Genomic DNA, 107,062 nt, shown 5'->3' with positions numbered 1-107,062 from the left:
GAGAGAGAGAGAGAGAGAGAGAGAGAGAGAGAGAGAGAGAGAGAGAGGGAGAGAGAAGGAAGGAGGGGGAGGAAGAAGAGGAAGAAGAGGAAAACGAGAATAAAGGAGGCCGAGCCATGGCTCCACACTTGACAGTGGTTGCTGTTCTTGCAGAGGACTGGAGTTTGAGTCCCAGCACCCAGGCTGAGTGGCTCACAACCGCCTGTAATTCCAGTTACATCAGTATTGATGCTTCTGGACTCCAAGGGCACCTGAACTCATGTGCACTCACACTTGCACACACACACACACACACACACTTAGAAAAATTTAAAAAGTATAATTTCCCACTATAGTGCGTGGTGCAGATCTGAGCCAGGGAATGCTGGAAAACAGAAGAATGGAAAAGTAGTTTTTTTTTCTTTTTTTTTTTCTTCAGAGACAGACAATTCAGACAAATGTTAGACAGGGTGGTTATTTTTAGCACCTTGACAAATCCAAAGTCATTTTTTGACTGTTGCTAACCTAAAATAGAATGTGCCATCCCTAAAGTGATGCCTGGGGCTGACTTTTTAAAGGTAGGATTGAGGGGTCAGGGAGACGGCTCAATCAGTACAGTTCTCGCTCTATAAGCACGAGGATCTGGGTTCGATCCCCAGAGCCCAAATAAAAAGCTCGCCTTGGGGGTGGGGGGGGGTTGTAATCCCAGCACCAGGGAGGTAAAAACGGGAGAATTCCTGCTGCTCTCAGCAGCCAGCCTAACCTGCTCAGTTTGCCAACTCTATAAGATCCTGTTTCAAAAACACATGGTCATGAGGCTGGCAGGTGGATTCGCAGGTCAGAACGCTCATCCTTCTCAGGAGGACCCCAGCATCCACATCAGGTGACTCACAACTACCTATAACTCCAATTCCAGAGGCGCCAACACCCTTTTCTGACCTCATTTACCACCTACAAACACATGACAACCACTTATATGCACACACATAAGACATACACACAGACACATATGCATACACACACATATTCACACACAGACACACACAGACGCACACACATACCCACCACAGACACACCCATATAGACACACACACACACACAGACACATCTGCACACATCCACACGCACACATAGATCACTCACACTCACACATAAACACAGAATGCAGTCGATTCAGAAAGTTATTGCACGACAGCTGCCTGGAGCCCCTTTCTTTCATTCTTTTAAATGCAATGCTGTTGAGTTTTACGAGTCTAGGAGAGTTTACAAGAGAAATGGGTAGCTTAGGCGCCTGTCTCTTAGAGATTCGGGCACTACTTAAGCGGTGATCAAGTGCAGAAATACCTCAGATGTAGGGATTGAAAGTGTCACAAGAGAGGACCATGCTTGGAGAACAGGGGAGGACACAGGGGCTGACATACAACTAGGGGAGCACCCAGTGGCTCCTCCCACCTGTACCCACTCACCTGCAGCATCAGTTTCACCCCACAAGCCACCTCCATCCATGTGCAAGAGCCACCTCCATCCATGTGCAAGATCCACCTCCATCCATGTGCAAGACCCACCCCATCCATGTGCAAGAGCCACCTCCATCCATGTGCAAGAGCCACCCCATCCATGTGCAAGAGCCACCCCCACCAATGTGCAAGAGCCACCTCCATCCATGTGCAAGAGCCACCTCCATCCATGTGCAAGATCCACCTCCATCCATGTGCAAGAGCCACCCCATCCATGTGCAAGAGCCACCTCCATCCATGTGCAAGATCCACCTCCATCCATGTGCAAGACCCACCCCATCCATGTGCAAGAGCCACCTCCATCCATGTGCAAGATCCACCTCCATCCATGTGCAAGATCCACCCATCCATGTGCAAGAGCCACCCCCACCAATGTGCAAGAGCCACCTCCATCCATGTGTAAGAGCCACCCCATCCATGTGCAAGAGCCACCCCATCCATGTGCAAGAGCCACCCCCACCAATGTGCAAGAGCCACCTCCATCCATGTGCAAGAGCCACCCCATCCATGTGCAAGAGCCACCCCATCCATGTGCAAGAGCCACCTCCATCCATGTGCAAGACCCACCCATCCATGTGCAAGATCCACCTCCATCCATGTGCAAGATCCACCTCCATCCATGTGCAAGGTCCACCTCCATCCATGTGCAAGATCCACCTCCATCCATGTGCAAGAGCCACCCCATCCATGTGCAAAGGTGCTGACTCACTTTTAACACTTTATGGAGCTGAAAAACGGCTCACCGTTTAAGAGCACTGGCTGCTCTTGCAGAGGACCTGGGTTTGGTTCTCAGCACCCACAAGGTGGCTCACAAACGTCTTTAACATCTGTCCCAGGGCATCTGATACCCTCTTCTAGCTTCTGAAAACATTAGACATACACATGATTCTCAGACATACATGCAGACAAAACCGCCTATAGTCAAAAAAAAAAGTAAAAATAAATAAATAAATAAATTTGAAAATCTTCTTAGTTTTACTTGTTTGTTTTTGAGAAGATACTGAATCTCTCTACATAGCCCTGGGTGTGTCCTGGAACTCACTACATAGACCAAGCTGGTCTTGAACTCACATTGGTCTACCTGTCTCTGTCTTGGACTTTACCTCCACCTCACCTGCTGGGATTAAAGGTGTGCACCACCACACACAGCTCTGTCCTTTTTATTTTTGGCTGTGCTAGGGCTAGAACCCAGGGCCTCACAGGTGCTAGGCAAGTGCTCTCTCTACCAGTTGAGTCCCATCCCCAGCAAGACACTGTCTTTCTCACCAGTGGGCTTTTGGGTACAATATATGTATATATCCATTTCTGGGGCAAGAAAACACCTCATGTCTATGCTCTCATCCGCAGCTCACTTCTCCAAGCAGAAGCCTAGGGGGCAAACACCTCCTTCTCTCTGGGTCTCGCTTCCCTCTTAATGTCTCCTTTTTCTTCCACTTATTTGAGTACTGTACCTACAGGTGATGGAGATCTCACCGTACCGCATTTAGCTCAGTGCTGCGGCTTGGTGAATGGTAGACAAGCTTTTCAAATGAATGGCACCCCTAGCCCTTCATGACTTCTCTTGATGCAGGTGGGTGGGCTAATAGAGTCCCCGGTACAACTTTGACTTGTTAGATTGGTTCCCAGGCCCTGCAACTGGACTGTGCTGGTATTACTGAGGGCCAGTGATGTACCATAGAGACTGAGGAAAGAGAGAGGAGGGAGGGTGGAGCCTGGTCAGAGGACTGAGAAGAGCAGGATAGGAGCAAGAGGGGGAGCATGTTCTGAGTGAGGTGGGAGAGCTCTGAGAGGAACAGGATGTTGCTTCTGGAAGGACAGGCAAGTGAATTAAGAGCCTGCAACTTGATAACAGAAGCCGCCCTACGTGCCTTCCCTGCTGACTCCCCAGACTTATCTGCAAGTTGATGATAAAAAAAAAGTCATCCTAAAATCCTAAAATGGTGTGTGGGTAGCTGTGACCTCAATGCTGGACCGGCTGACGCAGGGAGATCAGAAGACCAAGGCCATTTTCAGTTACATATGAGTTGGAAGATTCTAATCCCCCACAAAACAAACAAAACCCTCCACTTTCCTAAAAGGATGTGGCAGCACCCACACATGATCCCAGAGTCTAGGAGGCTGAGGCAGAGGGAGTTTCAACTCCAGGGTAAGACCCTGTCTCTGAAAAAGAAACAACAAAAACCTGGAAACCTGGGACTGGGGAGCTGGCTCAGCAGGTAAGAGCTGGCTCAGCAGTTAGGAGCTCTGTTGCTCTTGCAAAAGACTTGGGTTCAGTTCCCAGCACCCATATGGCATGGTGCACAACTATTTGTACCTTTACTCCCAGAGCATCCAATGCCCTCTTCTGACCTCTGCAGGCACCAGACATGCATATAATGCAGACCAATCTTGGAGAAAGGGCTGCCACTCCTGGCCCTGACTCTCTTCTGTGGGGGTGGGGCCAGAGCTGGAGTGAGGTAAGAGAACTGGATCTGGTCTCTCCTCACCATCAACCCCAAACAGCATTCTCCATTTCTCTGGTTCTAGCAGGTAGAAAGAAGAAAGAGGGTCTCTGTACTCTGGTACCCCAGGCTAGTCTCAGAAGATGGTCTTGAAGTCCGGGTCCTTTTCTGAGTGTCAGGATTCATGTGTCTCCCACCCCTCCTCACTTCTGCAGCTCTGGAACATGGCGAATGGTTGGCAAACTCTAGCAAAAGAGCTACACACCTCCACAGTGTCTCTCCCGACAGATGGGACGTGGCAGTGCTTCCCCATCAACAAGCAGGAGGTCTGTGGAGAGGTCTTCCAGGCCGGTGGATCACACACTTGGAGCTATCACACTTCGAAGAGACTCCCAGCTCAGTGCTGGGGCCTGATTCTATGCAGAACTGTCTGCCTATCCCTCCCACATCTGAGCACACCCAGCAAACATGTGCTGGGTAGACCCAGCAAACACTATCCTGGCCAGGAAGAAATGGCAAGGGTACCTCCCTTATATTTCTCCCAGGTAAACTGAGGCAGGGTGTCTTTGGGTGGAACAGGCATCCTAGTACTTAGGATGAGTCTGTCTAGGGGAAGCTCTACCGTCTCCGGACCCACCCTGCTTTCCCCATCTCCCCCAGCACGTGGTGTTCTCTCCTCAGCGACAGATTGAGCCGAGCGGAAGCCCCCCCCCCCACTCTTTCCGGCAGGTTCCTGGAGAGCCAGACGCTCTTCTCAGACACAGGCATCAAAACTGGCCACACGTGCCAAGGAAGTAGACCTGAGCCAACAACAGGAAGCTCTAGAAACAGTTGTGGGGGAGGGGTCTTGGGCAGGACTTAAGGGAGCTGGAAGCAGCCTCTTGCTAGAGAGGTGGGCATGGGTTTAAGGACCTCTGGGAGGAGACTGTACTAGCATGGTCTGGGATTCCGATCAGCGCCGTGATGAGCCTCCCTCTCCACCCAACCGGGCATCAGAGTCTTGGCTGCAACAGGCAGGTGGGGTCCATCCTTCTGGTGGGGCTGTTTACTCAGGACATTCCAGGGCTGACAAGATGGTGAGTTAACGGAGTCTGGACCTGCAGACAGGGTGCAGCTCTGCCACAGCTTGACGGCCCCATGGCGGGGCGCACTAGAAGGCATTCCATAGAAGTTTCATTTCTTAATCCACGCTCTTCATTTGGAGCCTGGCTTCTAAATCTTGGCATGTTGATGGGGCTTCAGGTACACAGCACAGCGGCATGAGAAAGAGAGTCGGCCTCCACGGGGTAGAGGCTGAGAACCTCTGGGTCTCACACAAATGCTGCAACTCAGACACGGTCAATTGATTGATGGATGACCGGTTAACTAGTGGCTTCAAAGAAAGAAATGGCTACAGATTTTTGGCTCCGAGTAAAGCAAGCAACAGAACGTTGGAGAGCAGGCTTCTGTTTTGTGGAGCAAATAACACTCCACATAGGGACAAACCAGGGACCTCGAGGCCCAGGTGGGAGTCGAGTGCCACGCTATCCACCCTGGTCAGAGACTTAGGGAAGATGGGAGATACAGTGATGAACTAACAGAGCCGGGCGTGGTAAGGTAGGATCACTTCTTCGCGTCACACTGAATGTCTCCAATCCGAACAGATGCTAACCGAGGCATCTGGGTATGAGGAGCTGGCGGCTGGGGGGTGGGGTCAGGTGAGGGTGCAGGTTGACAGTGACAGCACACCTCTCCCCCAGCCTTAGGACTCTTCTGTGGCCGTGGGAAGGCCTCGACGACAGCTTATCAAGAACCCGCTTTTAGGTGACGTTTGCTTGGTCCACAGCTCCTTTCAGTTTGGCTTTCCTGTTATCCTGTCCCATCCATCTTTAAAGAGAGGGGGCTTGGCGTCTTCCACAACGTGGCCCTTCCCTTCTTTCTTTTCCCCAGGCATGCATCTCATAAGCCTTTGGAGCGCAGCATTCCATAGTCAACCTGCAGGCAGCCTTGGGTAAGGCATAGCTTCACACCCTCCAGGGATAATCCTTCCCCCACCCATGTTGGTACAGGGACTTTAGACTGGAAGGGAGGAGGGAGGGAAAGAGGGAGGAGTGGATAGAGGGAGGGAGGGAAGGAGGGAGGGAGGGTGGGTGTCTTGGTGGGGAACAGGAAGCCTTGTGATGCTTGGCCCCAAAGAATTGCCACATCTGAACTATGCTGGATGGGCCAGCATCCCAGAGAAAGGCCGACTTGACAGTGACAGCCCAGTTTCAGCCTGTGCAGGCTGGTGTCACAGGGAAGGACCCTCTAGGACCAGGTCCCTCCTCTCTCTTCCTGGGACTTTATTCTAAGAAGAAGGCAAAGCCAGGCATCCCTGCCCTCTTCCAAGAAAAGAGAGGGGTTTGGAGAGCAGGCTGATGTAACTTTGGATTCTTAAAATGTCTCTGGCTTCCCCTTCCCCTCCTCTGGCCCCCCTTCAACCTCCTGGCCCCTGTCTGCCCCCTCCTCTGCCCGCACCCTCTCCCCTACCCCCATCCCTCCTCTGGTCCCCCTTCCTCCCTGCCCCCACTGGGCTCTACGGGACCCTCTAGACCAGCTCAGCAAAGCGCTCAGGAATGTAGCTGACGCTAGGAGTGGGCGCCCCTGGCTGCTCTCACTTCCTCGTGCCCAGGCTGTTTCCTCTTGGCCCTGGGCATGTGGTCATGTGCTTTCGCTCATGAGCTGGTTGTGATGAGAACCCTTCGCCCCTCTGGTCTGCCTTTCCCCAGGAAGCAGCTTCAGTTAGCAGGGAGGGGTGAGGGACCAGAGCTTGCTGCCCAGCTCAGCAGGGGTTGCTTGGGGGTGGCGGTTTCAGGTTCCCTGGCCTGCTAGTCCAGGATGGGAGGCTCAAAAGGCTCGGGTTTCCCGCCACCGCCACGCCACCGCCACCATCCTCTGCTTCCTTTGGTGTTGGGGAGTGACAGCCTTTGGCCATGATGTCATTACCTAATCCAAACAGAAGGGAGGCTGGGCTCTGTGGCAAGCTGCAGGCCAGCACCGAATGCTGCAGTAAATCGCATGGTAAGGCTGTGTAGAAAACCCAGCCCTTGCTTCTCCCAGCTCCTCCTTCCCTTTCTGTACTGCTGACTGGCCTCCCCTCCCTTTCTTCTCTTTTCCAGAGGTGAGGTAGCATCCCTGTGACACCACCCCTCAGCCAGGAGTGCACAGGGGCTGTCACCTCTAGATGCAAAGCCAGCCCTATTCTTTCCAGAGGCAGAAGGACCAGGCTTGGGGTGGGTCTCATCCTAGCAAAGCGATGAGGTAGAAGAGGGAGAGCAAGGCTTCTTGGGAAAAGAAGCATGGTGTCCTTCATCTCCTCTGCTGTCTGGAGTTCGGATCCAGCCTCTCTGCTTTGCTTCTCCTGCTCAGCTCTTCCTCAGCTACAAAGGCAAGAGGAGCCACTCGGAACAGTGGTCTCTATTTGTGCCTGGAGCGTCCTGGGTAGAAATGAGCCCGGTGACTGACCCTGTCTGTTCTGTCGTTTCTGTTCTGGTGTCCTGTGACCCGGGAACCCGGGTGGTAGCTAGTCATCCTGCCTCCTCAGTTCTCTTCTCTGCTTCTCCTGCTACGGAGCGGTGCCATTATTCTCACAGGTAAAGTCAGGGACACTCAGAGACGCCAGCACAGGATCCCTGCTGGGTTCCCTGCAGAGGCAGGAGGATGCTGTGGGCTCTGCCTCAGTGCTGTGAGAGGCAGGCAATATCTGAGACATGTCCCTCTAGTCACTCTTGGTGGCTACACCTGCCCCACTAAACATCCCTTCCCTGTGGAGCCCGCTTCTCCCTGACACTCCTCCACCTAGAATCCTGGCCATCTGAACATGATAGACTGTCCCAGTCCCAGAGCTGGGACAGCATGGTGACAGAGAGTGTTCTTGGTGAGGGATAAAAAAGGACACTGTGCCCAGTGACCTACCACAGTGGCCTTATTTTAGACTGCTGTGGCTTGTCTCACAGCTGACTTGTTCTCAGTTCTGTCTTCCCAATCCACTGAATATTTCTTTTACTTTCTCTTGTTGAGACAGAGTCCCTACTCGGCTTGGAATTCACTATGCAAACCATACTGGCCTCGAACTCACAGAGATCCAGCTGCCTCCAGAGTACTGGGATTACAAGTGTGCGCCACCAGGCCAGCCTCTGAGTGAATATCTCTTAAGGTTATAGCTCATTTGCTCAAAAATATTTCTTGGGCACACAAGCCATGTGCCAAGGCTGTTCAGAAGCTGGGGCTACGGATGGGATAAACGAGATTCCTCTTCTTGTGTGGCACAAACCATCGATAAGAAGGAAATAAAAGGCAAGGGCTTAGCAGATGGCTCTGTAGGTAAAGGGTTTGGTGTGTGAATTTGATACCATGTAGGAGCAGAACGAGGTGGCCGTGCCTGCAAGCCTTGCACTGGGGAGGCAGAGTCAGGCTTATCTCTGGGTTGTGTGGCCAGCCAGTCTGCCTGAACCAATAGCTACAGGTTCAGTGAGAGACTCTGCCTCAAGAAGTAAGGGGGGAGAGTATTGAAGACACCCCAATGTTGACCTCTGACTTATACACACACACACACACACACACACACACACACACAATACAGAGTATAAAAAGCACCGTGCAATGGCGGTGCCCAGAGCCTTTTGGGGACCCAAGTGAGGGGATAAGGCTGCTGCCTGGAAGAAACAACGGTTCAGGAGTTAGAGGTAGAGTCCTCCAGATAGCGGGATAGGCACGCTTGAAGAGCCAGTTGTGCTGGATGTGGAAGTCCAGGGCCCAGGAGCCAGGCTGGCTATGAGGAGGGATGGGGGTGGAGCCAGCGGTCAGCAGGGTCTGAGCTGAGCCGAGGTGGAGGGAGCCGGCAGCAGCTGTTGGTGGTGACTCACTGCTGAGCAGAAAGATTGGAAACACATGTTCCCTCTGAGAGGCAGGCGTATTCATTACTCAGAGCCGAGGGTTCCTGTTGAACTTGGGTGGGGGTTCAGCTGGCAGCAGGCAGTGGTGAAGCACAGCTCACTGTCATCACCCGAGGGACCATGGCTCACCCATGACCATGGACACACTGAGGATCCATTTCTAATATGATCACTGCAGGTATCAGCCAGTCTGATTCTCCTGTTGTCCACCTAATAGGAAGTTCTTTTGTAGTAAATACCAGATATAATAGTCCCTTTTTAAAAAAATGTATATTTGTATGAGTATGTATCTGCATACCTAGCATGGCCCCTCCCACTGCCTGCGGTGGCCCTTCCCACTGCCTGCTGTGGCTCCTCCCACTGCCTGCGGTGGCTCCTCCCACTGCCTGCGGTGGCTCCTCCTACTGCCTGCAGTGGCTCCTCCCACTGCCTGCAGTGGCCCCTCCTACTGCCTGTGGTGGCCCCTCCCACTGCCTGCTGTGGCTCCTCCCACTGCCTGCGGTGGCCCTTCCCACTGCCTGCTGTGTCTTCTCCCACTGCCTGCAGTGGCTCCTCCTACTGCCTGCGGTGGCTCCTCCCACTGCCTGTGGTGGCTCCTCCCACTGCCTGTGGTGGCCCCTCCCACTTCCCAGCATGGCTTCGCCCCACCTGCGGTGTCCTGTGCTCTCCCTGCATGCCCACGGCCTGGTACCACTGTCCCTCCAACTCCACCAGCAATCTTAGTTCAAATCCTTCCTTCCAATTCTTCTCCAAGGCCTGTTCTCCACCCGAGCGGAGCTGAGGATCTGACAGGCCAGCGGCCTGCCCCATGCCTGGTCCCACAGCTGGCCCCGTGGTGTGACCACATCACCAACAGGTGTACAAAGCCTTAGGGTCTGTGGGATGGGTCTTCAGGGATGGGAGAGGAAAAGAACAGCACTCTAGAGAGATCACAACGTCCCCTCAGGAGGCCCCCAGGTGGGAAGGAAGACACTTGGGCCATGACAGACTGCCTAGGATACAATAGCCCCCTTGGAATCTTTCAGAATGGAAGAAGCTCTCAAAGCCTGGCCCCAGAGGGTGCACCATACTTTCTGACCCGAAGGCCCTGTTCCTGAAGTTTGAGAGAGGTCTGTTCCCAGAAGGTCTTGTGCAGCCCCACTCCCAAGACCTCTGATCTCCCCTGCCCCGATAGAAAGGGAAGTCCACTGTTCAGAATTCAAACAGCGTGCAGCTGCTCCGGGCTGGAGGGTCATCTGGAAGGTGTGTCCTGGCTGCTGCTTTGGTGACAGCTGCCAGGAAAAGTAGTGCTTCCAGGTTCTCTGTGAGCTGAGAAGGAAAACAAGATTGGGAGGGGAAAGGGGACCTGGCTCACAGACTCAAGGATGCAACTGTGACCCTTGGCCTGGTTGGCAGAGGGACAAACACAACAGGTCTACGTCTGAGACAGCCGGCTTTCCTTCCCATCCTCTCTCTCCTCTGGACCCAGGGTGGCAAGCGCTCTGTCTGCTGTTCTGAGGGGCCGTGACAAAAGGCAGTTGCTACTGTGAGCATAGCCCTGAGATGTGGAGACATGAACGGTGGAGTCGCCACAGCCCCAAACTTTCCCATCAAAAATGTCCATCACGATCATACCATTAAAGCAATGAGAAGGCAGAGGCAGGTGGATCTCTTGGAGTCTGAGGCTAGAGAAGGCTACATAGTGATACCTTGTATCAAAAAAAACCCACCATACAAAAAACATATCCACAAAGTCCTCCTTAGCTGGAGAGACAAGTCTGGGGATGAGAGCACTGGCTGCTCTTGCAGGGGACCTGAATTCAGTTCCCTGTTGTAGATTTGGTTTATTGCTTGTACTATGTTAATTGGGTTCCCAAAATTACATGGGGATTTGCACATCTGCATGTAAGACGCCGAGGCCCCCCCCCACCCCCTGTTGGCTTTGATTGGTATAGTTGCTGGTGACCAATGTCTGAGTAGGGAGACAGAGGCAGGACTTTTAGGATTCCTGGGCAAAAAACAAAGGAGGAAGAGAAAGGAGGATTGCCATGCTAAGAAAGGGAGAAGAGCCAGGCTTGAAAGCGGCAGAAGAGAAAGCTTATGTAAATCATGAAAGAGCCAGGGAAGCGCCGCCCCAGTTCCCCCTCCCCCAAAATGGGTCTAGGGTAGCAAAGATGAAATCTTTTTAGTAAGTAATAACTCAGGAGTATCGGAGGAGTCAGCAATGTGGAAGTGAGGGACTGGCCCAGCCATTGAGCTGATTAAGGCATATTAAATATAAGGCCGTGTGTGTGTGTGTGTGTGTGTGTGTGTGTGTGTGTGTGTGTGTGGTGTGTGGTGTGTGTGGTATGTGTGTGTGTGTGTGGTGTGTGTGGTGTGTATGGTATGTGTGTATGTGTGGTGTGTGTGTGGTGTGTGTGTGTGGTGTGTGTATGTGTGGTGTGTGTGTGGTGTGTGTGTGGTGTGTGTGTGTGGTGTGTGTATGTGTGGTGTGTGTGTGGTGTGTGTGTGGTATGTGTGTGTGGTGCATCTGTGGTGGTGCATGTGTGTGTGTGTGGTGTATGTGTGTGTGATACATGCATGTGTGTGGTGTGTGTGTGTGTGCACGCGTGTGTGTGTTTCATTAAAGAATCCACATATTGGGGTGTTATGAGGAACTCATACTGTTGCTGCCAGGGAGATTAGAATGGGTTAATCAACAACAGCCTCTTGGGAGGCAGAGGCAGGTGGATTTCTGAGTTCGAGGCCAGCCTGGTATACAGAGTGAGTTCCAGGACAGCCAGGACTACACAGAGAAAACCTGTCTCGAAAAACCAAAAAAAAAAAAAAAAAGAAAAAAAGAAAAAAAAAAAGAAATCAACAACAGCCTCCATTCCCAGCACCACACAGTGACACAGTGACTCGAAATAATTATATACAACTCCAGTTCCAGAGGATCTATTTTTTTCTGACACTGTATGCACATGGTAATTAAACATGCATGCAAAACACCTATACATGTAAAAACAAAAATAAATGAGTCTTTAAAAACATCAAATGGTGAACGGATGAGTGTATCCACGCAAGAGACTGTTATTCAGCCATGAGGGTGAAGTACTTACGTGTCTCATGAATGAATCTCAAAAATACTAGGCCAAGGCAGATATGATGGTTCACACCCATATTTCCAGTACTCAGGAGGTTGAGGCAGGAGGATTATGGTATTGAGGCCAGTTCGTCTTATTTAGCAAGACTCTGGGTTCCTCCCCCCATATTGCACACACATAGAAGAAAAGAACATTGTGCTGAGTGGAGAAATTCACACAAGAAAGACTCACTAAAGTCCTCTCCTGTGACAGTGGCCGTGGAGAGCAGGGGTGGAGGGACGGGGTGGGGGACACAGGGGTGAGAGCTAAAGAGTAGATAGTTTATTTATAAATGACAAAAGTATTCTCAAATCGATTGGCAGTGAAAGCCTCGGTGAATGTGTAAATCCCAGAACCAGGGGCTGGAGAGGTGGCTCAGTGGTCAAGAGTAATCGTACAAAGGACTACAGTTCTGTTACCAGAGCCCACACCGTGCCCTGCAACCGTCTGTAAAAACAAGGAATCCCGCGCCCTCTAGTGGCCTGTGTGGGCACTGCATGCATGTGGTGTACATACATACAGGAAGGCAAAACAGAAATACACATAAAAATAAATATTTTAAGCCTCTCAACAACGCCACCCCCCACAGGATTATATACTTTAAATGGATTTACTATGCATATATAAACCATATCTCAGTATCACTATTAAAAAAGAAGAGATTAGCCAGGCTGTGTGGTAATGCACTCTTTTAATCCCTACATTCAGGAGGAAGAGGCGGCAGATCTCTGAGTTTGAGGCTAGCCTGGTCTACATAGTGAGTTCCAGGAGAGACAGGGCTACACAGAGAAATCTTGTCTCAAACAAAAACCACGAAGAAGGGGGTTGAGAGGAGGGGAGAAGGAGAGGGAAGGGAGGGGAGGGGAGGGGGGAGATGACGTCTTGTCTGGGGATGTCACTCATTTGGCAGGGTGCTCACTTAGCATGCACAGTCCTGGATTCCATCCCCAGCACTACATAAACAGCACATGGTCCAAGTCTGTTATCCCAGCCATTAGGAGGAGGAAGAGTCAGGAGGAGCAGGAGCAGGAGCTCGAGGTCATCCTTAGCTACATAAGTTCAAGGCAAAATAAGGAGGAAAGAAATATAAATTAGGCCTTGAAATCTGAGTTGTTTAAAAGCCAGAGACAAGAAGCTGTGCTTGGAAGAATGGCAGACAGCTTGCCTAAACTAGGGAGGAGTGGAGCACTGGGGGATGGCCAGGCTGATTGGCTCTGGGGGATGGCCAGGCTGATAGACATGGGTGGATGGGCAGGCTGGGCAGGCTGATGGGTAGAGGCCTCTTCTGAGAAACTGATGGAAGGCAGGGGAGGTGGTGTCAGGGGACAGGAGAGCCGGTGCACAAGAGTAGACACCCACTTCTCCTGGCTTCGTCCAGCCAGAGAACGGCGGGAGCAGCTGCAGCATTGATCAGGGGTTGAGGTGAGTGGAGGAAGACAACACAGAAGCTATGAACCGGATGTGAGAAAAGACAAAGGTTCAACACAATGCCTCTCAGGGGGCCCGCCTGTAGCATCATGAACCCTACCTAAGAAGACCAGTGTGTCCCCTATCTCAGCCCCGCCCTCATCCTGACACCTGGACATTTGTATCCAATTCTTGTCCTTCTCATTCCTAAGCAAGTTCCTCAGACACACAATGTCCTTGGTGTCCTAACCAAGAGGGAGTGAAACAGGACAGGCTTTCCAACCAACACCACTGCTGCCTGTTCCCCTGGGACAAGAAACCACAGGAGCCTTCATCGCTGCTTACGCTAGTCCCTGGCCCCCATGTTGTGGGCTGTGGGCTTGGGGGCTATCCTCTGACTGAACCACTGGGGAGGGAGGTGTCAGGATGAGGTAAGAGCTGTGTCTCAGTGTGGTGTCCTACGGTGATGATTCTAGCACTTGGGAGGTTTAGGCAGGAGGATCAGGAGTCTGTGGCCATCCTGAGCTGTATAGCCAGCCTGGGCTACATGACATCCAGCCTTCAAACAAACATACAGACCTCTCCTCCCCCTGCCGCCCCAGCTTCTTGTACTCAGCCCCAGAAAGGCAAAGGTTTGCTGGAAGAGTGAAAGTTGGTAGTAAAGCTGTCGAGGGGACAGAGGGAGAATGGCAAAAGACTGAAGGAGTTGATTTGGGAAACACTGAGGCCAGAGGTGAAGGCAGTGGGCAGCCTCTGTGGATGCCATGCAAGGCGAAAAATGTTAGAGGAAAGGGATGCAGTGGGGGCGGGCAGTTCTGAGGGCTATGGTTTCAGTAGATGCTCACACCACCTTTCTGTCTGTCTGTCTGGTCTGTCTGTCTGGTCTGTCTGTCTGTCTGGTCGGTCTGTCTGGTTGGCCCATCTGGTCTGTCTGTCTGTCTGGTCAGTCTGTCTGGTCTGTCTGTCTGTCTGTCTGTGTCCCAGGTAGCACAGCCTGGCTTGGAACTCCTCATCCTCCTGCCTCTGCCTCCTGAGTGCTAGGATTACAGTGTATGCCGCCACCACACCGAGCAGCTGAGAAGTTTTACTTTATGTGTATGAGTTGGGTTTGCTTTTCGTTTTTGTTTTGCCTGCGTGTATGTATAGCACCACATGCGTGCCTGGTGTTTGTGGAGGCTATACGAGGCCACTGGGTTCAGTTCCCAGCACCCACATGGTATCATGGATACACACGGTTGTGAGCCCACCATGTGAGTGCTGGGAACTGAACTCAGGTCCTCTGCAAGAGCAGAAAATGTTCTTAACCGCCAAGCCTTCTCCTGGTCCCACAAGTAGAGAATTTATCTTGGTTTCTTGAGGCAGGGTCTCACCTATCACAGGCTGGCTTCTCACTATGTGTCCCATGGTGGTCTCAGGAACTTGATCCTCCTGACTCAGCCTCCCAAAAACTAGATCAAAGCACATTTTAAAGTACTCATTTTCTGACAAGCAGATTAACTTTTTAAAAAACAGAAAATTGATCTGACAGTACACAGTTCCCAACTGTCCCCTTCCCCAGTGGGTTCCCTGTCACCATTTGCCTCTCTCCAGAGTAATGTATTCAGTACAATCGATCCTATATTGACATGTTAGAGTCCCTCAGCCTTTCCAAGATGTTCTGTGGACTCTGCCAAGTTGGGAGAACACGGAGTCACTTTGCCAGTGTCTCTCAGAGGGTATCACTGTCCTAAATGTCACCTCTTTGTCTCCACCGTTGGTGTTCCTACAGGGTGAATGACATTCGTTCAGACGGGCTGATAAAGCCCAGCTTCTGCAGCTGCCATGTGCCACCTTGCTCCTGTGGAGTGCCAGGGGTCCCTCACTGGGCTTCTCAGGATTCTTGTGGGCTGTGGGCTAGCAGGCTATCTCTTCCCTCTCTCCTCAGGGCACTGATGGAATGGAGAATCGTAAAGGCAGGCAGGCAGGCAGGCCTCAAGGCCAAGGTGGAGCGTCAGCTGTCTGCTATTGCACATCTCTTCTGTCAGCCCATACCTTAGTCTGCAGCTGTGGAGGGGACAGCAGTTGGCAATGACCTCTATGGCAAGTGAGCACCAAGGAGTCCTGGAAGGGGCCCAGGGCAGAGCTGTTCTCACTGCATAAGACTGGACAGCTGTGTTGTCTCCCCAGGACATCTAAGAAGTATCACAGGCAGAGCCAGAAGCCCCACCCTGCTCACCTGTCTTGACAGATGTGGCATCTGTGACCCACTTTCTCTCCTGGAAGTTGGACCCCACAGACCTCCTGTCATTCCTTACTGCTGGCTTCAGCTGCTTGGGGAAGAGTCTGACTATCCCCAAGGGGAGCACCCAAGACCCCCAGTCCTTCCCAAAGACAAAGGTCTGCTTTCTATTCAAGGCCAGCTTCCACATAGAGATGGTCCAAATCTCATGCTAGCAAAGTGGGTCATCACTCAGTAAACACCTGCTGTACAGCATGGTTCCCGGAAACCATCTAAACAAAGATGATGTCGTTCCATAATCCAGGGCCGGGTGAGTGGAGACAAGTGGATCTCTGGGGACTCACTGGTCAGCCCATCTAGCCTACTTGGTTAAGTTCCAGGCTAGTGAGAGAGTCTAGCCCCCAAATAATGGGGGCCTCAGGCCTCCATGTACATTTGAACGTGTGTGCATTGATAGATATATGTGTATTTTGCAAGTGCACATAGCTGCATCCACACACATGTACACACACATACATGTGCCCACACACATATGCACATACACATGTATGCACATGCACACACACATATATACACACACATACACATACATAAACACACACACATATGCACACATACACACACACATACATGTGCCCACACACATATGCACACACACATGTATGCACATGCACACACACATACACACATATACACATGCATACACACACATACACATACATAAACACATACACATATACACACACATACACACACATACACACACACACATACGGAGTACCTGGGTTCTAAGAAAAGAGCCTCCTGCAGCTTGGAAGTAACCATGCCAGGGACAGCCTCTGAGAACAAGAAAAGCATCATGGGACTGGGCAGCACCTCCCTTAGGCCCCTCCCCAGCGCTGCCCCTGCTTAGAGGGGACCCCCCCCCCGCTTCTTGCACTACGGACTCCTTTTACACAGCCTTGTGTGATATAGCAAGCCTTCTCAAACACACAGCCCGATGAGCCAGACACCTGCCCAGTCACCTTTCCGAAGGTAATTCTTTTCTTTTGAGACAGGGTCTCCTGTGTAGTCTTGGAACTCACTATGTAAATCTGGCTGGCCTCAAACTCACAAAAATCCTCCTGCCTCTGCCTCTCAAGTGCTGGGATTAAAGGCTTGAGCTGCCATGCCTGCCTAAAAGTAATTTGTATGAGGTAGGAAGCAGCCACTGCTAGGTTAGGTTAAACTTTCCGTTTCTTACCAACAATGTCTCTGGTTCTGTTTGTCTAGACCGAGGAGACAGGCCAGGGAAAAGCTGACTGCGTGTCTATAGCTCTCACATCTGGAGCAATTTCCACATCCCATTCGAAAACCCCCATTGCCCATTCCGAGGAGCCAGCTCTGACTGGAGTTAGAGGGCAGACACAGGCCGTGCTGAGTGGTCCGTGAGGCTGGTCCCAGCACTCAGGAGCCTGAGGCAAGAGGACCAAGGACCCCATGCTGGCAGGAAAGGCAGATGAAGTCTTGTCCTCCACCCCAAGCTCTGAGCGCTGTGACCAGAGTAGCCTTCTCTCCCAAGAGCAGGCAGCATAGACAGCCACTGTCCTGGGATGCTTCCAGAACACTCTGGTATTTTTTGAGGTTTTCTTTAGTCCTGCTCAGCAAAGTGCTTGGTGCCAGTGCTCCGTTGAGGGTGGGGTGGGGAGAGTATATCTTTGAAAGTTAACTTCAAACAAATAAAAAAGATAGCTGGTAAGAAAGCTGTTTCACTGGATCTGCCCTCCTCTGGCCAACCCCACATCACAGCCCACCAGCAGCCATGCCTCGATCCTCCCAAGACCCAGGGGAAGCAGTCTGTGTTGCCCAGGATGGCCTTGAACTCTGGTTCAAGCCATCCTTCTGCCTTGGTCTTCCATGTAGCTGGGACCATAGATGCACATCTCTATACCTGGCTCCTGTTCTTATCTGGAATCTACCTCCTCACACAACTCAGACTCTTTGGGTGAGCTGAGCTATCCTGGTTCTAGCTGTGACCCTGTCCCCTCTGCTGACCTTGGCTTTGGGGGTTGCATTGCACCTGAGACCAGAGCTGCTCAGCAGAGTGAACACTGGCCATGTCCCTCCTCCAGGTCCTCCACCCACCATGGGATCTGAAGCCCTACCCACTGAATCAGTCTGGCTTTTGTAACCACCTTGCCCAACAAAGCATGCAAATGGGGCTGTGTCTTAGGGTTTTCCTGCTGTGAACAGACACCATGACCAAGGTAACTCTTATAAAAGACAACATTTAATTGGGGCTGGCTTACAGGTTCAGAGGTTCAGTACAGTCATCAAGTCAGGGACATGGCAGCATCCAGGCAGGCATGGTGCAGGAGGAGCTGAGAGTTCTACATCTTCATCTGAAGGCTGCTAGCAGAATACTGACTTCCAGCCAGCTAGAATGGGATCTTATAGCCCACACCCACAGTGATACACCTACTCCAACAAAGCCACACCTTCTAATCCTGCCACTCCCTGGGCCAAGCATATACAGGCTGTGACATCAGTATCAGGTCATGAGAATTCAAGTCTTTCTCGCCTGTTCTCTCCCTCCCTCCCTCCCTCCTCTCATCTCTGTATTCCCATCCTCCTCACATTTTTCTTCTTCCTCTTCCTCCGTCATGGGCTCAGGACCTCTTTCCTGCTGTCTCCACTGCCTGGCAGGGTGAGGGTAGGTAGGTGACTCCCAGAAGAATTTCAGAAAAGGCCCTGGCTAATATAAATTTCTAGACTTAGACTCACGGTCTTTCCACTGCTCTAGAAAAGACAGTACCTAGCAGTCTCTGCCCTCTGATATGGTGCTCTAGGGAAGTCCCCACCCAAGCTGACCACAGTCTCCTCCAACATCCAGCGAGCTCCTAGGTGTTCAGCAAAGCCCTTGTCCATCCATGCAGCTCAGATTCTTAAAGGACCAGGCCAGCCTCCTTCTTCATAGACCTTAGGGTCCCTTCTCTCTGATCTTCCCAGGGAGCCCTAAGTCCTGCTGACTTCAGGAAAACCCAGAGTCTCTACACAGCCAGGGCCAGCTGGCTGGGTAAACAACCTTAGTATTCAGTTCTGAGAGCCACGGCTTGGCAGAAGCAGGAAGAGATATTGAACCACTTCTTTTCTTCCTGGACTGAGAAAGCATTCACTCTCCTCCCAGGAAGCTCAGAGTTGGTCCCTAGAGGCTCATTTCTCAGGAACACAGTTCTGAGATCTGCCCAGTCAGGATTCCTTCCTGATGCACTAGTCAACAGCCAGCCAGCATCCATCCTAGCCGAAGACATCTTCACATGCTGCTTTTGTCGGGACTCACCTAGGAGGAAGTCCTCCATCCATATCCAAGGCTAAGGTTCAGAGGAGAGCAGCCTCTCCCGAATGTCACATTGCTGAGGGGCAGGACTCTAGAGCCTGGACATTTGGTCTTAAAGGTACACACGGAAGGCACCATGTATGATGATACATCGGAACTCAGTGGTCCCTCGCTGGCCAGGCGGCAGTTGCAAAGTGATCCACAGGTGTGGGAAAGGGTGGTCCAGGGCACATCAAGGCTCAACACTGGCTTTTGTGTGCAGATAGCCTTTAGGATTCCTGAGAATTGCATCCCATGGGTGGGAGCGAGAGCAAGACCTCCCCCAGATGAGTCTCATTGCAGGCTTGGTATTGTTCCCCTACCCCCCAAGAAAGAAGTGGGAATTGATACAAGTACAGTGAGGATGGTGGGCCAGGCCAGCTCAGTTACAATTGCCACCCCTCCCCAAGTCTGTTGCCGTGGCAACACCACTCCTGTGGTACTCGTTCTCACAGGCCTAGAGCCTCCTGTGATGACTCCCATCTGCTTTCAGAGGCTTCTTGCTGAGGAGGGCGTGGCCCCTCTAACATGGATCAGTTGTCCAGGATGTCCCAGGCCCACAGGGGACCAAGGAACTAGCTATACCATGCTGGTTCTGGCTCCTCCCAGTTCCCAGGTAGCATCCTGGCCAGATGGTGCTTTCTGTTTATGGAGTGGTCGCCACAGGAGACCGCTGTCACACCTTGGATGTCTTTTGTCTAGCTCACCCTAGTGTCAAGACCAAGGAGTCTCCAAGATAAGAGCCAACTCATTTAGAGCTGGGAGCTGACTCAAAGACAACCTACAGTTTTCTGAGCTCCCAAATAACTTAGCACGAAGCCACACAGTCAGTCTCTAACAGGGGCACCCCCACTCCTCCCAGGGAAGTTCTACACCACCATCCAAACTCACATTGACAGCTTAGAGCCTGGCTGATGAATGCTGGGGACCAGGACCCTGCTCCCTCAGGACCATACGCTTTAAGGTAACCCACATAGTTCTTATTGTCACAGTCGGTTCGAGATTCTCCATTTGTATATAAGCTGAAAGCCATGCTCCAACATAGTCATGTTAGAGATGAAGTCACACAGACTAAATAAATCCAGGAAAACCACTTGATCATTTCAACAGATGCAGGGTCCCCCTGCAGTGGAGCCTTATGCTGAACAGAGAATCTTCACCGGCTCAACTCCCAACATAACCTGGGTGGGGCGGGGGCGGGGTGTGGAGAGAGATCAACAGCTGGCAAGAAGGCAAGGTCACTGGATGAACGAGGAGGAAACATGAGGGACCAGAGGAACTCTGGCTGAAGGAGCCTGCTGAAGCCAGGCCAGGGGAGCCAGAGGCCACCCAGGGATGGGGGAGGCCAGCAAACCAGTCAAACGTGTAGAGCATTGCTTCTCGCTAAGCCAGTGGAGTGGGCTGTCTTTGCTAAGACTGGAGTTTGCAAGGCTACGTGTATGGCCTCGGAGAGCTTGAGATGGCTTGAGCTTGGCTGATCACTCGCTCTTTCCAGACTGTCTCTGGAGGCAGGATGGCCACTCAGATCCCAGGAACAGACACACTTTAGAAGGCTTGGCCTGGAGCCCAGAGTCTTCATGTGGCATCCCCTGTCAGACCTGTTAAACAAATAGGCTGACTTTGGCCACCTGGACATTCTGAGGTAGCAATGTGACTGCCTCTTGGACTGTCACTACATCATCAGCACCACCACCTGGAGAGGCAGGTGGGAGCTTAGGAGATGTCTTACCTGGGGACCCAGCTTGTAGAAGTGGAGCCTGGTTGGCGGAGGGGATCTTCGAGCCCAGTCCCAGCCTGTCCATCCCCTAACTAGAGGAAGGTCTTCTCGCTAGCCCCAGCAAACAACAGGTTTCTGTCACTGTCCCATGCTAGCTGTTAGGATCTTCTTCCTTCTTTTCATCCGTCTTGTCTTCCTCTTCTTCCTCTTCCTCATAGATCCTCTTCAGTCTCCCTGCTTTGGCCCCTTAGACTCTTGGATAATGCTATGGTCAACACCCCCCCCCGAAACTCACACAGACATCTCTAAATTAATTAAATCCATTTTTATTTCTTTTGGGAGGTATGCAGTACCTTGGCACACATGTGGAAGTCGGAAGACAGTCTGCAAGAGTCAATTCTCTCCTCTAACCACGTGTGTTCTGGGGCTCGAATTCGGATCGTCAGGCTTGGCAGCAAGTGCCTGTACCTGCTGATCCCCCCACCTGGCCCTACTGTCAATTTCTAAGCTGCCCAAGCAGCAGCTTCCAGATGCCTCCTACAAAGACCATCAAAAAATGGCCAAGCACCTCTGCAAACATGAACTAGGTTCTGTCAAGGATTCTGGGGCGCCACAGGAACCCAGGGAAGACGGCAGCCTTCAGAACCCCGTGGTCATTCGCAGCTAGCGTACGGATGAGGATACAGCCCTGCTGGAGAATGTGCTGGAGGTCCAGTCACTCTGACATTATAGCACATGGGATGGTCCCCAGGAACAGGACTCTACTCCCTTAGCTTCTCCACCTACTGCGTCAGGATCTGTGGTACCAGCATCCACTGGCTGTCAGCCAGCTTTGATCAGGAATACCTATGGGTTGAATGGTACCCTCTCCATACACCAATGATATCACTAAGTCCTAACTCCCCAGAACTTATAAGTGTGGCTTTTGGACCCAGAGCCTTTACAATTGTGACAAGGAAGTGTCTTTAGAGATCACTTGTGCTTTGGGAGGTCCCAAGCCTGACTAAGGTTTCCTTGCAGGAGAAAGGAGAGTTGTCGTGACACAGACAGGCAGAGACACAGCAGACACTGTCTGAGGGTAGCAGCAGAGAGAGGCATGTCCATATACTACAGGTGTCAGGGGACTCTGGAAACACTGTCCCTCAGAGGCTGTTGGTGGAACTGACCCCAAGACAGTTGGAACTCAGGCTTCTAGTCTCTGGAGCCATGAAAAAAAAAGTATCGCTGTCATTTTATGACCTACTTTATGGTCTTTGTTTTTCCTAAGTGTTGGGGTCAAATTCACACCTGAATTCCCATTCCTCCCGAGTCAGCTGGAGAGTCAGGTGGGGTAGGGGTGGCAAGCAGGTTGCCAGCTGTCACTGCACAGATGGAGCAGTGGACAGGGTCTTTGCTCTTTCACTCACCTGGACAGCATGAAGATGCTCTAGGGTCTTGGGACTGCCATCTGGACCTTTCTAGCCCCCAGCCAGCACCTCGGCATGTTTGGTTTTACCCAGACCACCTTAGGACACTTCCCTCCTCTCATCTTGGCGAACATGCCCTGAGGTAAACTTTGGCAGAATCAGGACTATGTTCCTCCGGTTGAAACCAACTCATGCCCCCTCTCTGCTTCAGGACATGCCAGCTGTGTGCATCTCTGTCTGGTCAAATGAAGTCTGTCTATTACCCCATTACCCCATGCAAAGTCACTCACCTGCTCCTCCTGACACCAGCTAGCTATCCTATGATACAACTACAGAGCCCACATAAAGAGTCCTGGGGGTTTGCTCAGCCACACAGGAGTCCCCATCAGATGTCAGTCTCACACCGCAGGGTGCTGAACTCTCTGAGCTTCCCCTGACTCCTTCCTCAAATGTAGGATTGTCTGCGATGCTCTCTCAGAAATTAGGAAAACATGTTAGTTACTATAGCTACTGGCATAAAGCAGACTGTGAAGGGTGACAGATAAACAGCCACAGGGACAAGGACAAGGAGAAGTCAGAAAGACTCCAGAGGACAGAGCCTCTGGCCTGTGCAGTTCTGGGTGTGCAGCTCTCTCAGCACCAGGACGTGCTCACGGGCCTGGAGGGCCTGTCCCGTGGGGACAAGTGACTCAGTCTCGGTCTGTCTGTATTGACTCACCCTGTAGGTCAGGGTACAGAAGAGGTTCCAGCTCTCTGCCTGTAACCACAGCCTAATTCCAAAGCTATCTGGGGGCTACTAAGCCCCCCTCATTTGTATAAGCTCAGGCAAAGTCCAAAGGACCTCAATATGAAAAACAAAACAGGCTCCTCCCATCCCTTCTATGCGGCCTTGAGAAGTGTCATGGAGGAAGATTTAACTGTGCCAGCCATGTACCAGCTGAACCCCTGAGGATAGATGTAGCCCTCCTTCAGGACCCCAGCTTTGCCCAGGACAGCCCTGGAAAGGTTTTTTCAGAACAGCTGGAGGAGGACAGGTCGGGTGTGACAATGAGAGCTGCTTCAGTGAAGACAGTGCTTGCCCTGTGGTCAACTTGCTCTGTTCTGCTCTGGCGCCCTCCAGTGGCTTTCTTCCATACCTGTGGCTAACACAGTAAATGCTACAGAACTCCGGTCTGGGAGGTCCTTCCTGTCCCTTCACTTAGGAGAGGAAGGAGCCAGTCAAAGCTGGAGGCAAGGCGGTGTGAAGGGCAAAGAGGTGCAGGGGACTTTAAAAATGTTGATTTCGTGTGTAGGTATGCATGACTATACTGGTTTTGTGTGTCAATCTGACACAAGCTGGAGTTGTCACAGAGAAAGGAGCCACCCTTGAGGAAATGCCTCCATGAGATCCAGCTATAAGGCATTTTCTCAATTAGTGATCAAGAAAGGAGGACCCAGCCCACTGTGGGTGGGGCCATCCCTGGGCCTGGTGGTCCTGGGTTCTATAAGAAAGCAAGCTGAGCAAGCCATGGGGGACAATCCAGTAAGCAGCACCCTCCATGGCCTCTGTATCAGCCCCTGCTTCAAGGTTCCAGCTCTGCCCAGGTTTCTGACTTACTTTGGTGATGAAAAGCATTGTAGAAGTTAAGCTGAATAAACCCTTTCCTCCCCAGCTTACTTCTTGGTCATGATATGCATGATTGTGCAGAAATAGAAACCCTGACCAAGACAATGACTGAGTTTATGTGCACCACATGTGTTCAGAAACCTTTAGAGGCTAAAGACATTCAGTTACCCTGGAACTGGAGTTGCAGAGTGTTGTGAGCCACCATGTAGCTGCTGAGATTTGAACCAGGGTCTTTGAAAGAGTAATATGCACTCTCAACCACTGAGCTGTCTCTTCAGGCCCAACCTAGAAGAGGAGGGGTGGGGAGAGAGATATTTCATAGCAAGAGGTGCAAGTACAATAAGCTAGGCAGTGGTGATGGCCTTTAATCCCAGCACTTGGGAGGCAGAGGCAGGAGGATCTCTGTGAGTTTGTGAGCCTAGTCTACAAAGTGAGTTTCAGGATAGCCAGGGCTATACAGAGAGACCTAAAGAGGACATTTCTGGTTTCTTTGGAGACTCAGGTTATAATGATGTTTTGCTGGGGCAGATAGGTGAAAGAATGCATGATGTTTAAAAATATATAACTATGACCCCACAGACAGTGGCAGCTGGAACACTGGCTCACTTTGCTCTGCCTTGCTATTCTTTGCTGATGACACACATGCATTGGTTCACCTTACATTGTATTGCTGAGCTTTGCTTGTGGTGACTTCACAGAGAAAAACTCACTAAAGAACTTCCCTGAGGTTCCTGTGGCTTCTTGCTAATTCCTCAGACTTGGGCTGATTGGCGAACCTTGCCATTTCCTCTGGATTCAACCACCCTTGCTTATTCGTGCGTGGTGTCTGCTGAACAAACTGCAGCTGCTGATTCGTGTTTGGTGTTTGATAGTGGACTGGACTAAGAACAACGAAGATTGGAATCACCCCAAAGAACTATTTCTATATAGGTCCACTTCAACCATATCCTAATCACCTTTCTTTTCCATTACCTCTGGTGGGTGGTGGGTTAGAGGGGAGGTTGAACAAATATAAAAGTAGGCTGTGAAAAATATATGTCTACAGAGACCATGCCTTGAAAACTCACAGGATGAGGAGGAAGAGGAGAAGGAGGAGGAAGAGGAGGAGGAGGAGGAGGAGGAGGAGGAGGAGGAGGAAGAGGAGGTCCCATTCAAACCTCTTCCCTAGGGAAGTCAGCACAGGTCCACCACAGACTTCTAAATGGCAAAGAAAAGGGGTCCTCCATCCCTGTATTGCAGGGCTCTGCCTAGGGAAGGGAGGGTGTCCTAGGAGGGAACTGAGGTCACCTGTGCATGTACAGGACAGGAGGGTCCCAGAGGTTACTTGTTTCCATTTTTGTCTTTTAAGATTTGATTAACGATTTAAAAAAAAAATGCATTTGAACCAGTGGCTAGATAGATCTCAGGCCCTGGAGGAAAACCTACCTAATAGTAACAATTCTGCTAAGTGGACATAAGTTGTTTTTTTTTTTTTTTTAATTTGAGACAAGGTCTCTCTAGGTAGCCCTGGCTGTCTGGGTTGGGCTTGAACTCACAGAGAACTACTTGTCTATGCCTCTGAGTGCTAGGATTACGGATGTGTAGTTATCTTTATATCCACAGATAAACGCCTCTCTCAGGCCCCATCAGACAAGCTTCCTTTGCAGTAGACGACATGTAACACAGAGGTCCACACTGCTCAACATGTGGAGGATAACCACACTGTAGCAACTCACGGGAAAATTTGTTTGGAGCTTACAGTTTCAGAGGCCAGGCCAGGCAGGCATGGAACTGGAGTAGCAGCTGAGAGTTTACATCTTGAGACACAAGGAGAAGGCAGAGGGAGAGCACACTGACTAAGAATGGCACGGGCTTCTGAAACCTCAAAGCCTGCTCCCAGTGACATGCCGCCTCCAACAAGGCCACACCCCCTAATCCTTCCAAAACAGTTCCACCAACTGGAGACCAGGCATTCCGAAATATGTGCGAATGGGGGGGCAGTCTCACTAAAAGCACTGTTGAAGTTAGGTCTGATTTTTCCTCCCAGTCCCATGCTCCCAGAAATAAGATTCAGATTCAAAAGATATTTACAAATACCTTGGCCATATAGCTAGGCTCTTTTCTGACTAGCTCATAAATTTAAATAACACATTTATTCTAATTACACCATGCTACGGGGCTGGTTACCCGTGCTCGGGTATGTGTCTGTCTCCTCCCACCTTCCCGGGCCAATCTTCCGCACCTGCACTATTTCCCAGAATCCTCTCTCTTCCTGCCAGTGTCCCACCTCCTATTTCCTGCCTCAGCTCATTGGCCATAGGCTTTTTTATTGACAAGTGTTGCTTATAAGCGGTGCTCTCTACAAACCACCACAGACTCGCTCCGCCCTAAGCGGAACATTCAACATCACACCTCCGGTGCTCAGGGATTACGGAGGAAGAGATGGCGGAAGGAAGAGTGTGAGAGACAGAGGCTGTGGATGACTAGAGGGAAAAGCATTTTCTGGTCTCAGCAGGGTGTCTGCATCAAGGTGCACAAGACCTAAGAGAGCTCAAGCTGGACAAAATCTCCGCATGAGGAGGAGGAGGGCGCAATGTCCCACCCGTGGCTAAGGTACTGGTGGCATCTGATAGCTGCTGGGACAATCCATGGCAAGTCAGCTTTCTTTAATGATGTGACTCCAGATAGGCCAACCACAATCCAGAACGGGCTCCACAAGAGTATTTGGGAGCCGGGCGGTGGTGGCACACGCCTTTAATTCCAGCACTTGGGAGGCAGAGGCAGACGGATTTCTGAGTTCGAGGCCAGCCTGGTCTACAGAGTGAGTTCCGGGACAGCCAGGACTACACAGAGAAACCCTGTCTCGAAAAACAGAAACAAAACAAAAAAAGAGTATTTGGGAAACACAAACTGGACTTAATGGGAGAGAGGGAGAGAGGGAGGGAGGGAGAGAGGGAGGACAAAGTCATGTGTGTAGAGAGATAGGAATAGATTTGGGAGGGGTCAGGCAGGGGGAATAAATATGATGTACATATTATAAGAAATTATCACGAAGTAAATGAATTTTTAAAAATTGCATTTGTTTATTTAGCGTATGTGTGTACCTACCCTCTACCATTTGGGTCCTGGGGAGGGAACTGAACTCAGGTCCTCAGGCTTAGCAGCAAGCCCCTTTACCCACTGAGCCATCTCTCAAGTCTTGCTTGTTTTCTTTTAACTTCTTATCGTCTTTATATATTATGTCATTGTCCTAATCGGGGTTTCTATTGCTGTGATAAAAACCCAAGCCAAAGTCACGTGGGAAGGGAAAGGGTTACTTGGCTTATACTTCCACATTGTAGTTCATCACTGAGTGAAGTCAGGACAGGCAGGGGCCGTGGAGGGGCTGCTTACTAGCTTCCTCTCTGAGGCTTGTTCAATTTGCTCTCTTATAGAACCCTGGACCACGGTCCAAGGGGATGGCTCCACCCACAATGGGCTGGACCTTCCCACATCATTCGCTAATTAGGAAAATGCTCGGCCAGCTTGCTTACAAGTCAATCTTACAAGAAACATTTTCTCAATTGAGGCTCCCTCCGATCCAAAGAGTCTAGCTTGTATCAAGTTGACATAAAATTAGCCAGCATGCAAAATGGTGAACACACATGTTCAAAAAAGGTCTGAAAAATCACTGTTTGGCCAGGTAATTTGAATAAATGTCCTGGAAAGACCTAAAAACTTGAGCTCTTCCTGCCTCAGCCTTCAGAGTGCTAAGACGCCAGGCAAGCACCAGCATGCCTGGCTTACATACAGGGATGACAAGACCTTTCTGAGTGCCCGAATAACACTCCACCTTTATAGCTGTGTGATGAATTTAACTTTTCCTTCACACATGTGTGTCTCCCTGCAGTAGGAGCCTACCAAGAGCCTGTGAACTGAGCATATTGTCTCCAACATCCCAGGTCAGTGTACCTGTGTGTGTGGCAGTGAGTGGGCGGGCTCAAGTCTAACCTAATTGTCTGCAGTCTAATGGTCCTCAGCTTCCTGGTGTCAAAGGGCAACATTGTAACAATTTAAGCTTCTTAATAGGCTTTAATTTGGAATTCAGGAACCAGAAATGTTTCATTGTATAAAACCCATGGGATATTCCCCTGGGTTGAATGAGGGGTTATAGACAAGGAAGGATGAGGAAGGAGGTGATTGGTCAGTACAAAGTTACTGATAACAGTGTGAATCTAGAACTGGGGGAGGTTGGGGCGGGGGGGGGAAGGCCCCATGTTGAAGGCTTTCTCTCTTATAGTTGCATCCTGAGGGTGCCAGACCATGGATGAGTTTGTAATGAGGCTTTGAGGTCAAGTGGGGTCAAGTGAGGATGGACTGAAGCCTCTGAATGTGTGGGGTAAATCTACCTTCCCTCCTCTCAGTGTCTTGCTCAAGGCATCTGTCACAATGTTGAAGGGATGGTTGATGTGAATGTACCCTGCACCTGGAGAATGGCTGAAGCTTAAAAATGCTGACAACATGAAGTGCTGGTGGAGACATGATTGATGGCTCTCGCGGGAGGAGAATGTCCATCAGATGATGCTAAGGGAGTGCCTGGCAAACTCTGCACAAGCTGTTCCAGCTCCATTTCTGTTGCTTCGATAAAACACCTTGACAAAAAGACAATTCAGAGGCGAAAGGTTTATTATTATTATTATTATTATTATATATGAATACACTGTAGCTGTCTTCAGACACACCAGAAGAGGGCATCAGATCTCATTACAGATGGTTGTGAGCCACCATGTGGTTGCTGGGATTTGAACTCAGGACCTCTGGAAGTGCACTCAGTGCTCTTAACCACTGAGCCATCTCTCCAGCCCAAAAGGGTTTATTTTAGTTCCTAGTTCTAAGTTATAGTTCGTCACATGGGGGCATCTAGGCAGGAGCATGCAGCCGATCACATCAAAGAGAAATGAATGCACAGGTGCTCGCATGCTCATTCTCAGATGAGTTTCTTCACTCCTATTTACTGGCAAGGACTCCTTGCCTAGGGAATGGTGCTGCCCACAGTGGGCTGGGTCTTCCCTCAACAATTAACTAACAGATATGCACATGAGCCAACCCAATGCAGGCAATCCATTATTGAGACTCTTCTTTCCTCAATGATTCTAGATTGTGACCAACGTGGATGACCTCTTGATCTTGAGAAATGAGACCTGGGGGTAACCTCTGGCCTACATGAGTGGGAACACATACACACACACAGGCACGAGCACGCACACACATATGCACACACACACAATTCTTGTTGGCCATAAAGGAGGTAGAGAGGGGCATCCACTGCTCAGGACTGAAAGGTGACACTCACAAGGGATGTCCCCAGAGCCTCTAAGCCTGCTCCCAGGCCCCATGGGTCACCCAGCACCCAGAATCCCTCTTCTGCCTGATTCTCATTCTCACTTGTCTTCTGCTGTGAGTGACTGAATATCTACTGATATATCTAGAGCCTCTCCATGTATCCATCCTTACAGATGCTGGGCTTCTGGAGGAACAGCTGGTCACCATGCCTCTTCCTTTTCCTTACACATGCCCTCCACTCTCTCCTGCTGTTCTTAGCCTCTGAGTGCAAGCCCAGCAGGCCCTTCTCAGAGATGCTTGTCTCAGTCAGATCAGGCCTGTGCTCACCAGCTCAGTATCCATGGTTGCATCCCACTCTGTTCCTCCATGGTGCTCCTGGGCCAGGGCTGGATGTTTGCTTGTTACTGTCAGTCTCCCCGATGGACACGATCTCACTCCCTGTCCCCTGGAACCCAGCTCACCTGCCCTCCAAACACTGGAGGGAGCCAGCAACAACACCCCCCACACACACACACACAGATGAGCAAACATCATGAGAAGCACATGTGACTTTAATGATTTCAGATTAGTGATTGTGACAGGATACTGCAGGAGGCACAGGAAATCCCACAGGATCTCACGGAACCTGCTTGTGCCTGCAATGGGGGCCTTGAGACTGTCAGCCCTGGAGTGAGTGCTGGCTGGAACCTTCTAGTAAATTTTAAAGCTCATAGAGACAGTGGAAGCTAAGGGAAATCTGGAAGCAGGCTGCTGGAGGTGCTTACAAAGAGGCCGGAGACCAAGGGGGCTGAGGGGGGGGGCACAGGAATGTCTGAGTCCCCACCACTGAGATGTGTCATCTATACCATGTCAGTGGAGTTAGTGAGGTAGAAAGGGCGGACAACCACTCGGAAGCTGCTGAAGGTCCCTGAGGCACAGGGAAAGAGGGAGGGAGTCTTAGAACTGTTGGTCTCCAGGGCACCAGGAATAGGGGCCTTAGAGCCTTCGAAACTGGTGACATCTACCACACTGTAGCCTCCACAGAGGATCAGTGCTTTGTTCTCGTAGCCAATAGTAGGATCAGAGTAGCTGGATGTGGTGAGGCCCAGTACGGGGAGCTCGTCAGAGGTACACGAGAAGCCATAGTTCCAGCAGCTCTGGATGGTGGGGAGGTAGGTGGCTGACCAGGAGATCAGCTTGTCCTTGAAGAGGAAGCTGGGGTGTCGTGGGGTCTGGAAAGACTGGTAGCCATAGTACCGGGCTTGTGAGCCATAGTCATATCTGTAGGGCTGGTTGTATCCGTATCTTTGTGCCCTCCAGGTGCGGGCCGTCACCAAGCTACTCCAGGTGGAGGACGTATAAAGCCGGGGCATGTAGACATCCTCAGTGAGGTTCAGGCCTCTGTACTTGGCCAGCACTTCTACAGGCACTGTGTGGAACTCTAGGGCCTGCATGGTCTTCCTCTGGAACAGTGCCTGGTGATCTTGGTACAAGGACAGGTTGAATTGCAGCTCAAACAGCTCCTGGGGCAGCATCATGGGGAAGCGGACCTGTTCCACCAGGTGCTCCACATCCGTGTGAGAGGCGTGGGTCTCTGTGCTCCACTGGTCTACTGCCTTCAGCAAAACCAGCTCACTAGACACAGCCAGCTCGCTCTTGGGGAGGAGAGCCTGGATCAAGGTGGTGGGAACAGCCGGCCAGGCCTCAGCCTGTGTCAGAGGTTCAAAGTTCCAGGCCAGGAACTGCACACACAGATCTTCCAGCACAGAGTCCCCTGTGGCCCGCGCATAGGCATAAAGGTCCAAGGGAGTACGGAAAGTGGGGTCCTGGGGGAGGAGGGTGGCAAAAAGCCGTCCACAGTAGTCCTGAAGCTCTGTGGCCCCATAGGCAGAGGCTAGCTTGTGCAAGCACTTGACAGAAGACATGCTGACCTCGATTCTTCGGGAGTAAAAGTACCTGAGGGTGGGAGGGAAGTGAGGTGTCTGGAGCCAGCGCTGCCGCACAGTGGGTGAGCCTGGCCTTCTGCCACCCTGGGCATTGGTCATCCTCAGTCTCACACCAACTGGCAACAACTTTGGGGTATCAAGCAAATAATTGTTGGCAAACACACCCACAGCCACTTTCTTCCTCATGTGTGAATACCCTCACCTGAGGGTTTCCCACCATCTCCTGGTCTCTCTGTTATCACTGTGAGCCTTGGTCAGCAGAGGTCTGGACATGGGTCCCCTGCTGGGTTCCTATGGTAACCTCTCTGCCCAAGCATCTACTTGTGGCAGAAATTTCCTGCTCTATCATTGGACAGGGAAGAGGGAGGTGGAGCTAGGAGTTGGGAGGAGGGAAAAAAACGGCAAGGAGAGAGAGGAAGGAGGAAGAGGAGAGGCAAGATGGCTGCGTATGTTACCCTCGTGTTTCTAGCAACCTCAGGTAGTTATTCATATCAAGGTTAGATAGTTGGGATAACAATTCGAATTGTGTGGGCATATTGTGTATTGAGTATTTGATGATATATAAATCTACTTGGTTAATCTTAAGCGTTAAGAATCTTACTCCTACTGGGTACTGGGAATTGTGATATCTACCTTGATGGTGGCGGTTATCATCTAGTGATAAGCCCAGCACCATAGGGGTGGCAGAGTTGGCCCGGGGAACATGCCTAGATCCATGGAGGCCACGGAACTGACCGGCAGAGGCAACAGCCACACCAACATCTCATGGGTCCTGGGCTGGCGCCACTGGCTAACCTGTGCTGTCATTAGTGTGAGAACTTAGAGCCGGCAGCCAGGTGGATGCCACCTTTTCAAATATCTTCCACAACGTCCACTCCCAGTCAGGTGACAATGGCTCTTCAGTCACCTTATTTCTGCTTCCCTGTGGCTTTGAGCCACGTGAGGGTCGGAGCCTACCACCTACCGAGGCCACCGTGACATCCTCTCTTTTTGTGCACAAGTGTTCAAACAGGTCTGAGGTCCTTGCCATTGACTTCATGGCACCCAGGAGGCTGGGATGGCAACTGTCTCCTCAGGCCTGACTCACCCTACACAAGTGACAATAGACCTTTCATGAAATCACCTCACACGGAGGGCATGGGATAGTAGGGTGCTGCCACCGACCTCCTACTGCTGCTGAAGGAGGGAGGACCAGTAAGAAGATGACCCTCATCCCACTCCAGAGCGGTCCCTAAGAGCCAAAGGAGGCTGAAATGAGTCACTCAGAGCAAGTGCCTCTCTGTCCTCATGCCTCCCCATGCCTCACTCACCCAGTCTTAAGTTTCAGGCATCAGAGTGGGTACGCATCCCTGCCCATCTTTTTCAAGTAAAAAACACTTGTGCAGAGCGGGAAAAGGCCCAATACTAGCAGCAACAAGTGGCTGGAGGGACACCTGGAGGGTGCATACGACTGCAGAGGGAAGCTGACAGAGAGGGGAGGGGGATGGGAGGGAGAGGAGGGGAGGGAGGGAGAGAACAGAGCCCAGACCTCAGGTCACAGATGGTGGCAGGGCACAGAGGTGTAGGAAGGCAGGGATGGCATCTGCCCCCTCTCACTGTGTCTTAGACATTGACTTCCCCTGCTTTGCACACTAGGCTGGAAGCGACCGGTTTTAATCTGGGTTTAATTGCCAGTACTGTTCTCATAAATGTCACGTTCTACCATATAAAGCTCCATGTCATAAGAGTGAAAGAGAATACTTTTAATAAATGTTCTGGTTTTAAATCATTGCTTTCAAAATGCAAGTCTGAGAAGTTCTGGGTTGGGGAATCAAAAACTTCTTACAACATCGTGTGGTGATTTGGAGAGGGTATTTAGAGTTGAAGAGTGAAAAATGCATGTGTTTGCATGCACTGATGTGGGTGAGAGTGCATGTGTGCACATCACTTCAGTGTGCATGGGATGCTTGTGTGTGAGAACAGAGCAGTGGGTGGATTAAGTATGGTCCCTGCAGGCTCAAATATTCGAATGCTTAGTCATCAGGGAGTAGAACTGTTTGAAAGGATTAGAAGGATTAGGAGGTGTGGCCTCGTTGGAGGGTGTGTCACTGGGGGTTTCCAAAGCCCCGTCTCTCTCTGCCTGTGGATCAGCATGCAAAGCTCTCAGTACTGCTCCATGTCTGCCTGTGCGCTGCCTGGCTCCCTGCCATGATGATGATGGGCTAAACCCCTGAAGCTCAAGCAAGCCCTCAATTAAACGCTTTCATTTGAAGAGTTGGCTTGCTCGGGGTGTCACTTCATAGTGATAGAACAGTGACTAAGACAAGTAGACACATAGGCACATGTGAAAGTTAGGCTCGGGTGGATGCACGTGTGTTTATGCAAGTGCAGGGAGCCTTTGGATGCATAAGTGGGTGTGTCTGCACGTGTGTGCACACGTGCATGTGCATGCAAAGGCAGTGAGTATTCAGATGTCTAAGTGTTCCATGCTTTCATGCAAGTGCAGGGTGCATTTGGATGTGAATGTGTTCACACCAAAGCAGCAAGCATCCAGGTGTGTGTCCACGTGATTCTGTAGATAGATGTGAGAACTCGAGACCGTATGCGTGCGGCGTGAAGAAGCGTGCACGTGGCTGTGTGATACACGAGTGCATATGTGTGGGTGCTGCATTGCACGTGTGCGTGCCTGAGTGTGTGAGACAGACCTGCTACCTTGCAGCTCCACCCTGGCATGGTGTAGAGGTAAGGAGGAGGCTACAGGCCAGGCACTAACAGAGCTGGAGACTTGGCTTACCTGAGGAAGTCTCTGACGACAGGCATGCACTCAGCATCCACTCTCATGATGACGCTGCTCCCCACCACCTGCCACAGGGCGTGGGCCTCGGGGTTGGTGCGCAGGATCAGTGTGTGGGCACAGAGGCTCAGGTCCCCATGCCCCTGCCCTGTCACCTGGATGAACAGGTCACAGCCCTGCTGGCTGTCAAAGATCTGGCCCAGCGCATCTGGGAGCTCTCCAGAGAGGTCCAGGATGTGCACATCCCTGGTATCTGGGGTGGACAGAGGCAGTTGCTGTGTAAGAACATGGGCTTTCTGGACCACTTTCTCTGTGACTTTAAGTTCCATTTGACCCCCAGGAGTCAGTATCCTCGTCGGAACCAGACACCCTTGTACCTGGCTCTGCTCAGAGGGTTTGTGGGAAGATGCTGGAAGGAGCAGGCCTGAAGGGAGGCTGCAGCTGCCTTCTGAACCCCATACTCAGGCACTTCCTCTAGAGGAGACACGGACCCTGAGGCTGTGCTCATCCTTCACAAACCCTCAGTAACTACAGAGGCCACCCTCCTACACCCAGTGAACACTCTGATAAGTTAGGGTCTCATTGCAACCCTACATTAAAACTTGAGGGTTCTCAGTCCCAAGGGAACAGACAAGTCCTGAAGAGGCTATGGCATGTCTTGGGCCATTCCCTGCCTCTCAAAGCCTAGTCTAGAACCACATACCACACCATGTGCTGCTTTAAAAAGGTTTGGCTTGATTTTTACATTTGGAGTGGGTGGACTGGCTTCCTGTGTCACCTCACACCACAGCTCCAGTCCCTCTCAGCTTTCCCCCTCCAGTCCCTGTTTCATGCTGTTCCCCAGCCAGTGAGGCCTCTTGCACTCCCAGAAGCCTGCACAGTTCATTCACACTCAAGAGGCTCCCCAGGTCTGAGCCCTCCACCTCAGATCTACTTGTACCCAAATCTGTCTGGCCGTGTGGGATTCAATACCCTCAGGCCTCAGTTCTCCTACTCAGGACAGAGGGATGTGTCCCAGGGTCCCCACCCCAGGAGGAAGCCACAGATGGCAGCCAGGAAGGAAAGCTCCCACTGGGCCTCAGGCACTGGAGATGAAGAGTTGCCATCCAACACAGGCAACACAGGGTTTGGGCACCAGTGTCCGTGAAGATAGCCATGGAGAATCACTTCAACTCCATCACACACAACCTGTGCACACAACCTGTGCAATGTGTCAGAGCAAGTAATAACCGTAGAGAGCCAACCCTCCAGCACAGTGTCATCCGTACATGGGACTGTTTCCCATAATCCATTGCCCTGCTCGAGAAGGTTCTCATGGGTAACACAGGGGCTCTCTTGGAGGACGTGGGCTCCCAGCCACATCCAGAGTGCCACTTTCAACTGTTTACACAGGGTGCTGCTACAGGCAGGGGCATGGCCACCACTTCCCCTAGATGCTGGGAGGACCAGGGCAGCTCACCGTTGGAGCAGACCACGCCGGCATCCTTCTCATGTCCACAGTGGCTCACCATCCAGCCCAGGGAGCTGCAGTTGGCCAGTGAGGACTCATTTCCTGTACATTCCACTTCATCCAGCATGATTGGTCCTTTTCCTGTGGGCACAAAGGGAAAACCAGGGGCCACGCTGGAGGAGGAACCCAACCTTGGGCGGGGACCTGGGCTGCTCTCCAGCACAGGAAGGGATGCTGGAGGAATGTCACTCAGGGACCTCAGCCACACCTGACCCGAAGGCAGCTCTGCCCAGTGCTTGGGTAGCGTTCCCATAGCCCAGGGCCCGGCAGACGACCTGGGCATCCAAAAGGTTCCAGAGGTTGTCACACACTGTCCCCCACTGGCCTCTGTAGAAGATCTCCACACGGCCCTCACTGGCTGAGGCCCCGTTAACCAGGCGCATATCTCCATCTTCTGTGCCTGTTGGGAGAGGGGAAGACAGCTGGGAGGAGGGCTAGCCTGCTTCCATGTCCACTTCCCATGAGCTCAGTGTTCTGTGCTCTCTTGTGGGGCAAAGATCACTCCAACTGGGGTGGAGTGGCTTTCTGGAGTTCTCTTGAACCACTTCAGGAGGCCTTCTCTGTGTGCCTTGTGTGTGTGTGTATATGTTGTGTGTGTACACACGTGTCTCTGTGTGCACATGTGTGTGTACACATGTGCCATGTGTGCATACACCTGTACATGTGTGTGCACGTGTATGTGTGTGTGTGTGTAAGGTTACCCACTGAGAAGGGATGAAAGCTCTGGTGACCCCACAGAGGCCAAGGTCTTTCTCTGTCAGCTCTGGGTCTTTTGCTCCAAGAGGGCACCTTGGCTCTCAGCCAAGAGTGAACTAGATGAGCCTCCTTGCTGGCTCTCTGGAACACTGGCCTGAGGGGCAAAGTGGGCTCTGGGTTCCTACACACAGGCAGAGAGCAGATTCACCTTGGCTTATGATAGGTGATGTCCTGACAACCCAATGCCAGCTGCCTCATCTTTGGGGCCTCTGGACTGTCCCCACTCAGCAACTGGACATTGCAATGTTGCTTGTTCCCTCCAGAATGTGGGGCAGAGGGAGCTGTGGTGCGGGGTCCCATTGTAAGAGAGGAGCGGGGCGCACAGAGCTGGTCCCAACTCGCACGTACAGTTCCCATCTCATCCCTACAGCCTCTGCCTAAAGCGGACAATCCTGGACCAGAGACAGTCTGCATTCAGGTACAGGCAGCCAAGGGAACCGTGCTCCCTGCTCTCTGGGCCTCCCGTCTCTGCCCGTGTTCACAGGGCCAGCTGGGTGCTTGAATTGGGGTCACCCATGCTAGAGAGGGATACCCAACTGAGGGTCCAGGACGGCAAAGCTCTCAGATCCACGATGTAGTGTGTGAACTGCTCCCCAGGGACTACCTGCCATCCTAACTTGTGTCCTGAGACCTCCCACTCCAGGACAGCACAGGCTGTGCTCTCCCTCCTTGCCCCACTGATGAGATGAAAAAAAGATTCCTCGGCCTCTTCTCCAAGCCTGCATTTCACTTGGGTGCGGGGGAGCCCCAGGGGAGCCCCAGGGCCCATACACTACCACCATTTAGAATGGCTGAGGATCTACACAGAAGAGAATCCTGAGACATGGAGCTCTGGAGGATGCCACCCAGCTTTTCTGCAAGGCAGAAGGGGATGCTCCACAGAACAAAGTGCAGTGGCCCTGACTTCTGTTTTGGACCTTTCCGTGAGCAGGACTCACCTTGAGTCCCTGGAATCAGCAAGCACACAGAGAGGAGCCACAGGAGAGCCATTGCCTGGCCTAGAAGCCCAACCCTGCGGCAGAAGGAACAACAAAGTTAGACTGGCAACAGCTCTCCATAGGAGACTGGCAGTTCCACGGTCCCCTGTCCTGTTTGTGGAGGACAGGATAGTATTGTGGGTAGTCCTCTTTTGTAAAGCCCAGATGGCTATGTGATGGCTCTCAGGCAGCCCTCTCTCTCTCACACACACATGCTCTGTAGGACAACCTTCAGGTCAGTAAGAGTCCCCAAATGAGGCAGGTGGGTTGAGGGCTCCTGCCAACGAGGACCCAGGAAATAGATAAGAGGCTGTCCCTTAACCGGTGGCCTTATCTTCAGGCAGTAGCCCCCTTTGGGGTGTGCCCCAAAGACATAAGATATGCCAGTCTGGGAGGGCGTTGTGGATGAGGTTGGAACAGTGAACCCTCAACAGGAAGTGACAGGGACAGTGCAGAAGGGTTTGGGACTTTATGATGTGACTTGGGGATAAGTGAGAGGTGGGTCAGGATCAACCACCAAGGTGCGATACTTAGACTCTTGTCTGTCTGTAGGATGTGTCCCACCCAAGCATGTCCCTCAGGCCCTGCAAGGAGCGGGGTAACCCATAGAACAAAGTCCAGTAACCCTGGTGGGCTCATTCTAGTCCAGCAAGCTTGGGACTGGTAGTGACTGGTGCTAAAGAGCTGTCTCCTGGGCAGGAGCTGATAACCCCAAATTGTTTGTTACTCAGACCAGGCGCACAGAGACCAGCAGTAAAGGTATCTCAGGACCAGTAGAAACATCAGGAGTGACCCCACTACCCCAGCCCTCTCCTATCCACCAACCCCCACCCCAGACATTCTGCACCAGAGCAGTATGAGCAAGCCCTCAGTGGTCCGGGGTACTTGTAGCCATCTTGGCAGGGGTGAAGATATTCTAGGACAGACTTGTGCCCTTCCCTTTGGCTATCTGACTACTGAAGCAAGGGCTGAACTGGAATTCCCCTGGTAGTCTCATGCTGAAAGGAGAAGGCTGTCGCCTGGGGACGGCAGAGAGGAAGCTTGTCTCCAGGAAGCTTGTCAGCCCACTCTGGGATTTATAGCCCAGGCAAAGGGCAAGCCAGTTAGCTATGCACACCTCTATGTAAACTTCATGTTAGTAACCCCTAATGGACTCTGGGCCATTAATGGGGGAGGCCACTGGACTCTTCTCGGTGTGGCCACGTTAAAAAAAATCTCTTTTTTCTGCTTTTCACTGTCGTGTCTTTAACTGGACCGTGGAGGACGGGTGGCTGAGTCTGGCTATCAGGGGAGCCTTCTGGGCATGAGCTCTGACCGCTGGATCCTGTAACACACTGATGGGTGGGAAGCTTGACCCTTGGTGCTGTGCACCCTTCCCCCACCCCACTGGTTCCCGCCGGCCTTCTGCACCCAGCCACGCACCGACCCAGAGCAATAAACGACTCGTAAAGTTCCCGCATCCCCAGTGAAGGCTAAAGCTAGAGAGACAACTGACTAGATCACACAGCTAGTGAGGCTCTGCTGGGGATGGCCACCTTCTACCACAAGGACCCTGGCAGAGGCTGAGGGGGCCCAGGGAGCCCCACATCCATGTGCTGAGACATCACCCTAGTTTTATCCCAAGGAGGCCTGGATTCTGGGACACCTGAGTCCCAGGCAAACTGCACTGGGTGGCAACGCCCTCCATTTATTATAAGCTGTGGCCATGGGTTTGTCCATGCTGGGTCAGGAACTTTAGGCCTCGGAACACTGCAGGGTATGTGGATGTTGCTGTCCACTGGATGATAGAGGCTGTTTCTGCCTGACTCCTTTGTGTGGGAAGATGAGCCAAGCCTGCCTATGCTGGCTCGTTCAGTACCACTATGGAGGTAGGTTTAGGCCCCGGGTGAGAATCCACAGACCCAGGAGGAGTCCAAGAGATGAACTGTAACCCACTCGCCCCTTCAGCTGTTCATTCACCAAACATCCTGGCCAACTGTATAGGGGCCTGCAGGTCTAGGTGCTGCTGTGCTCTGCCCGGCTAGAAATCATGCTGTGTAGAATGGGGACTCACCTGGGAGCAAGAGCCAAGGCAGCTGCTGAAAGTGGTCCTGGAGCCTCCTTGCTGGCTGCAACTGGAAACTTTCTGTAAACTGTTCGGCTGAGAAAGGCTCCACCATGTGGTTTACCTCAGCCTCGTCCCAGGAAATGCTTTGTAAACCTCGTCTAGTTTCGATTTCCAGAAAACACATGATGGAGGCTGCTTCTGGGGTTGGCTGTCGACAAGGCTAATAGCTCTCTGCTTGCTGCTCTGTGGGGCGGATGGCAGTCACCCAAGTGAGTTGATAAAACAACAGTGTTGCGGCTGAACAGATACATGTCCAGGCTAGCCAGGCAGGCGGGGGAGTGGGGGCCAGCTTGGAAGATGATGGAACAGGTATATTTCCAGGCTGGCCAGGCAGGAACCCTGGGGGGCAGCTTGGGGGGGATAGTGGAACAGATACATGTCCAGGCTGGCCAGGAGGGCACCCTGGCAGATGGTGGAAAGATGCTGCAAGGGGGCCTAGGAGCAGCGGCTCAGGTCAGAGTGTCTGAGTGTGGACATGGGCTGCACAATCCTTTCCTGGACCTGGGGAGGCTGGGTGCACTTATGCACAATCCTACCATGCTCAGAGTGAAGCTATGTGGGCCACAGAGTGGTCCTGAGGGACAAGAATAGAGACAGGAAGGCCAAGAGCAGGAAGCAGGGCTGGGAGCTAGGGTGGCTTAGTGGTTAAGAGTATGGCCTGCTCTTCCAGAGGACATGAGTTCAATTCCAAGCATCCATGTTGGTTAGCTCAGAACAGCCTGTAACTGACCTCCAGGGGATCAGCCTCTGTAGGCACTCACACCCAAGTGTGCTCATGCATGCACACACATAATGTACATAATTTTAAAAATTAAATCTTAAAAGGTTTCTACAATATCTATTTTTTAAAAAAAACCAGCATGGTGGCACACACCTTTAACTGAGAGGCAGAGGATCTTTGTGAGTTAGAAACTAGTCTGGTTTATATAGTGAGTTCTAGATTAGTCAGCGTTACACAGAGAAAGCCTGCGAAGAAGGGGAAAAAAAACCAAAACAAAATAATCCAAAAACAAAAAAATAATAAAACAAAAATAATAACAAAAAATAATAAAACAAAATAATCCAAAAAAAACCCAACAATCCAAAACAACAACAACAAAAGCACCACCAACAAAAATGGCTCAGCAGGTAAAGGTACTTGCAGCCAATCTTGACTATGAGTTTGATCCCTGAAACTCACTGTAGAAGAAAACTGACTCCTGTCAGCTGTCTTCTGATCTCCGCATGTATACCATGGCATGTATGTGCATGCACATGGACACACACAGTAAATAAATGTAAACAATCATATAAAATTCAAAGAGGACTGGAGAGATGGCTCGGCGGTTAAGTACACTTGTTGCTCTTGCAAAGGACCCAGGTTTCACTGGAAACATCCACATGGTGGCTCACAATCACCCATGACTCCAGTTCTAGAGCATCTAATGCCCTCTCCTGATCTCCATGGTCACCAGGCACACATGTGGTGCACATACATACATGCAGACAAAACTTCCAAACATATAAAATATATTAAAATTAAAAAACTAAAAAGGCGTATTTCCCCAGACGTATGATAAGTTTATACAGTGGCCTAATTCCCAACTGTTCCCTGCAGCTCCCCCAGCTGCCAGCCCCATGTTTAGTACCTCAAGACACTCAACTGTCCTCTTGACCGCTATTCAAAAGGTCCGACACAAATAGCCCAGGAGACAAAGCCAGGTGACTCCGAATTGGTATAAAATCACCCTGTTCCTCTTCAGGTGTATGGTTGAGGAATTTACCTGCTGTGTTTGGTATCCTTGATGTCTACCTTTTTTTTTTTTCTTTTTAAAGGATTTCTTTTATGTGTGTGAGCATTTTGCCTGCATGTAAATGCACCATGTACATGATGTGCATATGGTGGCCAGGGCATTAGGTTTCCCGTAGCTGGAGTTACAGATGTTTGTGAGCCGCCATGCGCGTGCTGGGAATCACACCTGGGTTCTGCACAAGGAGCATTCCTTATCAGCTGAGCCATCTCTCCAGCACCACCGCCCAAGTGTCTGCTCTCTATTAAAACTTTTATACCAGTTCTGGTCTGGCAAACCCTTTTATCCTGTGCCTGGAGTTCATTGTCCCAGGTATGACAACAGGCAGGAAGGCTCCGAGGCCCCAGAGAACCAAACTCAGGCAGTAGCTGGTAAGCAGATACAGTGGGCTTCACAGACATACCCGACTCAGTAATGCAACCTCCCGACGGCTCCAGTGACTGACCCTTTAGGGTTCAGACCACCACAGGCTCTGCCTGGCTTACACCCATTCCTCTTCTCCTACAAGAAACCCAGGTCTTAGTTTCTACTTGGGGAGTTCTCAGTCAGGGCAGCTCAAACCTGGGCTTGCCAGAATTACCTTGTGAAGATGCCAATGCCCACATCAGCCTGTGGGAGAGAGCCACTGGTGTTTGAAAGCCCCAGGGAGTTCTGAGGTACAGCTCCTTTGGGTTCAGCAAAAAGCCTGGAGCACTGGAGCTCAGGGGTCAAACACTCAAGGACTGGTTCCCTTGGATGTGAAGTTTCCATTGGCTATGGGGTCCTGTAGTCCTGGGAAACCCATGCAGAAAGCTTACAGGCAGGTATAGGCCTGACTGCAGAGATTTCCAAGTTTGTTGAACTGTGGCTTCTGTCATCTTTGGATGAGAATGTGAAAGGAAGGATGTGGAGATGTCCCCTGGAGAAGAGGGGTGGGAGGTTAGCACCTGGACTGCCTGGTGGCTCCAGGAATCAGCAAGTCTCTGGTGCCTCCATCCTGGGTCAGCCCCTTAGTTCACCAGAGCCCAGGGCCTAGGCTTCCACTGGAGGACAGGAAGCCAGATCACAGAGGCAAGGCTATCACAGGGTGTGTAGTCTGCAGCAGGCCCAGTTGCTCTACGGTTCTCAGCATTCCTAATGCTGTGACCTCTTAATACAGTTCTTCATGTGGTGGTGACCCCTGACCATAAAATTATTTCATTGCTACTTAACTATAATTCTGCTACTGTTATGAATTACAATGCAAATATCTGATGTGTAATCTCAAAGGAGTTGTGACCCACAGGTTGAGAATTGCTGATTTATGTCCATTCCAAAGCCAACAGATGGGTGGTTAATGGGCCCAGACATTGTGACACAGGGGGACTTCCCAAGAGGTCAGGACCCAGGAACATTCAGAACCCTCTAGCCACTCAGTGATGCATGTGACCCGTCTGAAGACTTCTGAGGGGTCAAGGGCAGGTGACCCTGCTTCTACTTTAGTTACCCAGAGCAAGGCATGACAGCCTGGTCATCCTGGTTCCCCCAAACTGTGCTTATCTTTAACCACAGGGGTCTGAGGGTCACAAAGGTCTCTCCAGGGTAATGTCCTGAAGAGGTCAGGGCCACAGTGACCTAGAGCAGACCTCAAGTCCCATCCCAACACTGTGTGCTCAGCAAATCACAGACCCTCAGTGTCAAGGCAGCAGTGAACTGCTAAGACCCCAGTAGAACAGCAGCATCGGAAAGAAGTGTCCAGCTGGGTGGTGATTGCGCACGCCTTTAATACCAGCACTTGGGAGGCAGAGGCAGGCGGATCTCTGTGAGTTTGAGGCCAGCATGGTCTAGAGCAAGTTCTAGGACAGCCAGGGCTACATAGAGAAACCCTGTCTCAAAACCTAAATAACTGCCTAATTCCTGGAACATGGGGCTCCCCTCCCGTCATCTCCGTCATCTCTTTCGCTCTTCATCTGTGGCTTCCTATGGCCAGCCTTGGAAACCAGGCCCATCCTCCATTTCTCTGGCCACAGAATACATCCCTGCTGCAGCCCTGAGCAGTGGTTTGGGGATGACCTATCTCCTGCATAGAAAATGGACGACAGAGAAGACAAAGAGAGACACCTGCATCCCTTCCCCTCACCTACAGACAACTAAGGTGATAGATCACAAGAGACTAGAATTTCCCAGGGATTCTCACACCTGAGGAGAGAACAGCTGAGGCCTGGTGCCAGCCAGAAGAGACACTTGTCTCCTGGAAGGATCCCACATGGCCTGACTTGTCAGACTACCTGAAAGAATAGCCCAGGAGCCAGGACCAGGCACAGCGCTGGGCCAGTGATGGGCAGGACCCCGAAGTGGGCTTGGGAATCACTGTATCTCTATGTGTGCACATGTGTGTACATGTCTGTATGTGCATGTATGTGTGTGGTATGTGAGAATGCATGCATGCATGTGGTGGTGTATGTGTGCATGTGTGTAAGAGCACAGATGTCACAGGGAACATATGAAGGTTAAGAGACCAGCTTCTGGGTCATCATTTCTCTCCTTCCACCATGGATTCCGAGAATCACTCAGTCTGTCAGGCTTGTGTGGCAGGCACTGTCCACACTGAGCCTCCTTGTTAGCCCAGTCTGGACCTTTTCCTTGTCCCACTGCCTCAAGTGGCCACAAACCTTTCTCTGCTTGTCACTATTCCTCATCTTGGCCTGTGGAGGTTGGGATTCCAAGCCTGGCCTATTGTGACTGCTGTGGTCTAGGCTCCAGCACTTCAGGCTCTGTCCTGACTCCAGTAATAGCCAGAGTGGGAAGAGATGGCGTAGGACAGAGCCTGCAGGGCTGGAGCTGCTCTCCACATGGGCCTTCCTATCACATCCACACCTGGGAAGCCTGGACAGGGCTTCAGTTCCTGGGCTTTGTTTAGAAAGGTGAGGTGCCATTTCATGACCCCAAGGCTTGTATTCCACCTGTTCAGACATCCTGGGGCAGACCCCTTGGCAACAGCCAACACAGACAAGAGAACCACATTCCCCTGACACTTTATTGTTTATAAAACAGAGAGACACAATCATTGCTCACACTAGGGAAAGGAAGGTGTGTGGATGGCTTCTCAGCGGGAGGCCCCAGGTCTTTCTCAACCTCTCGTTTCATCTCTTTCAGTTCAGGATCACACAACCTCACAGTGGACAGATCTCAAGGAGGCTTGGCTGAGCTCCCAGTACAAGTCCACCAAGACCTCAGAACAAGTCAGTAACAGCCTGTTGGACTGAGGGTAGCCAGGCCCCAGTGGCAGAGGCTCTCCTAGCTTCCTGTGGAAGGGGTTTGTGATGTCATCGGGGCCTGGTGCCCACAGCAGTTCCCGTGTCCTGCTCTAAGGGTGTTGTAGGCAGCTAAGTGCTGCTGTCTCCAGAACCCCGTCTGAGCCTGCCTGCTGCCTTGGCTCTCTTGAACACAGACAGACCAGGACAGCAGACAACAGTGAGGCTCCCCTGGAGAGAAGGTTGCTAACCTCCCACCAGGAGCCACCGAGGGCCGGTCTCTAGTCAGGTGCAGTCCCTCCCTCAGCCACTACTGAGAGGTGAAAGCATGGCAGCTTCTGGAAGTTGCTAGAAGACAGAGGCCAAGGATCCTGAGGCCCTTCCTGTAAAAGCTAATGTCACCATTGTGGCTGTGGGGACAATTCCCTCGCTCCTGGAAGTAGATGTGGGAACTCCACCTTCACTGTGTGATGAAGTCTGGTGACTCTATTCTTCAGAAGAAATTGCTTTAATAAAAATAAATTAATAATTCAGACTTTAAAAGAGAAATGAAGTTATGACAGCTCACAAGTAATCCCGTGCTAGAGTGACTTCAGAGTGTGGGCAGGTGTCTCCCAAGGGGTGGGCCCTCACCCTGCCATGTAAACATTCACTTTCCAGGGGTCTGCAGAGTATGGAATGCCAGGGTCACGTGGGAAGAAGAGGGGGGACTCTGAGTGCCTGTCTGGCAGGCCTACCTCAGACTGTCTTGTGCTCCCAGGGTTAAGCTAGGGTTTAACACCTGGCTGCTTCAAAAACACATACTGGACAGAGAACTCATGGAAAGGCCAGAGACCAAGGAATGAAAGGCATGGCTGAACTCTGAAGGTCAGAGGCTCAAAAGGTACCTGTAGCAGTGATCAATCCCTACCACCAGGTGGCAGTGCAGAGCGAGCACGGGTGGGCGGCGAACCTGGGGTTCCTGTGCTCCCAGCCTCAGAGTGAACACCCATATGGGCCGGGTCTCAGCTCCCTATTCTGGAACTCTCTAGCCAGGCACACAGCTCTTAGTTAAAAAAAGGAAAAAGCAGACGAGTGGAAGCGCTCCCAGTTTTTATGAAACTGAGTCCTGGTGTAGCACGGCCACCGGCGCTCGCCCTGCTGGGGGCGCGGTTACTCATCTAGATGAACTCTATTCCTTCGTACTTCACAGTGCCGATCTTGGTCTCTGGAAGCAGGAAGCGGCCGTCCAGCGTGAAGGCCATGACATAGGTGGCGATCCTGCCATTGTCCTCTTCCGACTTGAGAGCCACAATAATCTGGTCATCCGTGTTAGGGATGAACTTAAAGGATGAAAAGCCGTGGGTGGGGACCAGCGTCCCCACTTGCCTCACGGAGATGTCCCTGAAGTCCTGGGCTGCGCTCAGCAGGAGGTTGCTGCCCTTACGCTCATCGTCCTTCTCGCTGTAGCGCTCGTGGCTAGCCCGACGAGGCAGGAAGAACCAACGCTGCAGTGTGTCGCTCCAGCAGGCGGATTCGTGAATGAGGTAGCCTGAGGTGGCAGTACAGACCCACAGTCACCACACGCCCTGCACTCTGGGGGCTTTACTCCCTCTTCCCTCTAACTTATAGCTTTGCTTCGGGCCAACCATGTAGCAGCCCAGCCAAGCCAGAGAACTACACTGAGTCTGCAGTGCACTGTGTCCCCACAGGGCCTGCAGCCCTCACCAGCTGCGTTTGCTCTTGTTCCCTTGGTGTTCATCACAGGGCACACGGAAGGTCAACTAGGCAAAAGAGAAACCTTCCCTTTACCACCTCAGTGTCAGCATGGGAGAACTCTCTGGGTCTTGTCTCCCTGCTGCCCTTTGCCCCACACCTAACTCAGCTTCCTTCAAACAAAGGTCGTACTCCTCAGAGCCCAGGGGATGGCAGCTCAGGCCTACTTATCTCCACTGCTTATGAGGGCCCCAAGCTAGGAAGCGTTTTGTGGATGAGGGGTCATCTGTTAAGGCCAGCAAGGGACAGAAACAAATGGTTCACTGGATATGGTGAGTCACTGTCAGCAGCACAACTGAGCAAGCTATTAAAGTACTACACTGGGGGCTCTTAGAGAGAGGCGCTTACCTGGTGGTCGGATCCCCGCAGCAGCTCGCAGGGCGTTGTAGCTGGCCACCCAGTTCTCGTGGGCCACACTGCCTCTGTGGCCTACCACCTTCACCCACTCGGGGTTCTCGTTCATCACCTCTCCTGTCGTGGTGGTCCACTCCTTGCCCAGGCCACCCACATACAGGTGCTCGTCCTTCACAGCAAGCCATTCAGCTTTGAAGCCTGGGGCAACAGGGAGGCGAGCCTGAGACACCCTACTCCCCATGCCCAGCTTATCTCCTGCCCGTGTTGCTGTCAGCTGTCCAAAGTGGCGCACAGCCACTTGGATGTCAGAAGTTACCACCCTTGAGCTTCACTGGAGGCCTGGCCAAGCCCTTGCTGGGTCCCGGAGTCCATGTCCTGTCTTCCTTACCCCTTTTCTTCCAAGAGCCCCGTTACACGTGTGACAACCCGAGAACCACACTAGACCGTTTCCAGATCTCCTGTGCTACTTCTCCAGCCACCCCTCAGCTTCCGAGGGCTAGCAGCCCCCATCCTACTCCTTGTGTGATGCCAGCAGCCTCAGGAGCTGCGTGTGCTACAGCAGTTCCAGCTTCCAAGTTCAAGCAGGCTGTATGCAACTGTCTGTGCCACGGAGGGCGACAGCTGACACCTAACCACAGGGCTCCCCAGTTCCTGCCTCTCACTTTTAGACCATCATCATGGGAAGAGGAAGGCAGAACGACAGGGTCTTCAGGACGAGGCAGTGACTGTTTCCACCCTTGTCTTTACTTCACAGCATTTACTTCAAATCTACCTTCCACTAACTGACTTTACACGGCCTCCTGTTGCAGGCCGGCGATGTCGCCTACGCTGTCTGAGCGCATTCTCCTTCCTAACACCCCCAACATTCCTACAAGCTCCTTAGCCCCTGGGAAACTAGGGCTGCAGGAGGATGGCAGTTTCTGACACACTCTAGAGGGACTGGTTTGGTTCCAGGTGGTCCCAGCGAGCTGCCTCCATGAGGAGCGGTCCCAGCGGCTCGTCTGTTGACCTTTCTGGATGAACACTCGTAGCTCAGCAGTAAGCACCCTGTCACTTGCATTCTTCCCATTCAAGGGGAAAACTGCCCCACAGTTTACAATGCTGATGGTTACGGTTATGGGCAGGAAATGGGTAAGCAACAGAGCCGAGGTACTAGGTGGAGACAGCCACTCCCCAGAGCCCCAACCTTGGACAAACACGAAAGACTTTTATCACCCAGGCAGGCCGGGCAGACAGCACAGGGGGGTGATTACTGCAGCCCTCCTTCCACTGCAGGAAGTCTGCAATGGCCTTCAGCTTGCTGTGAGGCACGGATCAGATCTGCCCAAGGCTCAGAGAGCTCTGTCCCCTATCCTGTTGGAAGCAAGGAGTCCTACACATGAAGCTAACACCAGAGTCTGATCCCAGGAGTCACTGCTGCTCAGCACACACACCCTTGTACTTGGTAGGCTCAGAGCAAGGCTGGGTAGCAACAGTTGACCTGTGGTCCCAATAAACTGAGATTAGAGCCTGGTATCGCAGTGAGGTGAGCCACCCGATGGGAATCATATGTATGATCTAAGACACCTCTGAAGACATGACAAGGACCAGGGTCCCAGAAGGGGTGAGGCTGGCAATGGACGTAGCCTTGGCTCATTCTGAAAAGGGCTTCCCACTCAGCAGCAGGCTCCCAGTGCTCAGCTCAGAGATACAGCTTCACGTAAGCCCAGTAAGGCTGCACTGCATGCTGAGCCGAGTCGAGTGAGCAAGGGTCACTTGGTGTGCAGGGTCTTGGACAAGCACTTGGATCACGGTCTCCGCTTCATCTTGAGTGTCACCTTCACTTTGATGGGAGTCATTATCGCCATGGAAACACACTTCTGGGCATGCAGGTGGGGGAGTTTCTAGATTGTGTTAACCAGGGCAGGAGGACCGGCCCTGACGTAGGTGGCCCCACGGCATGGGCTAGGGTCCTGGACCAAATGAGAAGTCAGTGAGCTGGGCAGCAGCACTCACCCCTGCTTCCTGTGGATGCCTCGCCTCACACACCTGCCGCTGTGACTCCCCACCAACTGTGACGGGCCACACCCTCAGACTGAGCCAAAGTAAACCCTCCCCCTTCCCTTGAGCTACTTGTGCCAGAGCAGGAAGGCCACAGCGTGGCACTGAGAAGAGCTCAGCCCACAGCGAAGGCTCACTTACCCTTCTCCACAGTTCCATCGCCATCAGAAAGGATCACCCAGGGCACTGCTTTAGTGCCTTCGATCTGGTAGATGACCCCTGTGCGGTCATCCACGGAGTAGAGTTTCCCATTGAAGACGATTAGGTCCGAGAGCTCCATGCCCCGCCCCTTTTCTGCCAGGTGGGACTCCAGGACCCCATGGTCTTTATCCCACTCCACGCTGACCCTGTCCCCGCTGTCCGACAGGGTCAGGTAGCCTTTTTTAAGGTAACTAAACCAAGTGTTTTCTTCCTGGGCCCTGGACCCTGTGTCCAAGTCAGCAATGACTGCGATTCGGTACCGAATCCCACCTGGAGTCCTCTGTGGGGGGGAAAGGGGATAGGTGTCATTGTAATGAGAGGCGAGCTGCTGGCTGAGCCTCCAATTGTGTGCATTGTGGGTGGGGGGCCTGCCCGATACTGGGGCCTGATGGTGGGAATATAGCAGCCAGAGGAGGGCAGCACCCACAAAGGAGGTCAGAATCACCCGCCAGCGGGGGCGGAAGCGAGGGTCTGTGGCCTTGGTCATGGATGCCAGCACAGGAAGGCCCCCTATACTGATCCGGAGGGAGTGCATAGGCTCATTCCATTCCCGCTGGTCAAAGGGCTGGATGGGCATCAGACTGCACGCTGGACAGGACCTAAGTCGGAGAGGAGAGCGGTGAGTGAGCTGTGGAAGACATTACTTCTCCAGTCCTAAGTCACAGGCTCAAGTCAGCCTCAGTCAGGAAAGACAGCTCTTCCTGGCTGAACCCTGACCTCAGCAGGTAGTCAGAGCAGAAGCATCAGTGAGGGCTGCGGCCTGCTGGAGACACAGGTGCAGATCTGACTCACACGTCAAGTCTTCCCCAGCCACCCTGCTCCCAGGTATGTCAACTTGCGCTGCCAGCCCAAGAGCCTCAACGGTGTCTCTCATGTAGCAGCCTGGGGTCTGGTCAGGCTCTGCAATGTTTCAATACAAAGAGACATGGGGCAGTGAGAACTCGCTGCTGCTGGGTTTGGTGCAGTTCCACCATGGCACGTTTCTACTAACACAAGCAGGCACCGGGACTAAGTCTTGCATGCTGCTCACCTCATAAACCTGGGGCACGGTTCTGGCTTCAGGCTCAAGCTGGGCTCTACATTATGGCACAGCTACAGGTCCAGAGCACTGGAGGAGGCTGGGACTTCCACCGCCTTACCACTCACTGCCTGCCCTGCCTGCTCCTAGCAGACCTCAAAAGCTCAGTGCCACAAAGCCTCTAAGCCAATGCTGGCTGTGGTGATGGTATCTAGCTTCAGGGCGACCTCCCATACGGTAGAGCCACGGCTGCTCTCAGCCCCCCATCCTTTATCTGGATGAAGCATGGCATTTCCCTTATGGGTTGCAAGCATACCAGCCATGGCCGCTGTCACTGCCTTAACAAATCCAAGAACATCACATCAGGGGGACTTGATGGGCACAGGCTGCCAGGCAACACCTGGGAAGGGCTTGGGGTTCCAGCAGCTTTGGTTTGTGGGGTGCCCATGTGCTCCAACTACAAGGTTCTGGTGTCGATGGCTACAGAGGTGCTCTGTGCCCATGCTGTACGTCACTGGTCCTGGACATGCTCAGGTTCTAGTGCCCAGGGTCAGGCCCAAGGAGAAAAGTGGGTGCAGGGCCTGCAGTTTACAGCAAAGGCAGGAGAGGAAGGCTCTGTGCACATTGGGGCTGCTGTGCTATGACCAGTTGGCAGGGTAGCCATCTTTTAGCAATGGCTGCAGAACTGGTCACCCCAAAGTATCCCCACCCCATGCTGGTGAGGCCTCTTTGGGACTCAGCCTCTGCCTCACATGCTCTTCTCTATCGCCATGGCTTCAGAGGCTAGACCCAGGATATAGGTGCTGTATCCTCAACAGACATGGTGCCAAGCCCTGCCAAGAGTCAAATACTGCCATGCTCCAATTCCAACTTCACCTTAGACAATATTCAAAACAGAAGTCCAAGTTCTTCAACATTAAGGTGACTAACCCAATCCTCCTCAGGAATAGCTGAGGCTACCACGAACACTCAAAATTCCCATGGAAACCAGAAACAAAAGGCACAGTTTGGGTGTAAATGTTATACTTCAAACTGTCACAACAGTGCCAAGAAGTGGCTTCAACCTTCCCTTCCCTAATGGCTCTTCATTGGCAGGTCTGTCCCATCTGCAGGATCACCGCTCACCCAAACATGCTAACAGTCCCCCAGCTCCTCTATAGCTGGTCTCCTGAGAGCCCTGTGCCACCACCCCCAGCCAGCACTACTTGTTATGTAATTGTCCATGGTTCTCCCTCTTGGTCCTAACCATGCAGGTCATCACTTTCAGAGCAAGCCTCACACCATTCCGTTGCCCTGGACGCCTGCCCTGCTCTGCATGGCTGCTTCGCTCATGTCCAAGGAGTCCTGGGAGATTCCCCCATCTGCTCTCCTTCATTTGGGAGCTTCACCAACTCAGGGCTTCCTGCTCCAGCTCTGGCACCCAGCTCAGAGCTAGGAGCCAAGAGACAATCAGCACGTACCTGCTGAAGGGTTGACTGATGAATACCATGGTGAGGTTCCTTTAGTTATCTGAAAGTGCACAGCTCTAGATGAAGGCCCCAATGAACACACCACTCAGCTGCCCAACATGAGCCACAGGCCCAACACACATGACTGCTGTGTAGAATGGTAAACACCATGACATGCCATCGTCCTTAGTCTCTGGAGCTCTCAAACTTCCCATTTAACAAACTCTGCATTCCTTTGAACACCACACACCTTCACTGTTCAAGTCAGCGACCCAACTGCTCCAAGAAGCTCTGTAGCAGCTGAGGTGGGGGTACAGCCCATACCCCCACAACTCTGTTCAGAAAGAGCTCTATGGGTTACCCCAATGGGCTGAGACTAGTTCCTCAGCCCCTCCCTTGGTTTGCAGGCATCTTGCTCACCTGGCTGGCTCATGTGTGTTCCTGGACTGCTCTCTCAGGGACACCAGGCAACTCAACTTGTTTACCGAACAGAGGATGTGGGAGTCTGTGCAGGAGCAGTCTCCCTGCTCCAGTGTCCTGCCCAGCACCTCAAGAACATCACACTCCTGCCCGTTCCTCTTCCTTCTTCTAGCCCTAGGCCCAGGTGTGCATGCCTGGGCTATCTGTGCCTCTCCAGACACTGTCCTAGAGTCAGGGAAACTTCTCTGCTGGCCCAGGGGCTAGCACGTCCCACATTCTTTATTCTAGGGATCTCTGTAACTTAAGCACCTCCCGACTGCAGGCCAATTGGTATCCAATAGGCTTCTTGGCAGCACTCCTGTCTACACTGAAGGCTGCCCAGGCCCCAGGCCCATCCCAGAAGCATCTGTGCTCTTCTTTCCCCACACCCAGGCATCAGTGCAGCTGCTCCTGTCCTCCAGCCATGCGCCTGTCTCACCTCAACTCCAGACTTTCAGAGTCCAAACTGGTGCTCTGCCACCTAGCAGTCAGAGCTGTCACACAATGACTTCCCTTACGTGCGTCTCAGCATCCTTCCCAGACCTGCTGACAACTAAGCCAGATGCAGAGGAGGGCTTGCCTGTCTGCCCTTCTTACCTACAAGCTCTCCCTACCAGTCACAGCCTGCAGAGCGCTTTGCTTTTCAGCCCAGCCTCTCACAAACCATAACTTCAGACAAGTACAGCTCTGGCAATCCAGAGTCCACGACCCAGACCATGGCACGTGTGACCCCTGCACCTGAATGCACGTCCTCTAACCACACAGGGCCATCTGGAACCTCCTGAAAGTGCTGTGACAGTCATTTCACTGTGCAGTCCCCCTCTGGCCATGTGTCCTTGCCCAGCAAGTCATCCCTCCTGTCGGAGACTGCTACTGTCCCCTGTCCAGGAGCCTTCCAGGCCAGCTCAGACTTTGAAGGAGTGACTGAAGGCCTCAGGGAGGAGGCTGTCCAGGCGGACCCAAGTGCAATGATGTTTGATTTCTTTCTCAAGACAGTCTGGTCTTGAACTCAAGACAATCCTCCTGCTTCAGCCTCCTGAGTGCTGAGCTTTCCTGTCTGTTTTTCTACAAAAGGCAGAGAGGAACAAGTAAAAGAGAAGGCAACATGACCGAACAGGCAGAGGCTGGAATGCTGATGTGGCCCCAAGCCACAGAAAGCCTGCGAAGCAGGGAGGACAAAGACTGAGTTCTCTCTAGAACCTTTAGAAACAGCTCTGGGACATCCTAATTTTGGCCCTCTGGCAAGACAATGGGACCAAGAATTCTAGGTCAGTGACTCTCTAGACCTGGGGGTGAGGATGCAGCCACCTCAGGCTACAGTATATGTCATTCTCTATAGCACCCTAGGAACAACTCCTCCCCCCCGCCAGTGACCCAAGGACCACCTGCACTCAGGTCAGCCCATGCCTCAAGGGAAGGGATTGGCCAAGAAGACTCTCCACAAGCAAAGGAAGCACAGGAAACACTGGGGCTCAGGCATTTTTGGTTAAAGGAGGGAAAGTACTATTTCCACAATAGCAGGCTTCTAGAAACTTCTGCCTTCCTTCCAGAAGCCTCAGTGAACATCCCTGTCAGATACCCCTCCCCTGGTCTTCCTCTTTGTCAAGAAGAGAGTGCCAAGTCAGCTGCCTTTTAACCAATGTCCTCAAACTCCAGCTGCTTTGTGCTTAAGACTGTGTCTTGTGGCTGTAGCTATTGCCAAGGCCACAAGACAGGAGCCCATGGAAGTGAGGGACAAGACGGACAACAGTCCTGTAGAAGGACAGGGTTGAGCTTGCCTCCTCCTAGTCCCCACAGGAACCCTGAGGTCATTTTGGGGTCTGCATGGTTGTGACAGAAGTAGGCCCACCTGGCCTGAGGTATGACCTGTTCTGACCTCAGCTTTAAAGTCAGGGCTCCTTTCAGGCTGGCTAAGGGTACTGGCCCTGAGCCTGCAGACAGGCTCTCCCCCAAGCTCAGAGGCGCCCTGCAGCCGCTCTTGTTCCTGAGCCAACCTTGCCCCAGTGCTACATGGCACCAGGTACCCTTTCCTCCCCACCCCTCTTATGCAGTGGGTGTTGAAGAGCTAACAACCTTCAGGCGTAAAACAGCAAGGCCATATCTCACTTCCTCAAGAGACACACTAATCCATCTGTCCACTCCAAAGGACATTTCTAGATGACCAGAGGGATAAGCAACACAGAGGAAGTGTTTTTCTCTGTGCACCCAGGAGCTGCCAGAGCTGCTGGCCTGTTAGGAAGAGCATGGGCAGAGGGCACCTACCTCCATGGGCACCCTGGGAGCTGTACAGCCGAAGTGGCCTGTCTCTTTGCTTTCTTCACGAGTGGCCTGTGTGACAGGTGGTGGTTCAAACAGGTTTGAGGCAGTTGACTCCTCCCCTCCAGGATCAAGGAAGGGCAGTTCTTAGGGCTACTCTCTTGCCAACACGCCTCACTTCTGCAGAACGGTCTTCAACTCCGTCCACAGCAGGGTGGACAAGCCTCACATGCCTACTCTGCTCAGTGTGAAGCTTGCTTCCTTACCACACGGTACAGCACGAAAGCCATGGCCAGCACTGACTGCTGGGGATGGAGGAGGCAGACACCCTGGCTTCCCAGCAGCCGCTGACGGCAGGTCCCTGGGAGGCACAGACCTGTGCACAGCCACAGCTAGGCACTGTGACATAGAGTCTGGCTCCTAGTTTTGTGCTTTGGCCAAGCTCAGCACTGTACCTAAGAATTCCATTCCTAACTTAGACTAGGTGGACAGATAGTCCAGGGAAATGAGGAAGAGAGTCAGTGTGTGATCTAAGGACTACAGAGGCCACTCCTCCCCGCACTCAGATCCTTCTCAAGCTAAGTGTCGCTCCGGGATCTCCCACATCTGCACCACACCCCAGGGTCACACACACACTGAGTCAACCTCTGTACTACTGGGACAGTAGAATTTTTCAGCCCCTTTTTAAAAAGTCGAGTACTCAGGAGGACTGTGTTAGTGCTCTGGGGCTGTAACTAATTACTGCAGTCATGGCAGCTGAAACATCACACGCTACCATTTCACAGCTGCATTAGTTGGGGAAGACCTCCTCCCCAGCCTTTGCCTCCCTCCCTGCCTCTGGGCCCTTCCTCCCTGTTTAGACAGCAATACTGACAACACCAGGACTTCTTCCCAGTGGCTCCCTCTTGCTCTTCTGCCTCCCTCTTGTGGCTTTAAGGGTCCCGAGGTCTAATTTGGGCAAACCTCCCTGCTTCCCGTTGAGATATTTCTAGCCTTAACTCCCTTTTCTATGCAATGTAGCACACTCACCGGTTAAGGGGCAAGGTAGACACAAGTGTCTTGAGGCTCATTACAATTCCTCATTACCAGGCCTTTCCCAGAGTGGGCAGAGAGGCTTCAGAACCCTCCCCGGTGTGCATCTGTGGCATCACAACGCTGCTGCTGCTGCTTAGTCTGTATCCTCAGTGCCCTGGGAGGGACTTAGCAAAGGAGCTGCCGAGGGCAAAGTGACACTCTAAACACTGGATGCCAGCGTGCCTGAAAACCCTGGGGTTTGACAATCCCAGTCCAACCGAGACCAGAACTCAGTCCCAGGATGCACAGCTGCAGCCTGCGATACAGCCCGCTCTGTCCTGGAGCTTCTCCCAGCGCTGGCTCCAGGACAACGCAGGACCCTCAGAACCATTCTGATGGTTCTCAGCTCACACTCATCTGCACTCCACTGCTCACAACTGCCCACTCTCAATGCACAGGAGCTGGCTCGAGCTTCTAATTTCCTGTGGCCCTGTCCACACTAGACACAACGCTAATGGTGAAGCACTTAATGGTTGCGCTCACTGAAGAGAAACAGGGGGATCCGAGAGACATGCCCACCAACAGAATCCTAAAGCCTTTCCACGTGGACTTCTCTAGAATCACCGTTATTATTTTCCCTGGCCAATCTATCCCGTGTTGATAGGAAAATTCTTTAAAGTCAGTATACAGGGTTTTAATTCCTTCAGTGTTGGCATTTAAGACAAGCTTTCCAGAAATTCTCAACACTCACTGGCTTCTAATAGGTATCTTCATGCCTCTTGACAGAGAGGGGAAGGAGTGTGGACAACCATCCACTGTCCTCAAAGAGCAGATGCTAACGCACCGACCTGTATGGCCACCGTGAAGACAGCCACACTGGCAAGGATGTTCTGAGACTCAGATAACAGGGTAGCACGTATCTGTGGGACTTCACAGGCACACATGACAGTCAGGTAGGTGACAACAGGACACGTGCCTCTACCACTCTCTAGACCTCTCCCCGTGTCCGCTGCTCAGTACACAGATGTCATGCACTCCTGGACACACTGATGTATATTACGTGGTAAAGGGATTGAGGGACAATATGGTCACACAACGTGGTCCATTCAGTTGCATGGAGCATTTACCTTTTGATAACAGGTCAAATGGAACAAAGAAAAAGCAAGAAAACACCCGGAATTCTGTCTCTAGCCAAACGAAGATGCTCTGGGCTCTATGTGACAGAGAACCCTTATTGTATCCAGAAGGAACTAGGCTGTGCTCACGGGTCCCAGCAAGACTACTAGGCTGAGATCTGGGGAGCACCTCAAAGGAGGATCTGTGGCCCAGTCCAGAAGGATGGACCTCAGTCAAGCTCCACAGAGGGGCAGGGAGGAGCTCCCAAGGCATCTCCCTGGAGTACATGGGATCCCATCAGCCTTGGGAGCGTGTAAGATCTGGTCAGCCAGGCCCCACTGACACCATGAGACCAGGTTCCAAGGTCTAAGCTTTGTCAAGTATATAGTCCTGAGATGGAAGCTGGTTACTGAGGTGCTCCTGAGTGACTGCAGGAAGGTGCTTGGGTTTACTGGAGGCGGATGAATGTCATGAGTGCTAGGGGCAGGAAGCACTGTTAGGATGGACCAGAGGATGCCAGTCCTCGAGGCTGTGAGAATCCAGCCGAGATTGGGGCTGCATGTGCAGAAACGGACGAGGGGCGTGCAGAAGGGAGTGTGGAAGTTGGGAAGTAAAATACGATAGTGCACTGTGCTGCCCAGGGGAGGGTCCAATCTTGGATGACAGCAGGAAGAGCCAGGACGGAGTAAGGAGGAATAGGTGGGGATGGGGTGGGTATGAGGGTCTGTTAAGAGAGGCGATCAAGTGCCAGACTGGAGAGGCCCTGCCCAGGCCAAGCAGGGAGGGAGGAAAGGGACTGTCGTTAGGGGGATCTGAAGCATGCTAGTCAGAAGAGGAAGAAGTTTCATACTACTTCTCAGGGGTACAGCACTGCACACTCATCAGAGAGGGGAGGTCTCCCACATTAGCCAGAGGGAAAAGATGTCTGTCAGTCCGGCACCAGTCACAGCCTAGCTGCTGGGGGGAGTTTGAGGTGCCTGGGGCCAGGCCGGACGGGTGCCGGTGGAGACAGGCCCCAGGACACAGCGAGGGAGGGCACCCGGCCGCGGGCGCGCCGTCACTCACCCACTGAGAGCCTGGCTCCGGAGCCCGCGGGCTACCGCCTACCTGCGTAGGGCCGGACAGGGCGGGCGGCCACTTCCGCCCCTCCGCGCGCTCCCGGCAGCCTCTGCTCTGCGCCTGCGCCCCACTCTGGCCGCGCGCTCCCGGCAGCCTCTGCTCTGCTCCTGCGTCGCACTCTGTTCCGCTCAGCGGCCTACAGCCACGTCTTCCCGGCAGCCTTTGCTCTGTGTCTCCTCCCACCAGTCTCTGCTCTGCGCTTGCGCGCTGAGCGAGGGGCTTCTGGGAATCGTAGTTTTTCGCTTGGTCTTGGGCTCGTGATGTCTGGTTCGCCTGCAGAAGCTCCAGGGATCTTTGCGTGATCGCGCCCTCCCCTCCCGCCCCGACTTTCGTCTCAGGAAATTTAGAAGTTAGGACTCCTCTCTGCCTCCCTAGTTCTCAGACCCACTTCTGATCTCTTCTAGCTGGTCATAGCCAGTGCTGACCAGTTTCCACAGCCAGGACCAGAGGATGGTGGTGTTCCCGCCGCCCACTGCAGTCAACAACCCTTACAAACGGAGGACCCCGATTCCTCTTTTCCAGGTCTGCCTAGCCCTGAGCTCTGTGCTGTGTGACAGGCATCCTGGTACCAGTTCAGTCCTAAACAGCGAGAGCATAGCAGGTCTCTTAAAAGGTCCTCATCAGCCATGGAGTGTCAGCCTTCCCTCCTGACTTCAGCCTCATTTTCGCATCTCCCAAAAGGCTTCTGGGAAGAAACCGATGCACAGTGGGGACGAATTCAAAATATGGAAATCTCACACGATGAAAACCAGCCCTTTCTTCCACCCCTTCCTGTTCTATTAGACACACTAACGATAGAACATATACTAAATTACATGTTAAAAAAGGAAAATGGGCTGTTCCCTCCTCTGTGCTTGGGTTGGCAGGCAGATCTTGCTTGAATTCTCTTATGTTTCCTGTCAGACCAAACCGAGTCCCAATCAGCTACCCTTTATTTACTACAGCTTCTCCATTCGAAATATCAGATTGCTCTCAGGATTTTTAAAACACCCTATTCCTATCAATTCCCAACTCCTCTCCTCTCCAACGAGAGGCATGGTCATCTTTCTCTTGCCTTCCTTTGTGGACAGCACATAGCTGTGCAGCTCTAAATAATACATTGCCCAGTTCCGCCCAGTTTAACCTTTATGAAATGATGACAGAGTCAGTGTTCCAGGGGCAGTTTAATTTTGCCAGTTTAGTGGTACAAAACGTCCTTTCCTTTCCTGATCACAGAGCTGTGCGTGCGCATGTGTGCACACACTCGTCAATATATTAATATGTTTTGTTTTGATTGAGACAGGGTCTCACTGTGTAGCCCAGGCTGGTTGCAAACTTGCAATGATCCTTCTTCCTCAGCCTTCTGGGTGAGAGCTTTCAGGTGTGTTCCACTATGATGGTCTGGGTACTTTTCACACACACACACACACACACACACAGAGAGAGAGAGAGAGAGAGAGAGAGAGAGAGAGAGAGAGAGAGAGAACATGCATCTGTGTGGATTTATATATTCACAGGTGTACATGCATTCCCCTAGAGGCCAGAGGACGACCTCTGCTGTTGTTCTTCGGACATCACCCATCTTGTTTCTAGATGGCCTGGAACTGGCTAAGTAGATTAGCCTGGCTGGCCAGTGAGCCCCAGCGAGGCCCAGTATCCCCATGCTTCTGCCTCCCTTGCACTGGGATTGCAACACCACACTTAATCATTTTCATAACATGACTTCTGAGGGGCAGATTCACCTGTGTGCTTGCAAGGCTATTACTTCGGCAGCTGAGTTTTCCTCTCATCCCTGTCATATCTTTTAAACCACATGCAATTCTTTTGTGGCTACGGTAATATCTCTTTAAGAAGAAACCCATCCTTTCCCCATTGCTATTGTGCAATGCTAATTTTATCCGAATGATGTTTCCATAGACACACAGGTCTGGTTGGGGGCTGCAAGTTTGCGTTGATAGACTTTTGTCACTGGCTTCAACACTTCTTTGTCACCACCTCTTTGCACGCTTCATAAGTTGAATGACACACTCCTGCAACTACCCAGCAACCGACCTTTAGGGTCGTTGAATAGAATTGCTTAGAACCTGTAGAATTAGGAGACCATTGAGGTTTTTACTATATACAGTCTTCTGCCCAAGACCATAGGGAAGCCGTTTAATTCCACCCTAAAATATTCTTTTGGAATACCTAAAATCTCATATTTCAACAATGCTTCAGGGAATAGTTTTGTGTTATTAGAGCACAACTATAAAATGTATCTAGGGTAAATTTCTAGAAGAAACACTACTGGCCCAAAGTACGTGTTCATGCAGGAGTGAGCACATGTCCTCTAGAGCAGCTGGCCTGTGGTCTTCCTAAAGGTCTGCAGTGGCTCCATGCTCAAGCCAGCCAGAAGACCGTCATTCTTCTCTGTATCGTAGGAGAAGTCGTCATAGCCTCCATAGGATCAGAAAGGTGTGCAGAGCTTCCTCACCCTCATGGGGTAGCCTACACTCCAGTAACAAAACGCAGGTAGCAAGAGGATAGCACGTCACATTTATGAAATCTGTTTAAGACCAGAACTTTCAGAGTTGAAGACCCTAAAACCCAGAGAACTCAGGAAACACGTAACCTAGGCTGTCCTCAAACTAGCTATATATCTGAGGATGACTCAGAACTTCTGATACTCTAGCCTCTACCTTCCAAGTCTCTGAGATTACATATGTGCACCATCATACCTGGTCTATGTGGTGGATGGATGGAGGATGGAACCCAGGGCTTTGAGCATGCTCACCAAATGTTTTACCTACCAGTTGAGCTCCAGCTCCAGCCTGAGAACATTATTTTAATGCTTGGATTTGATGAAGGTGGAATTTCATATGTAAACATGATTGGACAAAAGGGATGTGATCTAATGGGACTTTGTGGGAGGATCTGGTGGGAGGATCTAGTGGGAGGACTTAGTGGGAGGACTTAGTGGGAGGATCTAGTGGGGAGACCTAGGGGAGGATCTAGTGGGAGATTCTACCAGGAGGATTTAGTGGGAGGATCTGGCAGGAATGTTTGCTTGATGTCTCCTTGACCTCTTGTTACAGCACTGACCAGGGGGGAACAAGACTCCTTCTGGCATGAAGCTCATGTGACATATCACCAAACAAGATGGGTCAGAAGACTTTTAAAAAATAAGTAAGCTTTCTCTTTTAAGAAAGACTTCTAGTGGCTAGAAACATGACTCAGCATTTAAGAGCACACACTGCTCTTCCAGAGGTTCTGAGTTCAATTCCCAGCAACCACATGGTGGCTCACAACCATCCGTAATGGGATCTGATGCCCTCTTCTGGTGTGTTTGAAGACAGCTTCAGTGTACTCATATACATAAAATAAATAATTCTTTTTTGAAAAAAGAAAAAAAACTTCTTCCTTTTATTGCGTGTCTAATTGTTTTGCCTGCACGCATGTTTACCATGTGCCTGCCTGGTGCTTATAGAAGTCAGAAGAGGGAATAGGATCCCAAGGAACTCAAGCGACAGATGGTTATGAGTCTCCTTTTGGTTACTTGGAATTCAACCTGGTTCCTCTGCAAGATTAGCAAGTGCTCTTAACTCCTGGGTCATGAGCTATCTCTCCAGTCCTACAGGAAAAAAAAAACACACATTAAAAAAAGAATGTTTTAGGGGCTAGTGGTTAAGAGCAATGGCTGCTCTTCCCAAGGTCCTGAGTTCAATTCCCAGCAACCACATGACTTACAACCATCTGTAATGGGATCTGATGCCCTCTTCTGGTGTGTCTGAAGGCAACAACAGCATACTCACATACACTATAATAAATAAATAAATCTTTAAAAAAAACGTTTAGTGCATTGCTTGACAATGTCATACATGTGGACAATGTATCTTGATCATATCCACTTCCGACTCCCTCTCCTACTTGGTCCTGCCCACTGAGAGTTTGACTAACCTTCCTGGCTTGATCCTGTGGGTAACTATAACTGTCATGCCTTATCTAGAAGACAGCAGCTTACGAAGTCCTCCCATCCTACACCTCCTCTTCTACAGTTCCTCGAGCTTTGTGGTTGAGACAGATGTCCCATCTAGGGCTGAGTCCCCAACAGCTACATATTCTCCATACCTTGTAGGACAGAGAACTTCTTTGATGGCCAACTTCTACACAGAGAGGTGGAGAAACTTATGTGGTGTTTCTGGATTTCGTGTCTGGATTTCTGGGAGAGGGGTTCTACTTCCTATGGAGAAAGAGGAGTAGAGACAGGAGGGCTGAAGTTTAAGAGAAGTTTTGCTTTTGAGGGCCTCTCCATCACACCTTATTCATCCCAGAGGACTTCACACCATGCCTTGAGGAATCTTGGTCTGTGCCCCAGCATTTTGCCACATTTAGAACAGCTTGGTCATGGACTAGGGGTAGTAAGGACAAGAGGAAAGGACAGACACGCACACATACAGAAAAGCTCGTGTCAGCTGGGCTGTGTGCACTCGGATGTAATGGAACCAAAAACTACATCAACCCTGGACCTCAAGTGTGTTTGTTATGTACAACACGGGAGCCCATTACCTCGTCTCTGTTCGAGGAGTCTGTGGGCCAGCAGTCTCTGTGGGAGGAGTCTGTGGGCCAGCAGTCTCTGTGGGAGGGGTCTGTGGGCCAGCAGTCTCTGTGGGAGAAAGCAGCGGTTTCTAGTTTCTGTACCACTAGTCAATCACTTGCGCTTGGACGTCAGAATGGGTCTGGGCCTTGGGGTCCTTGGCAGCCACGCCCATGTCAGCGGTGCGCCTTCACTCAGGCCTCCACTTAATCAGGGCTTCCTCTGCCCCTTACACACCGCCTTTCAGCACATTTTAGTTCCTGTGACTCTGTATAACTTTCTTCACGCTGGCCATCCCTTCTTTCAATCTCTCCCAGCTGCTCGTAGTTAAGCGCTTAGGACTGTGCCTTCCACCAGGGGGCGATGTCACTTTATTTATCAGGTAAGATATTACATCAGGTTCTTTCTGTGCCTCTGTGTTAACTGACATGTTTTACCAAAACGGAGGGAGCCAACAGAGATAGAGAAACTGAGGCACGAGGAAGTTAAATGACTGAATGAATGTCAGGAGGCATGTGAATGGCCACGGCACGAGTGTGCTGACCTTGCAGAGGGACAGTCCTTACACTTGTTTTCTTCCAGTTGTGAGGTCCTGTAGCAGCTATTAAGATGCTAATCCTGAGCTCCACCTGCCTGGGCTCCCAGAAAACAGGCGGCGCCGGACAGGAGCTATGAACACAGGCCAGCGGCCAGGACTGGTCTGGATGCCAGGTTTCCTTTCCCATTTCAGCAACTTCGGCGGATCTCTTGGCAGTGGAACACCACCCGTGGAAGCCTGCCTGTCGCACTACCCTTCAGAATGGAATTCAAAAGTTTGCAAAGCTAGCCTTTGCCTGTGGGATAGTCGGGCAGACAGGCCCAGAATAGCTGGCTTGGCAGAATGTTAGGGCCCCAGTGGGAGAGTCATGGAGCTGTTAATGACATGCTGTGCTGGTCGGGAACCCAGTGTCACCCTGCAGCAGCCCAGGCCTCCCAGCCCTTCCCAACAACCAGAGAACAGCAACGAACAGAGAACCAGAGAACAGGAATGAAGTGACCAGGGAGAAGGAAAGAACTGACAAACAGGGACTGGGGAGATGGCTTAGCAGAGGGCAAGAGCACCTGCTGGACAAGCATGAGGGTTGAGAACTCAAAGGTAATCAGGGGAAGAGTGACCAACATCCATCTCCAACCTCTACCCATCTGGATACACGTGTGTGCACACACACACACCAATGCTCACAGACACAGACCAAAACCACCAAACAGATACACCATATACACACTTGTGCACATATATGTACAAAAATAAATATAGCACTACAATACATCAGGGCACAGAGCATGCCCTCCATGATAGGCTGCAGGAGATGCTCCACTGTCCCTTGTGTTCTTCTCCAAGGAGCTGCTCTGGTCTGAGGAGAGAGAGCCACTTGGGAATATGGAGGAAGCCTTTGATGCTCGGCCCAGACACCCTTGCATAGGTTCAGTAGCTAGGGAAATCAGGGCGGACACAGCTAATGGCTCACTTTGGAACTTGACAGGAAGACCTGAAGGGGTATTTGATCTTGACATCTGTCCCGTGTTCTCAGGATGATGACCTCTGACCCAGGCTCCGCATCATCTTGGGCTTCATTTGTTATGTTGTGTTTCATCGTGACCCTTGCCTTAGTCCCGGAGGGACAGCTTTAGCTAAGTGGAAAACACTCAGGTTCTAGTTGCTCGGGGTGCTTGTGGCAGGGATGGAGGGAAACTGGGAAATCTGCAAAGCATTCCCTGTCTTGCTAAATTTCCTGTCTTTCCTACAGCTTCAAAGCAGACATGAAATTGACGACAAAGGGCTTTAGGGCCCTGACAAGCTGTCCAGCTCGGTGACACATAAATTCTGTTACACTGGCGTGTGTTAGCCTTCGAGACCCGGCCCTTGTGAGTCCTCTTTGACTGTTTGCCTGCTAGGTTGTTGGGTTGTGGGTTGTGATGACAACCCTCAGACACACTCCATCCCTATTCCCTTAGAAGTCTCCATGCCTCCGCCTTCTGACTCAGGCACCATGGGAAGCCCGAGGCTCCCTGTGCTGTGTTTAGTACCAAGCTGCTCCTTTCCCAGTCGCTACCTCAAGGAAAATAAACATGCCCCCTTTAAGTCTCTTGGGAGATGTGGGGGCTCAGCCTAAGAGTCTGGAGGGAGGGAGGTTATACTTACAGTACTTGTACTTATCATGGACATTCTAGCATGTCCTGTCTACTTCCACCTTTTATTAATCCTGTGAGAAGCTTTGGGTCATGGTTGCTCATCCCAAATTCCCAAAACACACCAGGTGCACATATCTAATCCCAGCAATTGGGAGGGTGGGTCAGAAGGATTGGTATTAGCTGAGAGCCAGCCTGGGTTACTGAGCGAGGCTCTGCCACTGAGGAAACACCAGAGAGGAGAATGAGGGGATGTCTTAACTCGTAAAGTGCTTTCCTTGCAAGCACTGGGACTCTACTTCCAACCCAGAATTCTTGTTTTTTAAAAAAGTGTGGTAACGAGTTAATAATCTAGGTGCTGGGAAGACGGACACAGGCAGAGAGTTAGGACTTGCTGGCCAGCCAGCCTTGTTTATTTGATTGGTCCAAGAACAGTGAGTGCGACTCTGTGGATCAAGATCCAAGGTTTTCCTCTGACCTCTGCATCCATGCTTACACACATGTACATGCACTGGAATACACATGTACACACCCTGGAACACACATGTACAAGTATACACACATACAAATAAGTAATTCTGTTTGTTTGAATGCTTATTGAGACAGTGTCTCATTATGTATATCTGGCTGGCCTTGAACTTGCTATATAGACCAGGATAGCCTCAAACTCACAGGGTTTTATCTACTTCTGCCTCTCAAGGGCTGGAATTAAAGGTGTGCACCAGCATACCTGGTTAATACATGCGACTGGAAAGGAAAACATAAGCTGAAAAACAGAAGCAAACTAACCAACCCCTACCCCAAATCTCCCAAATCCAAAACAACCTGAGTCTTGGTCTCTCCTAAGTTTGACATAAACTTGGTAGTACAATGTGACATGAGCTGTCTTATAACCGCATGATCTTCATTTATTGCCCCAACAGTAAGGGCTGCTCCAGGTCCCCTGGGTTAGCTCCTTTCTGGGAAATCTCCAACTCACTCTGAGTCCATCTGGCCCAGTTGACTCCAGATTAGAGACGCCAGATCCAGCTTTGCTTTGTCCATGAGGCACCAAGCCCATGAGCTTGGAAACCAGTTGGGTTGATGCAAAATCTCCCGTTGGGATGAGCCAGCTGTGGAGTTGACCATCATCTGGTGTGCCTCTAAACATTTCTACTGCTTTTGACTTCAGAATTCCATTAGAGAGTGCTGCTTTTCCAATTTCCATCACTAAATCCATCTTGGATGTGCATATCCTTCTCCTGAGCCACATACCCAGCTCTATAAGTCCCGCTATCCTACTCTAAGCCAGGTTTTCACTAAGCAGACTCTTCTGGGTGGGACCAAGACATGAAACAATGTTACATTCTTCCCTCACAAGACTTCAAAAACTCTTTGTTGCTTCTGCAGCAGCCTGGGACCGGGGGTGGGGCAGGGTTAAGGGTCCCTTCTGCTTCTGCTGCCTGCTCTCCCTGGCATCTCTTCTGTGAAGGATGTTAGGGATAGAGAGACAGGGGACAGGCTGGGTCCACGTGCTAGGTGGGAAGCTTCATGTCACTTACAGGAGCAAGGAGAATCTTATCCTTGTGTTTTCCTATATAGATAATCAAGAATATGATTTTTCTCAGTCTTAGATATGTGCCAGGACACAGGAACTCTCCTCAGGGCTGCTAGGCTGGGGCAGGTCACGTCTTTGGTTGGAATACGTCTACGAATTCTCGACAGGCGTCCTTAAGTGCTCTGCCGAGGTACCAGAGGGCCAGTAACATCTTTCCTTCTCATGGGTTGGCACTTGGATTTGGAATTTTTGGAGAAGCCTGTGGGAATTCACAGGCTTCTGCCTGACGTCAAATCTGCCCTCTTCTCCTTCTGTCCTGGCCCATTCTGGAATTTGATCTCTGCCTCTCTATGCTAAGCCTTGGGAGGAGATGATGGGGGCACTGGCTTGTACCCCTTTTCTTCCCCCTTAGATTCTGTCTGCCCTTCTTTATGCTGGCACAGCAAAGAGTAGGAAAGTGCAGCTTGTTTGTTTTGCCTGGGATATCCCAAACCAGCATCTCCTGCCTAGAGAGGAGAGGGAGGAGAGGAGGGGAGAGGAAGGGGTAAAGGGAGAAAAAGGGAGAGAAGGAAAGAGGGGAAAGGGTGAAGGAGGGGGAGAAAGAAAGAGAGGGGGGAAAGAGGAGAAGGTGCTCACAGAGCCTGGTGTCGCCAGGGCAGTTTCATTTCTCAGTTCAAATCTTCTCTTTTTTAGAGTTGTGATAAGATTTCAGAGCAAGCTATCTGACTCTGTGTTTGTGGATGGAGAACAGGAGGGACTGTTCTGGAGAAGCCTGGGACATCATCCTCACAGGAGGAGTCTTACGTGTGTAAGATTAAGAAATGTCCAGAGCAGAACTGCCCAGCAGAGGCTGAGCAAGCATCTGGCCCAGCACCACACTCCAGGGAGTCATTGGAGGACCTGGACTTTCTGGAAGCTGCCTGTTCACCTCTGCCTCGAAGGGTTCTCTAGACTCTGAACTGAGCAATAGAGCAACCCCCTTCAGAGACATACTTGCACGAACACACAACCTGCCATTTTCTTACAAAAGGGTTATGAACACCATTGGTCCCTGGAGTACAAATAGCCCTGATGGAAAGTACCTCAGATGAGACGGCTGCTGGGACTCAGGGTTGCCTGAACGCCTAAGTCAACACTCTTACCACCAATTAAGATTCTCAGCCCCTTTTGCAGTTCTCAGTCCTGCGTGGAGTATCCTTGACCTGGGCTCACAACCACCTCCACATCTGGAAAGACCTCTAGATAAACAGAAGTGTCCACCTCCATCCCCTCCAAGCCTGTGCCAGCTCCCCAGGGCATCCAGAAGTAGGGAAAGCCAGCCAGCCAGCCAGCCGGGCACACACACAGTTAATCCTTGGCAGCTGCTGTTTGGATAGAAAGCGCTAGGAGCGTTCTAGGCTTCTCCGCAGCTCACATCTGGCTGTAGTTGGCGCTTTGTATTGGTCCCTCTTTCTTCCTCTCTTCCTCTACTTTTGAGAGAAACCACGTTTCCGCTTCTGGTCAAAGAGACCTTGGAGGCAGCTGAGGAGATAAAGGTGTTGGGACTGCTGTGGTTTGCACCTCCCTCCCCCTTTCCTCCCCCTTAAGTGTTTCCCCCTGGGGGACTTTTTTCTCCCTCGGGCTCTCTCTCTCTGCTTTGACACGTCTGTGCTTCCCCTCTGACCTAGCCTAGAAAAGGCTCAGCCCCTGGGAGATGCTCTAAGAGACGGCTCTCTCGGAGAGCCCTGAGAGGCGGGAGGATTCGAGTGGCACAGCCGGCTCAGCTGGAAGGAGGTAGGTGGCCTGGTCATCGGTTTGTCCGGGAAGGACTCGATGCCTCTGGACTCTGTCTTCGTGGTTTCATCTGGGTGTCCTAGCATGACCGAGCGGACGCTTTCTCTGGAGTGAGATGTGACGTGGAGCTTATGGCAAAGGGGCAGACAGAGCAGAAGTTTGGGGGACAGCATTGAGTTATTCTTGCTAACTCCCCCCTTGCACAGACTGGCTGTGCAGAAGCAGCCTGTTGGGGCTCCCTGGAGCGTGCAGGGGGCGGGCTCTTTGGAGGATAGGATGCTGACAGGATCAACTGTACATTCTTCCACTGTTTTGTGGGGTGTCTCTCTTTCGCCTGGATGCTCTTTAGAGCATGTGGAAGGAGAAAGAGCATCTCTGTTCCCAGCTCGCTCTACCCCATGCCTGTCCACATCACCTGAGACAGCTAGGATCCAGGTCTGTCCCATCTGTCAGTGGTCAGCTGGAGCCCCAACACTGAACAGGAAGTGTGGACTTTGGCCCCTTCTTCTAATAGCCTCGCTGTTCCTGGAGGGCATCCAGTTTGGGCAGGAAAAAACAAATATCCCTTCTCCATGGACCTTCCTAGTGACTAAAAGAGCTGCCTATGCTTCTAGAAGTAGCCCTAGCTAAGACTGCAGACTCTAAGATGTCCCAGGACCTTTGCTCAGCCTGTGTCCACTTCGACTCACAAGTCTGGGCATCCAGCGGGTGTAGATGTAACTTACCAGTTAACCTGAGTCCCACCCTATTTAGCCCTGCACCCACCCAGGCTGCTCCCTGCCCTGGAGAGCTAGACTTCTGGGAGAGCCTCCTCCCATCCAGTTACTCCTGGCTCCGCCTTTGTCTCTCAGAAGGGTGGGAGGGAGCTGCCTCTCTGATTCCTTTCTGCCCCCCCCCCCCTTCCCTATTTCTTGGAATGAAGACCACAGAACATGCTGCTCCAGCTTTGACAACAGGGCTAGGGATGTGGTTCAGAAGCAGGGTGTGTAGTGTCTAGCGTGCGAAAGGCCGGGGTTGCATCTCTAGTACTGGAAACAGCAACAACCAAATACCCACTTGGAGTATGTTGGCTCAAGCCTGTGAGGCAGGAAGGCTGCGGCTACTCTGAGCCATCCTGAGCCAGATAGCGGGCTGATGAGTTTTCTGACAGCCGAGGCTACAGAGTGAGATGCGGTTTCAAAGTAACCAAACGAAAAGAAAAAAACAACGGAAAAAAGAAAAACTGGGAAATGTCATTGGGATTCCCCCCGGGAGTTAGTGAAGTCCTTAGAAACTGCCGGCCTCTGCTTTTTATAGCGCACCAACTTTTTGCTGCCTGCACGGGAGCCGCCGTGTGGGAGGAGCTGTGTAGTCTCTACCAGGCCCCTTCAGTGCTCATTGGAGAGGAGGGAAACCTGCAGAAGGAAGCAGAGGGCTGAGAACAGGGGATTCTTGCTAATCCGTGTGCCTCATAACTCTGCCTAAGGACCTGCCCCAGGCCCTGCAGCCTGCCAGGAAGCATCCCAGCTAAATCATGTCTTCCCTTTCCAGGACTCAACTTGGATTCTCTCTGCCCAGGCAGGGGACACGACTTTTTAACCGTCCCATTTACTTCCTAGAAACTTACACATGTTCACTCCCTGCTCACCCCCTGCCGAGAACTCAAAAGTGGTGTTCTGAGGTTCATGAAGGCCCAGGAGCTCCTCCCCCAGGAGGGGGCAGGCCCCACGGCTGGCCTGTCCTAGTGGGTGAGGGTAGCTTACTGCTCATTCCTGGCTGTAACCTCCCTATTCAGAACAACCAGCACAGCATTAATTTTTTTCTGAGCACACTCCTTTCTGTTATTCTTCCTGGTGCCCGCCCCTCTGCCTCCCCCCCCGCGCGCCGTAATTAGCATGACTCATAAACCAAGTATTCCAGTATTGAGCTTCATCCATCAAAACAAAGATGAAAAGAATTTCGTAGAAACTATGGGTTCACTTGGGACACCCTCACTCACTGTTTCTTACCCACAGGGGGTCAGGGCCTTTGGTGGCTCACAGTTACTAGGGTGGAGGGTGGCTGAGGCTCTAGGGTTTAGGTGAGGCTGAGGTGACAATCTGAAGCAAGAAGAGCAGGTCAATGTCCATTGGAGGCTGCAGCCTCTGACTGACCACCACTCTCTCTGGAGAGAAAGGACTGGGAGCAACTGAGCTCCGACCTTGAAGGACCCAGAGATCCTGGAGCCTGGGTGGTAGCTCCTAGTGACTGACTGGTATTTTCTCTGGTTGTAGTCACTGAAAATCTGCCTTCAAGTGACCCACAGTGGCTGTCTGGACAGGACCCTGCCACCTCCTTGACTCATTCACAAGGTGCAAGAGACATTCTGCCTTCTCCAGAGAGCAGTTTGCTGAAAGTCGGAGAGCCTCACAGGCACTCTGGCGCTGGCTCTCAGGGCCCTGCCCTGGGTCCGTGCCCTGGCAGGACCTCTGATGGTGACTGAAGTTTTGGAGGCCTTCAGAAGTAGTTTCTCTTTCCCTCCTTCCCAGGTGTGGAGGGACATACTGGATCCCTGCAGGCCTGTTTGGTTTGTGGAGGGTGAGGCCTCTAAACCTGGAAGGGCACTGTGTCTCAGAGCCCTGGTTAAATAGCAATGGTATGATACCAGTGTGGCCAGCAGTAGCTCTTCCTGTACTAGACGGTACCCGTTGTGAGATACCCACCCTGACCTCACAGGGGTTTTGAGGCCCCCCCATCACCACTGACCACTGGGCTTCCTAACCTGCTTTGGAGGCCTTTGCGTATCCACAGTCCCCTCCTTGGGCACCTGCCCAGGCACACCACTGGTACTCCATTAAGGCCTCTGTTGTCTCACCGTCTTCCTGGCTGAGGTAGGAGTTTCCCTTGAAATGAGACAGTTGACCAGCAGACTGCCTGCAGGCAGCGAGCCCGAAGCCCAGGCATCGAGGATGAAGGAGGAGCCAGGAGAAGAGAGTGGTGTAGAGAACCCAAGCTCCTGGTGCCCAGGGCTGGGCCAGACATGCTTCTGGCTGCTGTGGCCACATGTGGTGGAGAGCCTCCCATCCTGGGGCTGAAGCTCTTCCCTACCATGGGGCATCTGCTTACCAGCTGCCTGTTACCCTGGGTACCAGGGAAGGAAAAGATCCTCCTGGGGGAGCTGCCAACCATGTGGTGGGCCTGAGGCAGATGTAGGCCAAAAGCTAGGCTGGGTCTGCAACGTCCTCCCTTACATTACCGGGGCTGGCTCTTCCTACCTAGGGTTGTTAGCACCAGGGCCTGAGCCCCTGAAAGCTTCAACAAGCTGGGTTCAACCACTGTCCTCAATAGACCAATTACAGAAGCAGGAAGGCTTATTTAGTGTGGCCACATTGGGAAGAACAAATAAAAGAGGCCCGGTGGCCTCCGAGTCTGTCTCTGGGGTCCCAATGTGGGGTTCAGATGTAACTAGAGACAAAGTGTGCAGAGCTAAGCTGTCTTGGCCAGGGCATGGCGGGCAAGGTGCTGTCCTGCCCACTGCTGACCCTTCATTGCTTCCTTCTCCAAGTAGGAGATACCTGGGCCGGGGTGGAAATCCCAATTTCTCGGGGTCCACTGTCACAACAGTCTAATAGTCAAAGGAAGGGACCCACATGTCTGGAATATCTTCATTTCCACCAGGATACCGAGCTGGGTTCTGATCACTGAGTTCTTGTGGAAGATGGGGAGATCTGGAAGGCTTTTGGTGTCATGGAGCTCCTGAGTCTTTTGATATACAAAGCCTCCCCCTCCCTGGGCCTGGGGCCTCTTATAAAGGAGGCATAGAGTCTGAAGCGACTACATGAGAGTTGACCAGCCACAGCTGCTGGGGGAGAGTGGAGGCTGCTGGAGAGGTGACTAGGCTCAAGTCCTAGAGGCTATTGCGCGTGCGCACGTGTGCGTATGTGTATGTGTGTGTGTGTGTGTGTGTGTGACAGAGACACACAGAGACAGAGACACAGAGAGACAGAGACACACAGAGACACAGAGACACACACAGAGACAGAGAGAGAGACAGAGAGAGACAGCGACTAGGCTAAAGCCCTGGAGGCTGCTGGGGGCTGACTAGGTTAGAGCCCGAGCCTCTGCTACCCTGTGGTCTCCTTCAGTCTTCACAAGTCCAGAGTGGACCCTCTGGTGCCATCCATTCATAACTGATCCTGACACCCCAAGAAACAGGAATAGAGCATTCAGTCCTTCCCTCAGTAAGGATTCTTCACACCGCTCCTTCTGGCTGATCACTGGGATGTGGCTTTGGGCCTTGTAATTCTGCGTGCACATTGTTTTTTCTTGTTATTGTTGTTATTAACAGGTTATCCCCATGTTTGTGGGACTAGCCTGGAACCCAGTATATCCTCCAGGCTGGCCTTGAACACCACACAGTCCTTCTGGCTTTGATCTTCCCTGATGACTCAAGGGGCTGGCATTTGGTGTCATTCTGCCGGCACCTCAAAGATTTCTGAACGTTGAGCCAGGGAAGCCAGTGACGGGTCCTTCCTGGTGCCCATATGGTGTTCGGCAGTCCTCTGTTGAGTAAATGATGACCAACTGTCTTCTCACGGTTGGCTGGGGGTGTTCCAGCTGTCACTAAGCAAGGCAATCAGGTGGGCACCCCAAACCATAGCCCAATGTGTGGGAGTGGCCAATGCCCAAGGGAAGGTCAGCATCCTCCTGCCCCAGATACTGCCTGGCCCTGCAGGCATTCATAAACAAATGTTCATTAAGGAGTAAAAGGATGTGGGACATGAGACTTCAGCAGGAGGATGACGTGTTTCTTAGCGGCTCCATGTGAGCCACAAATGCTTTACAATCCCTCCCTCCCCACTGCCTGTCAACTTTCCTATGCATAACCAACTTTCCTGGAATAAACAAAAGGCTCTCTTGGTCCCCAGGGCGGGGTTTATTTTGTCCTCTCTAAGTGGAAAATAATATGTACTTACTGCGAGGGAAGAGATGGGATTGTTATAGGCAGAAAGAGAGAAACCCAGAGAAACCCAGGTAGGAGCGTATCTGTAGTGTTGTTTCCAGCCCTGCCCTGCTCCTCCCGCCTCCGTGGTAGCTGTTGAGAGCAGCTGGGTGGGTGGGCTTGAGGGTCACTGCTGTGGGTGGGGACACCACACTTAACCAGTATTTTCCCTCCTTATGGTTCTTATGAAACTTCTGAGCCAATAAATAATGTACCCTTTGCACTAATTGCTGCAGGTGGATCTGTGCTCCCGGACCCCCAGCAGGTTCCCCCTTCTCTCCCTCCTTATCTCACCTTCCTCCTGCTTTAGACAGAACCAGGCTTTTCTGGTCAGCACAGCCCCATACTTCCCAAGGGTTGAGTTTGCCTCTAATCAACAAGCATGGTCTTCGTTTTCCACCCAATTGATTACTGTCATTTTTATCTGATCTGTCTTTACGGTGGCCTCTGGGGTTCGTAACCTTGGTACAGAACTGAAATCTTAGAAAAGGGGAGCTTTCTGAGTGTGGAGAAGGGAAGGATTTGGGAAAGGGTAGCACTCCAGACTCTAGCGAGATTCAGAATGCACGCCATCTTTGATTGCATTTGGGTCTCGCAGTGCAAGATTGGGATTGACTGCCTTAAAAATGAACATTGTGTGTGTGTGTGTGTGTGTGTATGTGTGTGAGATGCTGTACTGGTGGGTATGGGTGTGGATGGGGGAGATGCTGCAATGGCTGAGTGCTGGCTGGTTTTGAGGATTCAAGCTCTGCTCCCAGCACCCGCACTGGGTGGCTCACAAACAGCTGTAACTCTAGCCCAAGGGGTTCAGTGAGCTTATACAGTGTGCACACACACACACCAAAAATAAATATTTTTTTTAAGGGACACCAGATGCCAGAGGGCATAGCGATGAAACATCTCCCATCTTCTAGGAGATCATAGTTCCTGGGAACGACATCAGGATTAGATGCTGAGGCTGAGGCAAAAATGTCAGGTAGGAGTCCAAGAAGCTTGCTAGGTAAGGCTGGTCCTAAAGACACGGCTGTGGGTAGGGGTAGCGGTTAAGAAGGGCATCCATCTAAAGACCCAGAATGGCTGCAGGTAGCTGATGTGATGGGGGAGGGGAGGTCCACATTGATGCTCGATGCTCAGGATTTAAACACTTCTTTTCCTGACACACCAGATACCCTTGAAGTCAAGAGCCATGCTCCCATTTTAAAGCTGCCTCTGGGAGAGCGGCTGGTGGTAGGCAGGGAATCCGTGGACCAGCTGGGAAAGACTTGGCTTAGATGTGGAAGATGAATGAAAAGCATGGGTTTTAGCAGCTTCCGCAGTGATGTCTTTCACCCAGCTGCTAGCCCTAGGGGAAGAAAAAAAATGTGGAGTGTGGGAACAGGAGGAGGGGATGAGTTAATTAGGGATATGAGGGTCTCATGGCAGGGCAGACCAGGGTCACCAAGCAGACATTTGGGGACACAGATGAAGAGCCTCACTGGCTAAAGGCATAGTCTAGAAAAGCCCAGGCAGCCGGGCCGCCCAGTCTGATGGCTGCTTTGTCTGGTGAGAAGCATGAAAGCGTCTGCCATCAGACCTGCAGTTTTATTGTTTAGTCTTAGCTAATTAAAACAGCCCTGTGTGGCTGGCATGTAGCAGAGCACAGACTTGGACCTCAGCACCACTACTGGGTGAGAATGGGGTTGGAGTGATGTCAGCTGATGGCATGACAGGCAGGAAGGGTTTGAGCCAGAGAGGCTAAGAGCTGAGGTAGCCTTGGAAAGCAACTGTTTTGTTGTAGGGAGACTAGAAGGGTAAACCCATGGTAGAACTGTCATAAGCCTATAAGCTCAGCATGAGGGAGCCAAAACAGGCCAACCTGGGCTACATAGCAATTCAAGGTTAACCTGGGCAATATCATAAGAGACTATCTTTCTCCCTCCCTCCCTCCTTCCTTCCCTGTCTTCTTCCCTTCTTCCTTCTCTTCTTCTCTTCCTCCCTCCCTTTCTCCCTTCCTTCCTTCCTTCCTTCCTTCCTTCCTTCCTTCCTTCCTTCCTTCCTTCCTTTCTTCCTTCCTTCCTTCTTTCCTTCCTTTTATAAGGAAGGGTGAACCCAGTATAGACAGAATAGACCAGAGCCTGGTGCAGAAGAAGTGGTCCAAACTAGTATGTCTTTTAAAGACTTATTTTTATTCTTAAATGTGTGTGTGCTACATGTGTGTAGGTGCCCTGTGGCCAAAAGAGAGAACCAGATCCTATGAAACTGAAGTTATAGGGGTTTTACTGGAAACTGAACTTGGATCTCTGGAAGAGCAGGAAGTCCCCTTAACTGCTAGCCAATCTCTCCAAGCCCTGGTAAGTAGACAGTTTAAAGGACTCACACCAGGCATGGTCTCTTATGCCTGTAACCCCAGCACTCAGGAGGACTGAGACAGGAGGGTCACCGTGAGACTCAGTCTACATAGTCAGTGGGTTACAGAATGCAAACCTTTTCTCAAAACAATAAAAGAATAAGTAACTAAAGCACCCGGGACATCGCAAAGAACTTGGTTCTGCCAGGGGGTGAGTGTGGCGTGAACAGCCTGAGCAGAGATAGACAGTAACAATGGGACTGACAGTTGCTGAGTAAATTGCACTGCTGACCCAGTAGCTGCTTGGTAGAGGGCAGTGTTCCCTCTTGCAGACATCCTCAGGTGGCTCCTGTGAAGTGCTGGGGATATCCAGGCTTGGGCTAAGCAGACAAAGGCCAGTTTGTGCTGCTTGCAGAGGGCTGGGCATGTTGGAGCCCAGGCACAGAATCCTCAGGTTCTTTCCTTTCTGGGTCTTGGGAGTAGTCGGCCCCCAGGGCAGTGTCATTCCTGGTGCCAAAGAAATGGGCAGTGGGCCAGGCCACCTGCAGAGTAAGGCCCTGGCACAAGCCCCTGAGGCCTCTTTTCTCTCAGATGGTCTTAAATCTTCCAGCCAGAGGGAGCTCAGCTGGGAGGTGACCTAAGGACACCTGAGATCTTTGTCCCCTCTTCAGAGAGTCCTGCAGGCTGGGCTGGTCAGATACCTCCAGGCTGGAGGCCTGTCTACCACATGGCAGGGTCTGGGCAGACTGAGGCCTGCTTTCTGGTGGGTCTCCTTGAACTAGTGCAGGGGTAGGGGTGGGGGATGCCTTAAGATGGGAGAGCTCCCGGTTTTTCTTCTCATGGTTTTGCTTCAAACAAGATCTCACTTCCATCCAGAGCCAGAGTCCTTTGCTCATAAGCTGGCTGTCCTGAAGGAAGCCACCTTCTCCATCCGTGGGCTTTAGAGGAAACTCCAAATCTTAAAACTTAAGCCTTCTCTGAGACAGGAACAGGAAAGGATATCCAGGCCCTGGAACACATGTGAGCTCATTCCCCATAAGGAGTTCTGGCTCCCTAGCTGTCTCCCTTTAGCAGTTGGGGGAAGAGACAGAGTCTCAGATCAGCATGGCTGGCAGGGTCACAGCAAGGAAATCATGTACAGGTTTCTACAACAAGGCATGAACACGGCTCATGGACCGGCTGAAAGTCCCTCTACCACCCTCTTTCTCATCCAAAGTTTGGGTGTTTGAGGAATAATGACATCATGGAGAAGCAAGGACCTTGTAGCTGATGTGTGTCACATGGTAAGAAAGGACTCAGGACTTTGCAGCTCAATGCGGCATGCTCTCTTGGCTGAATCCAGTGCTCTGTGATCTTCAGTGGTTGAAATCAGTTCTACCCAGTGTCAAGAAAAGACTGAGAAATCCCTAGGTTTCCAATGTTTGAGAAGACTTTGGAGGCAAAGGTGGACACGTGCCTTGGAAGAACCATAATGGGTGGGTGGTGGCCATGCTGTGCTCAAAGAAAGAGAGTTCTGATGCTATGCTCAATGTGGCCTGGAGCTTGGAGCCCTAGGTGCTATGCTGTGGGATCCAGTCCTAAGGTGCAGGGTGCTGGGACCCAGTACTCTCTTCTGCTGGGCTTCCTGAGACCTGAGTGTGAAACTTTAGGGTAGTGCCCAGGCCCTAGCAAAGCTGGACAAAGATGCTGGCTTGCCTTGTCTGGGAGGCAGCCAGAGCCCCTGGAAAGCATCTGGTGGTGCCGGTGGCAGGAAGGACAAACGACCTTCAAGGCTCCGAAGGAGGCCTGCTGGTGGGTTAGATGTGCCGGATACAAGGGAGGAAGGAATCTAAACGACTCCCAGATTTCAGGTTGTTTGTTCATGCCTCCTGCTTCCTCCCCCGCTGGCCTCATTTTAATCTAGAACAGAGTTCTCCCTTGGAACTGGCAGCCATGCCGGACATGTAATGTACTTTCCAATATGGCAGCAATACCGCCATGCACGCAATTGTCTAGAGCTTGGGAGGCGACTGGCACTTTGGCATGCCTGGGGAGCAGAACTTTGAATTTCATTTTATTATCTTTTATTTTTATTTTTTGCATTCAGAACCCAGTACCTTGCACGTGCTAGCCAAGCGCTCTACCACAGATCTAAATCCCAAGCCACCTTGAAATAGTCTCACCAAGAAAGCCAGACTAGTCTTAGATTTGACATGTTCAGGCTGAGGTAATAGCCCATTCGGCGAAGTCCTTTCATTAAAAGCATAAAGACAAGAGTTTGGTCAGCAGAACCTGTGTAAATGTCAACGTGGTGGCCTGATCTCAGTGATAGGAGGCAGAGACGGGCAGCCCTCAAAGTCCTGACTCTGTCCCCTCCTAGTGCATCCTGGGATAACGGGTATGCCCCTCATGCTTCATGCTTGTCTTGCGTCTTGTTTTCAATACCACAATGGCCACAGTTTGTGAGAGCAAAGGTCTAGAATGATCCCTGCTCACCGCTCTTTGTTCAGCCTCGAGCATTGGTTTGTTTCTCTCCCTGGACTGTATGTAGCGTTCCTGAGATACGGACTACGTGTAATTTATGGTTGAATCACCCCCACCGCACCCCCAGTTCTTGCACAATGCCAGACCAATCTTGGAGCATTTCATAAGCCATGCCTGCATTAAGTTGCCAGCTGAGAGGGCGGCTCCAGCTCGCCTTCAAAGGTTCCTGGCTACTCGAGGAGATTACAGGCTTCTTGCCTCTCTGAACAGCTGCTTACCCTGTGAGGATTACAGAAGAAAACAGTGTTTACAAAATGCTTTTGTCAATGGAACTGAGCTGGGGGAGAAAGGAGGATACCAAGGCCAAACCCACTCAGGCAGCCTGACACACCAGGAGGCCTCGGTGTACACACACACACACAGACACACACGCATGCACACACGCACGCACAGACAGGGCCAGAAACAATAGGGCGGACTTTAAAGGAACATAAGGAAACTGACTTGTGGATGAATACTGTTTTCTGTAAAGGACCCACCACATGAGGTCTGGGAAGGGACAAAAAGTCCCAGCCAGGAAGTGCCCTCACGTGGCCCGCCCTCCTCCAGGCCCTGTGAGTTACTCCTCTGCCTTCTTCTGCAAAGGGGGATTCCTGCTTTCTGGGGTGAAGGTTGGGTGGAAACGGGCGGGGTAGGCTGAGGAAGGCTGCTGGGACTTGGCTGTGGAACTTGGAGGAAGAAATAAGATAACGATTTCCCGTGGAAGTCAGCTCTCCTCAATAGAGAACAGGGATGGCTCAGGCTGGGGTTGTCCTCAGTGATTGTTACTGCGACACAACCCAGAGACAGGCCATACCGAATGGAAGAGAAAAAGGGAAAAGACGTGGTTGCTCCTAGGTGTGGCGGAGGAGAGTTTATTGTAGATAAGAGGGAGCATAGTCAGGGGCAGGGACATCTGGGAGAGTCCAGAGTGGACGTGGCCCTGAGACATGGGAGCAGATGGGGGAGGGGCAGAGAGCACTACAGACTGAGTCAGGCAGCCTGGGCCAAGAACATAAAGACCAGGCAACCAAGACTGTTGGGTTATATAGGGAAGGGGGCTGGGGGAAGGGTAGCCCAGCCTCTGGGCTACAAGTAGGGACTGAGGGATGCTGGGAGAGCCCACAGCCAGGTCTGCTTTGAAATGTTAAATAGGAGGCCATTTGTGTTTGTCCCCAGTTTGAGATCTAACAAGTATGAGTATGGACTGGGGGACTGGGGTGGGGATGGAGGGTGTCACCCCTTGATCGGGATGTCTTACCCTTCTCTGGACCTATCTTCCTGCACGAAGCCTCACATCAGGGAAGCTTCTTCCTTTTCGGGGAGACTCCTCTGTGCTAGGAAAGGAGAGGTGACCTGTGGCCAGCTTTGGTTAGGTGTTGGGCAATACTGGTTTTTCCAAAAGTGACTATAAGAATCCTATCGTGATGAGGCTGACTTTGCAGTAGGGTTTGGTTAAATGATTGCTAAGATGGTATGGGGGAGGGGAGTATTTCAGCCTTGACTTTATTTGAAACTGCAAAAGAGGCTGTGTGTACGTGTCTCTCTCTCTGTGTGTGTGTGCTCACCTCACTGCCCTCAGCACAAGCCTTGAGGGCTGCTACTTATCATGTCACATTTCTAGCCCAGCTCTGGGCACCCAATTTTCTGTCAAACATGTTTAAAATCTGCTTTTCTGGATCGGAAAGAGACACATCAACCCTTACATGGTGGCCCTAGCCCTGGTTCCTGGCTGGGGGTAGTTTTGCCCCTGAGTGATCTGGAGTCATTGGTTGTTACAAACTGAGGAGGATGTTAACAGCATTTGTGGGCAGAGGCTAGGATCCCACACAGCACCTTCAGATAAACATGAGGGGACTGTCAGCTTCAGATGTCACAAAGTCAAGCCCAAGAACCGATGAGAAAGGACAGCCAAAGGTTGCTTTATGTTTGCTTCCATTCATATGGCCCCGAAACATACGTGGATATATATATATATATATATGAAAAAAAAAAAAAAAAAAAAAAAATATATATTATGGTGGTTCATACCTATAGCTGCCAGTACTTAGGAACCTGAGGCAGGAGGATCAAGAGTTTAAAGTCAACCTGGGCTACACAGTGAGGTGGTAAAATGGAAAAACCAAATCCAAACAGATCCAAGTTTAAAGAAAGGAAAATTTCCTTTGCCAGATGCAAGCTTAGCATTTACAGGGGCAGGAGGATAATTATGAAGGTACCAGGGGAAAACAGGAAATACAGAAACAGAGAAATAAACAGATCAGGGAACTTAGCTGGATAAATATTTGTTGAGCACTAGTGAAGTCCAAGGTACTGCAGGACATTTGGCTAAGCCACAGACATCCATGTCTGACAGGGAGAGTCTCAAGGGCCAAGCAAAAGTCTCCGTGGCTGAGACAACCTGATATATATAAAACTACCATGGAGAAGGGTTTTTCCAGGTCGAGGTTGAGGAGCGTCTGGGAGAAGGTGACAGAGCACAGCATGAAGTGGGTCCTGTTTGGTCCATTTGAGCTGGTTCATCTGAGTTTAGCTTGTCTGTACTCCAGTGCAGCTAGACACCTAGGAGTCGGCCCTAAGTCAACAGTTCCCTCCTTCTGTCTTCTCACTGTGTGTGCTGTGCATATGTGTGCATGTGTGTGCTATGTATGAGCGTGTGTGTGCATGTGGATGTGTGTGCAGTGCATGTGCATGTGTGTGCTGTGTATGTGCATGCATGTGCTGTGTATGTGCATGTGTGTGCTGTGCATGTGTGTGCTGTGCATGTGCATGCTGTGTATGTGCATGTGTGTGTTGTGTATGTGCATGCATGTGCAGTGCATGTGTGTGCTGTGCATGGGCATGCTGTGTATGTGTGTGCTGTGTATGTGCATGTGTGTGCTGTGCATGTGGATGTGTGTGCTGTGCATGGCCATGTTGTGTATATGTGTGCTGTGCATGTGCATGCTGTGCATGTGTGTGCTGTGCATGTGCATGTGTATGCTGTGTATGTGCGTGCTGTGTATGTGCATGTGTGTGCTGTGCATGTGTGTGATTTGTATGTGTGTGCTGTGTATGGGCATGCGTGTGTGGTGAATGTGCATGTGTTTGCTATGCATGTGCATGCTGTGCATGTGTGTGCATGTGCACATGTGTGCTGTGCACATGTGTGTGCATATGTGTATATGTGCTGTGCATGTGCATGATGTGCATGTGTATGTGCTGTGCATGTGTGTGCTGTGTATGTGCATGCATGTGCTGTGCATGTGTGTGCATGTGTGTATATGTTCTGTGCATGTGTGTGCTGTGTATGTGCATGTGTGTGCCGTGCACATGTGTGTGCATGTGTGTATATGTGCTGTGTATGTGCATGTGTGTGCTGTGCATGTGCATGATGTGCATGTGTGTGTGCTGTGCATGTGTGCACATGTGTATATGTGCTATGCATATGCATGATGTGCATGTGTGTGTGCTGTGCATGTGTGTGCTGTGTATGTGCATGTGTGTGCTGTGCACATGTGTGTGCATGTGTGTATATGTGCTGTGCATGTTCATGATGTGCATGTATGTGTACTGTGTGTCTGTGTGCTGTCCACGTTCAGATGTGTACAGGAACACTTCTGTGAGTGGGCATGAGAGTGTGTAGAGGCCAAAGGACAAACTCAGTTGTTCTCAGGCGCCATCTACTTTGCTTTTTGAGACAGGGTCCCCCATTGGCTTGGGGTTCACCAACTTAAGCAAGTCTGGCTGGCCAGTGAGCCCCAGGCATCTATCTGCTTGTCACCGATTTCATGATCCTGGGACTGTAAGCACAGGCCAGCGTACCTGGCTTTTATGTATTTTTATTTAGTATGTGGTGGATTCTCGGAGTGGAACTCATGTCTTTGTGCCTGCAAGGCTAGCGCTTAACCGCGGAGAGTCATCCCAATCCCCTCTGTTCTCACTTACAAACGGCATACTAATGAATGAATATTGTCTCCCAGAAAGATTGGCCCCGGGATCACACGAGGCCTGGGTGGGATAGAAGTGATTAATGAGGACATGTTCTCATATCTACCCCTACCTCATGGGCCCAGAAAATTAATTGGAAGGATGTACGAAATCTCAGCCGGGTGCCTGGTGCCGCTGCAGGGCCTGTTAACTGCTTATCAGCCCAAACAGGAGGAAGGTGCTCCTGGCTACGGAGCAGGAATGCAGGGCTGCTGACAGGTGCCAAGGCTTGGGGGTGTGGCTAGGAGGTGGCATGCAAAGCGCCATCAGCAGACCCTTGGCAGCACCAGGGTGTGTTGAAAGCACAGTGCCCGGAGGCCCTGCTCTGGTCAGCTGAACGAGAAGCTGAAGTTCACGAGGAGTCCTAGGTTTGAGAAGCCAAAGGCTGGACCATAGACGGAGGTGTGTAGCCATAGGGAAAGAGGCAGGTTCTGCTCGTCCTAGGCCAGGAGCTTAGAGATGACAGGTAGATGGGGCAGAGAGTACTTAAGCTCACCACACACTTCGTCTGCACTTTCTTTGGCCAGTGGTGGGGAAACACTGGGATCGGGGAGGGGCTTGAATGAAGGACAGTCTCCATATTGGAAGAGAAGGGGTCTAGCCTAAGCTTTCGCTTGAAAGCTGGGAGCTGTGAGTTGGGATTGAGTTGAATGGATGCTTGATGGTGCCTAAATTAAGTGCAAATTAATATATTCGCTCAGCGCCCCCTGGTGGCAGAAAACAACTGCTGCCAGTTCCTGCCCACCAGCCCTTCCAGGGAGGGTTAGTTGTCCAGTAGTCACCTGGAATTGGTTTTGCTCATTGTCAGGGGTCAGTAGGTGATGGGCTCTCTTTCCTGAGAGGTTGATGCACTGTGCTCAATGATTCAGCAGCTCTTGTGGAGGTGTGCATGTGCATGTGCGTATGCGTGTGCGTGTGTGTGTGTGTGATGTGGGCCAGGCAGGCAGACAGTTCTCATGGTTGGCTGTTTCTCTGTAGTTCCTTCCTGACCCATGCCCTCTCCTTGTGTTTCGGCAGGAAGATGGGCTCCTGTGGACAGGGATTCATGCTGGGATGCTGCCTGCTGCTGGCCATCACCTGGGGCCCCGCCCTGAGCCTTGTGCCACGAGTTCAGGAGGAACAACAGGAGTGGGAAGAGACAGAGGGGCTGCCATCTCCTCTGGATCATGTGGTGAGGTGAGGAACTGAGGTAGCACGCTAGCAGGGGCTCTCGATCTGACCAGGTCAAACATGTGAGGCTTGAGTGCTCCAGATGTGGTTGCTTTGAGTTACAAAAGGCAAAGAGGAAGCTGAGAGGTGGTCCTAGGGAGGCCGAGCCTGGAGGTCAGAGACTTGAGCATCTTGTCTGATTCTGAGGATGGTGGTCCAGGGCAGCTGGGTCTACAGAAACTTTACATTTCTATCATGCCTTTAGCTTGGTCTCCCAGGAATAAGTGCCAGGGCTCTGGGAATGCATGTAGGCAGAAGGCAGGGACAAGAGGCCTCAAGGAACTTATTTATAAAATGGTGTTAAAGTCGAGAGGACTTGCTCAGGTTTGTTTTCTCTGCCAGTTAAAAAACTAAAAAACAAAAAAAAAAAAACAGGAAAAAATCTCAAGCACAACAAGTGGCCTCGGAGAAGTCTCGAATGCCACAGACAGCAGCAACAGCTGAAGAAAGGCGTTTGTTGGGGGGGAGGGAACACACTCATGCAGCAGACACACAAAGAAAAGACCTTATGCGAAGCAGAGGGGGAACCATTTAGTCTCTTCCCAATGGCTGGGATGATTGACTGGGCTGTAACTGAAGGGTAGCATGTCCTGATCTGGCCTTGAGCTTATTGAGCGAGTCCAACAACAGAAGCCTGCTGGTTGAGATGCCAAGCCTACAACGCTTCTGTTTTAAGCTGCCAGGCTTTTGTCTCAAGTCATGTGGGCGAGGAGGAAGCCATCTTGGAAATTCAACACCTTTATTGTGGCCCCTATCCCTATCTGTCTGCCTACCAGGGAGTTTGTCTAACTCCTAGTCTCTCACTAGGAATGCGTGCTGGTGAGGATGGACCCACGGACCCTGGATCAGCCTCCCCTGAGAGGTTATAAAGGACTTGAGGATGTCAGTCCCTTGCCTTCATGTGTGCAACCCTCAGGGGTATAAAGACCTAAGACTGTGGGAAATATTCTGTAGGGGTTTCAAACGAGAGGCATGTACAGGGCTCCATGCTGACTTAGTGTTCCCTGCCCATTGGTTCAATTTAATATGCAAGCTTCCAGGCAGAATTTGGGGCCAAGAACCCCAAATCCTTTGTTTCTTCTTCCTCTCCTCTGTTTTCATTCAGCAAACATTAAGTAGCCACTGTCAATCAGGCCATCTCTTGGGTCCTAGAAAAGCACAGAGAGGACAGAGATTGGTTCCTAGAAACTCCAAGACCACAGGGAGACAGACACACACGCTACAGTTCAGGCTCCAGAGTATGGCTCCATCCACAGTACTGTGTCAGGGTCCTCCCGGGTGTGGGAGAAAAAGGCAGAATGCTGTAGGCTGAGGTAGACGGTAGTGTAGGATGGGAGGATGGTTTGGGGTGGTGGGAGTTGGGCCCCGGGGCTTGCCTTCATGCCTGTACCCTCAGTGGTATACGGACCCAAGTCTATGGAAGATATTTTGTAGGGAGAGACATGCAGGAGGCTCTGTGTATGGGAAGTTTTAAGCCTGAGCCTGCAGCAGCTGAGCGTGAGGGAAACCCTCTCATGCAGCCTTCATTCTGGAGGGAATAGTGAGTCCTACAGGAGAGGTTTGTATTGAAGGGATTTCCAGAAGGAACCATGGAGGGAAGCATCAGAAAATGCATGGCTGGTGGAGAGACAAACTCTAGGACCGCTGTTCACAGGGTGCATTAGAGATGGTAAGGTCCCAGGATGGTCCCAGGGGTGCTTTGGGTAGGGGTTGACTCCCCAGGACTTGCTGGATATGGAGGGGAGATCAGAGGGCAGAAGGCTCCATTCTGGTCACCAGAATGTATTGTAAAAAAATGTTTGGAAACAGTAGGTTTCAGAGTCAGGGGGTCGTTATGAGGCCTTCATTTCTGGACACAAGATACCCATGGAGCCTGTAGAATGGGGGTCGGGGGATGGAGACTTCCCGCACGAGGTCTGAAGCTTAGGAGAGAGGTGTCAGTGAGTGTCTTTCTCCAGGAACTGGGTTTTCATATGGTTGGACTCAGGGAATGTGTGGGTCCTGATCCAGATGGTCTGGGGAGAGATTGGATCAGGGTTAGAGAGGGGCTGACAGGCTTACTTCGATCCCCCTGTGTCTCCTGGAGCCTCTGGGAGGAGAGCAAAGTGCAATATTTCACATGGCCATGAGGTGGCGGTGTAGAGCCATTACCATCCAACGGCAGCGGCAGCCTAGAGGCTCCGGGAGAGGAATTGAATGGAGACTTGACAAATGCGTTGCTGGTAGATGTGTTACCACCGAAAGACCTGGTCTTGAGGGCGTGGCTTCGCCATCTAAGCCCTGCGGTCATTGGCATTTGTGTCATCTTTGCTTTGGATATGTTACAACTGATACTGGGGTGTGTGTGGTGGTGGTGGGGGTGACTGTCTGCAGTTTGAGTCTCAGAATCCTCCCTCATGCCTATGCTAAACAGAGCTTGCATTACTAGGGGAAGGGAAGCAAGGTGAGGCAAGCCATGTGTCCACCTCAACAGGAGAGAACTCCCAACACAAACACTTCACGATTCTAGATTGGTTTATTCCCTCAGGCCTGAAGAAACACGTGAGAAGTATAGCCCTAGCCAGGGTGAGGACCTCCCCATTTCTCGGTGCTACCGCTGCTGTGACCCTGGCACTCCTGTATACCAGACAATCCCTCCACCCCAGATCAACATCACCATCCTGAAAGGTGAGAGGCTTCAGAAATGATTTGGGGGCTGGTTCCCCAAGGGAGATGCTGCTGGTTGGGGCTGGGCAGGATTAGTGGGTCACTACCATAGAGCAGAGGTGGGCGACATCTGGAGGGAAGGAAGACATTTTGATTTTTGAGCTGTGACCTTGCTCCATGAACAGAAGAACCTTAGAGGGCACTGGGGAGATGGCTCAGTGGGTAAGAGCGAAGCCAGAGGACCTGAGTTCAAACCCTCAGCATCCATGGAAAAGCTAAGTCTAGCCACTTGTACCTGTAACCCCTGTAACCAGCATGGGGAGAGGCAGGGGCAGGCGGACTCTAGAGCCAGGCTCTCTGAAGCAGTAAGATTCACTGGGAGGGCTTACGCTCGCCAAAAGGTGAGGGGAGAGAAAGGAGGGCACGTGCATTCTCTCTGGCCTCTCCAAGTGCCTGTGGGGTGTGTATACACACATGTCACACATGTACACACACACCACACATACAGAAAGAGGGGCCTCAGGGATTCTGCCCATCCTTATTTGCACAGGATTTGTAGACCTCTAAGTTCCCAATTTTGACTCAACACCTAAGGCATTTCTCTGAAATGCTGTGCCTGTCTCTCTAGATAACTTCACACAACCCAGGGAATGCTGGCAACCCGGACCTCCCCTCCCCCCTCTGCACTGAGTCCTGACATTGGCATTTACTCAGAGTGAGTCCAGGCCTGGCCACGGAGCCTGCTGCTTGTGGATAAACTCATATGTTCCTTTATCTCTGCCAGGACTTTCCAGAAAGTGTGCCCTCTGGATGTACACAACTCTTGACAGTGAAAAAGTTTCTATCGCTAATGCTAATGACCTGAGAAGCCAGATGCCCCCTTGCCCGGGAGCTTCCTGCTAAGGGGCGCCAGAGAGGATGCTGGGATGTGGAGTCAGACTGCTGCCCAGGAGCCAGCTGCAGGCTGGCCTCCCTTGGGACCTCACATCTTCTTGTTCTCTCTTAGGTGAGAAAGGGGATCGAGGCGATCGAGGCCTCCAGGGGAAGTACGGCAAAATAGGTTCTACGGGTCCCAGGGGCCATGTTGGCCCCAAAGGGCAGAAGGGGTCCATAGGAGCTCCCGGGAACCACTGCAAGAGCCAGTACGCCGCCTTCTCCGTGGGCCGGAAGAAGGCTTTGCACAGCAACGACTACTTCCAGCCTGTGGTCTTCGACACAGAGTTTGTGAACCTCTACAAACACTTCAATATGTTCACCGGGAAGTTCTACTGCTATGTGCCGGGCATCTACTTCTTCAGCCTCAATGTGCATACTTGGAACCAGAAGGAGACGTATCTGCACATCATGAAGAACGAGGAGGAGGTGGTGATCCTGTACGCGCAGGTGAGCGACCGCAGCATCATGCAGAGTCAGAGCCTGATGCTGGAGCTGCGCGAACAGGATGAGGTATGGGTGCGGCTCTTCAAGGGCGAGCGTGAGAACGCTGTTTTCAGTGACGAGTTCGACACCTACATCACTTTCAGTGGCTACCTGGTCAAGCCAGCCTCCGAGCCCTAGCGGACACCCCCTGTGGAGCTTCCACAGACTGCTGACCTCCTTGCCTGGCACCCGGCCTATCCCTGCATTCTACGGACGCTGGAGTCCTGCCCCAGGCGGATTCCATCGTCTCTCTCCTCCATCCTGCCTTCCTCGGCCTTGGCTTCTTCAGTTTTGTTTTTTTGACACGATGCCCTTGGCCACTGGGAAGCCCAAAGGACCGTGTGGTCCCAGATCTGGCTGCTACTCTAAGCAGAGAGCTGCCGGCGGATGAAATCATTGGGCGGGGAGCCTGTGAGGACATTGGTGGACCTCCAACTCCTTCTGTATACACAGCCTTAGACGACCCTGTGCTGTGTTGTCCCACAGGGTGTTCCAGAGCACAGCCCCTGTGTACTCCCATTCCTGGACCCAAGTAAGCAAATGTCATGGGTTTCTTAGGAACAAAGTAAAGCAGAAAAGAGAAAGAAAGGTATTAGTTTTGGCTTTCCAGCCAGCTGGGGCCGTTGGGGAGGGGGGCGGGAGAGGGAGACAGGGAGACAGGGAGAGAGAGCTGTTTATACTGGGGAAACTGAGGCACAGGAAAAACATGAATGGTAACAGAGGAGCTGCAGTTTGTGGGTTTGGAAACCACGTCTGACTTAACTCTAGGCCATGTATGAGCTTTCCTGGGGACAGCAGGACTGACCTCCGAGCTCTGTGGACATGCTATATAGCCTTGCCCAGGGACTTGTCAGTCTTTCTGAGACACACTAGTGAAAGGGTTGGGGGGGAGGGCAGCAAGTGTCCTCTATGGTTGACTCTGGGCTGGTGGCAGCATCCTGCTTTCACCAACTCACAGGATCCTAAAAGTGGCTGGGGACCTCAGGGACCCATGCAGCTTTCTCTATAAGAAATAAAGAGCCTACTATGTCCTAGTACCTCTCTGCTCTACTTCCCCAGCCACTCCAGAACTCAGAGTGAGCGGGCTCTCTTGCCTGTTGGGGCATCAGTTCCTCGTTTCTCCTTCCTGGTGGATTAACCATGGGAGGACCAAGGCTCTGATTTGGGTTCCATCAAACTGCTCCTTGCCATCCCCAGTGCCCTGCTTCCTTTCCAGTTCAGCATCCTGTCTGGTTACTTGATGCGTTACTGATAGACCTGCCCAGCCCTGACACAGCCCTAGCTTATGGCCATGTGAGAGAAACTTCCTTTGGATCCCAGAGCTGGAGTAGAGCTCTAAAAATCTACCTATTTCCGGGTCAATCTCCAAGAGGTAGAAGAGGAAACAGGAAAGGCATATCCCGCCCCCAGCTCAGACTCAGGGATGGCCTCAGGGCTGATTCTCTGATCGCAGAGAGCCTGTGTTCTTTCCGCATCTCACCCTATGTGGATCCCCAGGGCTTGGGTCACTGGATATCTGCTTTGTGCCAACTAGGCCTTGCTTGCTGCTTCCTGGTGGCCCTTGGTTAGGATCCCTCTCTTCTCCTTCCGGAGCTCGATGTGTGCGTATGTCACCTCCGAAGGGGCTTCTGCTGGTCAGACTCTCCAAGCCACTTTCCAGGGGTGTGCCTACAGCAGAGGCTGCTGCCTCCTGTGCTCTAGCCTGCTCTTTCCAGAAAACATTAAACTTGCCATGGCAATCCACAGCAAGCTGGAGTCTTTGTCTGCTCATTGGATAGAGTGCTCTTCCTTCTCTCTTCCCCATCTAGAGTGCTCCTCCTTCTTTCCTCCCCATCTAGAGTGCTCCTCCTTCCCTCCTCCCCATCTGGAGTGCTCCTCCCCATCTAGAGTCCTCCTCCCCATCTAGAGTGCTCCTCCTTCTTTCCTTCCCATCTAGAGTGCTCCTCCCCATCTAGAGTCCTCCTCCCCATCTAGAGTGCTCCTCTTTCCCTCCTCCCCATCTAGAGTCCACCTCCCCATTTATAGTGTTCCTCCTTCCATCCTCCCCACTTAGAGTCCTCCTCCTTCCCTCCTCCCCATTTACAGTGCTCCTCCTCATCTAGAGTGCTCCTTCCCTCCTCCCCGTTTACAGTGCTCCTTTTTCCCTCCTCCCCATGTAGAGTGCTCCTTCCCTCCTCCACATCTAGCGCCCACCCTTCTGCCTATTAATCTGATGGAGTTCTCAGCTTTATACTCAGGGACCTGCTGGGGCCCACATTGTTGTGGGACCCACTGAGATCCACTCAGGAGACGTTGATCTCCTGAGTATGGCGCATCTAGAGCTGCCCAGTGTGTGGACAGGCATGGAGACTCCCAGAAGGTAGGGGTTTGTTCTTCTGCACTGGAGCATGACCAGCAGGTAGCCCCTGGGCTGGCCTGGAACTTAGACAACTGAATGACTGTCCTGAGGCTGTGTCACAAAGACCCAGAAACCAGGAGGCTGCAAACAGACAAATCCCTTCTCATAGTTCTGGGAGTCAGAGTTCAAAATCCAGATGTGAGTAAGGCTGTGCTCATAGCACTGACTGGGGGACCATGTTTCACGCCGCCTATATCTCCAGACATTCCTTGCCTGGAGGGAGAGGCCATATCACTTCAGCCTTCCTGTCCTGACTCCACTTGACCTCCTAGACACAGCTTGTCTTCCTTTCAAAGACACTTGGAACTTCATTCAGGGTCTCTTTAAACCCGGGACTCACTCTCTCCAGATTTAACGCAAGCACATCTGCTAAAGAGCTCTGTGAATGGACATATTGACAGGTGCCAGAGGCCAGGGTGTGTGTGTCTCTTTTGGGGAATCACAGTGAAGCTTGCTGTGACAACTCATGGGTTTGGACACTTAACAGTCTCTCTTTGTCCCTGTGGTGAAGGGCAGGCACTACTTCTTTTCACTACTGGCCAACAAGGTCAGTAGCCACCCCTTCCTTTCCAGCTATCAACAGCTGGCTTGGAAGCTGGAGCCAGCAGCTTGGCAAACAGCTGGCCTTCTGCCTTTGACTGGTGTTGAAAGCCCGTGTGGCCAAGCTCGGCCTTGGGATGGGGCCAAAATGGAGCAGGTGGGCACAGGGCCCTTTCTTATTAAAAAGCAAGCTCCTTTCTCCACAGTATAGAGGCTGTGGGCAGAGAGGGGCCTTGCAGCTACTTGGACGTGGGCTCTGGGGCTTTTCCCAAAGGGGCCTAAGAAGGAAAGAATCAGACTCACTCAAGGGACACTGGATGCCTGCTCTCCTGTCCTGTGACCTGTGTACATCTGATCCACAGCTGGCCTGGCCACCATGGGAAAGAAGGTGGCATTTGCTCCGGTGCCCAAGTGATCCCCGTGATGAATGTCATGTAGACCATGTTAAACTCACTATATGATAAGCCTGACCTTGAATTCCTGATCCTCCTGACTCCATGTCCTGAATGCTGGGATTACAGGTGTGCCCCAACATGCCTGACCTTTTCAAATGTTAGCATATATTAATTATAGATAATAAAGAATCTCCTTATGACATTTGCATACACGAGCACACTGTATTTCAATCATATCCAGTCCACAGAATCTCTCCTTTCCCCCTTTACTCCAGCTAGTTGCCCTTGTATGTGTGCGTGTGACTGTGCATGTGTGTACGTGTGTGCGTGTGTGTCTCCCAGTGTGTTTCACTAGGTTTTGTTGCTGGAGCATGGACAACTTATCAGTGAATAACTTATGCCTTTCCCTCAGGCAACTGTGTCTAAGTCCTCAGGGTGTGGGTGTGACAGTCCATCCCAGTTCCAGGGCTGAGTGCGGAAGAGCCCAGTTGTGTACAGGCAGTCACAGCTGCTGAATTCCAGTGTGCAGCAGCCATCTTGTGACCACAAGTCAGTGCTTTTGCCATTTTATTTGTCTATCTATCTATCTATCTATCTATCATCTATCTATCTATCTATCTATCTATCTATCTATCTATGTATCCTACTGTCCTACTGTGCCGAGATTACAGGCATGCGCCTCAGTGCCTTCTCTGGTGTCCCTTGCGAGATTTAATTTTATGCATATGAGTGTTTTGCCTACATGCACGTAAATCCAGGACATGTGTGAGTATCTTTGAAACCAGGACAGGGTGTCAGAACCCCTGGAACTGGAGTTACAGTTGGTTATGAGCTGCCAGCATGTAGGTGCTGGGAACTGAACCCAGCTCTTCTCCAGTTTCTCTATGAAACTTTGGCTGTCCTGGAACTCAGTCCATAGACCAGGCTGGTCTCAAACTCAGAGATCCTCTGCCTCTGGATTGCTGGGATTAAAGGCATGTGCCATCACTGCAGGGCTCAGAATAGGTAACTCTTTTAAAGTTAATTCAGGGCTGGAGAGGTGGCTCAGTGGTCAAGCACATTGGCTGCCCTTCCAGAAGTTCCAAGTTTAACTCCCAGCACCCACGTGGTGGCTCACAACCATCTATAGAGGTATCTTGATGCCCTCTTCTGGCATGCAGGTGTACATGCAGCAGAGCACTCAGATACTAAATAAATAAAATAAATTAAAAAAAAAAGTTGCTCCAACATCTCCAGAAGCTGGGTGTAGAGACAGCCAATATGTGCTAATGGATTTATGGTTTTTTAAATGATGAAAACATTCTAAAATTGCCAATCATGGTTACACAACACTGTGATTGCGAGGACCCTTGGCACTGTACACTTAGCATTGCTGAGTTGTCTAATAGAGTGGTCACATTCACACTCACACAAGTTAACTTACTCTGTCACACAGCCAGGTTGCCCACTCCTCTCAGTTGAGAGCTGGAGAGGCCTGGTTTTCTGAGTTACAATCCTCATCATCCATCCATCCATCCATCCATCCATCCACCCAGATTTGGCTAAGGTAGCATCCGAGTCAGAGCCAGTAAGGTAGGGCAGGAGTGTGAGAGTTAGCCCTTCCAAACACATTACTGAACCAGCAGTTTTCAACATCAGGTATGTGAGATCATTCAAGTTTGATAGGCTGACAACAGAAGCCAGGGGAACATTCCAGAGGAACAAGTAATGGAGGACCATGCCTTTCTCTCTCAAATCTCTGCTTTGCTGAGTTGGGATCAGAAAGGCAGGGTGACCTCAAGTGCCCTGCCTCAAGAGGTCCCAGTGTCCAGCCTCTCCCAGCACAGGATGGAGTCCAACAGCCCATTTTTCCTGGAACAGTTAGCTGGCACAGATGAGAGGCTGTACTCAGAGAATCCTACAAATGGGACTAGAAACTGTGTGCTCTAGGGAACCTGGCCTGCTCCCTGTCTTGCCAGAGAAGATGTCCTTCTGACTGCTCTGTAAAATGGTTTTTAATAAGCTCTATTCATTATTAATATGGCCAGGCCAGCTCCCCAATAATGGAGTCAGAGTCCTGTGGATTTATTTAATCAGTTCTTGCACAATTACTGGGGGAATTACCCCTAATCTATTTTTCTATATGTTGGGCTGTCTACATCCCCAGCTGTGTTCCCCAAATACTTACTATTTGTGTCTTCCTGGGTTATTTCTACACCAGTTGTCCTCAGGGGCCATTTTGCTCGGGTCTGTGCTCCTGGTACATCATATCTAATGGAGACCCCCTGATCTCTCTGTCTTCCTCCTCCTTCACTCTTCTTCCTCGAGGTCCTTACCTGAGACCTGGTAACCGAAACCCCGCCTCTTCTATTGACCTCACTAATTGTCTGTAGCCTCCTTCATTTAACCAATCATGTTAAAATGGGGAGTGAAGTTTACATAGTATCACTCAGTGTAGTGAGGATTTGCTCATCGGGGCAACCTGATCTTAGGGGCCAGGATTTAGCATTTGAATACATAGTAGCACCAGACCAACCTCTAACAAAGCTCAACAGAGATGTTGCTAAGTTAATATCCACACAGCTGGAAGATCTGCCTGCTAATGACAGGCACAAGAAAGCATCCATGCTCGGCAGGCAAGGGGGAGGACACCATTAAAACAACACACTAGCTACTGTCAGAGAGACGGGAGAAGACTGAAGATTGTGACAAACAGCTGGTGAGGACAAGGAGCCAGGAGGAAAATGCTGGATGTGGAAAACCGAATGAAACCAAGAAGTCTGTGGATGTATTTAACCACATGCTGAAGAAAGCAGATGAGGAAATCTGGAAAGGGGACAGTGAGTCAGAGGACAGTGCTCAGGAACAAGCATGGGAAAGAGGGAGGTAGAAACAGAAGAGGAGACCTCAGGAAAACCAAGTCGGATGTCTGTGGACTGGCTATGAACTTAAAGAGACAGTCAGGACCATGGGGCAGACAGAGGCCGTGTGCCAGAGGCAGGCCTTCACAAGGACTGGTTGATATTGACTGTGGAATTGATTGGATCGAGACGATCCCAGAAGATCTTCACACTTCTTGTGTGTGTGTGTGTGTGTGTGTGTGTGTGTGTGTGTGTGTGTGTGGTGGGGGGCTGGTCGCTCATCAGGGCTTTGACAGTGCACTCCATGGATGAGTTCACCATTCAAGTAGACTGTACCAGGTGTAGGGGCTGTCGAAGGGGAGACCTAGTTAGAGGAAGTAGGGTCAAAGGGCTTGCATCCTTGGGGATTTATCTTGTCAAGGTCCCCTTCCGGTTATGGCTTATCTACATGTTCTGTCTTGCAGGATGTCAACAGTTCTGCTTTGACACAGGGAACACAGATACATCTTTCTCCATTTACATATTTTAGCCAGGTTGTTGCAGCAACTAACACAAGCGTTAACTAGATATAAGGTGAGGCGTGACCAGAATGCATGCCGGTCTCAAGACAACTTGCCCAGTATCTGTCAAACAATAGACTTGAACATCACTGGTTGGCACCCTACCCTCTGCTGACTCTCTCAGGATTTGATGTGTCCAGTGGGGTAGCCATGACCCCAGGGCTATCTGGACAGCAAACATCGGTTATGATGACGATATTGAGAGTTGTGTGGTGTCAAGCAACAGAAACATCCATCTGATGGGGCTGGTTAAACTAAATGGGTCACAAAACAAAGGCAAGTGGCTGAAAGGAATGTGGTGTCTGTGTGTGTGTGTGTGTGTGTGTGTGTGCATGCGTGTGTTGGGGGTGGGGTTGGATATTGGTAGAAGTTGAATAAGAGGGGGTGGGTGAAGAGGGTAGCCAGAATGCATTACGTACTTGTATAAAATTGTCAATGAACAACCTCTTTTAAAAAGCGGAGACTTGGAAAGACATTTGGTGGTGCCCTCTGCTCTCCACGCACATAAACAGACATGCACTTGAGGGGGCATGGATTGAAAGGGGGAGGGAGGGCGAGAGGGAGGGAAAAGGAGGAAGTATGGAGGACTAGAGAGCTAGCCAGAGGGGTGTGTGTGTGTGTGTGGAGAGAGAGAGAGAGAGAGAGAGAGAGAGAGAGAGAGAGAGAGAGCATCTGCAAATGCACAAAACTTTCAAGCACACCCCCTCCCCCATCCCCACCCCACCCCCATTTGAATAGTGAGAAAGGCAGGTAGTAAGGGTCTAAGGGTGGTGACGATGTTTGGTGGTGATTTTAAGTGAATATTGCTTGCCAAAAACAAAACCAAAAGAAACAAAGCAAAAAAAAAAACCCCACAAATAATAAAATAAAATAACAACAACGTCAAAAACTACAACCTTGGAAAACAGCTTGGAAGTTCCTCAAAATGTTAAATATAGAGTTGACATGACTCAGAAATCCCGGTTGTAAGCACATACCCAAGAGAAACAAACGAAATGCTCACACACGGAGCCTCTTTGTGCACATGATGGGGAGGCACCACACTGGAGCAAAACAGAAGCCGTGCACGTGGGGTAAGCATGGGAGAGGGTGATTGCTTAGCAGTGGGGGGTGGGGTGAATTGCCAGTGTGTGCTACAGCCTCAGATATGCTGAGTGGATGAAGCCACTGCAGAGGGTCACAGTAGGGCTCCATTTCACATGTGGGGAGTGCACAGAAGAGAGAGTCCACAGAGGGGGATTACAGGCTACCCGGGGCTGTGTATACAGGAGAACAGTGGCCAGAGAACAGTCACTAGTGGGACTTTGTAGTGAACTATTCTAAAAGTAATTCATGATCATAGCTGCACATGCTATCAATATACTAAATGCCACTGAGTTGGGTACTTCTCTGTTTGTTTGAGACAGAGTTGAACTGGCCTTGAACTTGCAATGTCGCCTAGGCTGGTGCTGAATTCTAATCCTCTTCCCTCCACCTCTCAAGGGCTGGGATTACCGGTGTGTGCTCCCGTGCCCAGCTGAATCGTTCATCTTAAATGAATATATAAATCTATGTCTCGATGATGTCAGAATGAGGCCTCTGGGGGTGGAGAGACAGGTCAGTCTGTAAAGCATCTGCAGAGGCAGCGTGAGGACCAGAACTCACAGACAAACGCTGGGCGCTGTAGCGTGTTTGTGATAACAGTGCCAGGAGGCAGATAGGAAGCTCCCGGGACTTGCTTGTCAGCTGCAAAACCTACAGCAGAGATGGACAGGCAGTAGGAAACACAGTAGTCAGAGTCAGTGAGGCCTGAAGGCGAGTCTTTGGAAACAGCAACAAAAGGAACAAGCATCTAACAAGATGCTCTAAGGACAAGAGGGAGGGTTTGGCTCACTGATGCCAGCTGTGGGAGACACTATCACCTCCCAGTGTGAGGCAGAGCAACTGAGTCTGGGGAGGAGGCTCAGTGGATGAGCATACATATCTGATGACTGTGAACGCCCACGGGAGGACCGAGTCAGGATTCCCAGCACCTGTGCCTACAGCTGGCTGTGCCCGTGCACCCCTGTACTCCCAGTGCTGGGACTGATGGTGGCTCAGAGGGTAAACTCACCTGCAATCAAGCCTGACAACCCGATTCAGTCCTTGGGGTCCATTTGATGGAAGGAGAGAATGGACTCCTGCAAATTTCCCTCTGACCTCTACCTGTGTGCTGCTGCACTCACACCAGAACACCACACACACCATCTGTCTTCTTTCTATCTATCTATCTATCTATCTATCTATCTATCTATCTATCTATCTATCTTCTGTTTCTTTTCTTTGTATCTATCATTTATTTGTTTAATATCTATCAATCAGTTTAATATCTATCTATATTTTATATCTATTATCTATCTATCTATCTGTCTATCTATCTATCTATCTATCCATCCATCTAACTTTTTTTAAAGAAAGGAAGGCATCCTCCCGGTGCTTGCTGGCTTCCAGCTGCCTGCACTACAGAGAACTCAAGGTTCAGTGAAAGACTCTGAGTAATGTAGAAGCTCCATAAAAGAGGATTCCTGCACTCCCCTCTCCCTCTGCATGACAGACACATTTGTAGACTTGCATATTACACACACACCACACAGAGCACACACACACACACACACATATACCACATATACACACACATCACACATACACATAACACATACACACACACACATACCACACATACACACACATCACACATACACATAACACACACACACACACACACACATGGCACACACATACCACACACCACACATAAACCATACACCACACATATCACACACCACACACACACACACACACACACAGGATTTTTTTTTCCTTTGAGAAGACATCATTTTAGGGCTAACAAGATGGCTCAGAGCTTGTTGCTGCCAAGCTGGACAATCTGAGTTTGATCCCTGAAACTTACCGGGTGGGAGGTTCAAACAGACTCCTGTATGCCCTCAGATATCCACTTTTGTATTGTGGTACCCTCCCCGGAAACACACATATTCACCACACATTCATTCAGTAAAAGAAAAATCAGACACAGATGGTGGTGTGGCACGTGAAGTTACTGTTCTGTGTGTGGGACTGGCTGCACACGGTGGAAAGGGCTGTGGAGGCCAGGGGCGCTGAGAGCTGCCACTGTCCCGATGTGTTTAGTGCATTTGCTGCTTCCACAGCCATCTGGGGTTCAGAGCTAAGCTACTTGCAGCCCCGTCACGCCTGTCACCTCTGGCCTAGTTCAGGCTTCCCTTCCCAAGAGGTCGACTGTGAGGTCTGGTCTTTCTCATCCTGCTCACTCCAAACTCCATGGCTGCTGACCACTAGAAACCTGAGGGCAGCACCAGAGGACATCACCAAGTTTCCCTGTGTGTGTGTGTGTGTGTTTGTGTGTGTTTGCTGTAAGCAGCACTGCATAGCTCCGGGGAAGTTGTGAGGACATCATAGGGACCAAGTGACATCACAGCCTGCAGACCCCCTCCCCTCCTGTCTCCATCTTTCTTCCCCTCTCCCTTCTTTTTCCTCCTCCTCTCCCTTCTATGTCCCTCCCCTCCTTTCCCCCTCTTCCCTACTTTCTCTCCCCCTTACACTGACTTCCTGTCTCCTCTCTCTCCTCCTTCCCTTCTCCTCCCTGCTCCCTCCCATCTGTTAGCGGGGCAGCAATGTCTACGGTCGTCCCTCCAACCCTATCTGTATCCCTGTCTCGGGGACCCATAACTGCTGTATTGTCCTGTTATTCCATGCTTCTTGTGTGGCCTCTGGGTCTCACCTGACCACACAGCTGAATCACCAGTCCATCCAGTAAGGGCTGCCTGCCAGAGTGGCCACCTTGGTAATGACAAACTGAAAGAAGAATTAAGCACATAATCTATAAAACAGCAACATTTTTTTTTTATTGAACACACAGATTCTAGGGGTTTGGAACTTGGAAAGGACACAAATAATGGAGCAGAAAAACCATGAAAAAAGTATCATTCAGATCCTATCAATATGGAATATAAATGAACAATAACATTCCTTCACACCAGTGAGCTTGAGAAGCAGATACAGACCCCTTAAAAACCTACAACTCCTGATATTAGAGTAGGAAAAAAAAAAAAAACCCAAAACACAAAAAAAACATCTGGATGGTTTTAGAAATATCAAGTGCAAACTGCAATTTAAAATCTTCCACAAAAGAAATCTCTCAGCATAGACGGTCTTTTTTTTTTTTTTGGTTTTTCGAGACAGGGTTTCTCTGTGTAGTCCTGGCTATCCTGGAACTCACTCTGTAGACCAGGCTAGCCTCGAACTCAGAAATCTGCCTGCCTCTGCCTCCCAAGTGCTGGGATTAAAGGCATGCGCCACCACTGCCCGGCGCATAGTCTGTCTTTTTTTTTTTTAAAAGGATTTATTTTTATCTTATATGTAAGAGTGTTTTCCCTCCAAGTATGTTCACCATGTTGCTTGCAGTACCTATGAGAGCCAGAAGAGGGCGCCAGATCCCCTGGAACTGGAGCTACAGAGTTTGTGGTTGCTATGTGCATGCTGGGAACAGAACCCGGTCCTCTGCAAGAGCAGCCAGCGCTTTTAAGCACTAAGCCATGTCTCTGGCTCCAGTGCAGACTGTTATGTGAATTAGCTTTACCAAGAGGTTACAGAAAAATGATGATAATCTTGAACAAGCTATTCCAGAAAAGGGAGAAGGTTATCTTCATGTTTTACTGAAGCAATCCTAAGATATCCCGGTTTCAAAGCCTGGAGAGTTTTCTTTTTTCTTTTTTTTTCTTAAAGATTTATTTATTTATTTTATGTATGTGAGTACACTGTTGCTGTCTTCAGACACACCAGAAGAGGGCATCAGATTCCATTACAGATGGTTGTGAGCCACCGTGTGGTGGCTGGGAATTGAACTCAGGACCTCTGGAAGAACAGTCAGTGCTCTTAACTGCTGAGCCATCTCTCCAGCCCCGCTGATGAGTTTTCAAGAAAGAAAAACAGCAGAGCAATCTCAGAGCACTCCTGAACAGCATATTCGCTCAGAGGAGAAGCACATACCTATAGATTTCAAACCCAAACCCCTAACCTTAACCCAGCAAATAAATATACAGGCAATTCCACTGGTCTGCTCTCAGAGACCTAGGAACTGTTTACATCATCATCTGTGGTTCCCAGGTGGACCAGGTGAGTGCTGAGGATAAAAGGACCCATCAGCCACCTCAGCATTCTCTCTCTCTCTCTCTCTCTCTCTCTCTCTCTCTCTCTCTTTTTCTCTCTCTCTCTCTCTCTCCAGATGCACTCTCTCTTTCTCTGTCTCCCTGTCTACATGGTGATTTTCCCGACCTCGTTCTCTGAGACCAGTGAACCCACCTGAGAACTGCCCTCAATAAACCTTTTATATTCTCAACTTGGCTTGAATTGGCTTATTCCATTGGAGGAGAATACCCATTAATACCCTCAGTAAACTGCGCTTATTCTGTGCAGGAAGAACCTTCCTAAAGTCTCAGCTGATTAGAACTTCAGTGATTGTGCAGGGGTTGGAATGTTGCAAGTCCAGGGTCTAATTGTTATTTGTCTTAATAGCGTTTCTTGCCCGTCTCTGTGTCTGACCTAACGGCCTGTTACTGACAGCTACAGGAGGGGTCCACCCCTGAGCATAAGCCCACGTACGTTTGATGTTGGTTTGGAGGATGGACAGAGATCATTAAGAAGAGTCAATGATGAGGCAAGAATTGGAAAGATAAAGAGTAAGCAGCCGTTTATAGGTAGCTATCAATGGGGAGACATGCAATTTATAGGTGAAGTATTGGAGCTGGTAGTTAATGAATGCAGGAAATAAAAGTCACTATGTCAGGGCTGGCAAGACAGCTCAGTGGGTAAAGGTGCTTATAGCTAAGCCTGGTGACCTGAGTTCAATCCCTGGGTTCCCTGTTGTGGAAGGAGATTGGTGCCTGCTAGTTGTCCTCTGACCTTCACAAAAACGCTGTGGCACTTGAGGGTTCACACAGACACAAATATATTACAAACAGATAAACGCAATCTTTTAAATTAAAAAAGAAACAAGCAAACCACTATACCAGTAGCAGGCAGGAAGTGACCTTTAAAAATAGATCCTGGGTTGGTTTTAATTGGTAGGAAACAAACAACCTCTAAAACTCAGTAGCTTGAAGGAGAAACAGTAACAGATTGTTACTATGCATCACCCTCAGGTTGCTGGGCAGTCACGGCCCGGCTCCTCACAGCTTCCTGAAGCTGGCCGGTCTGCTTCTGGGCGTCCATGATGACCTCAGGCTGGGACATCAGCTGCAAGGGAAGCTGCTGTCCCAGGGTGTCTGTGCCTCTCTGTCTACCTTGTCTTTTGTCCCAGAAGTCATTTGTTCATAGAGAGACCTCAGCACAGTGCTGAAGCAGGAGGAGCAGAGACTTTGAGATTTCTTGAGACCCAGACTCAAATACCATACCGTGGCTACCTCAGCCACATTCTTCTGGCCAAAGTAAGTCACAGGGCCAGCCCAGAGGAGAGCTGGGGAGCAGACTTCACCTGTTGGTGGGGGGAGATGCAGGGAACTTAGGGCCACGGCCCATCATCCCTCACAGGTACAGTTTACAGTGTCATAGAGGCAATCTGGTCAGTGGGATCTGTGTGCTCTAAACCTATGTTTATATGGCTTTTGTCCTCTGAGGAGCAGACATCAAGACAGTACCGGGTGTGCATGAGGTGAATAAGGTTGGGGGTGGGGAGATGAAGGGTTTATGGAGGAAGGGAGGTTGGCAGAGGACATTCAGAGAATGTGAGTTGGGCACTTGAGAGAGGGATTCTGTTACAAACAAATTTGTAACAGAATCCCAGTAGAAGCCAGCTGCCCATTCTAACCCCTGAGTGAATCCCGGAGAGTCTCAAAGTAGGAGACCTTTCAAAGAACCACTTTCTAAATAAAGTAAGCAGTTTGTTTACTTTAAAGCTATAACACAAACACCTCTGGGTTTACTCAGGGACTGAGGAGCAGATGGGACAGAGAAGAGGATCAGAGAGAGACTCGGGCACCATGGACATTTGCCTCACCAAAGGAAGTGCTGCAGGCAAAAGATGGCCTTTCCAGAGATGAAAACCCACTCCTCTCTCATTGTGCTGGGCTGGGACGTGGCTCAGCGGTAAAGCAACTGTTTAGTTTATGATTGAGTTCCTTCTCCATCTCCAGTACACCTGGGGAGGGGGAAGAGGCGTTAACTAAGCGTAAAGCAATGATAACTGTAGCAAATGGGGAGAAATTGTAATTCCGGAAAAGGCAAAAGGCAAAACCGAACCTTTAGGGGCTGACAAGATGGCTCAGTGGATGACGGCTGTTTGCAGCTGAGAGACACAATCTGAGTTGAATCTCTGAGATCTACATACTGGGAGGAGAGAACTGACTCCTGCAAGTTGTTTTCTGACCTCCGCACATACACCTTAGCACACATGTCTGAACACACACACACACACACCACAAATAACTAAATGTGACGATAAAAAGAGCAGTGGTCCATTCGTTCAGAACTGTGGAGTGGGAAGTGCAAGTACAAAAACCATGTAAGTATGAGTTGTACCTGACGTGGATGACATGTCATATTGTAGTAAAATTAAGGACTTTGTCTGTCTGTCTCTGTCTCTATCTATCTATCTATCTATCTATCTATCTATCTATCATTTATCTATCCATCCATCCATCCATCCATCCATCTGTCTGTCTATCTGGTATGTGCATGTGCCACAATATGTATGGAGGTCAGAGGAGAACTTGGGGAGTTGGTTTTCATCTTCCACCACTCGGTTTTGGGGATCAAACTCAGGTTGTCAGGCTTGGCAGTCGTGAGCCCTGTCACTGTTGAGCCATCTCACCAGCCCTAGTTAAGAAACTGAACAGAGCTGTTTTGTGCTTATGTGTCTGAGTGTATGTGTGTGCACCATTTCCATTCGAGCCCATGAGCAGGGTTGAATCCCCTGGAACAGTCAGTGGAGGTCAGGGGGATGATGTGAGGTCACATGGTTGTGAGCCACCATGTGGCTGCTGCGAACAGAGCCTATGTCCTCTGGAAATGCTTCTACAGGCTGAGTCATCTCTCCAGCCCTGACAATCAGAGACTTCTTGAGAGGCTAAGTAGTGAGAAAGCTAGGCTGGTTCCACGACAGGCTTCAAACGGGCAGTTAAGGAGAGACTGGGTCTAAATCTCTGTTTCCAATAGTTGGGCAATTCCGTGCAAGTCCAGGCCTCAGAAGCTGCCTCGTCATCTGGCCTGAGGCAAGGACAATGGGTCAGCAGCAGTGTCCAGACTTCCTCAACTACTTCCTCAGTAACAGTTTCCAGACCTCCCCAGCAAGTTTCCAGCCCCCACACCCTGGTAATCTGTGGCTTCTCTGTCCTGGTAATGGGAGATCCCAGCATGCTGGACTTCAGCAGAATAAAACACTCTGCATTTCCATACTGTTTGAGTCCAGGGTATCATTCTTTGGTGAATCATGGACCTTACAGTGAGAACTAGAAGAAGAAATCATGCAGCTCTCAGAACTTAATTAGAATACCCATGGTGAGTGTGGGGACAGGGTTGGTGTCCTGTAATCCTAGCTGTGAGATTTCTGAGATAGGAGGATTTACTCCCAATTCAAGGCCAGCTTGTGCTACATGGAGAGTTTTAGGCCAGTCTGGGCTACAGAGGATCCTTGTCTTTAAATCAAATCAAACCAAACCAAACCCAGCCTTCCCCGCCTTGTTCACCTTAAGCCAGAGTCGATTAGAAACAGGCCAAACAAACTTCCCTTTAACAGGCCAAACAAACTTCCCGTTTGAAACCAGAAGAATAATAACAAAACAAATCCAAAAAAAAAACCTGCAGGCAAGACAATAAAGGCAGAAATTAAAGAAATGGAAAACAAACAAACAGAGTTTTTCTTTCTTTAAGACTCAACAAGGATGAGGAGTCCGCCAACAAAAAGCATCAGGAAAGAAAGAAAGAAAAAAGACACAGACACGGGGAATAGCGAGTGCACACAGGAGCTGGGGTGCTTTGTTTCTTTTTAAATCAAGGATTCAAGAGTATGACCAGGAGAAATTTAATACCCTGCATTTGAAAACCTTGATGAAATGGACACTTTTCAAAGAAAACATCTAGTCAGGAAAGTTGGCTGAGTAAGACAGAGTGAGATCTGAAGTCCTTAACCAGAGGGAAGCTGGAGGTCAGAGACCCGTCTCGCAGAGGCATCTGAAGAGGCAGAGCCTGGTAGGGATGACCCTGCCGTAGGGACAGCTGAGCTGGGCAGGAGATAGCAGGGTCACACACATCTGCCCATGTGGAAACATCAAACCCTGCTCTGTGAACTATGTGAAGAGCTAAGGTGAGCGGCACACACATGTGCTCCTTCGTGGATTCAGGAGGCATCAGAAGCTGCAGTGTGTAGCAAGCGCTTCCCACCAGAAGAGGGGGAAAAGCTTCCTGGCAGAGCCACAGAGGAGCTGCTGTGCCCAGGTGCCTGGGCAGACCTAAAGATTATGCAGTGTGCTGTCAAACGAACAGTTGTTCCAACGTCGCGTCCATCATGGGAGCAGAAAACAAGTCCAGCACACTGTCTGGGAGGCTGTGGGGAAGTTCCTACTAATCCAACACTGAGGGAGGCATCCATGGCTGAGCCTCTTTGGTAGTGAATATTAAAACAGAAAATGTGAGCTGGGTGTAGTGATTCATAGCTTTGGTTCCAGCTCTCAGTGGTAGAAGAAAACAGTTCTCTATGAGGTGAGAGTAGCCCGGTCAACAGAGCAAGTTCCAGGACAGCCAGAGCTATGTAGTGAGAGACTGTCTCAAAACAAACAAACAAACAAACAAACAAACAAAAACAACAAAAAACAAAGCAAAAAAACCCAAACAAACAACAACAAAACGGAAATGTGGGGCTAGGAAGATGTCTCGGTGGGTTAAAAAAAAAAGTTTGCTGAGTGTTCTGGTTTCATTTCTGCTGCTGGGATAAAATATCCTGACACAAAGCAACTAAGGGAGAAAGGGCCTACAGGTCCAGGCTATAGTCTCTCCATGGGGGGAGGTCAAGATAGGATCTTGTCACATCACATCCACAGTCAGGAGTAGTGGAAAATGAACTCACATATGCTCACTTATTCCCTTGTGCTCAGGTCCATTTCTCCGGGAGTAGGTTGAGACCCCTGGCTAGGGAATGGTGCTGCCTACAGTGGACTGTTACTTTAATGATGTCAATTAACTTAAGACAGTGCCCTCTAGACAAGCCCATCTGTAGGTTGTATCAAGTTGACAATTAAAGCAAATCACCATACTGTACAAGCTTGACAATGAGTTTGGAGTCCTAGAACCCATAGATGCTGCGGCACGTGTCTGTAATCTCAGCCTTTCTAAAGTAAGATAGAAGCCTGAGACAGATGGGCTCATGAGTCAGCTAACCGAGAGTAAGAAGCAAGCAGCAGCAGGCTACAATGTCGACACTGTTGCAACATGGTGAAAAGAAAGCACTGACTCCAAAAGCTGTCCTCTGCATGTTACAGTGTGTATTACCTGTGTCTATGCATATTTCAAATATTTTAAAACATCTACCAGCAGCAACTGTTCTGTTTTCACCATAAAAAGAAAAAAGTGTGTGTTCCCAGGCAGCTTTTTTGTAAAGGTATTCATTTTAACATTTTAAACGTTACAGTGCTTATAGACGGTGGTCCTGATGTTAAAGTCTTGTTCCCCAATTGGTTCTTAATTGTCAGTAAAGAAGGCTGGAGGCCAATTGTTGGGCTGATGGTACAGGTGGGACTTCTGGGTCCGAGGAGAAAAAGGCAGACGCAGGACTTTCTGCCTTGCACTGGAGGAAGAAGAACAAAGCAACCATGTGAGGTCTGAGGGGGGAGCTTGGGCCTGTGGCCTCCGCTACAGGCTACAGGCAGGTGGCCAAGGGTGTTTGGGAGGGGCTAGGTGGGACTAGCCACTGCAGTTTACGCCAAGTGGAGAGACGAAGATAATAAACTGATAAGGGTATGCTTTTCCAGGTAGGAGATATTAACACCCAGCAATTGTGGCAAGAAGGCAAGTTGTAAAGTAACAAACTGTGTGTGTGTGTGTGTGTGTCTTTTATCCTGGGATTCAGGGAAGCCAGGTGGGCACTGGTGACTTGGCCCACTTCCCAGAGCAAAGGTCGGTAAGAACAAAGGGGAGTGCGGGTCGGGGCTCCATAGCACAGCCAGTCCTGGAGCAAAAGGCGGTGACATAAAACTACTCGCTACAAGTGCTGGCTCAGGGACACACTCACGTATCCTCAGCTTCTCCAGAGTCTGAGGTGGGAAGATCACTTGAGGCCAGGTGATCAAGATTAGCTCGTGTCCACATAGGGAGACTGTCTCAAAACCAAACAACCAGGGTTGAGGAGTCAGCTCAGCAAATAAGTGCCATAGCTCACATCTGCGGAACTCACATAAGTGCTGTGTGGGAATGGCTGTCTGCCTGTAATTCTAATCCTGGAAGACAGAGAAGGGGGATCCCCAGAGCATGCTGGCTAGCAGGACTGGCCATATTGATGAGCTCTGGGTTTGATTGAGAAGCCCTGCCTTAATGAATAAGTTGGAAAACGATTGAGGATGATTCATGCCATCAATCTCAGGGTCTCCACATGCCCACCCACACCCACAGTCATGTATGTCCACACAGATGCAAATATGGATATGCACTCAAACACATACATGCACACCAGACACTCACACACATGCACACTCTACACACGTGCATACCACACACACTCATATATATATATACACACATGCACAACCACAAACATGCACACCAAACTCACAAATACACACATTTAAATATGCACACATATACACCACACACACGCACACCACACACACTCACATGTAAATTTGTACACCCACACTCATATATGTCCACACACATGCAAATATGCACACACACATATACACCATACAACACACACACTCTTATGTGCACACACACTTGAAAATGGAAAAGGAGTTGATGGCTTGTTTATACCAATATACAAATTTATCAATAGATTCATAAATAGATTATGAGCTTTTAAAATAATAGCCAAGCTGGTAGTGGTGGCCCACGTCTTTAATCTCAGAACTCAGGAGACAGAGGCAGGCAGATCTCTGTGCGTTCAAGGCCAGCCAGAGCTGTAGAGTGAGTTCCAGGACTGGACAGGTTTACACAGTGAGACCTTGTCTCAAAAAAAAAAAAAAAAAAAAAAAGAACAAAAAATAACAGAGAAAAGGAATAAACTAGAACGACGTAAACCAACAGGCTCAATTTAGATTTTTCTTATTTTATGTGTGTGAGTATGTTGGCTGTATGTATATGTGTGCACGGTGTGCATGTCCCATACCCCTGGAGGCCAGAACTGGAGTTACAGATGGTTGTGAGCTATCATGGAGGTGCTGGGAACCAAACCCAAGACCTCTGCAAGAGCCGCCAATGCTCTAAAGTGTCCGGCTATCTATCTCTCCAGCTCCCATAAAGCTCAAGTAAAGTGACATTGCTCACTGAAACCACTAAAACACAATAATTTTTACAACATGGCACCATTTTTATAAAGCACAGTATCATACAAGCATACACGCGTGTTTTAAATACATGTGTCTTGAAGCGTATTCTAGGATGTCTGCAGGATACAGGTTAGCCTTGCAATATGGATGGAGTGTGTTGAGGGGTCTGTAGAGGAGAGGCGTGAGTGAGGACACCTAGCAGAACTTCCCTCTTGACTGCAGTGTCATGAAAGAACACACCTCACTAAAGGAGCAGAGTCTAACAAATGAATCTGTTGAGGTGATGTTGGAGATAAACCTAAGGCCTTGCCCTGGGCTGATTTTCCTTCCCAGTCATGAACGGACCAGCCTCTATTCTACCAATAGATGTTAGCTTCGTGGGACACTGGCAGAGCACGGGTCTGTAAGGTGGGACTAAGGTGACAGAAGAGTGTGTGTGTGTGTGTGTGTGTGTGTGTAAGGGTGGTGCAAATGCAAGGGGAATGCATTTTCTGTGGGAGTCAAAGCAGAAGGACTTCCTTATTACATTGGCACAGGAGGACTGGCACAAGGTTTGTGAAACTCTGCTCCTTTGAGATTTAGCTGTTTCCTTAAAGCTGCCAAGTGATAGCCGGGTGGTGGTGGCACACGCCTTTAATCCCAGCACTTGGGAGGCAGAGGCAGGCGGATTTCTGAGTTCGAGGCCAGCATGATCTACAGAGTGAGTTCTAGGACAGCCAGTGATACACAGAGAAACCCTGTCTTGAAAAACAAAAACAAACAAACAAACAAACAAACAAACAAAAAGCTGCAGAGTGATGATATGGGGTTTAGCCAGAAGTACTCCATTCTGCACTGGTCAGGCCTTCCATAATGTTCATTTTATAACTGTTTGTGCAGTTACAAGAAAACAAGGGGCATGGGACGCAAAGACAGGCATCCCAGGTGGCGTTCCTTCACTGTGGAAGACGGAGCAGGTGGGTTAGTTGAAGGCATGTTGGCTGGAGCGTGTCAGGAGCCGTCAACCCCTGGCTGGGCAGGCTGCTGAGCAGGTGTGTAGACACTCCAGTGGGCAGAGAACCGGGCCGGCAGCGTGAGCCCGAGGTCAGCCCTGGCATCTCTCCTGCAGTAAGACAGAGCTGAGTGCCTGGGAAACTGCAGGCAGACTAACAGATGGGAGGGTTTGCTTGTGCCTCAGCTGTTCTGAGGCAGAGGCCTGAATGGAGGGACAATGGGATTTATTGCTGACCTAACATAGTGAGAAAGAATGAGATAAAACATTTTGCAAAAGCAAATAAACAAAAACAGTTCAAACCAGGGAAAAAACAGATAGCCTTGCAAGGCAGGCTGACTTCCCGGGGTTTCTCAAGTCTCTGTACACTAAGTCACTATAATTGACTTAGTGCTTTCTGACCTTAGGATGGGCCAGAGCACGCACCTGGCCTTTCCACTTTCCACTCTCTGAATGCCGTTCAGCAGGCTTAAGGAGCTGCTCGACTGTTATCAGATAGGCTTTGTGCTAGATCCGGTAGCCCAGCTGCAGGTGTTCAGAGCACATTTGTGGCCTAAGTTACTGTACAGCAATAAAGGCGGTTTTTTAAAAGTGTTGTGTGTGCGTGTTGTGTGTTTTGTATGTGTGTTGTGTATTTTGTGTGTGTTGTGTGTATGGGTGTTGTGTATGTTGTGTGTATTGTGTGTTGTATGTATGTCTATTGTGTGTGTTGTATGTATGTGTGTGTTGTATGTCTATTATGTGTGTGTTGTGTGTGTTGTATGTCTATTGTGTGTGTTGTGTGTGTGTTGTGTATGTATGTTGTGTGTTGTGTATGTTGTGTGTATTGTCTGTATTGTGTGTATGTGTGTGTATTGTGTATGTGTGTGCTGTGGGTGTTGTGTATGTTGTGTTATGTGTATTGTGTGTGTTTTGTGTATGTGTTGTGTGTATTGTGTGTGTGTGTGTGTATATGTGT

At 50.8% G+C, this 107,062-nt stretch overlaps 3 protein-coding genes across 8 annotated transcripts; 1 reads left to right on the top strand and 2 right to left on the bottom strand.

Moving 5' to 3' along the window:
* Positions 1 to 29,494: 29,494 nt before the first annotated feature.
* Positions 29,495 to 39,079, bottom strand: Lgals3bp (galectin 3 binding protein). The gene is made up of 6 exons (XM_028752821.1): positions 38,959 to 39,079; positions 36,867 to 36,940; positions 35,381 to 35,572; positions 35,122 to 35,253; positions 33,663 to 33,915; positions 29,495 to 30,899 (listed from the first exon to the last, which is right to left on the bottom strand). Exons 2-6 carry the CDS (start codon positions 36,916 to 36,918, stop codon positions 29,804 to 29,806), a joined length of 1,725 nt encoding a protein of 574 aa, XP_028608654.1. The 5' UTR covers positions 36,919 to 36,940; positions 38,959 to 39,079; the 3' UTR covers positions 29,495 to 29,803.
* Positions 39,080 to 43,776: 4,697 nt separating this feature from the next.
* Positions 43,777 to 56,835, bottom strand: Cant1 (calcium activated nucleotidase 1). 6 transcript variants are annotated; one of them, XM_028752905.1, is made up of 5 exons: positions 56,783 to 56,807; positions 53,552 to 53,617; positions 48,305 to 48,963; positions 46,118 to 46,321; positions 43,777 to 45,545 (listed from the first exon to the last, which is right to left on the bottom strand). In XM_028752905.1, the coding sequence occupies exons 3-5, from the start codon at positions 48,939 to 48,941 to the stop codon at positions 45,175 to 45,177; spliced, it is 1,212 nt and encodes a 403-aa protein (XP_028608738.1). In that variant the 5' UTR covers positions 48,942 to 48,963; positions 53,552 to 53,617; positions 56,783 to 56,807; the 3' UTR covers positions 43,777 to 45,174. The 6 variants fall into 6 exon arrangements, with proteins under 6 accessions (XP_028608738.1, XP_028608737.1, XP_028608734.1 ...); XM_028752904.1 differs by having other exon boundaries at positions 56,741 to 56,792; XM_028752901.1 differs by lacking the exon at positions 56,783 to 56,807 and adding an exon at positions 54,575 to 55,434.
* A 9,636-nt stretch (positions 56,836 to 66,471) lies between these two features.
* Positions 66,472 to 86,444, top strand: C1qtnf1 (C1q and TNF related 1). The gene is made up of 4 exons (XM_028752896.1): positions 66,472 to 66,825; positions 81,600 to 81,758; positions 84,319 to 84,458; positions 85,444 to 86,444. Exons 2-4 carry the CDS (start codon positions 81,604 to 81,606, stop codon positions 85,992 to 85,994), a joined length of 846 nt encoding a protein of 281 aa, XP_028608729.1. The 5' UTR covers positions 66,472 to 66,825; positions 81,600 to 81,603; the 3' UTR covers positions 85,995 to 86,444.
* The last annotated feature ends 20,618 nt before the right edge of the window (positions 86,445 to 107,062 follow it).

Source organism: Grammomys surdaster, unplaced genomic scaffold, assembly GCF_004785775.1.
Source record: "Grammomys surdaster isolate TR1022 unplaced genomic scaffold, NIH_TR_1.0 125940, whole genome shotgun sequence".
NCBI classification, from domain to species: Eukaryota; Metazoa; Chordata; class Mammalia; order Rodentia; family Muridae; genus Grammomys; species Grammomys surdaster.
Note: the sequence above shows the minus strand (reverse complement) of the source record. Positions and strands in the feature narration are given on the sequence as shown.

Excerpts from the sequence above, each read along its gene's own strand:
- C1qtnf1 (XM_028752896.1), top strand. The coding sequence starts at position 81,604 with ATGGGCTCCTGTGGACAGGGATTCATGCTGGGATGCTGCCTGCTGCTG. Across the intron at positions 81,759-84,318 it reads CCTCTGGATCATGTGGTGAG|GCCTGAAGAAACACGTGAGA; the intron begins GTGAGGAACTGA and ends TTATTCCCTCAG. Across the intron at positions 84,459-85,443 it reads CAACATCACCATCCTGAAAG|GTGAGAAAGGGGATCGAGGC; the intron begins GTGAGAGGCTTC and ends GTTCTCTCTTAG.
- Lgals3bp (XM_028752821.1), bottom strand. The coding sequence starts at position 36,918 with ATGGCTCTCCTGTGGCTCCTCTCTGTGTGCTTGCTGATTCCAGGGACT. Across the intron at positions 35,573-36,866 it reads GCTGATTCCAGGGACTCAAG|GCACAGAAGATGGAGATATG; the intron begins GTGAGTCCTGCT and ends CTCTCCCAACAG. Across the intron at positions 33,916-35,121 it reads CGGCGTGGTCTGCTCCAACG|ATACCAGGGATGTGCACATC; the intron begins GTGAGCTGCCCT and ends TGTCCACCCCAG.
- Cant1 (XM_028752901.1), bottom strand. The coding sequence starts at position 54,615 with ATGAGCCTCAAGACACTTGTGTCTACCTTGCCCCTTAACCG. Across the intron at positions 48,964-53,551 it reads CTCCCAGGGTGCCCATGGAG|GTCCTGTCCAGCGTGCAGTC; the intron begins GTAGGTGCCCTC and ends TCTCCGACTTAG. Across the intron at positions 46,322-48,304 it reads CGATGGAACTGTGGAGAAGG|GCTTCAAAGCTGAATGGCTT; the intron begins GTAAGTGAGCCT and ends CTGTTGCCCCAG.